This window comes from Papilio xuthus, unplaced genomic scaffold (genome assembly GCF_000836235.2).
Source record: "Papilio xuthus unplaced genomic scaffold, Pxut_1.1 DF827679.1, whole genome shotgun sequence".
In the NCBI taxonomy this organism is placed as follows: Eukaryota; Metazoa; Arthropoda; class Insecta; order Lepidoptera; family Papilionidae; genus Papilio; species Papilio xuthus.
In genome coordinates, this window is record NW_013530970.1 from 4,171,080 (window position 1) to 4,315,258 (window position 144,179).

The 144,179-nt window shown below is 33.6% G+C and overlaps 15 protein-coding genes across 23 annotated transcripts in view; 9 read left to right on the forward strand and 6 right to left on the reverse strand.

The window, feature by feature from the left end:
- Positions 1-5,429: 5,429 nt before the first annotated feature.
- Positions 5,430-9,861, forward strand: CPH30 (cuticular protein hypothetical 30). Its single transcript, NM_001312636.1, is given in 3 exon segments — positions 5,430-5,555; positions 8,983-9,226; positions 9,315-9,861. Coding segments are annotated over 3 exon segments (639 nt in total). The 5' UTR covers positions 5,430-5,543; the 3' UTR covers positions 9,698-9,861.
- Positions 9,862-10,674: 813 nt separating this feature from the next.
- Positions 10,675-13,944, forward strand: Hp1b-l (heterochromatin protein 1beta-like protein). Of its 2 annotated transcripts, none has more exons than XM_013312034.1 (6): positions 10,675-10,747; positions 11,324-11,413; positions 11,668-11,791; positions 12,091-12,237; positions 12,677-12,861; positions 13,788-13,944. In XM_013312034.1, exons 2-5 carry the CDS (start codon positions 11,324-11,326, stop codon positions 12,853-12,855), a joined length of 540 nt encoding a protein of 179 aa, XP_013167488.1. In that variant the 5' UTR covers positions 10,675-10,747; the 3' UTR covers positions 12,856-12,861; positions 13,788-13,944. The 2 variants fall into 2 exon arrangements, with proteins under 2 accessions (XP_013167488.1, XP_013167487.1); XM_013312033.1 differs by having other exon boundaries at positions 10,682-10,789.
- Positions 13,945-15,500: 1,556 nt separating this feature from the next.
- On the forward strand, positions 15,501-25,237 carry LOC106117821 (uncharacterized). The gene is made up of 2 exons (XM_013312277.1): positions 15,501-15,591; positions 21,178-25,237. Exon 2 carries the CDS (start codon positions 21,185-21,187, stop codon positions 24,620-24,622), a length of 3,438 nt encoding a protein of 1,145 aa, XP_013167731.1. The 5' UTR covers positions 15,501-15,591; positions 21,178-21,184; the 3' UTR covers positions 24,623-25,237.
- On the forward strand, positions 15,605-19,798 carry LOC106117823 (uncharacterized). The gene is made up of 2 exons (XM_013312278.1): positions 15,605-16,173; positions 16,291-19,798. The coding sequence occupies exon 2, from the start codon at positions 16,300-16,302 to the stop codon at positions 19,729-19,731; it is 3,432 nt and encodes a 1,143-aa protein (XP_013167732.1). The 5' UTR covers positions 15,605-16,173; positions 16,291-16,299; the 3' UTR covers positions 19,732-19,798.
- Positions 25,238-25,977: 740 nt separating the features above from the next.
- Positions 25,978-41,599, forward strand: Tao (Serine/threonine-protein kinase Tao). 5 transcript variants are annotated; one of them, XM_013312271.1, is made up of 21 exons: positions 25,978-26,362; positions 26,543-26,629; positions 27,342-27,571; positions 28,024-28,141; positions 30,994-31,269; positions 31,451-31,573; positions 31,797-32,037; positions 32,331-32,488; positions 32,880-32,962; positions 33,229-33,530; positions 33,862-33,977; positions 34,257-34,427; positions 34,576-34,787; positions 35,071-35,221; positions 35,464-35,576; positions 35,859-35,985; positions 36,265-36,366; positions 36,617-36,751; positions 37,120-37,278; positions 37,618-37,736; positions 37,880-41,599. In XM_013312271.1, the coding sequence occupies exons 3-21, from the start codon at positions 27,348-27,350 to the stop codon at positions 38,001-38,003; spliced, it is 3,054 nt and encodes a 1,017-aa protein (XP_013167725.1). In that variant the 5' UTR covers positions 25,978-26,362; positions 26,543-26,629; positions 27,342-27,347; the 3' UTR covers positions 38,004-41,599. The 5 variants fall into 5 exon arrangements, with proteins under 5 accessions (XP_013167725.1, XP_013167729.1, XP_013167727.1 ...); XM_013312275.1 differs by having other exon boundaries at positions 33,271-33,530; XM_013312273.1 differs by having other exon boundaries at positions 32,331-32,476.
- A 1,168-nt stretch (positions 41,600-42,767) lies between these two features.
- Nipsnap (protein nipsnap) lies at positions 42,768-45,870 on the reverse strand. Its single transcript, XM_013312188.1, has 6 exons — positions 45,720-45,870; positions 45,454-45,636; positions 44,926-45,094; positions 44,037-44,170; positions 43,674-43,807; positions 42,768-43,390 (listed from the first exon to the last, which is right to left on the reverse strand). Exons 1-6 carry the CDS (start codon positions 45,773-45,775, stop codon positions 43,242-43,244), a joined length of 825 nt encoding a protein of 274 aa, XP_013167642.1. The 5' UTR covers positions 45,776-45,870; the 3' UTR covers positions 42,768-43,241.
- Positions 45,871-45,972: 102 nt separating this feature from the next.
- Positions 45,973-96,131, forward strand: LOC106117763 (serine/threonine-protein phosphatase 6 regulatory ankyrin repeat subunit C). The gene is made up of 21 exons (XM_013312185.1): positions 45,973-46,315; positions 46,403-46,708; positions 47,176-47,356; positions 47,585-47,685; positions 48,354-48,490; positions 84,147-84,373; positions 86,552-86,695; positions 87,702-88,071; positions 88,379-88,563; positions 88,997-89,184; positions 89,586-89,739; positions 90,399-90,561; positions 90,934-91,010; positions 91,364-91,532; positions 91,991-92,227; positions 92,688-92,905; positions 93,280-93,479; positions 93,931-94,043; positions 94,122-94,244; positions 94,682-94,806; positions 95,185-96,131. Exons 1-21 carry the CDS (start codon positions 46,312-46,314, stop codon positions 95,312-95,314), a joined length of 3,552 nt encoding a protein of 1,183 aa, XP_013167639.1. The 5' UTR covers positions 45,973-46,311; the 3' UTR covers positions 95,315-96,131.
- On the reverse strand, positions 50,956-57,644 carry LOC106117766 (uncharacterized). The gene is given in 4 exon segments (XM_082930798.1): positions 50,956-51,726; positions 53,462-53,623; positions 57,281-57,356; positions 57,358-57,644. Coding segments are annotated over 4 exon segments (549 nt in total). The 5' UTR covers positions 57,409-57,644; the 3' UTR covers positions 50,956-51,466.
- On the reverse strand, positions 63,403-78,340 carry LOC106117767 (uncharacterized). The gene is given in 5 exon segments (NM_001312330.1): positions 63,403-63,630; positions 64,017-64,173; positions 64,521-64,694; positions 71,034-71,208; positions 78,224-78,340. Coding segments are annotated over 4 exon segments (516 nt in total). The 5' UTR covers positions 71,095-71,208; positions 78,224-78,340; the 3' UTR covers positions 63,403-63,506.
- On the forward strand, positions 65,261-68,066 carry LOC106117764 (uncharacterized). Its single transcript, XM_013312187.1, has 2 exons — positions 65,261-66,812; positions 67,124-68,066. Exons 1-2 carry the CDS (start codon positions 65,632-65,634, stop codon positions 67,917-67,919), a joined length of 1,977 nt encoding a protein of 658 aa, XP_013167641.1. The 5' UTR covers positions 65,261-65,631; the 3' UTR covers positions 67,920-68,066.
- A 588-nt stretch (positions 96,132-96,719) lies between the features above and the next one.
- LOC106117626 (cytochrome b-c1 complex subunit 6, mitochondrial) lies at positions 96,720-98,164 on the reverse strand. The gene is made up of 3 exons (XM_013312005.1): positions 98,074-98,164; positions 97,885-97,970; positions 96,720-97,042 (listed from the first exon to the last, which is right to left on the reverse strand). The coding sequence occupies exons 2-3, from the start codon at positions 97,963-97,965 to the stop codon at positions 96,869-96,871; spliced, it is 255 nt and encodes an 84-aa protein (XP_013167459.1). The 5' UTR covers positions 97,966-97,970; positions 98,074-98,164; the 3' UTR covers positions 96,720-96,868.
- An 880-nt stretch (positions 98,165-99,044) lies between these two features.
- Set1 (SET domain containing 1) lies at positions 99,045-114,865 on the forward strand. 2 transcript variants are annotated; one of them, XM_013312311.1, is made up of 28 exons: positions 99,045-99,251; positions 99,408-99,644; positions 100,093-100,342; positions 100,917-101,257; positions 101,540-101,821; positions 102,351-102,450; positions 102,986-103,072; positions 103,787-103,917; positions 104,142-104,293; positions 104,672-104,811; positions 105,108-105,326; positions 105,679-105,838; positions 106,147-106,283; positions 106,638-106,838; positions 107,163-107,372; positions 107,618-107,733; positions 108,080-108,197; positions 108,321-108,405; positions 108,653-108,813; positions 108,981-109,093; positions 109,195-109,438; positions 109,792-109,969; positions 110,078-110,198; positions 110,550-110,850; positions 111,118-111,292; positions 111,443-111,549; positions 111,663-111,857; positions 112,295-114,865. In XM_013312311.1, the coding sequence occupies exons 2-28, from the start codon at positions 99,409-99,411 to the stop codon at positions 112,466-112,468; spliced, it is 4,734 nt and encodes a 1,577-aa protein (XP_013167765.1). In that variant the 5' UTR covers positions 99,045-99,251; position 99,408; the 3' UTR covers positions 112,469-114,865. The 2 variants fall into 2 exon arrangements, with proteins under 2 accessions (XP_013167765.1, XP_013167766.1); XM_013312312.1 differs by lacking the exon at positions 102,986-103,072.
- A 700-nt stretch (positions 114,866-115,565) lies between these two features.
- On the reverse strand, positions 115,566-120,175 carry LOC106118030 (collagenase-like). Its single transcript, XM_013312587.1, has 8 exons — positions 120,074-120,175; positions 119,131-119,182; positions 118,432-118,591; positions 117,936-118,105; positions 117,426-117,527; positions 116,862-117,001; positions 116,299-116,413; positions 115,566-116,186 (listed from the first exon to the last, which is right to left on the reverse strand). Exons 1-8 carry the CDS (start codon positions 120,119-120,121, stop codon positions 115,699-115,701), a joined length of 1,275 nt encoding a protein of 424 aa, XP_013168041.1. The 5' UTR covers positions 120,122-120,175; the 3' UTR covers positions 115,566-115,698.
- Positions 120,176-125,355: 5,180 nt separating this feature from the next.
- On the reverse strand, positions 125,356-133,578 carry LOC106118029 (transmembrane protein 56-A). Its single transcript, XM_013312586.1, has 7 exons — positions 133,406-133,578; positions 131,345-131,445; positions 129,143-129,304; positions 128,433-128,595; positions 127,397-127,717; positions 126,825-127,055; positions 125,356-126,045 (listed from the first exon to the last, which is right to left on the reverse strand). The coding sequence occupies exons 1-7, from the start codon at positions 133,424-133,426 to the stop codon at positions 125,845-125,847; spliced, it is 1,200 nt and encodes a 399-aa protein (XP_013168040.1). The 5' UTR covers positions 133,427-133,578; the 3' UTR covers positions 125,356-125,844.
- Positions 133,579-134,005: 427 nt separating this feature from the next.
- Positions 134,006-144,179, forward strand: part of coro (protein coronin) — an 18,413-nt gene continuing 8,239 nt past the window's right edge. For 2 of the 3 annotated variants that reach the window (XM_013312406.1, XM_013312407.1), the window contains exons 1-3: positions 134,006-134,108; positions 134,362-134,520; positions 135,075-135,272. In XM_013312406.1, the coding sequence (XP_013167860.1) occupies positions 134,064-134,108; positions 134,362-134,520; positions 135,075-135,272 (402 nt within the window). In that variant the 5' untranslated portion in view covers positions 134,006-134,063. Of the gene's footprint in view, positions 134,109-134,361; positions 134,521-134,749; positions 134,932-135,074; positions 135,273-144,179 lie in introns of those variants that run through there. The other variant, XM_013312408.1, reaches the window with a different exon arrangement.

Sequence of the window (144,179 nt, forward strand, 5' to 3'; positions counted from 1 at the left end):
TAAGAAAGTGTAACACTAGAGTTTATTTAGTTTGAATGAAAAAAATATTTTTAAACCTTTGTTTTTAAATGTAATGGCGATATTTCATCTTATCAAATCTTGAATCTGTTTTTTTTTAAGTAGAGTTAGGTTGCTTATCTCATAATTTCATTCTTCAGTTTTTCCTGTTCAGAAATTGAACATGTTTCTCAATTGTCGAAGGCTGAACTAAATTTATAATGTAACGTAGGCTATACAATTTAATAGCTGCAATCGTTTAAAATTAATTTAATATTGCAAAGCATTTCAAACGTTTGTGACATGTCCAATTTGAATCGCCGGCAAATTACACATCAACAGACCGGAACTTTATACGAAACTTTTATTAATATTTTCAAACGTATCCGTCTTTTTATTTAGAAATATTAATTAATTATCTGATATAAAACGTAATCTTACTAAGTTTTAAATGCGAATGTTTACGATTATTTTAATTTATGACCGGAACGGCTCAACGGATCTCGCTGGAATTTGGCATACATATAGGTAGGTAGAACATAGTCTGGCAGAACACATAGACTACTTATTAAGTTTTATTTTAATTCCGCGTGGACGGAGTCGCGAGCGGCAAGTTGAAAATATATCTGCAACACATTAATAACGATACATTTTAAAAGTCTTATCATGATGTGAAATAAAATAATTTACATTACAAATATTAATCATACGAGACATAAGTAACAATGTATTTGACCCTGCTTTGTTACCGCATCCGAACATTTCCGATTGTGTCTAGTGAAAGGTCAGCTACAAATATTTATCTCCTTGTCCGCACTCACATTTATTACTCATTTCACTTGTTATGACGCAAATAAATACCTCAAAATAAAATCGCAGTATATTAAAGAAAAGTATAATATAAAAAAATAAGTACGGACAGATAAAAAATATTAACTCTATGGATAGATCCAACTAACGTACTAGTAGTTTTTTTTGTTGCGTAATAGTGGTTCTTTTCCAGATCTGCCAACTCTTTCGACAAATACTCGTAGTTACTGCTATTACAAAAGATTAAAATGTTCTTAAAAATTATATCATTTTCTTGTAATATTGATTTATTATTTTTAATGCATATTTCTAACCTAAACTTTCTGAGAATATTTTAAAAATTACTCGATTCTACCACACCAATTTCTTAGGGCCGTCGAAGACAATTCGAGTTGATTGATGTGTATGAAGCATGGAATTTTTGATTGTCACAAACGCCTTGAAATCAGCCTCGCTGTCGTATTCATAGCTCGTTAAGCCGGCGCCCAGTGCTGCACATAATGCATTGCTAACCATTCTGTGGTACATGTGAAATTATATTCTACCAGTAAGCCTAACGCGAATATTTCTGACAAGCGACTTCGTACAGTCATCGTCATTTATGTCAGAATAAATACGAAGTTTTTATTGTATTTACTCTCGATGGAGGTGCTACACAAATTTAAATACAAATATCAATAACCATATAATGATGCTGGTCACAAATATTTGTAGGTCCTAGAGTTTACACTACCGAAACATTTAAATTATGTTTATCGTACTTAATGAAACCGGTCTAAATTTTCCGTAAAGCAGAAAAAAATAAACAAGTCTTGATGCATGCATATTAAAGCAAATATTTCCACGATACGATAGTATTTATTTTGATTCATTATTATAATAATTGCTAGTTTGTTACTCATACGAGTATGAAAGTGCGTACTTTTACTAAATAGAATAAAATCAGCTTCCAAATTGTTATAAATAGACTTCCAGATTGTTATAATAGACAAAAAGTTTCTATATTTCGTTAACGAAGCGAAATTTTTTTATCTTTCTAGAAATATATTGTTCAGACAAGGCGAGTGGAGTCACGCTATGCATTAAATTTGAAACGACTGCCAAGTTGTCGGCGTATTGAGGAAATGATCGTGAAAATGAAAGCATTGATAACTGACCGGCAATTACGTGCGTCTCATACGTTCGTGGTCAGAGATCCGTTTCATTGATACATTTTTTACAAGTTTTTATAGCGTTATTAGTGGCTAGCAGTTGCCCGTGACTCTTTCCATTTAAACTATCGCATTTTTTTATAACTGATGGGGGCAAATAAGCACCGGGAACAACGAGGTGTTCATCGACGCCGTTAGACATCTGCAATACCAGAGGAACCGCAGATGCGTTGCCCTCGTTTATAATATTAATAAGAAAAGTTAGATATAGCCTTTGTCACCCGGGATAGTGTAGCTTTTCAACACTAAAAGTACTTTACAAATCACTTCAGTAATTTCGGAGTCTATTCAATACAAACAAACAATTAAACATTTCCTATTCGTAATATTAGTATAAATAATTAAATTGATAAGGAAAAGGTTATTTATTGAGTCAACTGAATTTCAAGATGTCTTTTCGTAATGTTTTTTCGTTTTGCTTATATGTAAAATTTCTCACGAGTATTTTGCACGGATACAAGCTCATGGTAGATCAAAGAATGTAATTACTTGATGCAATTTCAATGTCATTGCGAAAGCTAAGCAGTTTAGTTACGCGCTGCAAACCTAATGTCTATGTTGTTTTACTAAAATATGGCAAATGAGCTTGGTCACTTGGAATCAAATTTTTTTTTTTAATTTTAACATGTACTCCTTTTTGTTTGCCTAATCCCAAAAACGGCTTATCTTTCAAAATAATTTCTGTACATCAATTTCGACTCTTTAAGCCTAGTAGGTTTGGCTACGCGTATATCAGTCAGCCTGTTTCATCTATACTAATATTAAAAAGTGGAAACATTTGATTGTTTCTTTGCATTGCAATCTACTCCGAAACTACTATACCGAATTAAAAAATTCTTTCACCGTTGGCAAGCTACACTATCCTCGGCTGACATACTTTATATTTATTAAGTTATAGACTAGTAGTTGTCCGCGACTTCGTCCCTACAACTACTAGTCTCTTATACATGTATATGTAGCAAATGTTAAAAGTGTTTGTTAATAAAAACACGACTCTATGACGTATATGTTAAATTACATAATGACCAAATTAACTATTGTCATGTTGCTAAGATTAAGATAAAAAAACAGTGTTAAGCTTATCTAAATAGTTTATCTTTAACTAGGATAAACCTCACGATTCGCTACCAAAATGTTTTATAACGCAGTTAATAATTCAGTTATAGTTTTAATGCTAGACTTTAACGCGTACTATCTATGTCTAGACAAATAAATACGGTCTAGGTATATAACTTAGTCGTTCTTAATAAAAATGGCAAAAAATTGCTTAAAAATACATAATAATTAAAACATCGATGATACATGAAAACGTTTAAGAAGCAATACAGTTACAATAAGTAATAATTAGTACAAAGCATGATTATAGTTAAATTTTGTGTTAAAAAAATCTTTAATTTAAATAAATAAATATAACCTAATTTCATTTAGCTACCGTTTGTAATATAATTATTCTACGCTAAAATAAATGGTACTATGAATTATATTTTCAAAGTGACAACTAACTACTAATATTGTATGTATACAGAAGATAGGCGTGAAGTGGAAGCGATTCCGCGTTTCGTCTGATGAGTGTGCGTCCCGGAGGCCAAAATTAGTCCTCTTTCACTTCCCATCCTTTTTCTTATAAGGAAAGGATGTGAAGTGGAAGTGGACTTTCCGGATGAGAGGATGCGGATGAGGGTAAATATTACCTTTCTGTGCATCCTCTCCTCCGTCGATTAAAGGTAGGCAACGCATATGCGATTGCGTATGTCTATGGGCAACGGTCACTTCGCTATTTCAGCGATTTCAGGTGGCCGCTCGCTCGTTTGCCACCTTGTGATATAAAAAAAATGTATGGTTGGATGGATTGATGTTTGATACAAAGCTGAACGGCTGAACGAATCACGACGTAATATGGCGTACATATAGAACATAGTATGGAAGAACACATATGTGTTACTAATTATTTTTATTATTATAAATTCAGTGTGGATGTAGTCGCGGGTGACCACTATTTATTTATATTTGCAAAATACATTTTAAATTTAAAATCAATATTAGTAGCGAGCAACTAATAATTGTAATGATAGAACACAAACTCCGTAGAGCCGGAACTGGTTCATACAAAAGACTTCAACGCTACGTCGTCTCGACATGCGTAAATATACGTTTCGATCTAGATTACCTCCAAGTCCGTATTTCATTTTAACTCGTTATCGGAATTCGTCTACATAATTTTAATGTGCAATTACTCATTCGAGTAACTTCGATTTTAATGAATTGCTATGTTTTTTTTTTATTATATGTATAAAAAACAGTTATAATTAAGTCTTATGATTTTAGTATATGTGTTGTTTATATTTAAATATTACACTTAGTTATCTGCGACTTTGCAACAACAACACCATGCAGTTTTTATTTGCATAGATGCTCCAAAAAGTTTTAATGAAAACTAATTCGATAGACATCGAAAACAAATTGAGTAAATTGAAATCTTAATATCTGGGCTATGACCGCAAAGCCACGAGGGATAACTTTGAGAATAAATAAATATCATACTTTACTCCTATCTATGTATTTTTAAGGTACGTAATAATAATTAATTCTCATATTTAATATCTATCTGTATGTACTACTCCTCCATACATCTATCAGCCGTCATATCTGAAACAACCCACGAATACAACATATATGTATATCGCACTAGCTGTCGCCCATGACTACATCCGCGCAGTATTAAAAATAACTTAAGAAGTAACCTATCTGTTCTTTCAGACTATGTTCTACATCTATGCAAAATTTCAGCGAGATCCGTTGGGCCGTTACGAAGATTCAAACAAACATCAATCCATCCATCTAAACATTCGTATTTATAATATAAGTAAGAAATAAGATATACTCCTAATAGTGTATAGGTAAAGATTTTAAAGTCCCTTGCAAAAACAAAGCCTTAAAGGCATATGCTCCAAAATTAATACTATAACGCAATTTCGTTATGATATTCCAACTAAACAATATAATCTAATAATCTTATTAAAGGTCGGACTCGCCATCAACGGACACAACTATTTTCATTGTTTGCTATTAATGTATTTGATTGCTGAATTGAAAACTACGAAAATTTTTGAAATTTATAATTACCACCGTAAATATGTCATACACTAAATAAGATATAAAATTGAAATGTTACATTTAATATAATCTAATATTATGCATACTAATTGTTAGAAGCGTCGTCTGAAATTGACCCTTAATGTCTTTTTCTTGTATGAGATACGGTCGAGAAACGCGTGCGCATCTCAAAAATTAAAATAGTAACATTGCACTTGCCGCGTAGTTAATTCTTACCAATTACGACCAGTCCAAAGCGGGGTGTTTCATATATAAGGGAGCACAATGTGAGCAATCGACATTCCGACTTGGGAAGTGGTTGCAAATACACGTCGCTTAGGCGAAATTCTCGAGGCGAGTACTGGATTACCAGCAGCGCCTGTGTTAGTTCGTTTGAGATCTCCGTTACTTATAAAATTAAAAATAGTAATCATGCAGTCTATGGTAAGTAAAACAAAACATCATTTTATAATACTGTACCTTAAGACTTTCTTATTTACATCCAATGTAATCAATACCTTTGCCTTTTTTTCTTACTTAAAATAAAAAAAAATATTTATTCAACCGTCATACATCGATTTTATAACATAGCATATAAGAATATTCTATATATATAAATAAAATCGGAGTGTCTGTATGTAATATCAAAAATTAAATCATATTTAGTACATAGTTGCTAATAATGAAAAATCATTTTTTATAATTCTTGCCTCTCTGTCTGTGTATCTGATAAAGTTGTGGGCGACCGTTAGTATTAACAATAATTAAATTTAAATTCAACTTTTTCAAAAACGTAGTAACACTTGCAAGTGAAAATAGCATAAATTTCACAGCCGGTAAATTAACTAAGCCATTACGAAAATTATAGAGACCCCGAAGTTTATTTGCATAATATTATCACAGCAACTTTAAACGTATATTTAACAATCAATAAAATCTGTCAAAATGGCACCGTCTAAAGGATTAATAGGAATTTATTGAATATAAACCTAAGTCTTCACTAAACTAAACTATCGAATTTTTTACAATATCCAAAAAAGCCCTTTAACATCGTGACAGATCCAGCTTAATTTTATTCCAAGGTCTATCTTGTTAATAAGAACAATGGTGTATGCAGTTTCTATCGCCCACAGATTGTCAAAAGTATTTACAGATATGCTAATTAATCTCTTAGTTACAAATGCATTTAACCAATGTCAAAATGAACTTCAATTCCTTTAAAGTGCCAATGCTTAAATGTAAAAGAACTTGGAAACTTTATCGTGTAAGTTCCATCAGTTTTTATAACGTTCGCTTTATATTTTTTAAATAGATAGTTACTTAAAGGCACTTACTTTTGTCTATGTTGATTTACACCGCGATAAAAATCTGAAATAAAAAGTAAGTATTAAACATACATTTCTTTAAATACAAGATTTGTTTTATAAGTAATTAAATGTTTGTTGTTGTTTTTTTTTACTTTTCTCAATGTTGTTTTATGAGACAATAGAAGAACGAGGAATTGTTTAAATTCCTATATCAATGATAATGTAATCGTGTAACAGTGAATGGGCGGACGTGACACGCATCTTGAATTAGAATCCTTTTCAGTGGGCGGAAAAACATTTATACGCTAAATTGACTCATCAGTTAATAATTTATTGATTATACTCTAGCTGGTGCCTGCGAAATTATCATAGTTGAGGCAAATATCGAAAAAAAAACAAAATCTGTTTTGTGCCAGTTATAAAATATATGTTTTAAACATTTGGAGGACAATCTTGGGAAAATTCATTTTTGATGTAATTTTGCAAAAATGCAAATTTAATTTAATTTTGATAAAGAGCAATATTATAAATATGACTTACGAACACAAACATTTTTAAACATTACGTTCGTGTATTATAATAGTATAAAAAACAATATTTGTAACACATAGATTATGCAAGCTGTCATAAAATTTCTATATCCACTGTCCGTACAATTTTTCATTTGACCTTCGCGTATTACAACTTCCTAACACCTTCCTCTTGGGCAAGAGCCGTGCAACAGTCAAGTGGTTTTGCACCAGTTCGCAGAATTATAATTTCACTATTGCTAAACGTTTTGCAACTCACTCCATAGGCGAGTCGATGTCAACCACGCCCTGGAATTGTTGTGCCTCCAACATAACTTTTAGAAAATACAATGATCATTAAGGTGCATTTCATTTACAGTTAGCATGAGACTACATTTAAGGATTGCTTAAGTAATCATTAAGTAGTCTTTAATATCCGAGTGCCATAGTAGATTAAACAACTTCAATGTTAAAGACATTTCATGGACAAGCAATTAAACGTGAATACATTCATCTAGGTTTAATTAGCAAAAAAACACATGTTTTAACATCTCAAATTTGGTTATAAAGTCCCAAAAACTAATAACTTGATTGCGTATATACAAAACTGTACTACTATTTATAATTTAAATAGAAAATTTATAAATAATAGTCTTAAATTGAGTCTATAAATTGTTAAGGCGAGGTGTATGTTAGTTATGAACATATTTCGTAACTGTAGCTAATGTTCCTTTTCAAATCTACATTAAATTGTTGTTGCAATGCTTTGTCTATTGATCGACACAACTATCAATTGTAATACAAAATGACAGGTTATTTGCTGCAACGCTCACCTGACATACGTTACCCTTATTTTAACTGATTGCTTCTATTCGTGCCACCTGTTTAGTACATGTTATTGCATATGGCTGTAAATTACCTTTTGCCCGCTTCTTAATTAGCTTCTGCCTACGATATTAAAAATAATTGTAGCTTATGTGTTCTTTCAGAATATGTTCTACATTTACGAAAAATTTCAGAGAGATCCGTTGAGTTAGGGAGCAAACTTATATCGCATTTATAGTATTCGTAAGATTAGAAAGATTATTTCCTAATTGTCAAGAAAACTGTCAAATCTTTATGTTATATTTTTACATGTTTGTCAAATTATTTGATATCATATTTCAAATGTTTGATGAACATATCAATCAAGCAAGTACGATTCTGATTCAAACAACAACTATATTTAACATCTCATAACTGTTTATTAAAAAAACTTATTAGCGGTATCACACTCTTATTGGAATAACATAACACAAATGAGATTCGTATAAACGTCGGACATAAACAAATTAAAACGAATTGCATAATTTAGTATTAGATCGCGCACTGCGAAGTGTGAGATTTTAACCGACTTTATTATTTAATGACATTGATTGTATCGTTTTCGTGGTTTTAAACCGAAATCATATTTAATATCAAGCAGTTCTCTACAGCATGTTGCAAAATGTTAATATTCGTAAACGTAACAAACCACAATTTCTTGTTAAGGGCTTACCTTTACGTAATTTAACTGCGTCGTGTTAAATAATTTAATGTTGCACATTTCATAGTAAATAAACTTACAAACTTTTTTCATTTTTATTACATTGTAGACTAAAGAATCACTTTAAAACTTTTAAAATTATAACTTCGTTCAGTCCATAGCATTATGGTACATTATTGATTTAAACAGCTATTATACGTGTAGAATCGAATTATTTAAAATGTAAGGTAACACTAAAATAAGTACTGTCTATTAAATTAAGAAGTATGTCAACGACTTTTACATACAATAACAATTTTCATTACCACCAAAAGAATTTACTATTCGTTTGATTGGTTTTGGCAGATCGCTAGGAAATTATCTATTTTTATTAAATTTTATAATACTAAGAATATCTCAGTATTATTTAGAAGTACGTATAGATCATTTTTTTTTGAACATACTATGCCACCTTGTCAAATTTTAATGTTAGACAATATATGAATAAGAATGATGTAGATAAAATATAAAAATATTTTAAATTTCCACAGATTATCCTAGCCGCAGCTCTGTGCGTCGCACAAGCATCGTTCTACGCCGGTGCACCGGCACCAATTCAGCTGAGCCCCGACGGCAAATATGTGCTGGACACGCCCGAGGTAGCCCACGCTAAAGCCGCCCACTACGCCGCGCACGCACAAGCCTCCACTTCCCACGGCGCGTGGGCCCCCGCTGCTGGCTACCTCGGCGCTCCCGCATACGCCGCCGGCGCTCACTACGGTGCCCCCGGTGCTGGTATGTACTGCACCTTTTACATAATATCTATTATCCCTTAATAACGATTGTAGTTATTGTGATGCTAAACATATTTTTTTTTCTACAGGTCTCTTCAAATATGGCCCCGCTCCCCTGGCCCATGACGGTCGCGTGGTTGACACCCCCGAGGTAGCTCATCTGAAGGCCGCACACATCGCCGCCCATGCCGCTGCCCACGCCAACGCCGCCCATGGCGCCCACGCCGGCGCTGTTGCACCTCTGTCTTACGCCGCGCCCCTCGCTCACGGAGCTGGCTACGCCGCTGGTTACGGCAAGTGGACCGGCCCCCCAGCCAACATCCAGCTCACTCACGATGGACAATACGTCGTAGACACCCCTGAGGTGCAGCACGCGCGCGCCGCTCACCTTTCGCAGTACGCTGCCGCCGCGCACGCGGCCGCCGCGGCGCCCGAGGAGGGACCCTGGAACCACGGACACGGCTGGCACTGAACCCCCACTACCTCTGATCCCGGCTTCTAAACTGCCTGATGTATTTTTATACAAAACTATATAAAAAACTAAAAAAAAATGTTTTTACTGTATATAAGTTCAACGTGACCTGTGTATAGCAACCGCTATTCTTAAGATTAAAAAAATAAAAATCTAATAAGTTATACAATATTTTTATTTCAAACGCTTAAACAACTGTTGAAATAATGACAACATGCTTTTGTAAACTTCTGAACGACAGAATAAAATAAATTAATTAAATGAATAATTCAAGTTGGAACATGATAATATGTATTTATTTTGTAAAAGAAAGTTACAATAAAGAAAGATAATATGGGGAAATAGAACAAAACTTCTAGAATGCCTTAATTTTAAATAAAATAAAAATGACGCAGTTTAATACTTATACATATACTGGAAGAAATAAATGAGATAGTTGCATTTTCCAAGAGTTTTAAACTCTGTGGGTATCAACAGTAAACACCAGCTCTCTGTGTCTCAGGTCATCACAGAGCTGACCGTCGTCTTCAGACAGCAACTCGTCATTGTAAATCCTATCACAGGTGGACGACAAGTGAAAGCATCTGTAATTTTGTCTGAAAAGCCTCTACATAACCGAAAAACAGGGTTGACTTTTGTATTGCAACTCCAAGCAATTGATCTGTAACTTGTGACCTAGAATTTCGTAGAAATATCTTATAAATAAAATTGATACATCCAAATTAGAAAAGTGATTCGTTGATGATTCGATTTCGTAATTTTGGAAAAAGCAAGATTAAACTGTGCAGCTACCGCTCCTTTATTGGTCAAAATATGACGTTGTCAGGATAACATTGTTAGTTCATATATTTTCCCTGGCCTTGTGATCCTTGTGGGACCAAAGAGTATATAAAATATGTGTGGGACTATAACCATATTTTATATACTCTTTGCTATAACTTCCTTCTGTCATTCATTTATTTAGTCTTTGAAATTAAAGTCAAATGACATTAGTACTCTTTGACAGGCTTTTGGCAACTCGCGACAACGCAACCGCAACGCATCGCGCCGGTTTGTTGATTTTTTGTTCTTGTTTTGTGTGGTTTATTGAAGGTAATTAATTTTATTTATATACAATTACTGTACTTTATCAATACAATTGAAACTACTGTGACGATAGCTATTTAGGTCGAAGCCTGTTGAAAATTTAGTCATCTTTCCTTACTTTTAGGCATTGTATTGTTACAATCAAAATGGCGGGTAAAACCTTTTTATGCATTAAATTCTGTAAAAGTTTAGTGTGTAGCAGGCTAGAATATTGAGGCATGTATTTAAATATACTCGTTACTAAATAATTTAATAATAACATTGTTGTATGATAATACAGTATGTGATAAATACAACAGGTTTGTGATTACTTTCATACTATCTTGAAATTTAATCAAAACCAAGCAAAACTGCGAATACTAATTAATTTTGAATAAAACGGACATTAACATTACCACAATGTGTTAATACAAACTTTTGACGAGATTAATCGTAACATTTTTACTTGTTATTATTTACTTTTGTTAAGAAAATACAATAAACAAGTTTTTATCCAGTGCTTTAAGTAAACTGTATTAAACTTACTATAAATATTTCCAGATGGCAGAAAAGAAGAAAGAGGGAGAAGTAGAAGTGGAAGATGAATATTCGGTGGAGAAGGTTTTAGACCGAAGAATTAGGAACGGAAAAGTATAATATATATTTTTATATATAACATGAACAGCAGTGAAAATATTTATACACATGCATATTTTTCTCATAATTTCTATGTAGAAAGAAAGCAAACAATTTTTATTTAAATCACCGCCAATATGATGTTAAGATCAACAATCTTCTTTTGTTAAAATTATCTTTAAAAACTGCACTAATTCACTGCCCGAGTTCACTTTTGTATGAAAAAATTATAATTTTTAAGAAAAACTGTAAATGAAATAATCTTTCAGGTAGAATATTTTTTAAAATGGAAAGGATACAATGATGAGGACAACACATGGGAACCTGAAGAAAATCTTGACTGTCCCGATCTTATACAAGCCTTTGAAGAAGCAAGGAAAAAGAAGGAAGCTGGTCCGTATGTTTATTAATTAACACTGATAGCATAATAATTATGGGTACATAATAATAATCGTACAGTAATGGGCTAAAAAGCGAGTTCAGCTATTGGTTGGTTTCTGAGACGAAAATCTGCGTAAAACATATCTTTGCCGTAATAATCTTTGACACAAAAGAGATAACAATGTGCTTCAAACAGTGTTTTTTGTCTCGGAAATCCACAATTAGATATACAACAATGACATACATATAGATTGTCTGTCTGTTGAACCAAAATTATTTAATTCTCATTCTAACTCTTATTTTATTTCCAGAGGGTAAAATAAATAAGATAGAGAAAGATCCAAAGAAACGAAAGTCTTCCGCAGCGACTCCAGATTTAAAGGGAGCTAAAAAAACAAAACCTGATGACAAAAAAGCTTCTGGATTTGATCGCGGTTTAGATCCGGAAAAAATTATTGGTAGGTATTCATAAATTCCGTTTTGAAATATCTGCAGCTTGCACATTAGAATATACTGTTATAATAATAAAAGATTAGAATTTTTTGTTTTATATTATATATTAAGTGATCTTTGTATGTGTTGCAATGCGAATTAATATACCATCAAAGTTTAAATATTAGTAAGTTAGCACATGACTAAAGAATAATTTATCCATGCAGCGAAACTTAATAAGAAAATATTGCAAATGATATTAATGACTTACCGTCAGTTTCTGAAACCAAAATATCAGTTTAAAACATATTGTTATCTCTGATTTGTAAATGAGAATGACATGCAAGTCATTTTATACAGAGATTTTGCTCTCAGAAACCTATGGTTAAAGGTAAAGTAGTATTAGTTTGCTATTTTATCACATGCAGTTACCAATAACCTATAAATTACTTGTAATGGTACCAGGTGCGACAGACAGCAGTGGTGAGCTGATGTTCCTGATGAAATGGCAAGGCACAGATGAAGCAGATCTAGTACCCGCTAAACAAGCTAATATCCGTTGCCCACAAGTTGTTATACAGTTCTATGAAGAACGACTCACCTGGCACACGCCTACACCTGATGAGGCGACTACTGAGGATTAATTTTAGGTTGGTTATTTACACATTCTGATGCTCTCAGGTTTGAAGGCACTGATCTCTATACAGAGACAGGTTATTAGCCTTGGTATTTTGTTCTTATTTGAGATAGAATATACTGCCAATAATATCAATAGGCGTCATTTCCAAGCAACAACCTATCCATGTAAAGAGATCAGTGTTTCATGATTACATAACTAGACACTTGAAACGATTTCTCGTAATGAAACTACTCAAGGGCCTCTGTTAGTGACCTTTAAACAAATTACTGTGTCAGCATTCAGCATGCTAGAAAATAAAGAAATAATTTTGTTAGGCCAGATAAAGTTGAAAACTATCTGAAATTATTCCTGATTTCTCCTTGTAGCTTGTATTATTGGCTAAATTTTATTTATCTTTGCTTTTGCTTAATTAAATTAAGTTATCAATTTTTTAAAACTAATCCACTATATACTCCAGAGAAAAAATCATTCCAATCTAGAGGTTATTTGATTACCACCCTCTTTTTTAGTTAAGGGATACACTACCTATAAAAAGGAAAAATTACAGTAAAATCTGCATAAACAAGAATTCAAGAAACCATGTTATTTTACTCTCTTATACATGTATCTAAGCTTGGCTCTTATATGGTGGTTGTCCATCGGGAGCATACAATGACTCAATAACTCAATCTCTTGCTTATAGAGGTTTCTTGCTAATCCAGGTTCAACTGTATATATTTTGATTAATTGAATATATTAACATAAAAAAATTATATACTAACTAAACAACTACCATTCTTTTTCTTGATTGTTTTAGTCTTGTCAGACTAGTTGTGGTCATCAGGTAGTCCTAGTTTCTGTCTTTTTTGTACCTAGGTATACCAGACAATATGTGAATATCACATGTAAAGACCTAATAAGTGTTATTAAAATAAAATTATTATATATTTTCAACAGGTATGCATAATGGCCAACAATATCCAGTCTTCAACAGATGTAAATTGGGATGTTACTGTCAGTTGTGCTTAGTATATAAGGATTTTAGTTATAAAACTATATAATTAGTGTATATTCTTAAATATACAGCAATAAGACTTGTAAACAATTATATTGAGAGTACAGTGGTCACTTCAAATAATAAAATTAAATATTTAAATAACTGGTGAAATAAATGACATATAAATAAAATGAAAAATTCATATTTTATATAAACCAAATTCTTTTATGGTTTTAATTTTAAACTAGATTCATGGTAGTCAGTAGCAATGTCATAGATTTGATAGATTTAACCTTAATTTCCACCATGCTAAATATTAATAGACTTTCTCTATCAACAGTAAAAATTTAGAATAATGTCAACAGGTGGTATATCTCGGGGATTTAACTTGTTCCCCTTAACCATCTCATGTGATGAACTTGAATTTATGTTATCCTAATTCGCGTGCAGAATCTATTTCACCCTACACAAATCCTAGTTATTGAAATAAGAAACATGATGTTTAAAATATTTTATCTTCTCCATCGATATTGCTACTGAATTGTGTAGATTATGAAAGTTGCTTTAAAGAACTTTGCTACACAGTATGGTGAGGGACGTTGGCAAAACGTAAAATAATGCATCACTGAATCTCATTTGTGATAACACCTGTATTTGAACGATACTGTTGTCTCGCTCACTGACAATATCATAATACCTGAGACAAAATAAAATTATTGTTTTTTTTTAATATTTGATTCAATATGTCATTTGTTTTATCACTTTATTTCCATTAGAATGTAAGTATTTTATTACACAAATCCAGTAATATCGACATAAGTAAAATCAATGTTTGGTTTATATTACTACGATTTTTTTTTCTAATTTTCCATCAGACATCACTGAATACTTTTAGCAGATTGTTAATTGTAAGTAGGATTGGACTACTCACTGACACTATCTGATTAAATTTTATTTCTAAAACAAGAGAAGCTTTTTTTTCATACAAGCATGTTAATGTAAATCATGTCATCAATTATAAATATAAACTTCAAACAAATTTATCTTCGGGACCTTGCCTAAAGGGACTCCTTTTATTAACATTTTTAGTTAATTATTCGGTTTTTTTTTTTAAATTTTATTTTATATCATAGATTTAAGAACTTCAAACAACTATATCTGATGAGAACATAATTCAGAACAAATATGTGTCAAAAAACATGATCTTAAAGTCACATTTTTGCTAAGGAGGTTATTATAGAGAAACTACATGTAACATTATGCGTCATATTTTCATGGAGTTTCGAAGTTATGAAAATAGCAACACTGAACTATGCAGCTGTCACTGTCACGATGACTTTCTTAGTTAACTTATTTCCGAATACCATAAGTTCTAAGATCGATTTGTAATTTCGATTGCAATATTAAAATACATTTACAGAAAAAGTATTAACTCTCAAACGAATAACATTAGCGAAAGTTAAAAAAAAGAAGTGTGGGGCCATATTTACACTGAAATCTAAAATTGTTTTGGAGTATCTCTCAAACGATATTTCGAGAGCATATGAATATTTCAATAACAATTTAATTTGATTCTTATCTGTTCGAAGTCCGAACTCCGAATCGATTTATTTACCTTAATAGAAGTTTTTATACAGGTCACTCACTATGAAGCTATAATTATGATAGCCACCCCTTCAATAATACGATATGCCGATCCTATTTCTAAATTCCTATACATACACCAGTAACTAATTTCAGATTGAAAAGCGCCTGATACTAAACGTGAGTATACTTTCCTGTTCATTGCTTTTTTATTTTTTTTATTTCCTAGTTCTTTGTTGATACTACTATTACACCATTTAGTAATACTTTACGAAAACGAATCACGCTGGATTTTCTTAAAATTAATGTTAACACTCGCCATTTTATTAAATTTTTCATTCTTTCAATATGCAAAGTCTTTTCCACCATTTTCATCATCATTTTAATAGTGTGCAGCAGAGAATCGTTGTAAAAGGATTATTAGATATACCGGCGACGTCATTGTACAAAATTATTTTTGAATAAGGTAAAGGATTACGAAAACACATCGGCGCAAAATGAGCTGTCAATTAATGTTAAAAATCGCAAAAAAATTTCAACTAATAGATATTATTGGATTGTGTGAAAGAGGATATGTGTAAGAAAGGAGTGAATTCTGATATGACGGCTGATAGAGATAAGGGCAGGTTGATAATGACTAGTACAAGCCGTAATTGTCATGAGAATTACATTTGGTCATTACCAACGAGACACACCATATTATCAAGAACTACCGAGATTTATGTCATAGATTTTTAAGACATCTTATTGAATAATATTCTGGTAAGTACTAATTCTTGCTAAACGGCAAAAGTACCTAGCCATATTTTATCTCATATTATACAAGAGATCCTCTATAGAAGAGGAAAGCTTTAAAATTCTGGTTCTATTTGTTTACAGTATATCAGAATGGCACCAGTAGAACTTCAGGGGAATAATCTTGGCGAGAAACATAAATATTACAATGAGTTACTGATAACTGCTATTAAGAATTCACCAATAATTTTGTCACCTATTGACTTCAATGATTCTGATGTAAATAACATGCTTAAAATTGATATAGCATGTAGCAGGAAAGATTTAAACTATGTATTAGATGTTTTGAAGTGTGAAGATATGTTATATGTGTCTAAAGTAATTAAAAAGATTAATTGGTTAATTAACAATGAGGAATATGCACATATAATTAATCCACAATATTTGGATACCCAATTATTTCCTGAAATGACTGCAACGGCTAAAAAGAAGCTTCTTTTGTATATACGATTAAATTTGAGAAATGAAACTCGTGTTGAAGAATTTTTTAACCATTATAAGAATATTAATTTAAAAGAATCTCTTAAATGGCTACCAAACTGTTCATCAATATTCATAGAAAATGCTGTAAAAACTTATAAAGCAGATATCAGTGTTGATATAATGAAACGTCTCTGTGAAAAATCAATAAAATTTCTTATTCTTTATTTGAATAGCACAAATCGTAAGAATTGTAACAATCAAAGAATAATGAAAGAAACTATTTTTCTAATGAATAATCATTTAGAAAAATATTTAGATATACTGGAGTCATTGGAAGATTTTGAATATCCTATGTTTAGTCCTAAATATACTAAAATGCTAATGAAAAATGCACCTCGAAGGGTTTTAAATGGATTTGAAAAATATGCAAAAAAAATTCATCTACAGACCCTCGTTAAATTTATGAATTCAGATGATATCAGTAACATATTATTACAAGATTGTAAAAATAGTGATTTGCAGTATTGGTTTACTGAGAATGTTTTGGATGAATTTCTTGGGGCTATGCCAATAGAAGAGAGTACACAATTTGTAATAAGAAATGTTTTTGATAAAATAAATGAGGAGGAACATAATTTCATGTTACATGCAATCCCTAGAGATAGTTATCGTTGGTATAAATATGTAGAATTTAAAACGGCTTTTAAGGAAATTGTGAAATTAATTAAAACAGAATCGTCACCATGTGAACGGATGATGATGATGGAAATTTTACTCTACTCCGCTAAAAATAACATGCAACACATTGAAGAATTACTACAATATTATCGCGTAAACCACAACAATGAAACTACATTGTATAAAAAAAAAATTATAATGACTATTGTAAGAGAAATTGATACTTTTAGACTTAATGATGAAGCTTGGGATAATTTAAATGTACTTTTCTTAAGTATTGCAGATACGGAATTAAAAACACAGGAACAAAGCATTATCAAAGTGGAGATTATTCGTAAAATTATTAATAACGAGAGTGTACCAGAGATTTTAGAGAAAAAATTTAACTTTGAAACTATGAAAGTATATCAAAAGAAGTTGAACAAAATGGAATGTGATTTGACTTTTAATTATTTATATAGCTATGCAATGAAGCAAGTAAACCAACAAAGTATAACAAATGAAATAGAATTTCAGAAAGCGGTTATATTGCTTAATAATGTTTTATTACTATTATCTGATTGGAAAAAAGATCTTGCCAACTATCCAGAAGTAGTAAAGTCAATTACTAAATTGAAAGATCTTAAGAAAACTCAATTTAAAGATATTAATCTATCACGTCTTTACAATGCAAATAAATCCTGGAAGAAATGTTTATTCTCCATGTCCTTGGATTTATCATTAACACAGGAAGTATGCATTAACGCTTTGAAACATGATTCAAAATTGCTAGATTCAAATTATGTCATGGACTTGCTTGCTCGTAGCGATTTTACAAATTTACAAAAACTTCTTAACAAGATTCGTATTTATTGGCCTACATCATTATCAAATGAAGCGATTACCTTTTGTCTTGACAACCTTAATAATAGAGGCGATAAGGCTTTAATTAAAAATTTAATGTATCTATTGCCTGTTAATAATTTAAAAGAAATAGTCGTGAAATATATTCCAAATGAAAACAAGATCGATTGGCATGAAGATGAATTATTATTGAATATAAGAAAGAACATTGCTAAATACGTCCACATTGCTAGGCCACAGCCTCCTATTGAGTTTATATTATGGTATGCCAAAGGTGATTATTTGCAGTTTGCTGTATCTTCACTAAACCTAATATTATATAACATGAAAGAAACAAAGATAAGGACATGTATACAACAACTCATAGATGCGCCTGTTTCATTAAAAAAACACGTCATTCGAATAGCCATAAATAAACTGAAATATGAAGAGATCATAAAATTATTCCGTAGCGCTTGGGAAAATACCAAAAATAAGTCAATCAGAGCAGATCTCTTTAAAACTACCTTCCAATTATTATGTAAGCAGACAGACGGTCCTTCTATTGAAGCTGTATGGGCATTATTGGGTTTTTTCATTGAATCTTTAACCGATACAGAAAATACTGATATTTACAATACATTAACAAAGGCAAATAAAGTACCGCTTAGTGTAAAAGCGGAATATTGGAAGCGAAGTGTTCTATTTTTTAAACATCTACCCTCAAGTTCCAATCAGAGATCCTATCTTCAAAAAGTTCTTTATTCTGCAAAATTCTTCGCAGAGATTGTCGATACGGAAACTTTAGCAGATATAATATTAGAAAATCTTAAATGTGATATATTATCAATGGGATTTGACACAGATTTTATTCCTACTTGTATTTTATCTACCAATACTATGAAAGAATGTATACAAAGATACGACAAGATTTTCTTGCCAATGATGGAAACGTGTGTTACTTATTGGGATATTAAGAAGTATAACAACTATATTTATAGAGAGGTATTTGGACGTACGCTGTCTTCTTTATGCTATAATATCCAACATGTTGTGCTAGCAAAACAAATGATAATACCAAATGTTGTTTTTAACAAAATACTTAAATATATAGAACAATATTTACCAGACGAAGAGAATTACGTATTATTAAGGACATGGAAATTTTCATATAAACTTATTGAAATTATTAACTTAAAGTCAAATGCGTGGAATGAAATGGATCGTGAAAATTTAAGTGATTATTATAATACCGTAATATCGATGGCTTTGCCTCAATTAGGTGATGAAATACAGAAATGTTTGAGCGAAGATATAAAAAAATATTGTCCGTCTATTTACATATGTATGGTTAACGCTATTAATTTGATTTGTACATATTTTCGTATATCCGACTGCCTTTCTGCTTGCCGACTTTTGCTAAAATCAATTTTATGTCCTGACCTAAAGGAAAGTTATTTGTTAGTTTTGGAGTTGATACCGAGATTGCATTTTTATAATTACGAATCAACACGTGATATAATGGACATTATAAGTTCACATCCATCGCAGGAAGTGAAGTTGCATTACTATAGTCGGGAAAGTGTAAGAATGTGTAATTAACTAGCTGTCGCTCGCGTCTCCGCCCGCGCGGTATTTAAAAAAACATAATTGGTAGCAATGATCCATACAGCCGTTCTCGAGGTACCTTCAAACATCCATCCATACAAACATTCGCATTTATAAAATAATATTAGTAAGATTTATTAGATATAAAAAAAATGCAAATATGTAGTAGGTACTAGAGGTTATAATAGAATTGTGGCAGTTCAGCTGTTGCTTACGATTTTGTAAGATAAAATCGGTTCAACCGTTTCGGAGATAACCCTGCGAACAGACAGACATATTTTAAAAATTGGTTATTTATTATAAGTAAAGCGAATACATACATAAGCACCTAATATTATTATTTTTGATATTAAATGCAGATATATATGTATAAATTTTAAAATGAACTTTTTAAATATTAGGGGAAATTATTTTCCCATTTTTTTTGTAGAATCTTAATAAGCAAAATGTTTTAAGCTTTACAATATTCATGTAACTTTTTTTTAAATGAATAAATATCTAAATCTAAATTATGTTATTTTTTTTCTGAAATAATATTAAATCTTTTTACTGGAACATTTTCGTAGGGGAGACGAAGCGGGGATCTTTAGGTTTACTGAAGCGAGACAGTTGATAAGCGGAGTTTTGCAACAAATAGTAATAGTATTCCTACCACAAATGAAATGCTCCGTAAAAAGACACGCTTTTGGGTTAGCTGGTTAGAAATGAGTAAATTATATCTGTTAGTATTAATGCGCTCGATTATAAATCCAAAAATCCCCGCTTCGCCTCCCCTATTATTTTAATTTTGCGTCAATCATTACCTTAATGCTATTGTCACATGTCAACTTTTTTTACTACACAAAAATATATTGTGATGTCTCTAATTCTCACTAAAAACTAAGTGTCTTCTTGTAACGAAGTATTGTATTAGCTGTGTAAGACCACGGTTATCGTAAAAACATTGCATTACTAAACTAGCTGTCGCCCACAACTCCGTCCGCACGCATTTAAATGAGTCAAATAGTAGCATATAATAATAATAAGACATTTAATCCGTTCAAAATCATTACAACACTTATAACACAACCAAAAAGAGAAAAAAGAAATTACAATGAAGCGTAGCAATGCAGAACAGATAGGGCCTTTGCTCAGCTGTATGTTTATTACCCCTAGGGGCAAAAACACTGATATTCTGCAAAAGCCTTTACGCCCTCAGTACGTCAGTTACAGCAATTAATAACATAAATTAAGTATTACCATATGTGTTCTTCCAGACTGTTCTACATCTATGCCAAATTTCAGATAGATGCGTTCATCGGATCCGGAGTAACTAATAAAATAACCAACCATTTAAACATTCGTATTTATAATATTAGTAAGATATTAGGAACTAACTACAAATAAATGTTATGAATATTTTATGATAGAAATTTAACATGTACCTTTTTTTTCTTGCAGAGTCAATATGGCACCGGTAGAGCTCCACGGAAATACTCTTGGCGAGAGACATAAAAACTTTAATAAATTGGTGAAAGAATTCAATCAACATTCTCTAAACATTGACGAAGCTAACATAAACGAATCTGATATAAGCAACTTGTTAAATATCGACGTTGCTAATACGAATAAAAATGTGGAATTTATTCTGAAAACTTTAACATGTAGCGATCTTTTATATGTTAATCGAGCACTGAAGAATTGCGATTGGTTAATAAATGATGAAAAATATACTCATATAATAAATCCTGAATATCTAAATGTTAATCTTTATCCGAAAATGCAAACGAAAGCTGTTTTAAAACTCCAACACTTAATACAACTTAAATTAAGAGATGAATTACGGGCAGAACAATTTTTTAAATATGAAACAAAATCTTCAGATGCAGTAAAATGGCTGCCAAAATGTTCGATAGAATTCATAGAAAATAATTTTAGTAAATACAAAAATGAAATTAAAATCCCTATATTGAGACGTCTCTGTGAGAAATCGATAATATTTCTAGAAAAATACGCAGATGGAAAATTACGTCCAAACGTTTCTCAGAGCACGTTATTTTTATTGAATGTCAACCTTGATAAATACTTAGATATTTTAGAATCGCAATCAATATTTTCACTGCCCATTTTTGGTAAGCGAGCTACGAAACTTTTGATGACGAAATGTCCTCAAAGAATAATCGATAAGTTCTATCATTATTGTTATAATATCGATGGACCTACTTTCGTAAAGTACTTAAATGAAGATTTAAGCACATTTCTAAAGAAAAATTTTAATGAAGACAAAGACCACGATTTAAATCAATATTTCAGTAAAGTAAAACATTGGGAGCCGTTCTTGAGTGCACTGCCGGAATCAAGACGAATTGAATTTATTAATAAGTTTTTCATAAGTGAAACTAAAGAAATAGAGGCAACTATAAAACTAATTAGGGAATTGCTATATCGAACTCCTTTTTATTATTGGTATAAATTCTTTCCATTCGAACTTGCATTTTCATCCATCAAAAGTATGATGGGACCTGAAACTGACGAAGAAAGTAAAATCGAAATGCTGGAGACAATAATGCTTTCCGCTAAAGGTGATTTAGAACACGGAAAGTGTTTACTGAAATATTTTCAAGATAAACATATTAATTCTCCTAGAAAAGTAAGAGTCACTTTTCTAGTTAATTTTATATCTAATTTCAAGACGCACAATTTTGATGAAGATTCATGGAATATGTTGCAGAATATAATGGAGAGTTTAGATATTTACAACGATGAAAATATTGATAAAACAATCATTGAATCTTTGATGGTGTACCAAATTCTAAGCGGCAAAAACGTACCGGAAAAAACATCAAAATTATTTACATTCAACTCTTTAAAAAGTTTTCAAACCAAATTAAACACAAAAGAGAAGGAAATTATTTTCAAAAGCTTATCAGAAACAAACTGGAAAGAAGTACAAAGTATTGAATTAAATGAAATTGATGATTTTATACGTTGCATTGATTCACTAAATAATACATTAATATTACTAAAGGATTGGAATAAGAATATCCTCGATTACCCTTTTGTACTTGATAAAATTAAAGAGCTAGTAAAAATAAAGCAAGAAAAGGTTTGGAATGGGGACATGTCGCCATTATACAATGTGCAAAAATCCTGGAGAAAACATATGTTCAACGAATCAATTATTTTATCTCCTACCGAGGAAGTTTGTATTAATTCATTGAAACACGATCCAAACTTATTAGACCTGTATAAGAACGAGGTAGAATCGATATTCTCTAATAATAACGTTTCTCTTAAACGTTTACTTCGAAAAGTCAGAATTTATTGGCCAGAATCTATTAACAAGGATTTCAAAAACGCATATTTAAATCGTTTAAATCAAAACGATGGTAAAAATGCAATAACTCAAGGCCTTTGTATCTTGTTGCCGAAAGAAGAACTTACAATGATTTTAAATAAACATGCTCCAATTAATCCAAAAGTTGATTTTGATAAAATTGATGAAATTGAATTAGATCTTCAGAGATGTCTTGCCAAGAATATGCATAACGCTCGGCCCCATCCTCATTTCGAGACTCTCTTTTTGTACGCAAAAGGAGACTATCTTATGTTTGCAATGTCTTCTGTTCGTGCAATTTATTATAATGTGAGCTCCGTACAGTGCCAAGAATCCGTATCTCAAATACTGAATACTCCAGTTTCTTTACAAAAACATGGACTTCGACTGTTATTTAATAAGTTACCATGTGACAAAATAAAAGAATCATGCTATGCTCTGTGGAAGGAATCTAAAAATCCCACGATTCGTACAGAAATCTTTAAACTCGTTTTTAAACTCTTATGCAATGAAAAGATTGAATTAAATATTACACAAACTTGGGAACTATTGGAGATGTTAATTGATGATCTGACGTTTCTTGAAAACAAATCGATATACCGATTATTGTATGAGGTTAATAAAATACCTCTAAGCGTGAAAGCTAAGTTTTTAGTTAAATCTTACAATTACTTGAAAACTTTAATTAAAAATAATAAACAAGAATATGAAGGAGAACGATGGGATCTTCGACCTCTAGTAATGTATAGTAAAATAATTGTGTCATCTATGCCGTATGAGTTTATGACCGAAATTATCGATGATTACGTTAAAAATGAATTCTTCAAAGAAAGGATAAAGCCTGGCGATAAGACTGAGCTTATATCCTCATTTATTTTATGCTCTAGAAGTGAAGAGGAACAAATGAAGAAATATAATGAAGTACTAGCACCAATTTTGATGAAATCTATAAAATTATGCAACGAACAGATAGAATCCAAGTATTACATCAAAGAGAATATTGAACTGCTATTGATTAATTTAAATGACGACTTGCATTGTATAATTCGAAAGGAATTTATACCGCCGGTTAAAATGTTCACGGTTATTCAAGAAATATTGGAGCAGTCGTTGCCATTGTCCGAAAACTATATTTTAATAAGAACGTGGCAGTTAACTACGAACTTAGTAACACTCTTCTACAAATATCAACCACAAATTTGGGATGATACATGCACAAAAATAGCTCCTGAGGTTGGAAAAATTTGCAAAGAGTATTTGATGAAAGATACGAAATCATATTCTCCACGCATTTACACACTTTTTATGAAAGCTTTTGCTAATGTTTTCCGCCTATTTTCAGACGATGTAATCTATGAGATTTTTAAGAGTTTTATTGAGAAGGAGGACTTCTTAGTAGGGTATTTAGCTGCTTTGCAGGGTATAAAACTATTAAGCGAACATGCTATAATTAAGGATATGCATGAAAACATAAGTAAACATCCATCCGTGGAAGTAAAGATGCATTATTACAATACGTTCCGAAAAGGACAAATTGATGAACCACTTTCACTTAAATCGTGGGATTAGTGAGAAATAACTACGGTTTCAGGTGGGTTTATGGTCAAAGACTAGTTTATCCTTACTAATTTTATAAGTGCTCTAACACTGTCTTGCTTGCACTTCAATCTACTGAACGAAATCTAAATGGACTTTGGTACACAGTTTGGAGCCTGTGAAAGAAAGGCTACTTTTTAATGCGAAAAAAGGGTTGAAAGGGGTGATGTAAAGTTGTATGGAAATAGAAACAGCTTTTTTGGCAGCTAGAAACTTTCAACTTTTTTTTTAAATTGAATTTTAAAGTAAATTTTTCATAATTCATGTGATAATATAAGCTTGTTAAATTTTTTCCTCAATCGTGCAAAATAACAATAAGGAATAGCTGAAGAAAGTTTGTATAGGATTGTGTAAAGTTTATGTGAACGTTTTATAAGTTTAAGTACAATAATTGCCTAATTAAAATGCTACACAAGTCACTAGAGCAGCTAGTTCGATACAAAAAATAGTGTAGTCACCGTTTTCTCAAATAGAATGGAAGGTATAACAAAATCGTTTAATTTATTAACGAGTGTTTTATACTTTTATAAAAATATATCGTCTTGTGTAAAAATATATATAGTCTTTTGTTCTTTTTAATAAAGAAATAATTTATAAATTGCTCTTTTACTGATAACCAGAATTTAATGTTGTTAAACTACTACCTACTGGACCTACTCACAATTACAACGTATCCCAGATGGTGGGACTAAGTCTGTATCCTGAATTTTTGTACAAAAATAACATTTTAGAGTGTCCGATATGTTCATATATTTTATTTACGAAGGAATAACTCTAAAATTATATGTTTGTTGTTGTTGTCTTTTTTATTATTTTTGCATAAAATGATGGCAAATAAACAAGCAGCTACCTAATACCTAAATGGCCGTTGCTCATAGATATCTGCATTTGCAGATGTGCTGCCCACTTTTAATCCACAGAGGAAGGCAAGAAAAAGAGTATGCGTTTCCTCCTTTTCCCATCCTATCCCTAAAGGAAATGGTTTGTAAGGGGAAGAGAACAATTAGGCCTTCGACGAGCACACTCTTCAGATTAACCTTCCAGTTACGCCTAACTTCTGTGTGGTCATGGTCACACACTGATCGAACCGCTTCATTCGTCAAACTATGTCATTGCGGGCGCTATCACTTTTTATCTCTTACATTTTTAGTAAAATTACTACATTTAATCATTTGGCACATTTATACAAAAACATTTCATATTTATGAAACTATTTTTTTATAGATCCCTGAAATAAGTCCACCTGGAAGAAAGACGAAATCGTTTGACAGTTCTGTTAGATCTTTTAAAAAGAAAAAATGTTTCTATAAGTGAAAACAGAGGGCGCCATTAGTTGAAGTTTCTGAGAATATGTATCAGTACGGGAAAGTTGTAAATAGTAATTTAGTAAAATTTGGACAAAACGTGTTAAGAAATTTTTGAGATAAATAAAAAGTGATTTAATTTATAATAAGTGTTGAATAAAAGTGATGCAAAAACATAAACTAAGTGCCTTATAAAACAAAAAGCTATCTTCGCATTCTATAACTCAACGCCATTTTGAGGCAAAATTTTGTATTGTAAGTGCCAAGTATTTTGCAATATTTTAGATTCTTGGACTCATAGGGGCGTGTTGTTAATAATTATCGACTAAAGTGGACGTGAAACTGTATCGTGAGTTTAATGATCAATTGAAGCGTACATATGTGACAGTGAAGGAGAGTGGATGCAGAGGTGGGTTGCTGCGACGTCTGTCTGCTTCATTTAATTAGATTATAACACTGATGTATTGTGAATGTCAATATTTTATTGTGCCCTGCTTATGTTTTTGACATTTTCTTAAGGTGGTTGTAAGGGTGCATGGTATTAGTATGGCGTGGTGAGTGTTATCGGTATCGTTTCCGACGTTTTCAGATAGCGAGTGGCGCGGAGGATGGCCCGGAACGGCGGGAGCGTTCTAATTAACTGACGGACGCTGCCGGCTCACAGCTGGCGCAAGCGGTATGTTTTTTCAGATTCCATCTATGTATTTCACATAAAACTCTACAATAAAAGTTGTACTTGAACCTCTGCATTACTGCTTGTATCTAATAAGAAATTAAAAATGCTGAATTTTCCACATATCCTAAGACTTGATGAGAATAAATTATTTCAATGACTTGTTTAAGTGTTATCTAATACTAATACAAACTGAAACATATTTTGGTTAGTATCATAATAACTATGGAAATATCTAAGGGGATCAAATGAAAATCATAATTTTTTTTCAAAACTCGAAAATTAAACTATTTGCATTATGTAATCAGAATCAAATACAAAACAACTTGTTAAATAATTGTCTACCACCCAATCAAATCATATTCTTTATGATATGATGTAAAATAAATAAGTCCACTAAACTTAACCACAATACTTTGTAAAGCATAGAAAAATGAATCTTTGTATACCTAATATTTCTTATTAGAAATTATAGAATGCTAGTGATGCGCAACACTAGCTTAGTAATACAAATGTTTGATTTTGTCTGCTTCCACCTATGCCCAAGTACACTTGAAACAGTGTGACCAGTGTGACTTACATCTACATTTACAAATCACCTCCACACTTTAGGAGATTGCAAAGTTTGCCCTGGACGGACTGTGAAAGACATCATCATCACACACAACTAAGATTATTCATAGAACTTCAAATGATAACAATGTTATGTTTTCAGATAAGAATGCCGCGGCCTGGCAGTCTTAAGGACCCAGACATTGCGGAACTATTTAGTAAACATGATCCGGAGAAGATATTTGAGGACTTGCGTGAAATTGGCCATGGCTCATTTGGTGCAGTCTACTATGCCCGGTGCAATCTCACCAAAGAGATTGTTGCCATCAAGAAAATGTCTTACTTAGGGAAACAGAGTGAGGAGAAATGGCAAGACATATTGAAAGAAATAAAGTAAGTGATTTAGTGTCATTTTTTTCTCTTTTTTTTAAAACCACTACCAGTTTATTGTTACAAATTAATGGAATTTTTATCAATACACATATAATACAGGAAAAACTGTAATATGCCAAAATTGTTTAATTAATTCTATACCACTTCTATTCTTTGATATCTTAGAGTAATTCACTATAAACAATTTTAACACTTTAAAATGTGTACTATGCATTGCTAAAATTGTTAAAGAAAAAGCATGTGGTCACTATAATACTAGAGTCTGGTACATTCGTTAATTTTGTAAATAAATGATTTTTATAGAAATGAGAATATATAAAATACAATGGATATAGAGATTTTACTGTTTTGTCTGTAAAGCAAAATGTTGAACTGTCAATAGCTCTGTCAGGATATTGCTAAATAGATGTTTGTTACATATTAAATATTTGACATAAAATGTTTGTTTATAGATTTCTAAAGCAACTGGAACATCCCAATACAATAGAATACAAGGGCTGCTACAAACGTGAGCACACAGCATGGCTTGTTATGGAGTATTGTGTTGGTTCTGCCTCCGATATCATTGAGGTAACTAACTACTTTATTAATTACTAGCTGTTATCCTTAAGAAATAAAAAAAAACTCATTGTCTATGCTCTATTCTAGACTGCAATCTACTTCTAAAACTCTTTAAAATCTTTGCAGTCATTCTGTAGTTATGGTATCAAAGATATATCCATTCAACTTTCACATTTATATTACATAATATCTACTATAATTATTTTGATATAAATTTGAATTTGTTATTAGAAAGTGAATATTAAGAATTAGTTTAAACTTTTTTTTTTTTTATTGTGGATAATATTTTAGGCCAGTTACTTATTTCAGAGAATATATTATAAATGATGTTAACAAAGTTTTTGATTAGAATTTTTATTACTTATACAATTTTTATTTAGATCATGGGTTTCTGTGACCGAAATCCCTGTTTAAAATATATTGTTGTCTCTGTTTTGTCAAAGATAATGACACATGTTGACATGTTTTATACAGAGGTAACGGTCGCGGAAACCAGTGGTTAATCTACCCAATACTATAATAAACATAGTGCGTATTACAGACTTATCTGAAATATGTTTATGACGTATTTATTTCTGGGAAAGATATATATGAGCCACTTGATGGATACGCAAAAAGTGTATTTGACTCATCAAATTTTTATTATTGATGAATTTGTTATACATGAGACTGGTACATAGTTATCTGATTGTTTCACTATTAAGTGATAAATTCTATTGTGTTATTTATCAATGACTTATCTGTGTAACAATTGTTTTAGGCTTTGTCATATCTGTTTAAAATATTTTACTTGCCAGTGATCGTAATATTATATTTTTATAACTCACTATGAAATCCACCAAATGTTATCATCGTACAGAAAATGATCAAAAATGATAATCATTTTGTTCTTTGATACCTTGATATTAAATGTTAGTTTCAATTAGCAAATCTAAACAAAGATGATGAAGAAAAATTAGAGAATGATTTGTTTTATTGATGGAAAATAAGTAATGGAAATATCGTAATCGGAATTTGTTATTTTTACTTAATTCTCTTGGTTATAGTGGGCATTTTAGTTATATGTATTGTACTACTAACTACCACAGCGGTTATAAAACTTTATTGGACATTGAACCCTTTTTGGAAGGAGTATTTGTCGGATCTCTTGATACGAGTTGTGATTATTCTAGGCCCTAAAATAATAATTTCTAAGTTTTTTTTCTCGCGTCGCTCTTTTCGCGTCCTAAAATTTTGCATATACGTATTCTTAAACTCTTCACGGATTTTTCTCTAGACGCTTATTGGATTTTATTATGATTAGTAACTATTTTTTCGTGGCCAAAAAGACTTTGAGGACACTTTGAGTAACATTGGATTAGACAGGCGATTAATTATTGCGTCTTTGTTGTCTACCATAGACTCAATCATATCGATCGAGATTGGAACTAATCCAATAAATATCGTCAATTCCTAAATACCATAATAAACTTCAGTATAATTGTATCAGTAGGAAAGATAGCTATTTTTATCAGCTTTTTCTCGGTACTTAAATTTACAAGGAATAATGATAAGTTCTCACGTATGACGAAATTGAAGCAATGATAAAGGATATCCGGATTTTTTATTTTAGAGATCAATTATAAGATGGTACGACAGACGTGAATCGTTAATAAAAAAAGACATGCACATAATTCGTTAAACCCGTGAGTCAGGCGATGCAGACTTAAAAAGTGACAAAAACAACACACAAGTTTTATCTTACTTGATAATCGATGTTCGTATTACTTATGCCTTAAGGAATTATCAACAGGGTTTTTTTTACTAAAAAAAGTTACGATTTAAAATCCAATAACACGTTAACAGTTTCTAATTTTGTGTTAAAATAGTTTTTAATGCTTTCCTTCTTATAAGTACGACTGCTTGAAATAGAAGTGCAAAATATTATTTTTTCAAAAATTTTGGTATATATTTATGATTAAAAACTTGAACTTGAGATAATAGATGTTAGAAAATTGTTTCTGTTTTATTTTATTATTATTGGTCGTGTTAAAAAAGGTGAGAATTCTGATATTACGGCTGATAGAGATGTTTGAAAGAGTACATACTGTCCCGACTGTCTTTAGGAAAAAGACAGAATGATGATGATATTAATTTTATCAACATTTAGCAGACCTGATTATATTAGATTTTTTTTCGTAATAAATTATATCTACGTATCTGACGATCAAGGTATGAATGGGCGAGCAATGACCGTGAGAAATAATTACGTTCATTGAAGCCGTTTTAAGGAAATTCTCTTTGTTACTTCTGCTATCCCACGCTAGTGAAAGTAGACATGATTAGAATGATTTCACCGTCTAACAAAGTTCATATCTATGTATAACCAAACATTTTGTTTGATGTTAATAAACTCTGATACACACCTTTTTTGGTGTCCTGGGAAATCTTTCAAAGATAGGGTATCTGAGGTGGCACCGCAGGCGGCCATTTAAATGCGACTCTGGCGCCTGCGTTGGCTCGGTTTTGCTGGGCGCCCTGGGCGGTAGCCCAGCTACACTCTGATACATAACTTATAACTATTTATAAAAGGTGTAGGCAATATTAAGTCGATAAGTCAGTGATATGGCGTTCAGCCGGGATCTACTATACTTGGTTGTAACCGATTAGTTAACAGATGTCATATTATGCGGTGTCTCTTGTCCTTTCTAATGCATTTATCGTTTTTGAAATAAAAACGTAAACTTTTCTTTGTGTTTGTTTACAAGGATGAAGATATATATTTGGTAAGTTAATCAAACTGGTTGATATTGCAGACGGCGACCAGTTTTAATTAACAAAAATAATATTGAATGATGAATTTCAATGTATGTTCAGTTCAGGTCTCTCTGCAGGTCCACAAACGTCCGTTGCGTGAAGAGGAAATAGCTGCTATATGTGAGGGCGTGGTCTGCGGCCTGTCTTACTTGCATAGTCTGGGTAGGATTCATCGGGACATCAAGGCGGGCAATATCTTGCTAACGGAGAATGGAACAGTCAAGTTGGCAGACTTCGGCAGCGCCAGTATTAAATGCCCGGCTAACAGCTTCGTTGGAACACCGTACTGGATGGCTCCGGAGGTCATTTTGGCTATGGATGAAGGACAGTATGATGGAAAGGTAAGTTTGCCTAATAATAGAATAAATGTCATTGGAACATCAAGCCTTCAATGAAGTAATGTTCTTAGGTAATTCTGTTTTTCAAGTTTGTATTGATTGGAACTTTTAATAGGTTCACTTTTGGGTCTTGTTAATGATAGCTTATTTACTTTAGTATATGGCACACGTAAAATGTTTTCAGGTGGATGTGTGGTCTCTGGGCATCACGTGTATTGAGTTGGCGGAGCGCAAGCCGCCATACTTCAATATGAACGCGATGTCCGCGCTGTATCACATTGCACAGAATGATTCTCCAACATTACAAGTAAGTCTAGGAGAACATTTTAATTGAAAAGATTAATTTTGATTAAACCATAATAAATAAAAAATACAACAATTTTCTCTTAAGTGTTATTTGGCAATCTTGTGAATATCTTAAGTGGTTGCAAATTCATGGCTATAAGGTAGTTTGTCGATGTTGAGTAGATACCATTATTTTAGAATAGTTAATTGTTTTTAAAACAACAAATATTTATAAACAATTCCAGGCGCCGGAATGGACGGATACGTTTCGTTACTTCGTGGAGGCGTGCCTGCAGAAGAACCCCCAGGACCGGCCATCGTCCACCAAGCTGCTTACTCACCCGTACATCACGCGGCCGCGCTCACCCAACGTGCTGGTCGACCTCATCCAGCGCACCAAGGCCGCAGTGCGCGACCTTGACAACCTCAGCTATAGGAAAATGAAGAAGATACTCATGGTTGATGCTGATAATGAAAGCGCTTTCGGTATGTATGGAATCGATCTGTCCACCTCGTTAAAAAAACTTAATAGTCTATAGTGCATAGATCCCAAACCAGATCCATCCACCCATTTTATAGTTATGTGGTAAAATTAAACGAAACAAAATGACAAATTATATTGTTCGGGAAACATCTAATACTAAACCCATTTGGGTAAATTTATTAATAGTATTGCCATTTTCATGTTATTCTCATTAATATTTGTCTTTTTCGTATGTGTTTGCAATTTTAATGTTTAGTTTTTTTAAGAATTTATATAATGTATTTATGTTGTATAGGCGACAGTGAGGAAACAGCGGAAGAGCGTTCTGGCGGGGACAGCTCCAAGTCGAACTCGGCGACGTCGGAGCACAGCGTCGCCGGCGCCTCCAGCCAGAGCTCCTCCTCCGGCAGCCTGCGCCGCAGACCGCATCCCGTCAACATTGTACAGCACATTGTAATATTATATACAAACTTTATGACGGCTTGTTTCCCCTTGAGGGTGGAGGAAAGCACATGTAGTGCTATGTGAGGTTCATTCCATATCACCGATACCTAACAATGTTTCTAATCGAAGATGCTTCAGAGGTTTTAAAACTTAAAGAGACCCAGAATTTGGCCTTCGGCATGCACTCGTCAGACCAAACTACCAAATATTTCCACTTGACGCCTGTCTTCTGTGTGGTTGTAGTATTACTGTGGTCGACTGGGCCATTCGTATAAAAAAATATAAGCCGCCGTAAAGTTTGAATACTATACTTACTCCCACAGTGATGGTCGTAAGATTTGATTTAAGTAGAAGTAAAATGTATTTTTAATTAATTTTTATTGCATTATAATTTTTCCAGCTCAACGCCAACCATCATGGCCAACATCAACAACAACCCCAGTATCAGCAGTTCAATCACCAACACTCCACACATTCTGCCAGGTATGATGAACATTTTTTGCATTGTCGATTTTTAATTACATAATTAATTTTCTTTATGTTTTGTTTGTCTTATACTCAATTTCTTTTTCGTTGAAAACCATATCAGTCCTAACATTATAAACTTAAACTATTAAAATGTAGTGTCTTCATGATACGTGTTACCGCTTTGTATGTCGCTTCTAACACATACCATATCCGTGCTTTATAACCTACAACGCTATCACCATACCACTACACTCGCATTAGAGCGCACCCTTCCCTTTCAGAGGCAAGCACTGGCTTTACTCATGTTGGTGTTTCGTACGCAGAGAGAGCGAGAGCCCCCTACCGGCGCCGCACGACGACTACGTCAACAGAGACGCGCTACGTGACTACGCGAATAGAGATTCTCTATGCGACGACTATAGTGAAGACTACGCGAACAGAGATGCTATCCGGGAAGCTCAACGTGAGAGGGAGAGGGAGCGGCAGGCTAACGAATATAGGGAGTACGTGAATGCTCCCTCCACCTGGCAGCAGGATAGCGGGGATGATAATAGAAATACACAGCGACGTTCTACCAGTAGAGGTGAGATAATATAATTAACATATTAGAGATTAAAAGAAGGAGCTTATAATATGCCCGGGTGCATCATCTACCTTGCCGTTAAAATCAGTCCAGCCGTTCCGGAGAGTTCCCGGAATAAACGCGGCCATGTGGATACACATATAGACACCAAAAATAGTTGGTGATTCGGAATGTTTTTCAATATGTATAAATTGACATCATTTCCATTCTCCTTGACAAAACAGGGATAACCATATGTTTGTGTTAAATTTGGAAACGCAATGTTAAGATTTGAGTAATGTGTTTAGCAGTTATGAATTTAAAAAAAGTCTGACTTTACTTTTGTTTGTAGGTGTTAGCAACAATGTGTCTGTAGCCATATCCCTGGTGTCGGAGCACGGTGCCAACAACTTCGCCACGATACGGACAACCAGCATTGTCACCAAGCAACAGAAGGAACACAACCATGTAAGTTATGTAATCATTCTAAACAAGTATAATAAAATAATATAGATATCTGGACGGTATTAATATTGGTTAGACTGTCACTTTAGTGACATAGACATAACCCAGAAACGACTTTTAAAACAATAAAATTCGTAGTGAAAGACCTTAATTCTGAGACATCTTCATTATGGTTTTGGTGGATGTAGTATTCTCAGCCTTCCACTTCTTCCTTTAGTGAATAATATTTTATGTTTATTCTTATTACTTTATCTTGTATAACCGTATTGTATTTATGTGCAGGAGACACACGAACAGATGTCCGGTTACAAGCGCATGCGGCGCGAGCACCAGGCGGCGTTAGTCAAGCTGGAGGAGCGGTGCAAGGCGGACGTTGAGGCGCACAAAGCGCAGCTCGACCGCGAGTACGACGCCCTGCTGCAGCAACTATCGCGAGACCTCGAGCGACTCCAGGTACACATACACCAGCCACATGTGTACTGTGTGTGGTCTGGCAAGCTAGCTCTGTTAGCTGGGCTGACAAATTTGCTAATATAATTATTTTACACTATTACTTGTACTTTTATGTTTTTTTTTTTAAATGATAAATTCACATTTTCAGACGAAGCACGCTCAAGAGTTGGAACGCAAGCAGAAATCGAACGCGGCCGCTGAGAAGAAATTGATTAAAGATATAACGTCGCGGCAGGAACAGGAGCGGAAGTCGTTCGAGGCTCAACGCAAGCGCGAGTACAAGGCCAACAAGGAACGCTGGAAAAAGGAGCTCAGTATGGATGACGCAACGCCAAAACGGCAGAGAGACGCCACGCTACAGTATGTTACATTCTTTACAAAACAATTTATCATAAATGGAGACCATTTTATTGTTTTTGCTAGTTTATTAATGAAGCAAATTGAATAGTTGCAACGCGAGTTTCATTATTTGAAATAGTTTAATACTTCCACTTGTCTTAAAATTCCCACTGTTTTTCATTATTATGGGTCCCCGTAAGTTACGGAATCACCGTTTTGAAACAACCTTTGCAAATGCAAAGACAAGACAAGTAACTATCATCATACAGTCGTTTTCTATTTATGTAATTGTGTTGTGTATCAGGTCGCAAAAAGATAACTTGAAGCAAGCAGAGGAAGCGGAGCAGGCGCGGCTGGTGCGGTCGCAACGCGAGTACCTCGAGCTGGAGCTGCGACGCTTCCGTCGTCGTCGCATGCTCGCAACCCACCACAAGGAACAGGAGCTGCTTAGAGAGGTGGAACACTCAAAACTATTTTACTTATAAAGCTCTAGTGGGCGCACGCGATTTTGTCCGTTTGGTTTAAAAAACTAAGTAGCCTATCCGCTTTTCTAGACGTGTATCTCTGTTTTAAATTTTTTCAAACAAATTGAGCGCTTTAATGTAAGTATACAAATTACATTTTCTATACGTAGCAGCAAATGTAATTTTGTCATAATTAATGTTTCAAAAGTCTAATATACGTGTTTAATCTTCAGGAGCTAAACAAGCGTCAGCAGCAGCTCGAGCAGGCGCACGCGATGCTGTTGCGTCACCACGAGAAGACGCAGGAGTTGGAGTACAGGCAGCAGAAGGGTGTGCACGCGCTAAGGTGACCCAGCCATATATTGAATAATCAGTTCCAAATGCTCGTGTCGACTTGTTAACAGATATGTCACTATACAACGGACATACACAAAGTTTTAGACGTGATTTGAAACAGTGTACAGTGACAAAAAACAACTAGAATAGAAAATTTATTATTGTTTCAAGAGAGTTTAATACAAAAGTAATCTCATAAAATACTATGTTGTATCTAGTGATAGCAGTTGTCAAACGTCTACCGACTTGGTTGTCTGTATTACGTATAGTAATTAATGTGTGGTCATTGCAGAGAGGAGCAGCTGGCCAATCAGCACGCGACGGAGTTGGCCAACCAGCGCGACTACATGCAGCGGCAGGAGCACGACCTGCGCAAGAAGCACGCGCTGCAGCTCAAGCAGCAGCCCAAGAGTCTCAAGGTTACTATGTACCCTGATTACTTTAATATGAAATATTTAATTTAAATTTGACCAGAATATGTGTCAGCATCGGATTTTTTAAGACTGTCATTGCCAGAGGCCAAAACTCAATTTGTTGCGCAAAACGGTTGTCGTAGTAACCTTGTAGAAAAAAGTGTTGTTAACCCACCAAAGCTATGATTACACCTGTTTCAAATATTTTCAACATGTATGAAATATTTAAGGAATCTATAAACTATGTTTATTATTTTATTAATATATTATGTTGTTATTCGACAGCAAAAAGAGATGCAGATTCGCAAGCAGTTCCGTGAGACGTGCAAGATACAGACGCGTCAATATAAGGCATTGAAGGCGCAAATATTGCAAATGACCCCTAAGGTAACTACAACTGTAATTTATGAACACTTTTATTAAAACACTACTGCTGTCGCCCGCGACTTCATCCGCGGAATTAAAAGAAAAATTGTAAGTAGCCTATGTGTTCTAATTTATAATATTAGTAAGATTGCCACCCCTTTCATTCTCTTTATTAAAACAAAGACAAAGCTAAGTTTTTAAGACATTTCTACGGTAGTTTACGGTATGTAGATAGAATAACCTTGTAATGTATACGCCTTATTTTGTGCAGGAGCAACAGAAGGAAGTAATCAAGGCCCTGAAGGACGAGAAGCGACGCAAGTTGGTGAAGCTGGGCGAGCAGTACGACCTCAGCATCACAGATATGCTGCAGAAGCAGACCATTAAGCTCGACGAGAGCCAGATGGTGAGCTAACCATCACAAATATATTACAACTTAACCTAAAAACTTTATATTCTTAGTTCCAAGAGCTAATAATTACGCCGCCGGTCTCCTGCGTGGAATTTAAAAAACTCTTAAGTATGTTATTGGGTATTTGAAGCTGCTATCTACAACTGTTTAAAATTTTATCCTTCGAGGTCTAAACTTTCGCATTTGTAATATTAGTAACATTATTAAAATTTATCTTGTGTCCAATGCAAGTCGAAATGATGCAACCGATACCAGAAATTCTTTCACACTAACCAATGTGCGTATAAAGCCTAATGTAATCTAGCATTAGCAGGTTAAAAAACCTTGTTTTTTTGTTTAAAAATTGATAAATTGATGTGCAGATGGAGTGCCAGCAGAAGAAGATGCAGCTGGAGCACGAGCTGGATATGCTGACTGCGTACCAGAGCAAGAGCAAGATGCAGGCTGAGGCGCAGCGCAACCGCGAGCGTCGTGAACTCGAGGAGCGGGTAGCCGTGCGTCGCGCGCTGCTCGAACAGAAGGTAACGTGTATCAAATAACTATGAACTTATATTCAAACATATACATATTATACATTCAAACATATACATATACATATTATACTGTGAAAAAAAAGAGAAAAAAAACAATATTTTAAGAGTGCAAATTCATGTTAATAATGTGCAATAACCTTCTGAATTTTTAACATACTTATTTTTATTCCGAATATCAAGTTTAAATTATTTGCTTGGTGATTTTTCAGCTCAAACAATTAACGCATTGAGCTCCAGATCAACGGTTCAAGTTCATGTGCCTTGAACTTTTGAACCGGTTCAGAACTGATTTACACACCACTAATAGAAATGTATTGATGTTTCCAGATGGAGTCGGAGTGCGCACAGTTCATGGCGGAGCGTGCGGAGCGCACGCGGCTGATGCATGAGCGTCATGAGCAGGAGCTCGCGCACTTTGATAACGAAAGCGCGCGTCTCGGCTTCAGGTACACTTCTCCCCACACACACATCCACAAACACACACTCACGCCAACATACACATATACATGCCGACCCACTACACAGAGAGTTCTTAAAAATGTAACTCTTTTCGTAGCATCAGTAAATCATAATTAATTTTCTGTTTCAGTGCGATGGCGATCGCTGAGGGCAGCCGGGAGGGTTACGGCGAGGAGGAGCAGTCGCTGTCGGGCTCCATGCTGTCCCTTGCCCACAGCAACTCCTCCGCCAGCTTCCCCGCCGGCTCGCTCTAACGCCGAACTATCAGCCCCCAACACGCACGCTATGACGTCACCTCTCACCTCAACCACGTGTAACTCGTTTACACGCCGACGAAGTCTTACTGCTACATTTTAAGTCTCTTAATGTAGATTTCTCTGACTAAATTTAATTTGCCTTAGTGATTGTAAAATGACTGAGTGTGGTAGTGTCAGATCGTGTTAGACATTGATGCAAGTTGCGACATTAAATTTTGATATTAATTTATTACACTTTTGCGTAATTTTATGTCTCAGATAAGAACTCTATTATTTCCAATGGGTACGTCTTGTGAGTAGTGGTCAGGGGGCTGATAGCGGCAGATGATGAGACTGTGCGGCCCTCCCAATTCTTTGCTTTATAAAAACATATTTACTTTAGGCTTTTTTATTATATTTTTCGTTGTCTTCCAAAATGTATGCAAAAAATGTACGTCAGTATTTAGCCGAAGGGAGGGGGCGTTTCCTATACTAAGTTTAATGCACTCCAATTATCTCTTAAATGAATAAGTGTGTTTGTAGTATCTGAGAGTTTACAAACAGTATAGCTTTATCAATATAACGCTTGATAAGTTTACTTTGCACACAGGATATGTTTGTATGGACGACACGTGGTGTTGTACAATGAGTAAAATGCTTTTTATTAGGATTTTCAAGCGCGCAATCCGCAACGTCGACTTGTCGGCAACATTATTATAAATATACAGATGATTTGGATTAAGTTGTAGTGAAATTTTAATACTTTTTGTAACTTAATTATAATTGAAAATAATACATCCAATATTAAATATTATAATTTGTAAAATAATTACTATAAATTTCTTAAATTCTGTAAAGATCTTGTTTCAAATTATGATTACTAATTAAAACTTATTTTTTTTTTAAATTACATAGTTTATGACGTATAAGGTCGTCGTTGCGGACTGCAGTAGGCGCTGGTTCAACCTAAAGAATGTAGTACTCTTGATCTATTCTTGTATTATAAAGTAGTTGTACCGTAAGTCTATTGTAACGCCTCGTGGCGGAGGACAATTATTTTGTCCAGCAGTGTACACTGTAAGCCACTAGTAATGCTATTTTCACACGGAGCACAATGAGACAGTATAGTACTGCAGTACTACTATTGACAACAGTAGTAGTACTGATATGTGTACTGCACTACTTTCGTTTTGTCCTCGTGTGAAACTATCTTTAGCGAGGCGATGCCGCCTCCCGCGCGCGTCTCGCCGCACTCACCTACGCTATCTTTTAACATAATTTAGATAGTCAAAATTCTAATATTCATATCATTAGTTTATTTTAGGAACAATTTTATTATAAGTTTTTGTAACCGTTGCCGGCGGAGTGACGGTGTTTGTTTATTGGCCTAGTTGCGTTCGTCTGATTAATTTGTAAGGGCGCGACGCACGCGACTCGAGCGTCGGCGGCCATCTTTTTTTATATATAAACGACTAACACGCTTTATTAAATTTTACAAGAATCAGGTGCTGTAATATTTTATAACTTGACTGCCTATTATGTTTTGTAAATATAATAAATTATATATGTTAGGTATGAGCGAGGCGCGCGCTGCCGCCTGTATATAACGATGCTAATGTATAATTAACAACACATAGTTTGTTTGGTGAGGTGCGAGCGCGGTGTTTGCTCCTCTCTTTATTTAGTCTTGTAATACACTATCTATGTTCTACTAGGCTTACCAGTCATGTATGTATAGACGATTGCATATTATTTAATTTAACGCCCGATTTTAGTCATAATTATCCAAATTTAGTTAATGCTATTATTAAAAAAGGAATAATAATATTTTTTTTATTAACCGTACTCTTCCTATATCACACTTTAAGCATCACATGACGTGATCATTTTTTTTGTATTATTTGAGTCTGTGTGTGGTTTAATGTGTAATTTTAAAATTTTGTCACGTAAGATAATTTAGATGTAAAATTATATAAAAAATGTTGACATAAAATTTAACAGGTTTTTTTGTGTTGAAGACGGAGCGAGCATTCGCTTTACAAACGTAGGTTCGATTGTTCCATCGAAGATTTAACCGCGGGCTTCCACTGGCGAAACAAACATCCCAGTCGTTCTTGAAAAAAAAATACTTCAACAGAGGTTTCGAAAATTACTAACACTATGTTGTCTCTTTTTATTTAAAGATAATGTAAGGGATGACAATATAAATATAAATGTCTTCGTAATTAATTCTAGGGTGATATAGCAATATGTTTCGACAGTGGAAACGGTTATAAAGTGAAATGGCGCGATATGTTTGATATTGTTGAGTATTAATTCGAATCTGGTCCTGCCCTCGACTGACCAAGAAATTGACAATAAACAATACGGTATGACTTTAGCCGTGTGTTGACAGACGGTAGATGGCGGGACTGTCGTTATATACGACATAGGATTGACTTTATTATAAGAACATTTAACAACAGTAACTTTAACAAATTGGTTACATTTAAATCCGTAGTCAAAGTTTATTTAGATAAATCACGCTAGAACATTTACTGAGGCTTTTCTATATAATTTCCAAGTATGTGTTTAGTCTCACGTGTATGTAATAAAAATAATTTAAAGCCATTTTTACAGAGTTTTGCAAATCCACCGACTGCTTTGTTTGGTGTTCGGGCTATGGCACTAAGGAATTGAAGTGTGCTGTAATATAGCTTGCGAAGGTATTGAATGCTGCTCCGACATACACATATAAATTACGGAGTTTATATACAGATGAATAGTCTGTCTGTTTGTATCATTATCTATGATCATGTCCCCATGTGTAACTATAGCCAAGACACCCCTAACTTAGGGTAGATTCTTAACCCTTCAGATTTCACCATGGTATTTAATAGACTTTTTTTTTTAAACTTTTATAACCGTTTAGTTTAGTGCCATCTTCTAACGAAGGTTTGCGATCCCTATAGCAACTTGAACTCTGGAGATATCGTGAAATGTTAAAATTGTGTCTTATAGTCGGAAATTACAAAAACAGTTCTAAACTGGATGAATCTATAAAATAAAGATATGCTTTTTTAATCTTTGTATATGCTCCGTAATTTGCAATTTTAATAATAACGCTTTGTTTAGTCTAAATTTTGTAATTTATAAATTCTGTTGATTTGTATCTGTGGTTATTCATTGCCGAATCTCTCTGGGCGTCATTCTTTTCATACTCCTTGAAGTGCGATTAAAAATATGGGCCTAAACATACAAAAACTTAGATTTTGTTTAAAATTACATTTTAGGGTAAACATATGTCTAAACTTTTATCGCACGCTGATTTTTAGATTACCAGATATTTTGATTATTGAAATATGACATATGCTTCGGAAATGTGACTGTCCGGAAGTAATTTTGATGATACATATGTGAGATAAAATACTCTTTTATAACCTCCTTTATGTAAAATGTGAATCAACGGCGGTGAAAGGGTTGAACGTGTTTAACTATATATGTTTTGGAGTAATACAGAATTTGTTTTTATAGAGTCGATTCGGGAGTGAAAACTCATTGCCAAACAGATGTAGTGCCGTATGAACCGAGTGTTAGATAGAGAGTAATTGATATACATAATTGATCCATCTCACGAAAAAAGTTACATCTCTCATCTCGAAATGGATGTGACTTTTTTCGTACGACGGATTAATATCAATGTTAGAGACATTTCCCGTTCCAGTTTCCCACCACTCGCTCTTAGTATTAGTATGAGTAACGGCACATCAGCAAATCGACCTATCTTCAATGAAAATAGTTACATCTCTTGAATCTTTTGAAAGATGTAACTTTTTCCTGGCATGGGTTGTATTGTATTTTTACTATAGAAGTACCAAACTTGTAGTTAAAGGTCACGTATTATTGTACATTGTAACTAAAAATAATTTTTATATTTTACCATTGTATAGATTATATGCGCGTGCGGTCTGTCTGTGTGTTAGAGGGGGGGGGGGGAGGGGAGACGCAACACTGCACCGTTGTTGTTTTCTTTTTATTTTTTTTTGTTATATATTTAAATAACACAATCGACTTGGTAGTTTTAATAATTATTATCTTTAATTATTATATTGTAATATAATCTTATTAATGAAAAGAATCAAACTGGAGGAAATAAATAAATAGAAAGGAAACATTGACGTGTAATTATTTTAACAGTCCATTAGTATATAGGAAATAAAACAATGATTTTAACTGTTTGAAAAATCTAATTTATTATTTTCAACAGAACATAGTAAAATCTGGTGAATGATTCGCATATAGTTCGTACAAAAAATAACATAGTTTTTTTTTTAGACGCTATCTCTTAATAACTACATAGCATGCGCTAATGATAATAAGAATAAAAAATATGCCAATTTTCTTTAATATATTTTTAAATAAGAAAACATTATTATTAAATTTCATTACACTTAAATGCTAAAAAGAAATTTAAAAAAAAAGGTCTAATTGCAAGTGCAAATATTCTAAGCTGCATATATGATTACTCAATAAAAAAACAAAGTTACGATCACAACAAAAAAGGTTGTTATAAAATGCACCTTTGTTGCAAACTTTGTACATTAAAAGCCACATTGTTATTGGCAGTTTTCAAAAACTTTTTTTTTTAAGCAAAACTTTTTCATTTTTATGATATTTATATAACCAGTAACGATTTCACTAGTTATTAAGATAAATTGCATATATTGTATAAAAAAAATTGTGAAGAATTTCACACAACATTTTTATACCATAAGCCAAGATATAAATTAATTTTAAAGTGATTTTTCATAAACATGTTCAACAACTATTTTTAATACATAAAATATAACTGAAACAAGTACTAAAAAAAATATTTCTAGCAGACTACTCTTAGGGGCAGGACGGTAGTTAACTGCTAGAATAGTTAAATCTAGGCACTTTGTATTCTATTGGTCACTAGACTATTGCTAGATTATTTTTAGACTGTGACAAAGTGAAATCGTTATCGGCTTCAAATAGTATTCACGGATGATGAACTTTAAACTTTTTTCTATACTCAATGTATAATTATTAACCCTTTGCTACAAGAGACAAAACTGCAGACATAAATAACACAAGTAAATAGAATTATATAAAGAAAAGGAAAGAATTATGTAAAATGTAAATAAGTTAATCCTACTTCAAACCATGTTCTCTATTATTGCAATATCAATTGAATCTTTATCACTTTTTAGATATGTATGCAAAGGGCTAATATTCACGTGGTACATTGCTCGTTTACTGCGTGGGGGAGAACTCAGTGGGCTCGAGGATGCGGCAATGCATCTCGCGTATGAGAGGCACGGTGTATGCAACACATTCGTCCCAGCCCGGATTGCGCCACGTGCTCTCGCGAGTCTCACGACGCGCCTGCAAGTTCTTGTAACCTGGAAACAATATGACAAATTAAACAGGTAAATTTAGCAAAGGAATATAGTCACTATATAAGATCGAATGTATAAAGTAAACTGTTACTAAATGACCTATAATTTAGCACAAAAACTGAAATGGGTAGGAAATAAACGTCCTCGACTGTAAAATAGTAAACACAGACACACTCAGTCAATTAAATCTTTAAATGTCTTTTAGTGTAGATTTATTGCAAAACTGAGCGTTATAGTCAAAATACGTTTTGTCCTCTAAGGTAAAATATCAGTTTGGGTAACTTACACCAAATGTGATGAACATTGTAGAGGCGTCCGATCTGCGAGAAGTATCCTGCGAAGGCCTCGTTTTGGGCGCGGCGGTATGTCAGCCCGCGCGCCCAGTTGTTGCCCCACTCTATCATTGTGCCCGGCTTCAAACTGATATAGAACATAATAACAACTTTTACAATCAAAAATCATTTCATTTTACCCTAAGTAATGGTGTGTAATTGTTGCATAACTACGGTGTAATTCTACTGATGTGACATTTGGTATTGTTGTCTCTTATTTTCCAAAAGAGAAAGAAGGATGACAATATAAAAAATGTGCATTAATCTAACATACAAATATTGTTATGTTCAATGTGCTAACTCAAGTACTACTATACCTGTATGATCTAATCTCATAGATGTTGTTGGGCTGACGAGGCTCGCCATTGGGCCAGAAACTGAATGCAAGCAAGTACTGCAAGTGTCTAGACCGCACGAAGTTACCACGCTCCTTTTCTAACGCACGGTAATCCTGAAGGAATACAAATAAATAAATAATGATCATAGTGTAGATTTACTGACATTGGGTTCGAATCTCGCCATGTACCAATGTGTTTTTTGATTACATATGTATGTTTGTCCAAAGTGAACGATTATGGGGAAGGAATACATTGTGATGCAACCTGCACATATCTGTGAAGAAATTCAAAGATATGTGTGAAATCAACTCATACTTGTACCCCTTACTTAGGGAGGCTCCAAGCCAAGGGCTCCAAGGGGATGTATAGGATGCTGTAATGTTGAATGTGTTTAATTTTTTTTTGAACTCAAACCCAAATATAAACATGTATAATTTCAACCAAAACAATATGAAAAATTTAATAGTATTTAAAAATACAAACTCATTTACACTTTATAACTTTGGTAATATTTATTAGTAGTTTAATCTTATCATATTGTATTTCATTATTGTTACATCATGACTGATAAGTTCATTTATTTATTTTAGGCAACTAAATATGTTAACCTCTGACTATCATCACCCATTGGAAGTGATTTTCATTTTATGTATAAAATGCTATTTTAATACAAAATACACTATGGTTCAATCCAGTATTCGATATTTGTTCATTTAAAAAATTTGGAACTCAACAAACCATTTAAAATCCTACAACATATAGAAAACATTAAAATATAAAGTTTTTTCACTTTAACAAACAATGATAAAGGAATTATTATACAGATCCTATATTCCAATTACCAAAACAGATAATTAATATCACTTACTGGATTTTCCCTAAATAAAATCTTAGCTTTGTCGATTTTTTCGAAGCCACCAACATAACGCCATAGATGTAACGCTTGGTCCATATCTCCAACTGACACTGTCCATGATCCCACCAGCTCACAGCCTAGGTCTGCTTTCCTTGATTCCACAAACTCTACTGATGTTTTACTGCAAAATAGAAACATGCAATCAGTTTAGTGCCTATAAAAGATATGTATTATATTGGTTTTCTTATTATCTTGGGAAAGGTCTTTTAACATGAGTGGATGTTGCTGAAAGGAGTGTTTGATGTACTTTCAATAATGAAATAATTTAGCTATTTTCCTAAGGGTGCAACAAAGTCCAAAGATTAGTATCTGCACAAATAAAGTTTCTCTGAACTTTTCTTACTTGTTACTGCACCAATGTTTGACAGCTAACTCAAAATGCTAATGTTTGTTCTATTTAGAGATTGTTGCATAATCACAAACATTCCGGCGAGTGTTTGCCGCCGACAGCGACCTGTGATGCATATACGTTATACTTACTAATTTTTCAGGTATTTATCGACGGAGTCGGGTCTGATATTATGAGTATGGAGTGCGTATACAATTTCCTTGTCGCTAAGCATACGACTGTGCGACTCTTTCGTCGGTTCTATCCTACGCACCAGCAATTTCGAAAACCATCCATCATCGGCGTTGAGATTACTACTTGTTGTCGAAATCAACCTTAAAATAACATTACATTAAGTATTCCAAATTTAAATTTCAGCCAACACAAATAAATAACAATGTATTAAATACTTGTTTACCTTGTATTCTTTGGAAGAGTCGAACAAATATTCAAAATTTTGTTTATAGACTTCATTTTTGTCGTGTCAGTAGGTCGAATAAATATAATGAAAAACTTTTAACAACCAATTACTTGGAAGCGGCTGATACTTGCTTGTTATCAATTCATTTGACAAAATCACTTGAAGGTTATCTTGAAAATAGATTCGGTAAAAAAGCGACATCTATTGAAGTTGGCCTCAAACTCAAATTGATAACATGGTTGACAGTTGATAAAGACAAAGGATTCGATGTTCTAAGGAATGTATTTTTTGAATACATGTTTTATAATTCTTCTAAAAGCAAATCTTAGCAAAAAGCTATTTTAAAACACTTAGCTGTTTTTCTAGAGTTCCTGTTTCCGGAATAAAAGGGAATTTGTACTCAATTTGCTAATTCTTACACATTTCAGCACAACACTACTGTTTTCACTGTCTATGACAGTTTGTCAAGTCTTGTATAAAATTGTCATTTTCCGTTTATTGTATTAGCCAATTTATTATTTTTATTTTACCAATTGATATAAAATAGCAAACAATTCAATTGTACAGTATATGATCTTGGATTCTTACGATGGGTAAGTATCAATAGGATAAAATATCACTAATAACAACCGGTGGGCGGCGTTGATCCTATGAATTTAACTTTATTTGTTATCATCCAGCATCCAGCGAAGTGACAAAGCTTCAGCAGCATTTAGCGCTGCTTAAAGAGGAGTACAGTAAGCTACAAAGTCATTGTGCTGAAGTTGAAAGGAAGTATACACTTGCGGCAGCATCGGCCGGAGATCTTAGTGAAACTAGTTTCGTAGCCCGGTTACTCATGACCGTGTCCACTTTATATGGGAGAGAGACGTATTCCGATATAAGTATTAAGCTACAGAGCAAATCTGTCCCCGGACATAAGTTTGTTTTGAATGCACGATCTGATGATTGGAATGAAGCTGCACTTAAGAATCTCACAGAGTTGGGTAAGTGGAATAAATACAATAAATCATGTTATTGTTTTCCATATCTTTATCAAAGGCTTAAAGAAATTCTATTCTTAAACTAATTTAGCAAAGATTACTAAAGTAAATAAAATTAGTAGGTAACATAATAGCTTGATAGAAAGTAATTATTAAGGACAAAGGATGCTAAAATACAATATGTTGAATTGTGGGTAAATCAATTAATACTCAATATTTTTCCTGGATCATGAAGACTTTTTGTATCCTACTGGACTAACTTTAGATTTCTGAGACCAAAAATTCTGTAAAAAACAACATCATCCAATTCATTATCTTTGACAAAACGGAGATAATTTGGTGCTACAGTATTAGTTTTGGTGATAAAGCCAGACACACAACAGTGTTTCTTTTGCATTTATAATATTAATTAAAATAGTAAATATATTAGTAAGGATTTATCTTAAATTTTTTAAACTTAATATTTTCAGATTGGTCCAATCTTCCTGATGATGTGGGTTCAGCACTTTTGAAATGGCTGTACACGGATGTTGTGGACCTTACAAGAGGAGATGCATTTGCATTGCACCTCATGAAGTGTGCGGCTAACTTCAAGTTGTATGGCTTAGTGGGCAAGTGTGAACAAGCCCTTATAACTTCAGTGGGCGTAAGGTAGGCATATATTGTTATCACTGTAAATAAATATTTTTTTTTTATTACTGGTAATGGGTCTAACTTTGAATCGGCCCAATGGCATTATTTCTCTCAATAATTGTAAAGATAAAAGATATTCATTGAAAAAAACATTTTTAAACCATACTACTTATTAATTTTAATTAGCCATAATATTTTAATAATAATATTGTTGTTATATTAAAATATTTCTTTTTGCAATTACAGGACCTGTGTAAAGTTCTATTCAGCGGCAGATGAGATTGGGGCCTCAGCTCTGAAGGAACATTGCTCTGGTCTTATCTCTACACATTGGGATGATCTCACAGGTCAGAATTAATACATTATTGAAACAAAACAGCACCGGTTTACACAGCCAAAACATGAAATGTTCATGTTTCCGCAGTGGAAAACCCATGAAATTGTATATTATAAAAATTCTATATCACTACATAATTAAGATGGTTTATTAATTTTGAAATGTAATACAATTAATACTATTACCTAGAGCAGGGATATCGAACCAATAGCATGCGACACAACATTAAAGCTATGTTACTGGTCACAAAATTCATTATGTACTACATAAAAAATGTAAAATAGATATAACATGAGGACCCAATACAAGCAATCCCTACATTATGGGATATTCTAAATTGTTACAAAATATTTTGATGGCACATCTATGACTTCTTTAAATATTTTTTGAGAAAAATGACATATGGTTACACTAATGTTTGCTACCCCTGCCCTTGAACACAAGGAATGATGAGTTTCCATGCCCATAATTTGAGCCCAATTTTATTCCACTTTCTCTTCCCACCCTTTTATCAGGAAAACATGAAAAGTTGGATTTAACAGTGCAGTGGACACATAAGAAGGGGAACTATATATTTCCTTTTTGTGTGTTCCGTCCTCCGTTGATTAAAAGCAGATGTCTACAGACCACTTGCACATTGCCATCTAATCATATAAAAACTTATTATTGTGTGTGTAGGAGATGACTTCGCGCACATGTCATCAGCGCTGCTGTACCGCATGCTGAAGAGTAAGACCCCGCAGCCGCTGCACGGCGCAGTCCGTCTGCTGCGGGAGGATGTCGTCTTCCTCTGCCTTGTAGAGAACCATGCTAATGTAAGTACTATGCCTATAACTAAGGTTATTTTTTTGCTTTGCGATTTTATAGAGATTAATAAAATTAAGTGAATAACAGTGGAACTTAGTAAAGCGAAAAACCTCTATAAGCGAAAGTCATTGTTCTGACCAGACTGATTACCTCCATATGCGATAATCTCGAAATACTCGTGACAAAAATCGTTCCTTGGACTCTCGCTTATCCAGATTACCTTGAATTATGTGTCATTAATAGATGAATAAAGATATATTTAAAAAAATATGCTGAAGCTATGGTTCGCGTATCTTCAGTGAATATTGAAGTTTTAAAACTTTCACCTAGATGGCGTTATTCTCAAAGTTATGACTTTATAATATCAAAGTATTATTGTTAAAATATTTTATTTATGTTTCGTGCGCATTATTTTTATAAAATTAATATGTTAATTATAATATAGATAGAAGAATTGCCTTAGATATTTGACTAGTATCTTGGAAATAATATAAAAATGTACATCCATCCAAAGAGGAATGATCTCTGAAATCTTTTATTTATTTAAATTATTTTTAATTAATTTTTACGTTCTGAAATCAGTCTGAATGCATAAAATTATATCAACTCAAAGACTGGCTTATACAATTATTATTTCTGGACGCTATTTTTTGCTTTAGTTTTTTAACGGTTTCAAAGTTTATTGTCGTCAAGGACGAGAATGTTGATCGAAACCGTGAGTCAAACAATAGCTGACGTCACAACAACAAAACTGTAAAGAATGCCGCCCTTGTTAAATTCCGGCGCGTCTACACGTGAACAGAATCTTGATAGAAAGTAATGTCACTGACCGATTGTTAAGTCCGCCATATTATAAACTAACTAGGCGTATTATACTGGCAACATGGCACAAGCGAAATTTTTGTATCTAATGTACTTAATATTTTATTATTAAAAATGTAATATTTAACAAAAATTCTGACAGTTTAGAAACTGTAAAAAAATAAGCAGTCAAATTCTAAATTGCTCTCAATTTAAAATATGCCTAGTAAAATTATAAACTGTCGAAGTTCACAAACGTTCGGTAACATAAGTGATAGTACCGCAGCGTTGTGGATAGTATATTAATAGACATTTATGCGCTTTTAATACGGATGTAGAGATGTCTCTTTGAATACAAATCCACCTTTTGTACATTAGTAAATGTATGATTCATATTTCCTTTCTATTGTAATATAATTCTTTTCAAATATTTTGGCGGCTTAACGTATTCGGTGGTACGCTGTACCCGCATCCCCCAATATATCTGAAAACAACTATATCCGTTTTCGCTATGTTTTACTTTCTGCCATACAGTCAGTTATATAATAAACACTTAGTGTACATTATTAGCAATCAAATAACAATGAAATTTCAAATCAATTCCGGGTACGTTAGTTGAATTTTAATGTTAACTTCCTGAATATAAAAAGTATTATATATAATTTTGATTAGAAATAAGGTATATGTTTTCTTACGGAAATATCTACAGGCTATGTGACTCTTGGAATATGTTGTAACACATGTCCAATTAGACCAAGTCTAGACAACATCTGTGTTTATTTTAGCCAGTAGTCGACAACCTGTTTTAAGATTTAATCAATCTATCCTGATGAATTTTAAATATACTTCTTTACAGTAGAAGATGGCATACGTTTAAAATGTCATTTATCTCATTTAAAAACTTGCATAATTGTAAAATTTGTTTGAAAGTAAAGCACGTTTGTTCGTCCGGTGGCACCGACTAGTTTTAAGTCGTTTTTATATAAGTTTATTATTATATATCTGCCTAAAGTTTGAATAATTTAATAGTCCGGCTGTTAATAATAAATACATCTTATTTCTTGCTAATATTATAAATGCAAACGTTTGGATGTATGGATGGATGTATGGATGTTTGTTAGAAAATATTTCCAGAATGGATGCATGAATTTTAATGAAATCTGGCGTAGAATATAGCCTAGAACAACGCACATCCTTCTTATAGATACTTTTTTAGTTCTGAGCGGACAGAGTCGCGGGCGACAATTAGTCATGTATAAAAACGTTAAGCAGGTTTCCACATTAGTAAATTACATGGTCGATTTTAGCTTATTATAGACAAATCTAGTCTAGTTCTATGTTTGTTACGACTTACTAGTGTTACTTAATTTAGTTCGAAGTTTTTAGGTCAACTCTAGATGGGGTAGAGATAGCGATGTTTTATATTTATAGTTTGTAAGCTTGTTGTCTCTTTCTGACATAATATCTTTCACTTAATAAACCCTAATTGGAGATTATCATACGTTCAAAATGTATTCTCGACTTTGCTAAGTACCAGAGTTGATAAAAAGTAAACGCCTCAGATATTTCAAAAGCTATTGACAATATAATTTTTCAAATCGTTGTTTTTTTTTTTAAAAAAAAGAAACATTTTTTTTTATTCATTTAATATTACATTTAAGAATAGTCTAGACATAATTTAATGTAATTATTTTTACACTTACATGGTATTTTTACGTACGGTTACAATAAAATATTTGGTTTGACCCTTAAAAATTAAAAAAAAATTATAATACAACATTGTTACTACGTATATTTTGTGAAAACAATGTTATGAAAATTATAGATAAACGGCATTTAAGTTGGCACATCGAATACAAGAGTTGTAGTATCCAGGACGTGCCAACTTAAGTAATAGATACTTCGTCTTTCCTATTAAACACTGGCTTAATTACTTTGTGAAATCGCAAATGGACTTACAATATGGAATGTTTCTTATCTGTCAGGATATTTCATATTTCTTGTTTTCATTCCTTTACTTTGATACTTACGAGTATTTTTTAATTATTTTAATTATCCATTGCATTATATGCATATATAATTTTATTTTAACACTTTCCATGCCACTATATTGATGGCAGTGAAGGTGTTAATGACCAGTTGATTGCCTTTAATTTAAAAAAAAACTAAAGTTATCACAGGATTTAACTTATAAATAAATTAATGATAACTACCAACATTAAAAACAAACTTGCTTGATATTTTCCTATACCATTACATAAATCGCCGCGGCAGTAACAGTACAATGATTTTGTTGTGCGTTCGATGTCAGTAGGGTCGTAAGAACAACCCTCTTCATAGACGTCGTATATCGTGTCAACCGGCCGCCATTTTCCGTTTATCTTCGCTTGATTCCCACTCATTGTTTGTGCTGCACAACCACGAACTGTTGTACTAGTAGTCACTAGAAAAGAAAATAAAATATATTTTTTTAATAAGACATGTTTTTAACGTTTTTAATTTCGAGTTATCCAACGAAAGAGGTCAGGATGTAAGGAATGTGTTCATAATACGATAGAAATTTCTTGAATTGGTCTCTTAGTTAAACGTTAAAACACACATATGACAATCTTACGTATTACTAATATTATAATTACGAATATTATAATGCGATGGACGGATCTCAATTAAATTTGGCATGGATGTAGAACATACCAGAACATAGTAGTGGAAGAACACATAGGCTATTAATTTTATTTTTCTTTCCACGTAAACGGAGTCGGAGGTGACAGCGACTAGCTGATAAAAAAATTACGTCTCTTATAATTGAATGCATCTTTCGTTTGGAGTTCAGATTTGTATACAAAGTGACCTCATTCGTTAGTTAATCAATTACCCCCGGACGCTAATACTTCGTGCCTACTCAATTAACAGAATATAAAACTAGTAGACGAGATGTAACGATGTTCTAAATACAGTAGACATCGCTTAATACGACATAGAAATCAGTTACTGCGACCGAGAACTATAACTACCTTATACCCAATAAAAGATCGGTTACAACTGAATAATGCCAGTCTCTTTAATGTTCATTATCTTACCAAAATTGGCACACATGTAGAACATAGTCTCAAAGAACACATAGGCTACTAATTGTGTTTTATTTTTTAATTCCGTGCGGACGGAGTCACGGGCGACAGTTAGTATTTAATACTTAGTTCATTGAAAAGCTCTAATATGCTGTACTATATTTAACCTACAACAATGTTTTATTTAAGTTATGGTTAAAGTTGAGGCACCTTAATTCGTAAGCTTTAATTTAATCAAATACAGTATGTATCATTGTTTAATATTTAATAATAGAATAATACGCTGTCCAAAATTTAATTATCGCCACGTAATGTACCTGTGTTTTTAGTATGATTAACTTTTTTAATACAGTAATAATAGAAACATAATAGCAATTAATTTATAACGTGTTATTGCTATAAAACTTATTTAATCCAATTAATTTGTTTAACATATGAGTAATTTTAATCACTTTGTTCTTTACTTTCTCATTTTAAACATTTCAACTAGTGGTTAACATCCTGTGTGTGAACAAACTTATTTGCTTAGTCACATTTATTTATAAACGGCGCCGACCTTATGATCGTCTTAACTGCAAAGACTCCGATACCATTAAACACTTATATTACGACATCAATTACCAACACATTAGTTTTGCGCTTTCTTTATTAATTTAGCTTTTAAATTAATAGTAGAATTAAAGTGCGATTTTAAGAATAAAAGCTTTTAAAAGTATTCTTTCATGAGATGTATGCATCTCATACTTAATCCCTTTACTTATTACTGGAGCTTCAATGATTTAAATAACGATGAGAGTCAATTTCTAAACACCCTGTACATATTTTCATCTGATTCTTCAACGATAATTGAAGTGGTGACTGTTTCCATACATTTAATTTGTTTCTAACTTGTAACGATGGTCCCTTACAATGATAATTGTAGTTTGTCATCTATTCAGTCTGTGATCGTCGACTGCTTATGTCCGTTTCCACCAACAAGTCTTAAAATATTCTTAGTTAAGTGATCACTAAACCTAAAGGTTGGTTGGTGAAAATGACCCTTAGATGTCTCCCATTGCATTTGCTCGTTTACCATATTAAATACTAATACCATAGTAAATTTGTTCTTACCTCCATTCCCCAAGTCCAATGTGGTGACCCTCTTATAACACATAGAGGAGTGTTCGCAGTTTACTACGTAATTCGAACTACTGTCGAATTTCTCGCACAGCACCGCGTCGTTTTTGTACAACCGCTCCGGATCGCATTTGTAGCATTGCAAGCATGATGACACTGCGAATATGGAATAGATTAGTACTTTTCAAACTGTAAACCTAAAACCACGCAGAAGAAAATTAACCAAGAATTAATGGTGAATTTCTCTATATCCTGTTCGTTACTAATTGAATTCATCATCCTAATGATTGGTGAATTTTGATGACATTACATTCATATCATACAACCAACTTGTATGCTATCTTACTGGTAACATAAATGCGAAAGTTTGAATGGATGGATAGATGTTTGTTAGATCGTATAACTCCAAAACGGCTGCATTTGTTTTGCTAAAATTTGGCATATAAGTATAACGTTGTCTGGGAGAACACATAGGCTACTAATAAAAGTGTTTTTCGTTATAATTTTTTTTTAATTATTATTATAAATCTCTCTTAGTTTTTTTATAAAAGTTTTTTTTATGATACAAAAAAAACAACTTAGAGCCTACCGAGGACGCTACAATCTATATTGATATTGCAACATCCTATATCTACGTCAATATCTCCACGTTTAGTATTCATTAAGTTATTGGGATGCGCATCTGCAGATATGGCGATTGCGAACAAAGAATCCATAGAAATGGTCCGCTATGTTACAATGTAGTAATGAGGCCATAAGCGCGGACGGATGTGTGTGGGAGATCATGCGCGTACATTTTTATATTCGAACATGCTTGAGCATTTGTCGCAAGGACGCTTTGAATATTGATTAGATAAAAAACATTAAAGTGTTGGTTAGAATAAGTAGTAAATATTGTCATTTCGATTTTAAAATCTACTTTCAATACAAGATCTTGACCTATGACAAATACATAAACGAAGTCATACTGACACTCAGGGTTATTTATTGGTTACTGAGGAAGGCCATAAATAGAAATTTTATTTAATTAAAACTGAACTGATATATTACAATTAGAACTCGTTTAAGCATTTTATCTATTGGATAGGAAATGCCTTTTTACATACATTTTTTATTCTGTCCAAGCGTGCTGCGTGGTGTAATAAATCGATAATTTTTAATAGGTTGGTTATTTTGTTTATAATTATAAATACTTTTAGTATTTGCTTACTCGTCTACGGAACTCATAAACCACAATATTTATATAGTAATCCAGTGCATGTTTTTGTTTTCGTCTGTATATGAAATATTTAAGTATATAGGCCAAGTGTTTTATGTATAATACTTTTTGTTTATTATGTATATATAATGTTATATATTGATGAAGCCCAATGGAAAGTCAGTTTTAAATGTCTATTCCCTAAATATTTTTGTTTGTATGTCCACAAGTTCGCGTTCGTTTCGGGTTATCTCCTAAACGGCTAGGACTTTGACAGAAAGGTTATTGACACCTCGTTCATATTATAGGCCAGTTTTTCTTTAATTACGCGTTGACGGAGTCGTGGGCGATCGCTAGTATTTAAATGAATCTACTTTTACTACTTAGTGGATCCAAATGATTGTATTTTGTATCATTTGTCAACACGTTATTTGTGAAGTTAAATAATAGTCAGTGGGCGTTTCACAAATTGATAAAGTGTTAATTTTATATAAAATACGCTCTGTTATAGAAAACAACAGGAAAATGTTCATGCGTTGTTAGTTACTAGCCCTTTAGTACTCAAAGTTTGTTCGGATAGATAATATTAATAATAAATTGTGTCTAACTCATATTTAATTAAAAACAAATGCCCGTAATAAATATTACCCTCCTTGTTACCTGTCAGTACAACAAAAGAACGACAAAGATGGGCGAAAAATGAATCGTTAACCATGTGTTTCTGTGTCTGTGTAATCTCCATTTAAAACATATTGTTATCTCTTTGTTGTCAAAGATAATGACAGAGATGACGATATGTTTTATACTGAAACGATCTCAGCTGATCGTTAAAGGTTTAATACATTGGATAAATGTATTTTTAATGTGTTTTATATTTTCATCGATAAGTGAATCTCTTAACAATGTGACGTATTAACGACGCTACAGATGTAACGCACAATGAACTCACAACGAATTGCTCCAATTAATGCTCGCAATTTTTGGCAATTATAAAACAATAATACTTGAGAGCTAAGAGCGTTAGACTTAGAGATATTTTTAGGTTATTCCAGGGTCAGACTGAGTAACTATATACAACGTAAAGTATTAGCAGTAGCCTATGTGTTCTTCCAGACTATGTTCTACGTCTATGCTAAATTTCAGCCGTTCTATAGATACCTTCAAACAAACATCTATACATCTAAACATTCTCATTTATAATATTAGTAAGATGATAATATATCTCTATCCTATTATGATAGTTATTTTGAACGTCAGCTATAAATTATTGAAACAAAAAAATATGTAGGAAATCAAATAATCTGAGGTATGTCATAGATGAACAAGACACGCTGTGAATTAACGCGTGATGAATCAACGATATTCAGATAAATGTATGATAATTTCCGAGAAAATTATTGATTTTTCATCAGTATTTGAACTATGATTAACTAATTTACATATATTACATATATTAATTTAAACTCCTTTTAAAATAATTATATGTTTTAGTTATTTTTTAATATTTTATTTAATATCATATTTTAAGACTCTTGTTACTAGAATATATGAAATATTAATTATTGATTTATTAACAAATGCACACAAAATAGGTAATGATTAATTTAATTTTAATAATTCAAATCCTTTGTCCTGTTATTCCAATATGTTTTTGGTATTGGAATGTTTTCTGGATTTTCCACAACAAGAAATTAAAGGAAATAATTATAATTAAAATGTGTCGCTGTTTCGATGTTAAATGTCTTCAAAAGCGACTTAAACAATTTAGTGCAATGTCCTGATATAATGCATGCTTCCTCGAAAACATTCCTTCTGAAGGGTGACGTGCTTATTTTCAAGCACAATTTCTTTGTCTTTTATTTAACGACATTTTAGATGTCAACTTTGCAAACGTTATTTATTATATACCAGCAAGATTATAATGTAATTACTAGCAGTCTTCGTTCGCGCGGAATTTAAAAAACAATTAGTAGTCTATGTATTGTGCCAGACTATGTTCTACATCTATGCCATTTCGGCAAGATCCATTGAGCCGTTCTGGATATGTTTTCTGACAAAAATCCAAACTTTCGCGTTATAATATTAGTAAGATATTAACATTGAGAATAAGTTAAGAAATTGAAGAGTTTTATAAAAGTGTTAGAGTCGCTGCATAATGTCGCTGTTACACGAATGGCCATCTCGATCATTAGAGTACACGACCTCACAAAAGACGCGTAAAGTGGAAGTTCCGCGTTTCTCTTTTAATATAGTGTTAAATGGAAATGTTGACTTTATTTTAAACAAATATGTTTTTATGTATGTAACTAATTACAATAGTGTTTTGTTTACATTTAATTTAAAGAATTATTGTCAAGATAATGTTTATCCTAACATTAACTAAAATGTTTATAGTTACCAATACAGATATGTGTCAAGTTATTTTTTTAATAAATAATAATAGTCGTTAACGAGTTAGCGTCTGCGTTTTTAACTACGTTTCAGAATACAAATTGTCAAATAATTAACTATAGCGCGTCCTTAACAACTTCCTTTATAATTTTCTGTCTACATTATTTCCTCTTCGTACCATTTAGTAATTGAATTGAATCATCGTAAAATATTCGAATACTTACATTTCCATAGAAACGGAAAAACTAATAAAACGAACTGCAATTCCATTGTTTTAAAAATAACAAACACTAAAAAAAAATGATACACCGCATTGACATGTAAATTTGGCACTTAAAACTACGACCGGCATTTAACTGATAAAAATATATTTAATACGTAACGCAGAAGTTTGTGAACGTTTGTGGGACGCTCGCGGCGCCATGTGCCCAGCGGCGGACTGAAAGCTTCTCCGTTCAATTCATGATTCACAGGAAGGAAGCTCAGTAGCGAAACGGGCCATGTCCAAATATCGAAGAAATTGGAGCCTTAAACTAACGCACAGACGCCGATTGACGCGATCGATGCTGGCGCCGGCGCGCGACTAACACTTTTGGCGGACTGGCATTCGAATTTTTTTTCGTCAGTTTCGAGGACAATGTTTTGTTTATTATCAGCCAGTGATAGTATAGTATAGATAAATAATGATTTTTGAAGCATTGTGGAATACTCATAAATTGTCTGTTCTTTCTGTTAATTTTATTATCTGTAATTATGAAATATTTGTTTATTATAAAAATGTTTGCACATGTTTGATTTAAGCAGAGACAACTTCAACTATTTTTCCTTTCATTTCTTAAAATATGCTTAATCGTAACCAATGCTCGTCTCTGAAAGCGAAAGTGGATCGTTTATACGAAACACCGACGTTTCGTTTCTACCTCTATTCGCCATACAAGACTAGTAGGTCACGACAGGTTATTTCACATATTTATATAAAGAAACGTATCGATGCGATATTTGATATTTTTCTGGTGAATACCTTATGAGGTAGTACACCGAAACCAGTATTAAAGTTTGACCATAAAGGTTTTATATCACTGTAGACTGCCATGACTATATTAATATATTTTTGTCTCGGTTTTATCAAAGAGAATGAAAGAGACAACAATATGTATTAATTCAAGTGTCATTACAATCGAAACCCACTGTCAGACAAGAACTTAAAGGTCTACGTATGTATTGAGGGACTTTTGGCTTTTAAAAATGCATCGTTTGCTAAGTATATGATAACTGTAGGGTCAGTAACCGTTGCCTAATAGTTTACTTTATCCCGTTACAATGCACGTAAGTTAAGTTTTTCGTTAATGACTATTTTACTTTCCGATCACGATTTTATTTGTATTGAGGTTACACGGACGATGGAATAATTGTGCAATTGCTCAACGAAGCATGGCTGTTATTCAATCTATCCATGTTTATCGAAGAAAGATTTCGATTGATAAAACAGATTATTTGGTGTCTTTCGCATATGTTTGCATTATAATCTCCTTATTTAATGCGATTAGTTGTCGCCCGTGACTCCGTTCGCGAGAAATTATAAAAGGCTAATTTTTAGATAGATAAAGCCTTTATTCACTGACAATAAATACAATATTACGACATTCACAAACTTATTTTCTAATAATCTTAATATTATTGACAGCATCCAGATGCATGTCAGGTTGTCCCTCGACATAGTCTAGGGCTAAGCCTATGTCGAGGGCTAAGTTTTACATCTATGCCAAATTTCAGCGAATTACATGCTACCGTTCTAGAGATATCTTCAAACAAACGACCATCTATCCAGCCAAACATTCGCATTTATAATTTAAGTAAGATTTAGTAAGGTTGTGATATTAATAAGATATGTAATTTTTGTTTGCCACGTTAACAAACCATCGTTCGTGTTCAGCCAAAAAGTTCGCAGTTCACCCATTTTGCATGTTTCGTAAAATTTACTTGATTCAAAGCAATCTTCAATTATTAATAACTAAATTGTATTACGTATTTTAAAGTTTTTTTTTGCATATCGTTTGTTATTGTAACGAGCAGATGATGTCTGCTCTTAGCTAATGTAAATATTTTACTTTACGAATAACTCACTAGATTACTTTACGTCTTGTACTAAAATTGCCAATATATTTGTTTTAATGCCGAAAGAATGTATTCATTCAAAATTTTACACTATACTATGGTGAAAAATAAAAAACTAAGAAATCCTTAAATCGTAGAATATTAATAGTGCACGTGATATCGACATGCCACATCCTACCGACAAAAGTGCGATACGATCTGGCAATAATTTTTATATCACTTTTGTTCCATATCAACATGTGTGCGTGATTCATTCTTTCACTATAACAGTGGGTTTCAATTGCCGTACCACTTCTAATAATATTGTCATCCCTTTCATTCTCTTTGATAAAATAGAGACATAAGAAAACGCAAGTGACACAGTAATGTCTTAAGGATTTGTACGCTAACACTTGTTTATATGATTGTACAAACGTGTAAAGACTATTTTTAAACCTAAGCCGCGAATATAATAAGCAGCCTAAATAAATTAGACGATTCAAAATTATAAAATAACACTTGAAGCTATTAGCCGTGTTCCATTATAAGCTTGTGTCTATAAAAAGTTTCAGACAACGGTAATTTGTTAACTGTTCAAATACAGGGTGGTACTATTAAATTGATGCTTAGTTATAAAACTAATTGTTTTAAGCTTATTAACAGTACCTTTACCGCCTGATAATCGTTTCCAAATTAATTAGTAACGGTATTAAATCAACTTTTCTGCTATTAACGCATTGGATGCTGCTTCAATTTTTGTGTAATGGAAAATATGTAGCACTTAACGTGTTAAAATACAAAAATATTTTAATCGGTTTTATCATTTTAATATTAAAAATCATTGTTCATTGAACTCTACATTCAGTGAGTCATCTTTTCGATCACTGTCTACCCCGATTAGAATAAATGACGGGGAAGTTTTTTTTTCACCTGAAAATAATAATACAGAATTTGTCACGAACGTTAAGTCAATTAATTAGCAGTTAATTTTAGTATTTTATGATTCACAATTATCAGTGTTAATTTTAATGAGAATTGTGGAATTTTAATTAATTTGTAATATTCCATTAATCACAACTTATAGCTAACATCCTGTGAAGCGTTTCCGTCTTTACAGGAAAGTGATGTTTACTATGCGAATATGTCGAATGAGATTAATAGAAGGAAAAATAATAAAATTTCTGGCTATTTGGTCAAAACAACCTGTGCCAATTTTTTCCCGAATAAATATTTTATAATATACCTATTTCCAGAAGACCTAACCATTGTTTTTTCTCTTTTTTTGGCGTTGTTATGTCGCCTTTTCGCTCTCCCCTGGCATTTTTTATTCTTTATTTTAACAAATGTATTGCACAATTTTCCTTAAAAACTAATCAGAAAATAATTAATTACAACTTTACCTAATTTTATAGATAATATATTTATTAAAACTTCGAAAGATAAAGCAATATAGAGTTGACGTAATTGGACGTAGACATAGATTATATACATATTGATTAAATAATTAAAAATATGTTTTCTATTATATATAATATGGTATAATGACAATTAAGTCGTGCATGTATTATTGATGAATCATATCAGTTCAGTTCTGTGACCTGTGATAAAAAAATGTATGAGGACAAAGACATTGTTTTTTTTCCTGAGTCATTGGTTTTATAACAGAAATATGCAGTAACGTATATTCCTGTAATATTTATACTTCGATTTTTTACTTAATACATTCCAAATGCAAATCCTCTCTTAAGGTCTTTCATATAAGAACAATATTTGTCGAAATAATCACCTGTTGTACAAATTGAAAATGCTTTTTAACTACTACTATTCTTAAAACATGTAGATGCCACCATGCCTTTGAGATTATTAACAAACAGTTTTAAAGTGTATTTAATAAATAACTTTAACTAATTTTATGTCGAATGGAAAGATAGTGTAAAAAGTAATAATGTGAATGCTTAAAGTTCGTTCTGTAAAAATTGCAGTAATAAAATAAGTAGGCGCCACACTTTTGCAAAAATATTCAGAAGCACTTTTTCTCAATTTATTGTGGCAACCAGTTATCTGCTTAACTTAAATTTAGTTTACCTTATTGATCTTTTCAAATACACTAGAGCATTGCGTGACGAATAACAATTTGTTAGGGGCGCACCCGTCTAGACTGATATATGGGGTCTTCAGGCGACTTAATATATTTTATTAACATTCCTAGACACAAATTGTTTTACGAAGTTACGTTATTCATTTACTTATAGAAATGGATAGATTATGAACCTTTTGTGGAATGCTGGAGGGGATCATATACATCATATATTTCTTGATAGAAAATTTCATATATCTGCTTACTATTTTTTGTTTGAAATTTTGTTCAAGTACTAAAATTTAATTAAAACTTACTTCAATATTATAATTTCAGTTGAAATGCAAATAGTAGTACTAATTGTATGCGGAAAATGCATAATTATTTGTAATAAACAAGTGATAACTTGGAATTAGTGAGTAAACAACTGCCGTAAAATACAGACGACGAATATGACAAGGCAGATCTATGCATCTTCCTGAATTGTTCGGGTTAAAGGTAATAAAGAGGTTCCTAAACTTTGTTCTCGTAAACCACCGTTTAAATTTTGTCTAGTTTCGGTGAACCTTTGCTATTACATTTCTTCTTTAACTTTTGAATCCTTAACTTTTTCCTCCATCGTTCAATTCCTTGGGATCTTCCGTGGACCCCTGTAGTACCACCATAACAAATCACTCCATTAGACACTATAAACTGGCCGTAAGCAACAACAAAATAAATCTCGTTCGTAGTCCAAAGGGGTAAGCAGAGATCGACCTCCATTCGGCCCGATATAAACTCGAAGGATATCTTAATGATATTACAAATGCGGAAATTTCGATGCATGGATGGATATTTGTTAAAAGGTATCTCCGGAACGGCTGCAATGGGTTTCGCTGAAATTTGGCACAGATAAAGAAATTAGGAAAAACACATAAGCTAATTAAGTTTTTTTTTAATGCGGATCGTACGAAGTCATGGGCGATAACTAGTATTTGATATTTTTTAATCAACGAAATATTTTTTACATAGCTTGCCACATCGAATGTTAACATTGAACGTAAAATTTCGACATTCTCATTAAAGATTCGATTCTCTATTTGAGGTCATATTCATAATAAGCAGTTTGCCGTGACCGCCGTGAATGTGTACGTAATCGGGGTAGGCTCGTGTTAAAATATCTCAAAAACTTTCTCAAATTCTGTTCGTTACAAAAAATAATATAAAAATTTTGTACCAAATTTTTTTTTAATAAAGATCAAGAATTGTAAGTTTATAACCTATGCGTTGGTATACTACTGAACAGCTGTTTGTCATATTGCTTCTTACTATATATGTAATATTATATTATACTAGCGGACCCGACAGACGTTGTCCTGTCTACACGTCTTTAATTCGAATATTATTTAAAATTTGACACTGCGATGGTAGCGCCGTCTGTCGGATCCAATGTAAAACATTCCAAAATCAACAACTACTAATAAATTAAAAATTAGTTAAAAAAACATTGTCCAGCAGACAAAATTGTGAATCTAAACCATTCCCAGATCCCCTTGAACACACAAAAAATTTCATCAAAAACGGTCCATTCGTTTGAGAGAAGTTCAGTGACATACACACGCACAGAAGAATGATATATATAAAGATTATAAATGCGAATGTTTAGATGAATTGATGTTTCTAAGAAGGTATCTTTTTTTATACCAAAAGGTGGCAAACAAGCGAGCGGCCACCTGAAATCGCTGAAATAGCGAAGTGACCGGTGCCCATAGACATACGTAATTGCATATGCGTTGCCTACCTTTAATCGACGGAAGAGAGGATGCACAGAAAGAAAATATTTTCCCTTTCCATGCATCCTCTCACTCGGAAAGTAAACTTCCACTTCCCATCCTTTTCTTATAAGAAAAAGGGTGGGAAGGGAAAGAGGACTAAATTAGGCCTCCGGGACGCACACTCATCAGACTGCCTGTCTTCTGTGTGGTCGTGGTATTTCACCGGGCGAGCCGGGCCTATTCGTGCGAAGATGTTAAAGTGGGCTCTACCACTGTTAAATCTCCAGATCGGCTTAACGGATCTCAGTGAAATTTTGGCATAGATGTAGCATAGTCTCGAACACATAAGCAACTAAGATTTTTTTTTAATTCCACGCGGACGGCGGGCGATTGCTAGTTTAAAATAAAAAAAATATGCTTATAATTTTCTATAATATTTTAACATACAACCTTACATACTAATTAATATAATATCACATATTCACCACGAACTGACTAAATATTTTTACATACTAACACCATTTACTACCTAAGACTGTTTATGTACTTCATTAGATTGAAGACTAGGATGACACCCATGATGTCAGTGTAACCTTCATGGTTCGTACTCGGCGTTGAATTGCACAGGTTACTCCGGCAGTAACAATATCTGAAATATACAATGATTAATGTTAAAATATGTTGGAAATCTGTTGATGATTCTTTCTTCGATTTTTAACTGAAACATTTTAATCTGTACATTCGATTACGATTTATTATTATAGCTTGTGTAACAAAATGAAGGCTATCTAATTTTTTGTTTGTTTTTGATCATGGTATTGTACGCTTCGTGTTTTTTATAAGCAGAGTCGTTGGCTTCGCTTATTTACACCAAATAGATGATATTTTACATGATTTAAGGAAAAACAATATTATGATTCTACAATATTAACTTAATAATACAAATTTTATGAGACAAATGTAATAAAAGCGTGTGTCACAGTTTTAAGACTACATTAAATGACTAGGTTAGATATAATCAATGATTCATGTTACCTGCTAGTCGTTACTCTTTCTCCCTTGTCGTCTCCACTGAAGCATCCCTCGTTGTATGGCTCCAATACTTCCGTCTTTGGCGACCATTTCCCGTTTTTGAAGTCTTGATATTCGTGCTTCTGTGGTGCACAATCCCTCAGTACTCCTTCTATTCTCACTGAAAATGAATTTTAAATAATGATTAATACTTGTTTATAAGTTGTGATATAAAGGGTAACAGATACGTGATGACCGCGAACAGTCTGAAAAGACTGCGGCGACGAAGAAGAAAATAAGTTGCGAGTACGTCCTATTTTCACATATAGAAATCTTTAAATCCATTCAATTTTTTTTTAAAGACAATTACGATAAACAAAATCCAGTTGTATGACTCCATATAGACCAGGTTAAGGAGATTATAAAATAATCTAGGATTTCATCTTCAAGCTTTTTAATTCTAATTCAACTATAGTTTTAGAGATGTATCAAATACGTATATTTCGATTTATATCAAAAGCTTCTTACCTCCGTTTTGTATGTCGAGATGAAAATCTTGCTTCATGCACATTGTTGAAAACGGACAGTCCACTACAAACGAATCGGAATAGTCGAAGTTGGTGCATAAATTAGTCGCTGTTTTGTAATTTTCTCCCAGTGGCGGGTTGATGAGACATTTGTAGCATTCTAAAGGAGATACACCTGAAATTTAACACAATATATAGGTTGGAAAAATCTATGAATTTTAGCTTTCATCAATAGAGTAATGCTTTTGAGGACGGGGTTTCTAAAGACGCGGTTGCGGACATGGTAACTTGGAATTAACGAAAAATCTGAGCTGTAGCGAAATTTGGCAAATGTAACACAAAATTAATTTTAGAACGACAGTGCTAAAGCCCGCTTTAACATCTTCACATGAATTGGCCCGGCTCGCCCGGTGAAATACCACGACCACATAGAACCGTTTCGTCTGATAATTGTGCGTCCCGGAGGCCTAATTTAGTCTTCTTTTCCTTCCCACACTTTTTCTTATAAGAAAAGGATGGGAAGTGGAAGTGGACTTTCCGGATGAGAGGATGCATGGAAAGGCAAATTATTTTTTCTTTCTGTGCATCCTGTCTTCCGTCGATTAAATTTAGGCAACGCATATGCAATTGCGTATATCCATGGGCAACGGTTACTTCGCTATTTCAGCGATTACAGGTGGCCGCTTGCTCGTTTGCCACCTTATGATATAAAAAAAACGTACTAATAACAACAGTCGTGGGAACAAAGCATTATTTTAAATCTTTTATTATGGTTGTACATATAATTGTTGCCTTATATAACCAAACTTAAAATATCCAAAAAATACATATCGACAGACTAAAGTTTTGTTGTAGCTCAGGTCATTGTATTGTATAAAAAAAAATTGTTGTGAGTCATGATGCGTGTTCTTTGCACCCACAAACCTCTGACACACGAGACGGTGAACGGTCTTGAATCCATGTCTTGCTTGGCGCATTGTCCGATATATCTGTGGCATTTTTAATGCAGTATAAAATTAAAAAAAAAGCATATGTAATAAAAAACTTTTTACAAATGACTTTGGTATAAAGTTGAAAAAATAAAATGATAGATCTAGTTGGCGACGACGTTTATGTATAGAATGTTTAATATGCAGAAAGTAATCATTATTTTCTTATATATTATGTACATGTTACTTTCAACTAGTCTTGGTATAGGTATCGATTACTACGATGATACAAAAAAAAGTAATAATTTGACTAATGAAGCGAACTATTCAATATATGAAACATACAATAAATCCATTGAAAGTGACATCGATGAGGAAAGAAATGAACAAGTTAATTTTTTTTACTATGTTACTAAAACGACAACAGAAACTATAACTCAAAAGGCTAATGTAAGTTTTCTTCATTCAATAAATTCTAATTCACATTTCATGAATGAGAATAATTTTTCGTCGAAACCAATATTAGATATTTTCAATGAATATGAGTACATTTATGATGATGAAAGATATCAAACGAGATATGGAGAATTTATGCCTAAAGAAAAAGAAGTTCCGCTGTCTGGGCAGAAAGAAAATCCAAGAATCTACTATAGTACAAATGATACAAGAAAAATGAAGAAAAATAAATCAAATTTAGTAAAACTAAAGCTATTAGATTATTATACTTTAGAACCGGCTGCTGCGTATGTCCACATAGAAGATGATAAATATACTCAGGAGAATGGAAGTGTATGGTACGTCCCACAGGATATCCCATGTTGGGAACTACCAGTTTTGTATGGCGAATTAGGACGTAAAGAGAAAATATCAGAGGTGTTCTCAATCCGTCGTGGATATCTAAAAAATGTTTTACGCCAAAATAAAATAAAGAAAGAATCCAGAAAAAATGGATACACTCTTGGTACGCAAATGTTTAACAAGTGGTGCGGAATCGAACCTTGTTATGGAGATCATACACTTTGTCTATTCCCTGATAAAACTATATCAATATTTTGTGAAAAAGGATATACTGTGAAGACTCCTACTATATCAGAACAAATAGCGCTTGTAAACACGGTTAATTCTATGAGAAATCGTATAGCTGCTGGGGAGTCGATTAGATATTCTCATTTACCACAAGCGGCTAATATGATGCAAATAACATATGATTTTGATTTGGAGAAAATGGCACAAGCGTGGCTCAGTCAGTGCTTACCCGGGCCAGCACCTTGTTCCGCACTCGAAGGCAACTACGTATCTGAACTCGAATGTATGAAGTACATGCAGAAATGTTGCTTGAATTCCTATAATACGGATACCAACTGGTAAATAGTTTTAAATATAATAAGTATTGTTCGTTGTTAAATTATTAAATCTTTCGTGAGACATTATACTAAACTGATATATAAACACGGCTAAACACTCACGTATATTCGTCGCCCATCGGTGTGTGAGCGACGGGCCGCGTCCGCGAAATAATACCAGTACCACTCAACCTGAAGAAGGGCCCCCGATGGGCTCGAAACTAGTGGGTGCCGCCACCGGACCAATATACGTGAGTGTTTAGCCGTGTTTATATATCACTTTATTGTTCGTTGTATTTGTTTTGTGATTAAAATTGTGGTTAATGTTATAGCACACCATCACCTGAATGCTTTGTACTGGCCGTTGTTGGCTGCATACATGCATGGTATTGGAACGCTGGGGAAAACCTTAGCGATACTGATATTCAATGTGGCCATATAGAACCGACAACTTTTAACACTGTCCAGTTGATTTGGGCTAACTCACATAAAATAGGATGTGCATTTGGCGTAAGTAGAAACGGTGATGTAAGAGTAGTCTGTAATTTTTCACCAGGCGCACCTTACTTTTTGAAACGTAAATTTTTCTGTGGACTTCTACCCCATAGAGATATCACCAGTGCCCTAGATGCTACGGTCGATTTTACAAATTTAACTTTCTTATCGTCTATAGGAATTCATTTAGATGAAATCAATGAAACAAATACTAATTATGATTCTAAAGTACATGTTTTCGATGAAAGGTTACTGGCAGAAATAAATTCAGTACAGAAAACTGCATCTCACTGGGGGGTTCATTCTCTAAGCAATATATACCAAGAAGGTTGGGTTTCTCGTCTTTTAGATAAGTTACAGAATGGAACGAAAGGTATGGTCGCCCGTGTGGTGACACAATTTACTTTTTTCGAAGAGAGTGAAGCTAGATGTGATACAGAGGAACCAGTTTACGTGAAAGGTGAACCTGCCTCTCTGTGTGTAGAAAGAGGTAGAAGATACCCAGCCTTGTGCTATCATTTCGGAGATCCAACACCTGGATACAGACTGGTGGCTATTATAGCACCTATTACATTGTTCTCTTTGATTCTATACGATTTGTTTAGTGGAGCTGTAAGACAAACTGTTCATTAGTCATCAACTTGCCCTTATCCCTATTGAGGGTCCGCACAGTATGTACTACTCATCCTTACATTTGTATCAACCGTCATATCCGAATCTACCCCTTTCCTACGCATATCCTCTTTTACACAGTCATTCCATACTTTTTTTGGTCTTCCTTTACCTTTGTAGCCATCCACATTCAATCTCATTACTTATTTGCTCACATCATCATCATCCCTCCGCATAACATGTCCAAACCACGCTAATCTTTTACTCCTCAATTTCTCGATCACTGGCGCTACTTTTAAACTTCCTCTAATATACACATTTTTAACTTTATCCTTTCTTGTCATAACACATCCATCTTAGCATACGCATTTTAGCAATCTGTTCATTAATAAATGTTTCAATTGCTTTGTTTAATTGTTTTATTTGTTAAATATTTAATTACTTGTTAGGGTCGATTAGGTGACTACTTTATTTGCATATTCGTTCATTGTAATTACAAATGTGTTTTGATAAATTATTTTTACTTCTAACAATCTTTTATAGTATAATAGTATAAGTCTCGATCTGCACACGATTTTATGACTTGACTCATCGTTCACTATCCATGACTGAGTCATGATAGCATAATTACAGTACGACATATTTAATTATAGTTTGCATTTATAATATAGCAGAGAACGCATGTGTAGTAATGAACTTGAGAAAATTGCATTTTTGAATCTATTGGATTTCTTTTTATAAATATCATAGTTGATCGAATTATGTGTTAAATGAAAATAATATGCTATGGAGTATCTTAATTCAATTACTAAAAGACAATCTTATTCAGAAATGTTATGAAATAAGAGTTATATATTATACTTATCAACTTCTAGTGGTTGCCTGCTACTCCGTCAGCGCGGTATTAAAAAAATAATAGCCTATGTGTTCTTCCAGACTATTCTAAATGTATGCCAAATTTGGTCGAGACCCGTTAAGTCGTTCTAGAGATACCTTCAAATGTCCATCTATCCATGCATTCATCCAAACATTATATAACCTATTATATTTGCTATAGACATATTAAAAAGGAATAATTCTTTTATACATATTTTTGAGTAACTTAACTCATTTATGCAGCGCACGCAACAAAAGTCCTCAAATGTGAATAATTTTCCCCGTTTTGCAACATTTGCTACTGACGCTTCGGTCCTATTGCGTAATGTTATATAGCCTAAAGCCTTCCTCTATAAATGGACTATCCAACAAAAAATGAATGAATTCTTTAAACCGGACCAGTAGTTCCCTCTGGAATTAGCGCGTTTAAACAATCTCTTTCGCTTTATAATATTAGTATTTTATAGATTAAATTCTATAAATTAATTATGTAACTTTATTCTATAATTCCTACCGAATTATTTTATGTGAATATAGTTAACATTGTACAGACCTTAGGTAATGATTATGTATTCAAACGTTAAGCAACTTTGTACATAATTATAATGTAAAAGTATTTCATCGGTCGTTAAATACGCAAGTAATTTACGCTGTTTATTATTTACAAATGTTTATTATGTATAATCCTGAACTAAACCAAAGTCCAGATATATTTACAACTATATTTTGTAATAAATCGCAATACGAGTTTTTATATTTGGTTCAAACGTGTTTGATGGTAACTAACCAGATTAAAGAGGCAAACTTCAATTTCAAACCGAACAGAAGTATAGGAAGGGCAATGGTTCAAGGGTTAAGCAGTTGACTTGTAATATGCATGTCCTGGGTTCGAATCCCGCCATGTACCGATACGTTTTTCGGATTGTGGATTTCCACACATGTATCCGACTTTAAATAAAAACATCGTGATGCAACCTGTCCATATCTGCGAAAATATTCAAAAGATATGTGAGAAGTTAACCCCTAATTTAGGGTTGGCTTCGAGCCTCTAAGTGGGGAAGTGTAATGAGCTGATGATAAGTAATAAACGTACGAGTACATGCGTACATAGAACCTAACTACGATACTCTTTTGGTACAAATTGGTACTGGGACTCCACTGATTAAAACTTTAAACGCCACTTCGGTCACCGGTGACCGGATCCCTGCCTACATTGAAACACCGCGTATGGCCTCATGAAGTTTTTTTTTTACAATATCCGCGGAACCCAGCTTCTGATTGAACGATATATTTTGAAGATTCAACATTTCGCATCTATTTCCAGCAAAAAGTTTTATAAGTGAATTTATCTATTTCTACTATGGCGTTTAACGTGTTAATATCAGTATTCATACAATGTACAAAGAAGAAATGATAATTAGGTGGAAAAGTAAGCGGATGCTACGATATTTTTTCGTAATGCATTAATGCAATGTATCGTTCGTTATTCGTGTAATTACTAATCAACTTTTTTACGTATTCTGGGATGTAATCGTTATCATGAGGAAGTACACGCCTTTCATATATCCGCATTTCTTTTCCATTACGAAGAATTGTTTTATAAGTTTGAATTAGTGAATAGCTAATTCTCTTACGCAAAAAACATAAACATAAAATTATGAAGCTATTGTATACACAGGGTAAGACATTTACTAATGTTGCAGACTTTAAGAGTATTACAAATGCTTGGTAATATTATATGATTGGAAGGATTTGAAGTTGGAAATTTCTAGGCAATTAGAGATTTGTCTTTTGCAAAAGCTACATAGCTCTCCGAAGTAGGTACGGTACAGTCAGCTGCATAAATATATTAACATTTTCAATACTTTAGAAACTTCTCTGAAGTTCTGTAAATGTGTACATATCTATGCAGCTGACAGTACAAAAAAAGGCAGACATCCACTTAAAGTCCATCTAAAAGCAAATTATCTTCACTTGGGGATCTTCACTTCTGGAAAAATATTTGGGGATACGTATTTATTACATAGCTAAAAAATTACGGACAGTTTGATATAATATTTGTATGTTTTATTTTATAATGCTTTTAACAAAATCATTTACCGTGGCTTTCTGAGACCAAAATCTTTGTATAAAACATATCGTCATCCCTGTCATTATCTAAGATAGAACAGAAATAATTTATTTTAAACGGGCTTTTTCTCTCGGAAACCCACGGATAGATGCGTTATAGTGTAAATTTCTGTGCAATACAATTTGTACCTGTGATAACCAATGATAATACTGTGACCGTTGTCGTTATAGCCCAAGTTCCCATTGTCATCTTTTCGGAGCCAGGGTTGTGCTTCAATTGTTTCCTTTCGTCGTTTTATTTTTCGGCCCAGATGAGGACGGGTTTCGTGATAGCCCTGGTCACTCTGTAGATACTTCGAATTTTCTGTAAAGTTAATACATGATAATTTTAATCTATCTAATACATATTTACCATAGGTGTCTGAGACCTAAATCTCTATATAACATATCGTCATCTCTGTCATTAACTTTGACAGAAAAGAGATATCTTAATCGGGGATTTTGGTCTCAAAACCCACGTCAAACACTACGTTGCTTGAATACTTGACGTAACTTAAAAGTGATCGCGCTAATATTTTATTACGACTAATTTTTGATCCAATTTTAAAATTATTGTTATTCTTGCAATTGCTATTTTTCTCGCTATAGTGAACTATGAGTACAATATGTTCTAGTAGTATAAAATAGGTTAGGTCATGACCAAGCGAGTATTTCATGCTATTCATATCAAATCTAGTTCTGTCAGTTGTATATTGTTCGCTATATTGTGTAACTCATGGCGATATACGCTTAAATAAATTGCGATGCAATTTGGCACAGTTTTCTTGTTTTCAAGGTACAAATCCGCTTGCTCGTTATCTGTGCCCTGTCAACTGTATACACAAACTTATTTGTTTTACCATGGTTAGGAATTATTAATGGCGCAGATATTGTTTGATTTGTGTTGATCAGTCTGTTTTTGCATTATCTGTGTTTATGAAAGTGGTTCAAAATTGTTAACTTACACTTCAAATACATATATGTTCTAAAACAAAGAACGATTTAATTGTTGAACTCAACAGTAATGGGGCTGGTTAACTTTGTACATCTTTACTGTATATCTTTTTTTTTAATTATTTGAATCTTACTATCTTACTTGTTACTTATTATCATGGATGGATGTTTGTTGGAAGATATCTCTAAAACGGCTGAACGGATCCCGCTGAAATTTGGCATAGGTGTAGAACATAGTCTGGAAGAACACATAGGCTACTAAGGTATTTTATTTAATCCAGCGCCGACGAAGCCGCAGGCGACAGCGAGTATTGTAAATAAAGACAGATGTAACATATTCTAAAGATGAAATCTTGCAAACATTACGCATTCATATTGTCAACGCAAACTCGTCGACTTTCAAGATTTGAGCTCAGCCGTCTGAATACTAAACTGAATAGACTTCTGTTAAATATTAGAATGAATGCAAACATTTTGTCTAAAAGTCTTTTGACACGTTGGACCCCGAGGCACATCACTCATCCTCTTGCTTTTTTACTAACGGACTACTGTAAACTTTATTTTGTTGCTGTCTTTGCTGTAATATTTAGTAGAGTTGCCACTGCCGCAATACGGTAAAAAAATATGTTATCTGTATCATTGTAAACACAGAGTTTTTTTTACAACATAATTTTAACATATGGATTAGTTTTAGATGTTTTAGAAGCATATTTTAAATCAAGAGATCAAATCGTGTTTTAAGATAGTTAATATTATGTGCATTAAAACTACACTAAAAACATCGCGATAATTAAATATTTCAAGCAGAATTCATAATATGTAAACTTGTATTTTCACTTGTAAGAAGTAACAAAGTAGGGTAATGTTTCGTAAAGGCTATACAGCTGTAGCTCATGGCACATGTCGCCCGCTCACATTGCGCACTAACTAAATCCGGTTCCAAATGTATGTATTGACCACAATAAATAGTCGTATTGATCAAGGAATGTATTCTATATGATTGCTTTTTGGGTCATTTCATTTCATCATTTCTTTATTAATTGAATCTTCTATTTTATATATATAAAAGAAAGTCGTGTCAGTTACACTATTTATAACTCAAGAATGACTACCGATATAGTTGAAAATTGGTGAGGAGGTAGCTTTGAGCATGGAGACGGACATAGGATACTATTTATTCATTTTGTTTTTCGAATTTATGCCTTAAAGCGCTGCCTTTTATTTAACTTACTAATATTATAAATGCGAATGTTTAGATGGATGTGATGTGGGTAGATGGGTAGGCTACACTAATTAAGTTTTTTTATATTTCCACGCGAACGGAGTCGCGGGCGACAGCTAGTTAGTAATAATAGTTATACATATTTATAGAAAACTCTATTGATTACATATTTTTCGACTAGCAGATATTATTACATAACGATTATTAGGAAATTGCTTACAAAATTCAACATTCCAAATGTAGATGTATTTAATTCATGCGTGATAATTTCCAGATAAGCTCAGCAATAACAAGGTCTTTAAGTCACGGCTGTTCGATCACCTTAATGGTGGGGTTTCACGGTGTGTGATTCTTCAGACACAAGTCGACAAGCTATGATCATAATTACCAATTGTTCATCTCAAAATAATCCACTCGTGGTAAATCTGACCGTTTACTTTCGTCTGCAGAATCACACACCGTGGAAGCTTGTCTTTACATTTCATATCCATATACGAAATTCAAGACATGTATTTTTTTTTAATTAAACATAGCCGTATTAAATATTAATCACGTACAATGACGCATCTTCTGATAAAGATTGATATTCAAGAGCAGCTTTTGTAAGTATTATAAATAATTTATATTTTATTAAAACTGTCATAAATTGAAAATGATAAAACACGTTAAATTGTCGCTGACTAGTTTAAACAACTAAAAAATACTTGTCCAGGATCCTAGTCTTATATTTATCTCTATACTAGCTGACGCCCCCGAGTCCGTCCGCGTGGAATTAAAAAAAACACATAATAAGTAGGTAATTTGTTCTTACAGACTATGTTCTATATGCATGCTAAATATCATCGAGCAGATTTCGATTCAGATGGTTTGGAGATACGTTCAAACAAACATCCATCCATCTAAACATTCGCATTTATAATATTAGTAAAATCATATTTCTTAATGATGGTCTTGCTGCAGTCTGACTTTTAGTAACTATTCGTTAAAATTAAACAAGGTCCGAGTCATTCACAACCTTGTGACTAAGCACTTTTGCTAGTTCTAATGTTTCGTAAGAAAGCGCCAGTTGCAATTTGCACTTATTATATGTGATAACTGTAATTCTATAGTGTTTATGCAAATGAAGAATACGGTTTTTGTTCGAATCGGAATCGAATCGACTCGTTAAAATATATTTATTAACTTTAAATTTCTTTCAAAAAATCAGATAACTATGATCATTTTAATACGATGTATTTATAAAGATTTATATTTACCAATACTGACCAATACTAAACTAGAACTAGGTAGAGGAAAACCAAAAAAAATAAGGAATGACTGCGTGAAAGAGGAAATGCGTAGGAAGGGAGTAGATGTATGGAGGAGTAGTACATACTGTTTCGACCCTCAATAGGGATGATGGCAGGTTGATGATGATGCCAATAACGAACTAATTTTTCAAATTACTGTGTGTGTGACTATCCGCAATGCCGCGTTTGTTTCGATAAATCTCCAGAACAGCTAGACCGATATAGGCTCACGATACGTCGTCCCCATTAAGGGGCTTGAAGCGTTAGGCCTACCCTACCTACGGAGCCTACCCTAAGTCACGGGTAATTTAGGTAGGCTCGGAGTAGGCTACTTTTTCGCATGCGACCACTAGCTAAAAAAAAAATATTCGTCATTATTTATGGATATAACAGAGTATACAATATATTATTTAGTCTGACTAATAAAATAATATACGTATGCTTGAGTCATAATTTAAATTTGTAAGTTTATTGTCATGCAAGGAAGTTTTAATTTAGATAATACTGAATCCTGGTACCAAACATTTTAAATTCCTTCCTTATGGAGCTTTAACTTCCTTGTAATAATTTATTCGAGTCTTAGTTCGATATGTTTAAAATAATTTCTTGTTTTTGTTAGTTTCCTGTATGAACAAGATAAGCCAAAAATTATTAAATAGGTAAATACATATGAATATAGCGACGTCAAAGTAAATTATTGATTTTATATTAAATGCTAACGAGGAAATGTAATTAGAATAAATTATACGTCTTACGAAAAATGGACACGTTTAACTGGTTTGTGGAATCTGAAACCGATTTTATGTAAATTCTCTTACTAGTTTCAAGTTGATGTATAGGATGTGCTCTTATTCTATTAACAAGATGTTGCCCGGGACTCTGTCCTCGCGTAAAAGCCAGACTATGTTCTATATCTATGCCAAATTTTGTCGAGATCCGGTCAGTCGTTCTGGAGATACATACAAACAAACATCCATCCATCTAAACATTCGCATTTATAATATTATCTCGTACTAGTTTCAAGTTGATGTATAGGATGTTTTTTTTTTCTACAAAATTTTAGGCGCAATTACTGTTGTTGATGTATGCGAGTCATTCAACGCAATCGCAAAATAAAACGGAATAAACAAACACGTGTTTGTAAAACGCTACCAACACATCGCCGTCAACTAAACCACAAAATTAGTCATTAACTGATACATACGACATTATTTTCGTAAATATTTTTAGCAACATAATAGCATTACACATAAGTCGTAGTACAGATAATATATATTTTAAATAAAACCACCAACAGGTTTTAATGTCCTGTCTGACGGCTTCTTCATAGTCTGTGGTAACAGTTTCGTTTTTAAAGAAGTTACAGCATTACAGTTGTAAAATTTCAAATGTGCAAAATTTCCGCAAGAAATCCAAAGAGGTTGAGTTACAACAACTCGTACGTCCAAAAAAATGTTGTAATAATATTATTGTCTTTTAAGATTTCTACCATTTTTCGCTGTGTTTATTTCTTCACGTTTTAAAACAGTTAAGTAAAATGTACAAAGAACATTATACATCCAACTGTTAGACGTATTTAGATAAAAGACATGCTTATAGAAACCATGCACGCAAGCACTAAATATCAAATACATTTATGGTGCCCAGTGTTCCGACAGCAAACTCTCTGTATAAAACAAATCTCAATCCTCTCATAATCTGAAAAACTGAGGTAACAATGTGTTTTTGGTCTCACAAACCCACTTTAAATCGTACTTATCGATGAGTTAAAGTTGCTAAGCTGACGACCGTTGAAGAGTCGCCAAGTTACATAAAGCGAAACGCAAGTTGCGTGAATTAATTAATTTTCTAGGCCGCGAACTGTTGCGCGTTTAATGTTTTGATTGTAATCATACGCTTACCGTTTTCGGGTCACCAAATTGATTAATGAATTATATTAACCCTACGCAGTTTTTTTTATGTACGGCTAATTTTACGCATAAAATTAATATTGAACAATGATTTAGAATGAGCTATACTACTATAAGAAACACTATAACTATTAATTATTAAAAAAAAATCTTCTTGAAGTTACTGAGAAAACCGGACTATTTAAGTCGTACATACATGTTTAGAGACCATCGCGAAATTAAATCATCAATTGGAACGGCAACTATACCAAAGTAACCTACATCTAGACCTAGACCTAATGCCGATTTCGACGCCAGAAGTCAAAAGATTGAATCTACGATGTTATATGTACGTCGTAATTATTTCTGTATGCTCTTACAACAATGGCTTTTCTTGTTTATGCAAGTAAAATACAAATAGCGAGTCTTCATTTTTAACGTTATCAACATTACGTTCTGTCAGTAAGGAAATCTGACGTACCGGTGTACTGGTACAACACTAGTCTTACTAAAATGTCGACGTTTATGTCCCCTCACTAATCATTCTAACACTTGACTCTGTATGAAAGTGCGCCATTCGCGTCAAAGGATTCTTAATTAATATTGTCTAAAAGTACTAATCTTTGATTTCTGAAACCATAGTCTCGGTCATGCATAAAAGCATGTTGTTATCTCTCTTCTGTCAAGGATAATGAGAGGGATGACGATATGTTTATACAGTTATTTAGGTCTCGAAAACCAATGTTAAACAGAATTAGTAGCTTATCGTGCGTCATGGTTCGGCGTAGTTCGCATAAAACAAACATTATATTTACACGCGCTGTTACTTAGTACTTTAAATATAACTTCAGTCAATTACACAAGTGCTAAAATGCGTATGTTGTAAATATTTGTTAAATAAAAGACCGGTTATACTTTAGACCGACCTATCAGGGTTGTCAAAATCATTTTTTTTTTGACTACAAAATCGAATTGAATGCAAACTTAGGGGTGCGTTAGTGGTTACGATAGTATTCTGTTGCTTAAAATTAAAAATGCGTAATTTTGATTATTTCAATAGATGTTAAGTCATTTCTTTTGTAATATCGCAGCAATGGCTTTAAGTTGATGACGCCAACGTAAATTTTTTTTAGTCTGTGGCAATATTATGAACGGGTTTTTCGATTTCCTAATTATACTGATTTGGAATTGATTCATCTGATTAATTACATACTTGAATATTTCATATTGTACTATTCATATTACTAATATTATAAATGCGATAATTTTATAGTAAGATGTATTAGTGGATGTTTGTTAGAAGGTATCTCCAGAATATTAAATTTTTATGCGCAATCAGAGTTGCAGGCGACAGCTAGTAACAAATACAATGTTTACTATTGTTTGGTTTTATATGCATACAATTTATATCTTTTTAGGGTTCCGTACCTCATAGGAAAAAAACCGAACCCTTATGGGATCACCTTTTTGTCTGTCCGTCTGTCTGTGAAGACCCTTTTTTAGCTTCAAATATCCGTAACTTTATAATGTAATAATGTTATTGAATATGAGTTTTTATATCATTATTATGAAGCTTGTTAAGTAAATAACAAGCGTATATTCTTGATTGTATTACGTGTTGTGTTTATTTTTAATTTATTTATTCATCTCACAAATATATTTGAATTTAAACAGATGAGCCATCAAATGTAAACATTCCTATAAATGGATTAAACTAGCAATTTTTTTTAGTATTTACTATTTTTTATTTGTACTCGATAATTCTAAGACTTAGATAAAAATATAAATGTAACATAATTGTAAAAATAACTTACGAATAAAAATGTGTTGAGTAGATTTAAAGGGAGTCGTGTGTATTAATTAATTACATTTAAATTTGTTTAATTTAAATTCCGACATGCGTTGATACGTACTGTTTGAGAAACGCTTTCGCTTATGATCAGAAAATACACAATTATTTCACTATTTGTACACGATAATATTTACCTTTTGTTTCAAACCACTAAAACACTAAAAATATGTGCTTTTAAATTACACCTTAGTAAAGATTAATAATAAACATCACTATATTTATTTTAGGTAAGATGTTTTTGGTTAATCGCGTATTTATCAACACGCGCGTTTTGCTACAGAGGCGGGAACACACTGCGTCTGACTGCGTCGCAAGGTCTTGTAACACTACGTAACCAATCTGTACTTGACCGAATGTCTGCTAAATGATCGAACCTTGCTGTTAGTTCCCATGCTGTTTGTTCGCTTTCTTAATTGCTACAAAATTAATGAGCATTGCGTTGTTAAGGAACTTCGCTGTTTATGTCTTACTAATATTATAAATGCGAATGTTTAGATGGATGCATGTTTATTTGAAGGTATTTCCGGAATATATAGAACATAGTCTGGAAGACCATATAGGCTACTCATTGAGGTTTTTTTTTATTCTGGGGACGGAGTCGCGGGCGACAGCTAGTTTCTGTAATAGTTTTAAAATCGTAATATCTACGCATAAACAATGTTGTTATGAAATTAATTTCATTAACTGCGTATCTTGCATGTTTTGTTTCTGTATTATAATTATAAAGTACAAAAATATTATGTTGTGATATTGCGAGACAGTTCTTTTTTTTACGTTTTATAAGCTAGCGCTTGACCACGATCCCACCTGGTGAAGTGGAGATTTGGTCGAAAGATGGTACGCGCTAGCTTAGTAAGTGACTATTCACACTACGACTTAGTTTTACAGCAAGACAAAATCCGTGCTAATCAGCTGTGCCAACAACTTACATTTAAATGTCTTCTTATCAGTAATCAAATCTGTTACCTTCACTATGCGCACGTAATTAGATATAATACTAATGTAAACCGCAGTTAATATCTACGTAAGCTGAAGTAAATTTAGTCTGTGAATGGTATATTTTTTAATTTTTTTTTTTTGTTAAATTTACAGGAAAAATACAACTTAACAAATAAACGTTAACATAAGCATATCTTTATATATATAATTCTTCTGTGAGTGTGTATGTCACTGAACTTCTCTCAAACGACTGGACCGATTTTGATGAAATTTTTTGTGTGCGTTCAAGGGGATCTGGGAATGGTTTAGATTCACAATTTTCATCAAATATTAACTTCATATTAATTTATTCAAATTAAAGACGTGTAGACAGGACAACGTCTGTCGGGTCCGCTAGTACTTTTATAAGTATGCTGTTGTAATAATTTACCGTTTGTTTCTGAAATCAAAAATATATTTTAAACGGAGATTTCTGGATTTGAAACCTACGGTTACTATCTTGACTAGCGTTAACGCAACTTTGCATTGTTTTAACCATTGCTACCATAGGGCATGTTTTTCTTATAATAATATTTCTACACTAAGGAAATCATTAGGTAGACTCTGAGTGTAGCAGTGAAATTATTAGGTACACAGTTTATTCTTTTAACAATGTGGAATGTATTTATAAAAAAGCAACCGCAGATTCAATGTCGTAACCTAGTTATATTATCTTTTGCATTCGTTGTGTCTCGAATTACAGTGTTATTCTATCTTAAAGCCGAAGGTTTAACGTCTTTTAATTGATCATGTCATTAATTTAATTGCGCTTCCTAGTTCGATATGTTTTTTATTCCTACTTTTTGAATAAGTATTTAAAATGCAGTCAGTGACCTCATTGGTATTTAGAACTATAATATTAGTATGGAGCACACGAATTGGGTTTTCTGTGAATTGTTTGTGAAATTTACAATTATCCGGATTGCTAGATCAAGTTAATATCTATATATAAATGCAATAAACGTTTAATTTTCAAGGATGCATATGTAATTCTTTAGTTTAAATAACAAATTATCATCAGCTCATACGTCCTTTGAGGGGTTCGGAACATATCCTAAATTAGGAGTGACTAGGCCTTAGTCAACCGCGCTGTCAACTACATATCTTCGAATTTCTTCTCAGATATGTGCAGGTTGCATCACGTTGTTTAGCTTCACCGTAAGAACATCGGATAAATGAACATATGTTGAATAATGAACATTAAATACCACATAATACAAGTTAAATATAAGTTACCTTGATAATAGTTATTTCTAGAAGTACACTGTTTAAGAAAGGCCGTCGCGTGACCTTGATTTTTTACACTTAACTTTAGCTTACCACAACATCTGAGTCATGAGTCATGACCGACTGTTCCCACTGTCTAAACATGCATACATATTTTTGTTTCAGTTTTTATAAAGAGTATAACAGAGATAACAATATGATTATCTTGGCAGCGTCTAAAGTTACAGTCGTATGTTCCTGTTCCAGTCGATCGCAGCGTTGTAGTCAGTAGATATTGCGTTAAGCAAACCGGTCTGAAACAAAACCCGAAGCTATGCTTGTACTGCGAAACATAGCACTGTCACTCACCACACAGGTCACTTGGTTTAACATTTAAAACTCGATTATTATACTGCAATTGTTTGTAGACAAATTAAATAAAAACGTTCAAGAAACATGTTTTAATATTCCCTATAAGTTTTACAAATTAAGTTTTTATACATCGATTTATTAACCTCATAAACAAGTAAGATAAACAAGTGAAATGATTCATGCTCGTATTTCTACGTATTCTTAGTAACAAATGTGAATCATTAGACCGCTAATAATACAATTACGAATATAGAAAAATTATATACACTGTTTCAAATCATGACCGTTATACAACTAGCTGTCGCCCGCGACTCTTTCTGCATAGAATTAAAGAAAAACTTTGCTAGTAGCCTATATATTCTTCCAGGCTACATTCTACATCTATGCTAAATTTCAGGGAGATCCATGTAACCGATCTGGAGATATCTACAAACAAACATCCATTAAAACTTTCTCATTTATAATATTAGTAAGTAAACTAAGATGTTCACGATGTAACCGAAACTTGTAATGCGTAACATACATAAAGTAAGGTGCACTAAAAAAAGAATTCTCTCATTCGATCAATGAAACAAATGCATGCAAATCCAGGGGCATTTGTTAGTGTGAAATAAATCATTGTACGCTCCCCAGATTTAACATCGGGCCGCACTTACACGTAATTACTTGTAATGTTATCATCCGGTAAATATCCAATGCCGCCGCTCTTGACCGTGACAATCTATCAATTGAGTGCCGACACAATGTGAACGTACAGAGTATTAAATTTATATTAGTTATTATATAACCTTTTATACATATAATTTGAAGATTCTGTACAAGGTCATTCGGACACATTCACCGTTTAATGTGGTAGGGTGGCCCGGTAAAGGTAGACCTAGGAAAGAATGGATTGCGTGAAAAGTGACATTATTAAGTGGCTGATGACGGAGATGACGGCAGATAGATTGATTTGGTGGATCGAAACCTGGTGCCACTACTCTACGACAAGGTCAAGAAGTTGATGATGACGGATTACTATCAAATGTTACTAATGTTATAAATTCGAATGTTTAGATAAATGCATGGATGTTTGCTAGAAGGTATCTCTGAAAGGGCTAAACGTATTTTGATGTTATTTGGCACACGTGTAGAACATATTTTGGGAGAAAACAGGCTGCTTATAAGTTTTTTTTTTATTCGAGAGTCGCGGGCGACAGCTAGTTGTTAATAAAATTATAAGGTCTATATTAAATCGCTTTGTATTATATTAACTTATAAATTAATTGATGTTAATAAGTAGATGGAAATGTAATGTTAATTATTAAATTAAATTTACACACAAACGTTTATGTGCGTCACTGACTTTGTTTGACATATAATGCATAATCATGAACACCTTTTACATAAATGATAAGCAAAAAAAGTTGGCTTCGCTAGCGAACTTTAATGAAAATAATATTCTAGAAAAACAGGTGACATTTTGATAATGTACTTACTACGGGGACAGGACTATTATTGTGTTAACTCAGCTTACTGTTCTTCTTTTCCTTCCTTTGTCGTAAAATTAAGGAAACTGATGAGTAAATCGTTATATGTTATGAAACATTAAAGTAAATAGCTTTAATTTGAAACTATATTCCAAAATATATTTGGTCTGTCCTCGGCGGTATTTTAACCACTACGACTTAGGGTCCTTTAAGAAACGAGCGTATCACCATCTCAAAGGCCGGCAACGCATCTGCGGGTCCTCTGGTATTCCACATGTCCATGGGCGTCGTTGAACACTTCGGTGTTCCCGCTGATCGTTTGACCGCTTATTTTATTTTAAAAAAATCTGTAGACAGTAGATACCCGAGTAGAACCCTGTACAGTTTCATTTTAACAATTAAAGAACATTTTTATGCAACATTTTTTTAAATCCATTAAATCTATTTTAGACGTTAAGTACGCAAAAAGTACTAAAAATAAGTTTACGATGCCGTAGTGAGTAAATATTTTATTGCTGCCTTGACAATTAAGATTACTTGGCGCTTGCAAGGACACGATGCATTTATTCCAACTGAACGTACCAAGATAGTATTTCACTATTGCAAATAATAACAAAAGACATAACAACTAAAACGTATTATCACACTATTTTTTTTGAGAAAGCATAGTCAACAATATTTGTGTATATGTGTTTTGACAATGGTATGTCACGTTGTAAATATTCTACTTGTCAATGGGACTATGTTATTTGTGGTTACAAAACAATCGATTCCTTCGTTCCCTTTTCACGATACATTGTTCCAAATGTAGCGATGCTATAATTCAATCTCGATAACCATTCGTCACTTAAATGGCACATTAGTTGTGTAATCGTGAAAGTAAACAGCAATTGTAATTCATCAGGTCTTCGGTACATCGTGGTGTATCGACAGGGCGAACCTGCCCCGCATTCTTAGCGCCGACGCAACTGCATTGTGGTCAGGGGTGCCAACCTTCTAAAAACGTAGACATGAATACTGGTTGGTTTAAAAAAAATCTGTGACTAGTTAACCTCTAAATCTTTGGCGCCTTGATTACAAAGATATCTTACATCACGTAATTCGAATGTGCTCCGAGCATAGTTGAAGAATTCGGGTCAAGCACGATAGGTGACAACCCTAATTATAATCTATTTGGCGGGAAGCACGCGCCAACTAATTGTTGCGCATCGCCAATGAGCGAACACAATTGTAAAGAACCATTCACAATGTAATGGACCAATCGTGCGAAGACGTAACGTCTCATGGTTGAAAGTGTTTCGTCTTTTAAGACTATGTCAAGATGGATTTGTAATTTAATAAAACAAAAAAATCTACACTTATTTAAGTATAGATTTTTTTAAGTATTTACTTGAACAATATTTATTTAAATATATTATAAATAAAAAAAGTTTTCTTTTTGTAAAAAATCTTAACTTTTTTTTTACTTCAGTGTGAATAGTCCTTTAAAATGTTGAGTTCCTAAATCACATGATTGTTTCCGCAGACATTATTTAACAACTCGCCCGCTGTGATGCAACTGATTTATTGTTTACGTATGTTTTGTTTCGAAGGTGTTTAAACTTTTATCTATATATTATTCAATTCTAGTTGAATACTTAACTGTACCAAAGTGCATATAACTAAGATATTATGTTGGTAAACTGGAAATTCCTACCAATCCTGGACAATACAGGATTGAGGAGGACATTGCGGAAGTCCTATTTATGCACTGACACAAGCTTTTTAATAGTATAACTAGCAGTTGCCCGCGACTTCGTCCACGCGTTAATAGTGTAGCTTACTACAACAAGATAATTTTTCAAATAGATTCAGTAGTTTCGTAGTCTATTCAATGCAAACAAACAAACGTTTCCTCCTTATTTTATTATACTTTCCTATACCTCCCAACCATGCCAAGTCCATTTCTCTTTCCCATCCTTTTTAGATAAGGAAAGCGGAAGAAGAGGACTTGAATTTGGGCACTAACGATTATGATTTCTATTTGTTACAGCTAACAGACATAGTGAATGCGATGTCACCACGAGGAGAACTTCCCTTAGAATTGGCTCTGCGAGGTCGGAGCGCATCTATAGCGACAACATTGCTGCAACATTGCGCAGATCCTGACGCCCGCGGCCCCAGAGGTCGCACGCTACTGCATCGAGCTGTTGACTCCAGAGACGCCTTCTCTGCCAAGTTCCTTGTCGACAACGGCGCTGATACAAGTCTCACAACAAAGTTAGTACAATTACGTCTGTTAGTTAAAGTCGTTAAGAAATGACTGTCTCTGTATGCTTTTACTTTAGTTACTAAAGTAATGATTTGCTACAATTTATAACAAGTAGCTGTCGCCCGACTCTGTTCAAGCAAACATCAATCCATCTAAACATTCGCATTTATAATATATGTAAGATAGGAGAGGCAACTATGTTAATTGCATCTTTACATTATTGTTTCAATATTTGCAATAAACAAAGGAATACAAAGATATCGTTTGCCATAATTAAATTAAATAGCAGACTTTCACTTGCAAAATAACTTAATAGTAACAGCGAGAAACAACAGCAAAGTAATTTATGATCCAGAATATGGCTGCATGTAATTAAAAGATTATGATGCATTTACCGTACGGATTTGCAAAATGTATGCTAACGGTGTTGATCGTAACATCTCATACAAGTTGCGTGCACTCCGTTAGTACATCTCAAAAATGAGTTCATTGAACCACTAAATAAACATTTACGATTCCAGAATGCAGTGTTATTCTGATAGAGTTGTTTATACTTGTTTAAAGTATGTGTTTACGATTCGGTAGCGTGTCGGTTATACTAGAATTAACTTATTGATTGAACATTTTGTATGTAGCAAGTTGTACTGCATCTTATCAGTAGTAATAGATGCCTTTATAAGAGTCAATAATCTTACTTCTGTAATTACTACTCGACGACACGACTCGACAGACCACCAGGTTCCATCCACACCATCTCGATGGCTGGTAATTCACAAGATTACGGTTAGCGTGAATCTTCCTGCCTCGCACAGCCACGTTGTAGAATGGTCTGTCCTCGGGCGTATTTCCAAGCAACTACAACTTAGGGTCCTTTAAGAAGCGAGCGTATCACCATCTCAAAAGCCGGCAATGCATCTGCGGTTTCTATGGTATTGCGATGTCCATGGGCATCGTTGGACACCTCGGTGTTCCCCTGCTCGTTTGCCCCCTTCTCTATAAAAAACTATCATATTTTATAACTATATATATATATATATATATATTTGCGTTGCTGATAACAAAAAACCAAGTTTTAAATAATATTAATATTTAAATATGATAATTCATAGAATGTCTTCCTAGTTGTCTCTCTATTTGTCCGTTCGCATGACCGCGTTTGTTTCGGTCAAACTCTAGAACGGCTTGATTGATTTTACTATTTGACGGATTGATTTTGCCAGGACTTTGAGAGGAAGTCCGTTGATACATGCAAGCATATCCTAGGCTACTATTTTTCCTGCACTGACGAAGTCGTGGGCGACCGCTAGTCATTAAAGCTTTTATGTTTTAGCCATAAGTTAGTTTCAGTGGTAAATCGTTCCAATATCAATTGAGTGAACACGAGAAAAAACAATCGTAATTACAGAGGAAATCACGAATAACCGACTAATTCGAACTGACATCGCTTATTGTCGACTTCCTGAAACCAATGTCACGTTTGCAGGTTGTCTGTATTATTAACTGTGGGTTTCTGATACATAAATTAACCATACTAAACATATCGTTATCTCTGTTTTGTCAAATATGAATGACTGGGATGGCAATATATTTTATAAGAAGATTTTGATGTCTGAAACGCACAGTAAGTGGATTATCTTACTTATGTTATAAATGCGAATGTTAGGATGGATTGATGGATGTTTGTTTGAAAGTAACAAGAGTGAGGTGAATAAAACAAATAATTGTCAGCAGACTTAACTAAATTACTTTGATACACAAATGGCGCACTTTTCGAATTCAAATTAGTTTAAAAATGCATTTAGCATGAAATTTATGCGCACTCAATTACAAAAGACTAGGTACAGCTTTACTGCGATTTAAAAATGTTTATTTTACGTTGAATTTGACTGCAGTGATTTATATTTATGATAAGCTGTCGCCCGCGATTCCGTCCTCCCATATAAAAAAAGAACTTAAGTAGCCTTTGTGTTGTGTGACTATATTCTACATCTATGCCAAATTTCAGAGACATCCGTTCAACCATTCTGGAGATATCTTCAAACAAACATACATCCAAACGTACGCATTTATAATATTAGTATGATTCTTCCTGTCTCTATTTGTCAATGAGAATAAAATATATGGCAAAATGTTTCCATACAAGTTTATCGACAATAAAAACTGATAGTTAACGTGTCTTGTTACAGAGAGGAAGGTGATACAGTCCTGCATTTGATAGCAGCGTTAACATCCAGCTCGTGTGAACCTGACACCATGGAGCAGATGGTAGAGATCGCGGAGACGGTTGTGGCTAAAGGCGCGGATATCAACCGACAGAATAGAAAGGGATAGTAAGTTAAAATTAATTGTAATATTAGTCCCCTTTCAGGGGAAGAAAGAAGGTATTTCCCCTACCTATGCATCCCCTCCTCCGACGACTAAAGGTAGGCAGCGCATCAGCAATTGTAGACGCCTATGGGCAGCGATCGCTTCGCTATTTCGAATTAAGTCTGATTTCTCACATTATGATATATATCAAAAGGATTTTAAAACAATTTTAAATTATTTATATTTTAATCAGCTTTTTACTAATGTATAATATATATTTTTATGTACAAATAAAATAAATCGGTTGTTGCTCCCATGCTTAGTCATCGATAGTGGGTAAATCCGTGTGGGCGAGTTTTATCTTCACGAATAACCTGTAGACAATACTTATAAATATTACAGACATTCTACGTATAAAGGAAAACTACGAAATAATACACTTAAATAGGTGTAAATTAATGTGAATTAAATATAACATTATAGCCCGTTATTTCGACAGTGTAAACCCAAGGTTAAATTACATAATTTAAATATTTGCTCGATGAATATAGGAAAGTTATTAAATTCTGTTACCCTGGTGCTTTATATTTATTTTTACTATTACCTTAATCGTATTAAATATTGTATTTAAATATTAAAATTTAAGATATGAGCTGAACTTTTGAAGGTTCACTGACCAATATCAAGTGCGTCCTAAATTAAACTTCGTTTTCTCTTTTATTTAGTAATATCGTGAGGTTAATCGCCACTAAAATGGACTAAAATATAAAATAAAAACCTTTTGACGCCGACCTTCAAGATGAAATCTTTGTTCAATGTGAATTAAGTAAACAAATAATTTGAAATCATTCATAATCTTAACGTACTTTTAGTACTAAGGGTAGATTTAGTAAACAACTTGGTATAGTGTTATTCAAACTTTATGACAGCTCGAAATGTTGCAAGAGAACCTCCATACATCCAATTTTCTTAATATAAGCGGGAAGAAGACTTCCAAGCATATCTTAAAATGGAAAATTATTATTCCAGCACACCTCTACATCAATCTGTTATATCAAGAAATCTAAAAGTGTTCGATCTTCTACTAAAACAACCCAATTTGGACACAAACCTACGAACTTTAGCGGATGAGCATCCACCTCTGTACTACGCTTTAGTTGACGATAGACGAGCCTCGATTTCATCTAGTGAAACTTTAGTAATGAACGGTTCTAATCCATTCGATACACCAGTGACGAATAAAAACGCATTTACTGAAGACCCAGTGGAAGGGAAAACGGAGAATATTATTGAAAGAGGATTCGCTGCCAAACTTCTAGAAAAAGGATGTCAACCGAATCCATTGTATTCTGGATCTGGTGATAGTCTGCTTCATATATTGATTCAAGGATGGTTTGAGGTAAGTTAATGACAAATGCGAATGTTTAGATGGATAGATGGAGGTTTTTACACAGTAATCCCAAACTCTAAAAGGATTCGGATTAAATTTGGCACCGATATTTACCGTCTGGAATAGCACATAAGCTACGCATTATTTTTTATTTTCCACACTTCCGTCGCCCGTGATTTCGTCAAGGCTGAATTAAAAAAAAGTCGTTCTGGAGATATCTCCTAAGAAACATCCATCCATACATCCACACAATCGCGTTTATAATATCAATATTAGTAAGATTGACAGACGTGAGTAGTTATTATCTCTATTATAGGACTCCGCAGTGTTCCTCGTATCTCATTTGAATGGTGATTTGAACCACGGCAACGAGGCGGGCGTGACGGCACTGCACGCCGCCTGCGCCAGTGGACTGACGCGACTCACCGCCGCTCTACTGGAGCACGGCGCACGACACAACTTGCAGACTGCCTATGGAGAACAGGAGGATACTGTTTACAGGTCCGAGAATCTAAATTACAGACAATATAGGTCAAAATTGCCTATGCCATTACGATTTGGTAGCACTCAAAGTGTTAACTAACCTATTGTGTTAAGCACCTGCTCTTAAAATGCTCAGTAAATTATCTATTTTTATGTCTTTTCGATAAAGTTAGAGATATGGACAAATAATGAAAGTAAAGGATGAGAAAATCATAAAGGGAAAAATATAGAACTTGAAAAAAAGTGTTCGCAAATAAAATTTAATTAACAAATTCACGATGTTCTTTTTATTTAAGTGTGAGATATAAACAAATTAGGAAAGGGAAGGACTAGAAAATGATAAAATTTTCATAAATGTGTTCGTAAATAAAACTCGATTGCGATATTTTTAAAAAATGCCAGCGATAAACATATTCATTATAGTACTGTTTAATTTTTGTTCTATTTGTAGACAAACTCCTTTGCATTTGGCGGTGTTGAACAACCACGAAGGTTCAGTGCTGGCTATCTTAGAGCACAAGAAGTTGATAGAGAAGGGAGACATGCCCGCCACAGATCGCACCAATGTCAGCTTGTTGCCCAACTTGAACATGAAAAACTCGGAGGGCGACACTCCTGTTAGTCTGGCACTTACTGAAGGTAAGTTTTATTACTTTGAGAGAACAACTAAATTGAATTTAAACTATGGTTATAAAAAACTTAATTAGTAGCCTATGTTTTCTTCGAAACTATGTTCTACATTTGTGCCAAAATTCTACGAGATTCATGCAGCCGTTCTGGAGATACCTTCAAACAAACATCCATCCATCCATCCAAACATTCGCATTTATAATATTAGTAAGATTTTAAATATTTTACGGATTTCGGATCATTTATATAGTGTCTTAAATATTTTATAGTAACGCAAAAATGCAGATTCTCAGTTACATTATGAACTTTGTCTACCCAAAATATGTCGCTATGAAAGAAAAATTCAAAAATTTTTCTGTATTTTTTGCTATTTTGCATTCTTTATATTGTTTTGTGTAATTTCTTTTTAGGACACAAAAACCTCGTGAAACCATTAATCGAGGGCGGAGCGGATCCTAATGTCCGTAACGGTAAAGGCTTTACTTTGTTACATCAAGCTATTGTGGAAGAAGATTCTAGAATCGCCATATATCTGCTGGACCAGGGAGCTGATATGGACGCTTTGTAAGTTAATTGTTATTAAGTACCTAAATCGATTTAAAAGGAAAGGTTTTTTTATCTTGTTTAGTTCATCTTGTCTGTTTTATAGATAGTAATTAAGTGTAAATATTTTTGTTTGTTATTTCTTATTATTGTTATTATCATTGCTTTTTTTTAATTTTATATCTCTTGCTTGTATAGTTTACTGTAGTCTTGTAATTAGCTCCTAACTTGATTGATTATGTGTTTGTTGATTATGGGACTGACATGTTCAAAAGAACAAAAGTCCCTAAAAAAAATAAAGAGAAAAAAAAATTGTCTGTTTGACTGTCAATCATTTATTAGACAATTTTTGACTAACACGTCTTGATTCCACTCTTCTGATCACTCGCGATTGTTGTTTCCTTGAGCAATATTTATTACTAGCTGTCGCCTGCAACTCCGTCTGCGTGGAATTAAATAAATTAGTTGCCTATGTGTTCTTCCAGGCTATGTTCTATAATTATGCAAAATTTCATCAAGATCCGTTCAGTCGTTCTGAAGATAACTTCTAACAAACATCCATCTATCCATCCTTACAAACTAAACTAAGTTGACTATGGCCTAATCACCCCTAACTCAGGGTAGGCTCCGAGACTCTCGGTGGGTACATATAGTGAGCTGATGATGTTGATGATATCCAGGACGGAGGCAGGCGAGACTCCCCTGCAGCTGGCTATCCACTGCCGGCTGGGTCTGGTGGTGGAGGCGCTGTGTGTGCGCGGGGTGGACATGAGCCGCCTCGACGCGCACGGCGTGCCCCCGCTCTGGGCCGCGCTGGACTCCGGACAGGAGGAAGTCGCTAGTGTCAGTACATTACCACACACACATACACCACTTGCTCCTCTCCTAAACAAAGTTCATTCGCTGAAAATAACCAACTTTAAAAAGAATGTACAGATTTGACGATAACTTTTGTTAAGTCACGTGATTGACACATGTCAGTTGCATACATTTATGATATTCGTTATGCAATCACTTTGGATTGAATGGCAAAATGGCGAAAATCAAATAGGCACAAAATACCACGGCTTATAGCCTATCCATATATAGTTATCTCAATCATTCTCTGTAAGAAAAAAAGAGAACACGCATAACAAGCAACAAAAGGTTAGCATGTCTTCAAATTATTAGACTGATCCCGTAATATTTATTTGTATAAAATTGTGTATTTAACAGATACTGGTAAGAAATGGCGCGGACGCAGATTGTTGGGGACCCGGACCTGATGGATGTTTGCAAACTCTATTACATAAGTACGTGACTCTTGTTACATATCTAAACCAACAATACCCTAATTATATTATAGTTTTCAACTTATTATCAAGGTAGTGTGGTTTTTAGGGTTCCGTTCATAGGAAAGGAAAAATACGGAACCCTTATAGGATCACTTTGTTGTCCGTCCGTCTGTCTGTTAAGACCCTTTTGTTGTATGACAAGGTGTCAAACGAACATTCCAAAGCTACCTTCCAGTCAGAAGGTTGCGTTGCTTGACAGAGGTGAAACGTATAGAAAGGGGATTTTTCCCTGTCCTCAACATCCTCTACTCTGCCAAAGCCAATTCAATGTTAGGAAGATTATTGTTTAATTTGAAATGTTTGTATACCAGGGCAATAGACGAAAACAAGGAGTCATTAGCGACATTCCTGATCCGTTCTGGGTGCGACGTGGAGTGCGCGCGGCGGGCGGGGCCGGGCGGGGAGGGCGCCGACCTGGCCGCGGAGAGGCACACGCCCCTGCATCTCTGCTGCACCTGGGGACTCTCTGACGTCATACAGGTACCAGGACAACATATCATGTTCATATGTTTCTCAAATCGATACTTTAAATCCGACTCGAAGGACCACCAAAACAATCGAGCTAACCCTTCAATTATTGGGATCATGTCTACATTAACTTTTGATTTTGCCCTTGGTTTTGTTCGTGCGAAATTAAAAAAAAACTTACTTATGTACCTTATCTGTTCTCCCAGACTATTTTCTAAATCTGTGCCAAATTTAATCGAGATCTGTTAAGCCGTTTTGGAGATACGTAGAAAAATACATCTATCCATCCAAATTTTCGTATTTATAATATTAGTATGACGACTTTGGACAGATGGAAATTTAATACGAATGACTTAAAACTCTAATGTAATATACAAAATAAGTTGTTACTCCATCACACCTAACCCATTCAGTGCTACCATCTAAAACTTGCAAATGCAAATGAGCATTGAACGTGTTATAATTTGCAGACTCTACTGGAGCACGGCGCCAACATAAACAGTAAAGACGCGGAGGGCAAGACACCTTTACATATAGCTATAGAGAACCAGCACGCGGGCATCATCTCCCTGCTGCTGTCTCAGCCCGGCATCGATCTCTCCGCCAGAGACAACAAGGGCGTGTCTCCCTTTGCCGCCGCCCTCACAGCCAGGAACAACAAGGCGGCACAAGCTATACTCGAGAAGAATCCTTCAGCTGCAGAACAGGTAACGTTTGATTAAAAATATGACAATTTAAAAAAGAAAACAAATAAATTATTCCTAAGACATGATTATTTGTCGTAACACTTTCGTGGCGAATTCATTTTAATACGGAAAAAGTAGCAGTGGCATTGTATGTGCTAAAATTAAAATTAATTTACGCTTTTTCTACTACTTTTAGTTAAAGCCATTGTTGTATAGGGGTCTTGGCTTGGTCCAGGAATTACTTCTACGTCGGTCTATGCGTGACAGTAATCAAATTTTCGTCTACCTTTTAGTGTATAGATTTATGTGTTCTCACCACCGGTGTTAGGGTAGGGTACGGTTGATCGATCGCCCAGGGCGCTGGACAGAAAGGGGCGCCAATAGAGTCTCAAGTAACTTTATTTCCCGCAAGGGGGCGCCGTAGTACTCTCGCCCAGGGCGCTAGTAGCACTAAAACCGGCTCCGATTGTACTTGTTATAGGTAGACAAGAAGGGTCGCAACTTCTTGCACGTGGCGATCCAGGCGTGCGACGTTGAGAGCGTCATGTTCCTGCTGTCGGTGGAGGTAGACGTGAACTCGCGTGTGCAGGATGGCCGCCTCACCCCGCCGCTGCATCTCGCAGCTGCAGCCGGCAACGAGCTGCTGCTGCGTAGTCTGCTGCTCGCAGGCGCTAGACCTAACGATAGAGACGCTGAAAAGTACCTAACATATGTTCTTACTAACTTATTTAGCCCTAGTAGTCAATAGGCATAAGTAAAACTAGATTATAATTCATCAATAAAATAGTGTTAGAAGACTGTAGCTGCAATACAAATAGATATGTACTATCGGGCAATTTTTCGGTGTATCCCCCAAAAGCGACAGTTGTTTAATGGTTTTTTACATGTTAAGATAACGATAAAAAGACTGTTCAGTAGTATACAACTATTGTGATTGTACAATTCACAACCATTTAATTAGCTATTGTAAGAAGGGTGAAGTTAATCTCATTTTGTGTAAGTGGAACACCGCGAAATACCCTAACTGTACACAAGTATTGCCAGCAGTATGCAGTAAGATGAAGTTGTGACAGACGTACAGCGCTGCACGTGGCGGCGGCGGGCGGGCACGCGGCCATCGTGTCAGCACTACTGAGCGGGGGCGCGGAGTGCGGGGCGGCGGACGCGCGGGGTGACAACGCACTGCACGTGGCCGCACGCGAGGGACACGCAGCCGCCGCGCGCGCCTTACTCGCCGACTCTGATATTGACGCCGCAGCTACTAATCTTAAAGGTAACGCGACCTGTGACGTCATAAGTGTACGTAGCTCAAGACTATCACTTTCATTATACTGATAAACAATTACGTCATACACACTATTGTTGACATTTCGTTTTTTTTATATATCAAGGTGGCAAACGAGCGATCGGCCACCTGATATGTATTAAGTACCACTAATATGTATTAAGTATCTAAATAACAGTATATCTTATTATACATACTATAAGAGAAGACGTTACCTCGGTGTCGGCATATGGAGGTTATTCTTGTGGACAATAACGTAGGAGTTAGGCTAGATGGAGTCGTACTGAAGCTCAAGGAAATAGTGACGGCTGTCTCTAGTACTTTACTTTTAGTAAAAATGTTTTTATGAAATAAATTGAATTGATTGCGGTAAAAATGGCCACAAATTTATTTATTTCATAAACATAAATAATTTTATCAAATAAAACATTTTTCGCAGGTCGCAACCCACTACACGAATTATGCTGGTGCAAAAAGGACAACGCGGCGACAATTTGCGAGATATTCTTAGAATTTATGCCTGACTATCCTATCAACAAAACTGATTTACAGGTGAACTACCGGACTAAAATAAATATGCACTTATACTAATGACATTTAAAGTGTAATATGACATATTTAATGTAACAGGGTAATACGCCATTACTCCTAGCGTATATGAACGGGCAAGCAGCCATGTGCAGGGTGTTAGTCCGAGCCGGAGCTTGTCTAGCACAAGAGAACAAGGATGGTCTCTCCATTTTTAATTATCAGGTAATATTACTAAAATATATGTTTTAAAATTGCCATTTCTTTACAATTGTATGCTGCCTTAAATTTTAAAAATAAGGCCATGGCCTAGGCTAATTCCATGTAGGGTCAAATTTGATACAAACTGTAACCATAAGAGATATAGTTTCGTTAATATGTTCTTATGACCCAATTACATAATCAGCGTCAAGAATGCAGCGTCCATTTCACAAAAATGAGTAAGCTACAAAAACCTTCACTGTACAGTCAGGTGCATAAATTTGTATACACACAGCAGTGCGTATTCTTCCGACCATGGTAACATGTTATTGACAAATTCGTATATACCTATTTTTGAATCCTATACTTTTAAAGTTTTATAGGTGTATACACATTTATGACGCTGACTGTACTCATACCTTAGTCTTGTAGTTATTTGTGAAATGATCATTGTTATACAGGTGGCTACAAAACAACTTCTGCATCGGTTACTTGACGCGCTGCCGTCTGAAGCGCCCTGGGCTGAGAGCGACCTGTGTCAGGAGTGCGGCACTAAGTTCACGCTCACCATGAGAAAACATCACTGGTAAGAGAAATTAAATGATTGTAACACTGTGCAAAGAAACAAAAATATTGTCTATGGTATATTGGAATCCGCATAGATTATAAAATAGCAACCTTGAAAATCAATTGAAGAAGCCAGAGATTAGCGTGGGACCGTCTCAAATGGAGGTCTTTGGGTTCTGACTTCCCCTCTGGGTTACGGGCGTGAAGTCATATTGTTGAAAAAAAAGTAATTTAAGTCATCTCAAAAATGGCCAAAAGCCTCAAAGCCGTATACATAAAAAAATACCATCGATCTAGCTCTATTAATCAGTATTGCCATGTGAAAACTTTTAATTTCTACACTTGATTGTCGTTTTAATTATGTTTTTAATGTATTTACTAAAATGATTTCCTCTAGTCGACACTGCGGTCGGATGCTGTGCAATAAATGTTCCAACCAGGACGTGCCCATACTGAAGTTTGGTCTGAACAAGAGTCAACGAGTCTGTGAGATTTGTTTCAACGTACTGCAAGTGGGAGCCAGTTAGTGTCACTACGTCACAGAACAATGACGCTATTGTCATCCCTTACATTATCTTTGACTAAACAGAGATAGCAATACGACATGCCAGTCGGTTAATGTTATGCGATTTTGTACCAGAATCATTTAGTTGTGACACATACCAAAGGTAAAGAAAAATGAAAATATAAAGAACTGTGAAGGCGGATATACACTAGAGACAATCTCAAGACCAACACACACTGGGCCAAGGTAGACTATGGCCTAGTCACCTTTAACTTAGGGTAGGCTCCGAGCTACTCAGTAGGGACAAATAGTGAGCTAATGATGATTTTCTCAAGCATTTCTATATAATGTAACATTCATATAAATGGTATATGTATTATATGATAAAATCAGTTTCCAAAGCATGTGTGGTGGTGAAAGTGGTTCACATTAGAACATGTAGTGGCTCGTTGTTCTCTTAATAAATGCTCTAATCTATCCTCACCTTTATAATCTGTTTCAAATGTAGACTAAACTTTGTAAACTAATATATGTTATATAAAAAATCTGCTAATATAATATTTTTAACTTTTCTTTCTTTTGATTTTTTTTTTTTTTTTTTGAAATTGTGTAACAGTGGAGAGAAATTTTATTATAAAAGAAGATTGTCAAATTATACATAGTATAGGCAAATATAATTTTTTTTTTCATAAATATGTATTTAAAATTTAGAGTAAAAGATGGCGCGTATATTTTGTATACAATGTTTTAGTTTTTATTTGGAACAGAGTATATTCCTTGTCATATTGATAAATCTATGATAATATAATTGGTATGTGTCACATCAAATGGCTTTTTTAGATTGTAATTATTGACTTTTCTATGTCAGTAAGTTAATGTAATTCTGACTATAAGTAATATGTTTTATTATACTCCTACATTAAGTTATTGCTTTGTCACAAAAAAAGCTTATGTTCTTACGAAACCTATATTTATGGATATTGTTTAATACGCCAAAGTAATGTGCTTTTTGTTCTCTTAAGTAGGTTTAAGTGTTCATAATGTTTACGGAGAATTATAATTGTTTAAAACAAGGCTTTTAGAATTTAAAAAAATATTTATTATGAAGAATTTTTAAATTAATTTCCCAGTGTTGCTAGAATGATAAACTGATTTTATCATTTATGGTTAAAAAATTGTAAAAATTCTTTGTATAAATCTTAATTAAATAATTAAGATTTATTCATTTATTTTCGAAATGTTTCAACATCTTCAGTCTGTGATGTGTTTTAACTTGTGGTTTTATAAAATTGTGATTCAACATTCCGAATGTATTGTATAATTTTGAACAAAATATTTTTATTTGCTGCAATAAAATATTCTTATGTACTTTTCTGTTAACATGTCATGCCTTAGTATATTGAAATTAAAAAAAATAAAACTGCAGATAAAATTAATAGATTTATTTACAGAAAAATGCTACATTTAAATTGATCTAATAAACATTAAAAAAAAACAGGAATCTACTGCCAACATAATTTGCAAGGTGTTAAATAATAAATATATTTTTGGGCAACACGGTACATCTAACAATAAATTACTTAAGCCTTTTGAAGAGGTCTTTGTTGACGCACTTATCGAGTACATGAATGTAGTCAATCAGCTCTTCTTCGCATGTCTCTGTTGTCTTTGATCGGGAATTAACTCTGTCATTACACTCTTGGTACTTTGCCCAAAGGTTCTGGGCATCTGGTTTTTGCGAGCAGACATCCTGTAAACACAATTCATTTTAGTTGTTTGTTCTAATTTCATTCTACTAAGTAAAATAAACTAAATTACCACCTAAATACTTTTAAATACCAAACAATCTATATAACTAAGAAAATATTAAAAGAAAAACCTCAAAATTTCTTAAACATGTCTTGCTGGATTCCTACAAGACAAAAATATTAATATTAATAAAGTAATTCCGAAAAAGAAAATGCATAATAAATTTCACAGGCAGCAATATAACTGCAGCGGGTGCTTACTTTTTGTATTCTATTATTGAACAAAAATAATGCTTCTATAAAAATTATCTTTCATTCTTATATAAACCATTACTTTAAACAGAATTTGAAAATATATGATTTAAGTCTATCACTTAAATGGACCACACTGACAAATATTCATCACATAGACATTCCTATAAGATGTAATTGTTTTAGTCCGAGGTGTCGAAATTTAAATACTAAATGCATGCAAAACAATTGGTATGGTAAGGTTGAGTTTTATTCATTAAAAGTGAAACATATTAGTCCAATATAAAGCATATCGCCTGCAAAGTAGGCCACACGATTTTCAGGGTGCGAATTACATTACTTGAGCAGCACCGCTGATATACCTCAAAACAGTTTTTAAGGTGATACAAGGGATGACAAAATGTTTCCTGTGTCCAAAACCCAAAATTGTAAATTATATTAAATATTGAACTCATGCATTAAACATATTATGTTACCAATTATTTATTTATTGCACTAAAAGGTTATAGTTGTCATCAAGCATATGCCTCATATCGGAAATTAGTATTTCTATAGAATTTATAGATTAATTATTGAAATACAATAATAGTACCCTGAGCTGCTGCTGAGGATCCACTAATTCTTCCTCCTCTTCTTCCTCGGCTTTTACAACGGGAACCAATTTCTCAGTCATTTTGTCTGAAATTTTAATACCAGAACAATTATTAGGTATCAGACATTTGTTATTGCACTTATTTAGTATTTTGTCTTATTTTTTGCAATAAAAATGAACAATATTAACCTTAAGCGATGATGCAACAACCAACCCTTCAAATCGCCAATATTTCAATAAGTTTTTTATCTATGGCTAGAAAAACATAGAGACAATTTCCACATATTTAATCTACTTCGAGTGCCACAGACTTATTCAGAAAGAATTGCATAGTAAATAATTATCCATTATTTTTTTTTTATATTGTGGTTACAACAAAATATAGTTAAATAACCGAAGCTTAAATATAACCTTATTTTTATTACCGCTGTGATTTTATAGACGTTTTCCTTAAATAACCAATTTTTTTATTTATTTCTTGAACAGTTTTCGCGAAACTAAAACTAAAGTTATTGTTATTACAAAACCCTATTATAGATTGATGAGAAAGTGATACTACTCAGTTTTTGTATACGTATATTACTTACAATAATAAGACTTAAAGAATAAAATCACAACAATAATATCCAGAAAATTCGGCAAATAACTTTTTACTAGCAACAATAAACTTCAACAAATTTGTCCAAAAAGTCCAAGGAATGAATTAATTAGTGCTTTTAAAATACTTTAACACCATTTATTACCAAAATAAAAACAGGAAAATTTCGAAAAACCTTATGAGTTAACAAATTATTATTTTATATGCGGTCTGTGGTAGCCCTCAAAGAGTATATAAAATATGGTAGACCTTGCAGAATGACAGTAGACAGTTTTGCCAATCTTTGAAGAATGCTTAAGTTCATAAAGTACAGAAATTATTGCAAAGAAATCGAACTTGCTAAAAACGGTACTTTATGGCAAACACTTCTGTGTAGTCAAATAGAAGTCTTGTTTTTTTAATTTAGTTTTTTTAATGTAATAAATTTTGTTTTGCATCGTAATTGAGTTTTGAAAAAATAGAAAATGTATTGAATTTACTGAATACATAATTATAAAAGTAAATATTATTCTGTGTCAGTACTGCTTGGTTCGTATAGCTTAGTTTAGTTCTAGTGGTCGTCACCATGGAGAGTGCTTGCTGTTGGAATATATTTTTTATTACGATATTCTCGTGTTAACTTTGTGATATTTTCTTTTTTTAGTATGTACATTGTAATAGTAAAGTTTGTTTTATTATTAAAGACGATGAATTTGCGTCACATTATTATCATTCGTTAAAAAGAAGAGAAATTTCATTTTTCTAACAAATTGTTTTATAAATATTTCAGGTTTGTTTTATTACTTATCCATAAAACAATGCAATTCGACATATTATTTTTGGCTTCAAAAATCATAAAACTGATGTTTTGAAACTGAAGACAAATTTCGTTGTAATTTGGTGAGGTTATGTACTAATAAAATTTCCCACTTATTTTTTGTTTCAGAATGAATGGAGGAATGGAGCATAGAACTCCAGGTCATAATGCTGTGCTTCACAAAGCACCTAAAAACTATAAATTGCTCATGGATCCGTGCCTTGTTAAAGGAGCAACAAAATTGTACAGATATGATGGTTGTGTGCCTGGAGACGCCAGTTATCCTCCGGTTCAGTGCAGAGATCCCAGGTCGCAGCTATCAAGAATATGGAATAAGATAGAATCAGCAGATTTGCCAATTCCTAGGTATTTCTTTCCATTTCAGATTCTCCTCTTATTGTAAAACTGTGCCAAACACAAATAAGAAATTCTTGTTTTTTCAAGGGTCTTGATGATATGTTAAGGGATGGAAAGTCTTAAAATAACTCAGAGAATGAAATGAACACAAATTTTTTAGTTGTATTAGCCAAATAATGGACAAAAATAGCTTAAATTTGTGACTTGTTGTCAAATATTTAGTTGCTTGCAATGAGCTCAGTTTATATAATGTAACGACTTTTTTGATCGTAATACCTTTCTCAAATAATGTTGGTTCCATAAAATAGTAATTGAAAGCAATATTTAAAGAAATTTCTTTAATTTTGGTTATAATCTTCTTTGTTTTTATTGTACTTTAACAGACAGTGCTACCAACATAACCTTAAAATGACATTTAGAAAGTTGCGGGAAATTTAAATACAAACATTAATTTCAGGTTTAAGATAGATAAAAATTACGTAGGCGTACCTCCTCAAGTAGAAATTACAATCGGGAATTTAAACGACAACATAGATAAGGCGTTTTTGTCAGACATGATGAATAAAGTTGGACCATATGAAGAATTGACAATATTTTACCATCCCGTTACTCATAGACATTTAGGTTTTGCAAGAATTGTATTTCAAGATGTGCAGTATTCTAAAATATGCATTGAAAAATACAATGGAAAATCAGTCATGGGTCAGGTATGTTTACTAAATTATTTATTTAATTTTTACTGATATAATCTTAATTATGTTTTTATTTAAATTGTTTACATTACGGTTACTTATTTGTTCAAACTAAAATTTATTAAGGAGAGCATTTTCATACATTTTACATGCACTCACTGCACATGGTTGACACAGGTGGAAGCCACAAATCACCTCTGCTTGCTTTTTGTGGCTGCGAATTTGTCCCATGTGCGGCAATCCTTAAATTTGAAAGTAGTTTCAAACAGTGTGCTTGGTTTTATAAAAGATTTCATAACAGCACTATTTCATTACATAAACACAATTGTAGGAAGTGATAATTCTTACACTACTCATTAGTGAGTGAGTTAGATTAGTGAGAAATCTCTATATCTCCTCCTCCATCCATAAGCTAGAAAGTTGGGTTAGAGAGAAACTTCTATAAGCAAGAAAAATGTAGCACTCCTTGGCACTCCTGCTTATCCAGGTTTAACTGTACATGTTAAGCGACACCATAGATTATACTTTTTGTATTTCCGAGTCCATATTTGTGATTTTGTCTGTGGTAAATTTAATTTATAATTTATAGGTGCTGGAGGTATTTCACGACCCATTTGGTAAGAAATGTCAGGAAATGTTTGAGGATAAGACAATGGATAGAAAGGCTCAGCCAGTTGCAACATCAACTTCGAAACTGTTAATACCGGAAGATGGTCGCTTGCCCAAGACGGAAGTGCTAAGTAAAAGACTTGAAGATACCAAGTTGACTGATAAGGTACAGGAGGGATACTCCAGATACAAGGAGGAACACAGTGATAGTAACACGCGCTGGTCTGATGAGGAGCGGGAGTACAGACATAGACATCGCAGCCGCAGTGAGCGGGACAGAGATAGAGATGGTGATAGAGACAGAGATAGAGATAAGGAACGGTGAGTAATCAAATAACTAAGATTATTTGTAAGGGCTTATTATGATCATATTAAAATTTAAATGACACGGAAAGACTGAATTTATAAATTTGTATGTTTAACATTTTTATTTACTTGCGCAAGCCGACGATGCCGAAGGAAATGTAAAAGGAAAGCAAGGTAACATTTAACAAATTGAAAACAATAAAATTTCAATAAAATACAAGTAATTATTTTCAAAAACAAGAAGTTTTCTAACTATGTTCATGTATTATTCCTGTTTTTTTTTATATATACAAACAGGCATAGAGAGCGATACGCGCGTAATACGAGCGACAACGAGACAGCGTATGCGGCATCGAATCACGGATCTAGCCACGCCCCCACACCTACGCCGAGTCATACCGCAACGCACACCGCACCGCTCGCCGCACCGCACACAGCAACGCATACCGCAACGCACGCCGCAACGCACACCGCACCGCACGTCAGCCACCCAGCCGCAATGCCGCCCGCCCTGCCCACTGAAGTGCCTTACACACCCACAGGACCGTTACCCTATGACCCCTACTATCATCAACAAAGGTATCTATATGATTCAAGTATTTATTTAAAATTTTACATTTAATATTACAGGAAATTAATTAATAGCCAATTTGTTATTCCAGACTATGTTCTATATGTATGTCAAATTTCAGCGAGATCAATGCAGCCTTTCTAGGAGAAACCTTCTAACAAACATAACATACATCCATCCATCTATTAATAGTATTACTAAGATTTTGACGTTTATAAAAAGGTTACTATGATGTCCTTGTTTGTTTCTAAGCAGTCAGTCCCGGACTCTGACTACACCCGAAAAGTACGTAAATTTTTTATTATGATTGTTTATACGGTGTGTTTTATAAATGACTCGCAGAAATCATTGCGCATGCGCAGGCAATGATTAATTTCCAATTTTAATGGTATTAGTCACGGCTTTTGATTAAGTTTTCTGTGTATTAAGCTAATTATTTTTATACGATACATTATTATTTCTTCAAAATAAATAAGTAGACAATAAAACAAATTTATTTAATTTTTTTAATTTTTATATTATGTTTTAACCTTCCAGCTACGCCTATGGTTATGGAGCGAGTCCTGCGCCGGGGGCGAGCGGTATGTGGTGGGATTGGAGACATCCTCACCACCCCTCGCATCATCATACACCACACGTGAGTCGTCATCATCACCTATTTACATACTAGGGTGATCACATCACATATTTTGACTTCACAGCTTGTATATTAAGCTACTACACGCTAATCAAAACATTTTGCATTTTTATCTGTTCAATAAAGTCTTATATAAACAAGATATGAACTGAAAGGAATAGAAAAATAATCTGTTCTTTTTTCGTATATCCTGAACTTTTTTGTATGACTTCCATTAAACTACATGCATGTTCATACATACTTATATAAATGTCTAATCTGCGATCACTCTTATATAACTTATTACTGTATATAAAACATTAATGTATTTCGTTTTTGTGGCTAAACAACAATTCATCCATTTTTAATATCATAACATATTTATGGTAAGATGTTCACACCATAGCTTACATTGTCTATGACAGCTGTCAAACTGTCAGTTTAACGTATTTTGACAAAGACAGCTGTCAATCTTGTAGTCTATGGTTCGCATATGCTCACCATAGTGATTGTCCGGAATTTTGTCTATGGCTGACGACGTGTATTGTGACTAAAGTCGGAGAGGCGGTCGGAGTCGTGGCCGACGCCCACAGCGACCGGCAAGCGCTCCCCGGAACCCAAGCCCAAGAAGACTAAGGAAAAGGTCGGCTTTGTACATGAAATATAAACAAATTCTACCTATTTTAAAAGTTAATTATATATAATTTTAACAGGTAATAGTTAAATTATTCAAACTTTGGTGAGACTTTATAATAAACTTATATAAAAACGGTTAAACACTCACGAATATTCGTCTGATGGCGGCACCGATTAGTTTCGAGCCCATCGGCCCTTTAGTGAGCTGAGGGCCGCGTCCGCGAAATAATACCCACTCACCATGATGAAGGGCCCCCGATGGGCTCGAAACTAATCAGTGCCGACACCGGACGAATATACGTGAGTGTTTAGTCGTTGTTATAGAAGTTTTTAGAAGAAATAATAGGTACAATTTGGTCAAATCAAATTGGTGTTGTAGTAGATTGCCTATATAATTTCACATATTTTACCACTGCATGTGCTATCACTAATTGCATGAATTAAATACTATACTAACATTTCATTATCATTTTTCAAAATCATATCACATACAAAATTGTTTAAATTGTCCTAGTTTTAGTCAAAAAAGTTATTGTTTATGCGCTGTCGAAGGAAATATTTATTTAAAAGGATTAAAATTATTGTAGAATTGTGAAGAAATTAGATTAAAAAAAACTGCTATAATCCAAATACTTGTAGTTGTTAGTGATGTTAGCATGTCTTAGTTCTTACTTCCACTAATTATTTGAAGAGGCTCTGATTATTTATGGTGTGTGTGAAGGAGTTGCCAGTGGAGCCTAAGAGTATAGAAACGGTGGAGCCCCCGCCTCCGGGGGTGGGTAGTGAGGGGGCGCCTGAACCAAAACCTCCCCCACCAGCTGAAGAGCCGAAAAATGTTGATCTCGACACTAGGTATGTTTATGGTTTAATAATTTTTTTAACACTTTATGGCCTTTTAATCTATGTCACATACCACATTGTATTTAAAAAATATAACAAAAAAAATTATTCTTTTCACCTATTTTATTACATTCTTATTTCTATAATCAATAAATACCATTTCCACTGGCGTTACACACAAATAGAGTTTCCACGTGTCCAATCGCTTAGTGGAAATGTAACTAACTGTCTACTAGGATCGCGATGTTGCTCTCCGGCGCGAGCGCGGGCGGAGGACTTGCGCCTCCTTTCCTCTCGCTTGGCATATCCTCGGAGGAAGAAGATGATGAGCGTCTGCCCGTCAACATACCGGACCTGGACACGCACCAACCACCATCTGATGATGAAGGTATCTCATTTTTATTGGTGTTCTATTGAAATCCTTAAATAGCTTGTTTCGCTTCCTCCGAGAAGGCCATATATGGCCCCATCCGAACGAGCCGTTTTCAAAATTCCATATACAAAATGTTTAAGAAATTAACAAACATTTATCTTACTAATATTATAGATGCGAATGTTTGGATGGATGTATGGATTAGAACTGCGGAACGAGTCAACGGATCTTGTTGAAATTGAAATATAGAACATAGTCTAAAAGAACACATAGACTACTAATAATTATTTTTTAATTCCGCCAGGAAGGTCGCGGGCTACAACTAGTATTTTTTAATTTATTGTATAACACAGTCGAAACCCAAGTTATAAATGTATATTTTTTGTCGTATAGGATCAGAGAGTGAAGACAGAGAGAGTATATTATCATTGAACTCAAAGAAGGATGTGAACCCAGAGCCGCTGTCGACCACACCCTCGCCCTTCCTAAACAGGGACTACTACCTCGAGTGCCTACAGGACACTATTGAAAGGGTCAGTTGAAATTATGTATTTTGTCCTTGGTACTCAAATTAAGTGCCAGGCTGATTTTAGTAATATCCATTTTCTAGTCTTAAAGAGAACTTAGATGGAGAAAAAAAATATAATTTATGGCATTTTTCAACCGAAAATTTGAGAATTATGTATATTTTATGGATTGCTTCAAGTTAGTAGTCTTATAAAGAAAGAAAAAAATCCAAAATCAATTAAATTAAAAATATAAGATAATTTCCTTCAGGCTCTTTGACTACAATAAAATCGTGTGTGTATACAACTATTATATTTTTCAGAGAATTAAAGAAGAAGAACGTAAGAAGTTACTAAGCGTGGAGATGGGAGATAAATTGGGATCAGATATATCGTCGTCTGAGGATGAGTTGCTGACCGGCGAGGAGCGGCGCCGCTCACCCGCTCCCGCGCCTGCCTCCGCTTCCGCCTCTGCTGCTCCCTCCGCCTCCGCCTCCGCTCACGCCTCCGATAAAGACAAAGATAACCTTGATGATGACCAGGTATGAGTTCTGAATATACCACGGACCTCTATACATGGATTTTTTCTTATATTTATTTTTTTCCTATTTGAATTTCGTTATTAACTGCCAGTAACATCAACAGACGCGTTTTAGTCTGAACGAAGCAATAGCCGTCACTTCCAAACAATGACCTATCCATTTATAGAGATCACAGTAAACACAAGTTGTAGGTCATATGTATAGATCTGTGCAGTTGTACGCCAAACCTATACTTTGAAACCAAAAAAATAGACATCTAAGGGAAGGCCTAAATATGTATAATTTAACAAATTAAAATTATTGTCTTACTGTATTACTATTTGTAAGAAAATATTTAATGTCCTTTCACCAGATGTCGCTGTCATCTCTATCATCGACGGAGGCTAAAATAGAGGAACAGGTGCCGGTGGAGGGATACTTTTACCCCGCGCCCCCGCACCCGCACACCGCGCAGCCACACCCACATGCGCACGCGCATCCGCACTACTACCAGCACATGTGGCCGCCTACAGGTAACCACTATAGTTGTATTAATATTTCATATTTAACATGTTCCAAGCCGCAAACTGCCTTAAATATTTTCTATCTTCAAAATCAAAAGGTCGTCTTTCTTAACTTGGTTAAGCACTTTCATACAGATGTAATAACAGTTTCACAAGTACTTCCCACGGAAGCTAATATAGTTACCTACACTGGTTTATTCCTATTTTTTAGTTTTATTTAAGGTCGTGTTATTATGTTTATTGAGTTTTATCTATGTTTATTTAGTACGTAAGCAATGAAAATGAAAATAAAAAAACGAATGTAATTTGTAATCCAGCGTACCATCCGCCGGCGTACCCGGGGGCGGGGCCGGGGGCAGAGATGGCGTTGGCGTACGGCGGCGGCTACCCCGCGCCCGTGATGCCCCACCACTACCCACACCACGCCTACCCCCAGCCCGCACAACACGCACAGGTACACACACAGACACAGAAACACAAACCCACACATATGCTATTAAAAAAAACGATCAAATTATTTGTTAAACTTTGATGGTTTTTTTCATATTTAATAGCTTTTCCCGTGACTCTGTCTGCGGGGAATTAAATAAAAAACTTTATTAATAGCCTATGTCTTTTAATAGGTTATGTTCTACATTTATGCCAAATTTAAACCAGATCCATTAAGCCGTTATGGAGATAACTATTAACAAACATACATCCAGATAAATATCTGGAATTTATAATATTAGTAAGATTACTAACACAAAAGAAGTGGCGTAGAACAAAAAAAAATAGAACGCATATTTACTTCCACCCTTATTTCCAGGAGTTAGACAACCCTTACTTCTCAACAATAAATAGGGTGATAGATCGCGTCACGACGGAATTAAAGCAAATACTAAAGAAGGATTTTAACAAGAAGATGATTGAAAGCACAGCGTTCAAGAGTTTCGAAGTATGGTGGGACGAGCAGAGCCGGAAAGTGCGAGCGCCCAAGACAAAGGAGGAGGCGGGCCAGCCGTTACAGGTAAAAAAACAAAGCTCCTTATTCGCGGTTTAAAAGTAGTTAGAGAATTGAATTAACTACCCATTTAGTGTATGTATTTATGAAATGTTTTCGTAATTTCATTGTGTACCACAAATTAATGACATTTCGAGTGTTTCCCGTTGCTCTGATCGAATAACATATAAGAATACTAGCTGTCTCCTGCGACTTCGTCTGTGCCTTTGTGTCAGCAAGCCGAAAATAAGCCGTTTTGAAGATACATTCTAACAAACATACATCCATCCAAACATTCGCATTTATAAAATTTAGTATGATAAATTTAATATATTGGTGTTTTCTTTCCAGGATATCTCAAATAAGAAAGAAGAGACAGTGGATTCCATAAAGTCTATAATGGAGTCTAGAGACCTAGGTCTAGAACTAGGTGGGTACGGTGTCGGTATTGGCCTAGGTCTCCGTGCCACAATACCTAAAATGCCTAGCTTCAGACGCAAGAGGAAAATACCTTCGCCAGTTGTTATGGATGAAGACTCTTCAAAACGTCTTAGTGATCAGGTAAAGATTGAGATTTTTATTACCCCTTAGTGTTGGTAATTTACTCTCAATTTGTTCTAAGGAGCTAATCAAGGTTTTTGAGTGCGAAAAGCGAGCCACAATCACAAATAAATTGTTGTTTTGTTCTTAGTTTACTTCTATTAGTAAATTGATTGCACTTTATGATTAGAAATGTCTTTATTTTTAACCTATTCTGACTTGGCTGTAAATTTATATATACGTAATATATATGTAAATGTTTCCAGGAAGAAATGGTGCAGAACTCTGACGAGGAGAAGGAAGTTCCCACCAGTCCGAGGAGTAGGACGACTGGTTCTTATCTCTCAACCAGCAGGAGACGGCAATCCAGTAGTTCGTCCAGGTATGTTGAATATCCAGTGTCGTAACACGTTTATTGCTATTCCTTTCTTTCTCTTTGAGAATAAAAGAGACAGCAATACAACAACATAAAAAGGCATAGATAAAATTGCACTCAAAGGTGCGATTTCGTGAGACATGGCATAGTCATATATGGCAATCGTTATGAGACAAAATAGTACTGCAAATGCTGCTGCCGTTTGTGGTTTTCTGCGTGCAGTGAAATCGCACCTTAACTTGTAACAAATTTCCATACATAACATCGTCTTATCGCGTCTGAAAAAAACTGAGATATATTTTGATATAAATACTTCTGCAATGTTATATATAAGTGTTTTCGTTGTGTGCAGGTCATCATCATCATCATCATCTCGGTCGTCATCATCAGACTCTGTGTCTGCGGGCAAGGGTGCTGCGATTCGCATCTACTCTGATTCCGACGATGATTCCGAACTTGATGAGTCTCAGGTATTTACAAGAATATGTCACGTTAAAATATAAATATCGTCTATTTTGTAATCTAACTGGGATACATTTTTGACTAATTTTGAATTTAATCTCCTTTAAAATTAGGTATATTTTTCTTTGCAGTTCAAGGTTGTGGCTAATAATAAGGAAAGGCTTAGAAGGGTCTACTCATCGTCTTCAGACAGCGAAGAGGAACAGAGCAGGAGAGGTCAGTTGTATATAAAATATTAGTGTCTAGAAGTTTCTATTAGTTACGGAACAGTTCTACAATGAAAAGGTTTTTTTCCAGATAAAATCAAAAGATATTAAACGGAATTTAAAGCATATTAATAATAGAAAAGCTACGCATATATTTCAGTTTTCTATCAAATCATTCCTGAATTCTAACTTAAAAATAAGATAAGATAAAGCTATTGAGACCATGTATAAAAACTCAGTACTTCAATATTTTCCAGAAAAAACTCCAATACCGCCTGTGGAGATGGACGAGGCGGGCGAGGAGTTAGCACCGAGCTCTGAGCGGCTCGGCTCACCAATACTCTCGCCGGAGGAGGAACCTCGTGACTTACTTCTCGATCGGGTCTACTCTGACTCAGAAGAGGAGAGAGAATACCAGGTAAATATACTAGAATTATATATTGTTAGATGGTCAAAATAGTTCGAGAGTCTTAGTCCAAGAGTCGACTATGAGTATTTTACCCTAAGGAAGCTGTTAGAAAGGAGAAAAAGTGAAATATTTCCTATTCTGTGGTTCCTTAAAGTAAATAAATATTCTTTTAATAGGAAAGAAGAAGAAGAAATACAGAATACATGGAGCAGATCGAAAGGGAGTTCCTAGAAGAACAGAGAAGAAAGTTGGAAGGCGACACGAGGCCAGACAAACCGCCTGATGATGGGTACATACATTCAAAACATTTTTAATCGCATGATAATAGATTTAAATTTGTTTTATATACATAAATTTTATCTTTTATTAATGTCTATTTTATTTTAACAGTAAATTAGACAATAAGGCAGAAGAAAGAAGTAGTCCATTGAAGAATCATTTGAAATCACCTGAAAAAAGTAAAAAGGCGGACGTGGAAGAGGGAGAGATCACGTCAGATGAGGAGCCGCTTGAGGTTCGGCGGAAGAAGGAGAAGAAACAGAAGAAGAAAGAAGATAAGAGACAGAGATTGGTGTCTGTTAGTGATGAACATAGTTACACGGAATCTGGCATCGGTCTCAATGGTGTTAAAGATGTAAGTCTAGACATAACCAATATAATAATAAACTAGTTATCGCCCGCGACTTCGTCAGAATTAAAAATAATTACATTACATAGAAATATTAGCTATTATATACATAGTACATATGAGTTAACTTCCAGTGAAATTTCTATCAAAATCGGTCTAGCCGTTTCTGGGACTACCCGTACGAACCGCACATTTGTAGCCTGACAGACACACAACAATTAAAAAAAATTCGATGTCAAATAAATCATTTTTAAATATGGAATTTTCTGTAGATAAATCTTTATATCGACAGTGAATATCTATTTAAAGTTTAATAGATTTAAAGTAAGATATAACAAGCCTATGTATTACGTGTGCAGACAAGCTGTGCGTTGTCGGAGACTTCCTCGCCGCAATCCCAGGCGTCTCAAGCATCGCAAGCATCACAAGTCGCGCTCGACCACTCCTACTGCCGCCCGCCGCCTGACCTGCAGCCTGCCACGCCCACCACACCAACCACGCCCACACGTCTCTCAAACCATCTGCACCACGACCATGGTCAGTAAACAACACTATACAACCAAACCTACTCAATATACCTATTATAGGTTTCCGAGAAAAAATTTCTGTACCAAACTAACTATTGTGAATTAATTTAATATTCAGGGTACACCTGGATGGCGGAACCGAAGAGCGAGACGCAACAGGAAGAAATCAAGCCTAAGAAAGAGAAAAGACCTTACAAACGCAAGCATGAGACCAAGAAGTTGGCGGAGATACAAAACAAGTGAGTATATAATGAATCCTGAGTATGAAATGAATTACTTTCACTAAAAACAGTCCCTCACTTATCATAGTAAATCTACACTAATGGACTACATTGGTGACCGCTTATCTATGTTAAGAATTTGATATTACAAGCTAAAGCCCACGACTATGTGGAAGGGAACGACGCGGAATACAAAAGAATAGTAACCCATGTGTTCTTCCAGAATATATTTTACATCTATGCCAAATTGCGGCGAGATCCATGCAGCCGTTCTGAAGATACTTTCAAACAAACATCCATCCATCTAAACATTCGCATTTATAATATTGGTAAGAAGTAAGATTGATAAATAAGTAAAAATATTAACAGATTACACGAGACGGTGGAAAGCGGTGCGTCAAGTCCCGAAGCGGTATCACGGGGTATGACGTTCCCGGCGCGCGACATGATGGCGGAGATGCAAGTGATGTACGAGTTCCTGACACGTGGCGTGGACCGCGAGGACGTACGTCTGCTGCGGCGCGCGTACGAGGCGCTACTGGCGGAGGACGCGCACGGCTACTGGCTCAATGACACGCACTGGGTCGACCACCCCCCCACTGACGTCGTGTACGCCCCGCCCCCCCGCAAGAAGTACAAGCGTCAACCCAACATGTATGAAGACCTGCAGGTAACTAAGTCATATCTACAAATATAGGCAGATCGTAGGCAACTACCTTTTTTCTATCAAACCCACTACTTTAAAAGTGTTTGTTAGTATGTATAACTTCGTCGTTGTTTGTCTGGTCGAAGAATAAAAAAAACAAATCTATGGTACTCCTGCATACATCAGCTACCTTCCAATAAAAGTCCCGTCAAAATCGGTCCAGCCGTTTTTGAGATTACCCGGATCAAACGCAGACTTGATTGACGGACAAATTCTTGTGTTGTTGTACAGGGCCACTCTAGCGGTGCAGCACGTACTGAGGGCTACTACAAGATGGAGGCGCGGCTGAAGGCCAAGTACAAGTACCATCACGGGCGCGGAGCCGCGGGTGATGACAAGCGTCCCAGCAAGATGCAGCTCTCCCGCGAGGCGCGCTCCAACCAGCGCAGGCTGCTCACTGCATTCGGTACGATAACTTCACACCCCTAATGAATCAAGGGTACACAGAGACTACCACTTTTAACGCAGTCCTGGCCCACTTCTCTTTCATAATTATACAAACTACAAAGTCAACTTGCGTAAATTTTGTACTCATCGGGTTATTTTTGCTACTCAGGTACTGATACGGACTCGGATCTGCTCAAGTTCAATCAGCTAAAGTTCAGAAAGAAGCAGCTGAAGTTCGCCAAGTCTGGTATACACGACTGGGGCCTGTTCGCACAGGTATTGATTACTTTGTATTATAATTTAGTCGGTTTATGTCAGATGAATTATTTGATTGCCTTTTTCTTCTATAAAAAAATCTCTATTAAAAATTTATTTGTATGTGTGTTTAGGAGCCGATAGCTGCAGACGAGATGGTGATAGAATACGTGGGTCAGATGATCCGGCCGATAGTTGCGGATGTACGCGAGGCTCAGTACGAGGCGACAGGCATCGGCAGCTCATACCTGTTCCGTATAGACCTCGACACTATCATAGATGCAACCAAGTGCGGCAACCTCGCGCGATTCATCAACCACAGCTGCAATGTGAGTCATACACACACCTATACATGGATATACGTATACGTACACACACACGTGGACGCGTTCGTGCACGCACACTTGAATAATCGCGTACGCATATGTACGTGTTTGCGCACGCGTCATTTTAACTCTTCTTTCGATTTACTAATGCTTTTGCTGGCGACTCCGTCCGCACGGAATAAAAAAAATGTTTGTATTATTTCTTTCAGACTATGTTCTACATCTATGCCAAATTTCAGCGAGATCCGTTGAACCGTTTTGAAGATACTTTCTAACAAAAATCCATCCATCCATACATGAATCCAAATATTTGCATTTGGTACATTAGTAAGATGAAATTGATATATGCAGATTTACAAATTTTACTTTTTTATTTCACTATGTAAAAAAAATATTCCATTTGAATTCATATTAGATAATGACTAATCTGTTTTTTTCAGCCAAATTGTTACGCAAAGATAATAACGATAGAGTCTCAGAAGAAAATCGTGATATATTCAAAGCAACCTATAGGAGTAGACGAGGAGATCACTTACGACTACAAGTTCCCTCTAGAAGACGAGAAGATACCCTGTCTGTGTGGCGCGCCTCAGTGCAGGGGCTTCCTCAACTAAACCACGCCCCTCGCCCCGCCCCTCGCCACGCCCCGCACAGGGGATGAGACAAATCGGACAGGAAACGAGACAGTGCACAAAGGAATCCTTAATGTCAGTGCTTCTTGGATTTTTTATGTTGGACATGTGTAAAATCTTTTGGTTCAGTGTTTTTTTTTAAAGCTTTAGTTATAATTTTTCTTATTGAAATTCGTTAATACGCTTTTTAAGTAATTATGAAGACTAATTAATTTATTGGAAAGTAAGATTCATATCAAATACAATTCGAATCGTTTACTCTTTTTTGGGAAAGCTAAGGGAATATTTTAACAATACGCTGATAATTTAATAACTGTTCTTATGAGAAATATTATTTTTATTGGCACCATTTTTAAGGAGTTTGTTAAATAAAAGCACAATGTAAATAATGAAATAGTTATCAAAGAAAATGGTGGTGGAAAGCAGTGACTGTTTTTTTCAATGTGTCATTATCATTATGTCGCTTTGAATTCGAATTAGTATAAGAAAGTCACTGGATGGCTCAATATTGATGTAATAGAAACAAAATGTTGCCTAACATCGATGGAAATTAGGTCTATACAGATTGAAACTAGATAATAGACATTCACAGACTTTGGTGGTAAAAATTGTGGTCTTATTTTTAATACTTTATAGTACTCATCATGAATTAATATGTGAAATTAGCAATAGTGTTTTGTCTCTTTCGCACTTATTGTCTCGTAAGCATCTATCTCGCTCATATTGTAAAATGACAAGTCTGTGATGGAGACGATACGTTTTGTCTCTTTCTCACCTGTGTTCGTGGTTATATATCTGTCTCGTTCACTTTCTGAAATGTTTAAACTGTGTTTGGAGCTAAATTCATACAGTTTCGTGATGAGTATTCAACAAACAGGAATGAAATATTTATTAAATCTTGTTCCGTATGAATTAAAAATGGCGATGTGTAGACCAAAATATTACTATAAAGTTCTATGACGGAATTCAAAGAACTGTCCTGTAGACCAAAAATGTGTCGCAAGATCCTTGTCTTATTTTCTTGTAATGTTTGTTCTTTTATTATATTTTCTATGTTTATGTAGGAATCTTGTGATACTTTTTGAGATAGACAGAGGGCGCTAGTGGTCTGTCATAATTTAGTTTGACTTATGGCCATAGTGGGCATAAGTCAAACTAAATTATGACGGATTAAGTCGGATTGTGACAAAGGTTCTTACCGAAGATTTGTAATACAGTGACACTTGTAATGAGACTATTATGTATTAATACAGAAGAGAAGAGAAGTAATACAGAATTATTCCGGTAATACTATTACTGCAGTAATTCTACGGTAATATAATGTAATCTCAAAAGAGGCAAGGTTGTATGTAATTATTAAATTATGTAATATTTCGCAAGGTAGAGTCGATTTGCAATTTTGATAAATTTTTTTTATAAAATTTGCAAAGTGAAGATTAAGTGCCGCATTCAGTTATTTAATGGTTAAACAATTGCTTGGTGTTAAACTAAAGGAGATCCTTAGTGGACATTTAATGACTAATTGCGGTAGTATCTGTTGTTTAGTCAGTCTGTCTAGAATCTAGATTTTGTCAAATAGCTCTTCCTATAAAGCGATGTTTACGACAAATTCTGACGAATGTATATTTAATATAAATTTATAACATTTTTTTATGTATTGAAAATATGAATTTGTCTGTATGTATGTATGGAACGTGTCTAGTATGATAAAATCCCAGTGTAATTTGACTAAATCAGTTCTTGAAATGTAATCAATTGTTGCTAAACTTGACTGAATCTAAGATAATTTACTAGGTAAGTGTGTTTTTATTGTCTTAAAACTTGTATAAAAACATAGTCAAGTCATGTTAAGAGTTGGACAGATCGGACAACCAATCGGCCCAATATGAATTTTCCTTTCCCATTGGACCGATTTAATTCATAAAAAGACCCATTGCTTTCATTAATAAAAGTAGAGAAAATATTTTTTTTATACAAGTTTTATAATAGTTTAATTACACAGTAATCTTAAGTTGCTGATACAAAAACATATTGATGTCTCAATTTTTTAAAGGAAAATGAAAGAGATGACGATATGTTTCTGTTAATGTTTCGGCAGTGTAAACATCGGACATAATGCTGTATAATTTCTTGTACATTATATCTTTGTGAATATTAAAAATATAGTTCTGCTTGTCAGATTTTAGTACATGTTGTAAGTACATGGCATTGTTTGATATCGGAGTGTTCTGTCTGTAACTTCAGTGTCCTGTCTACATTATAAATTTAATCTCTGTGAGAGATGCTCTGTGATGGGATATCAAATGTATACCAGACTCTGATCTTCACCTAATGTAATGTAAAATGTAATAAGATTGTAAATAAACGATTCCAAGAATATTTTTTTGTTTTTTTTTTTTATTAAAATTTAAAAACTTGATAGTGACTCATTGGAAAATTTTTAATTTTTCAATTGAAAGACTTAATTAAAAAAAAACAGATATGTCAAATTTCATACATGGCGGCCATTGCTACACTTTATTTCATAAAAAGTGTGGGATAAAATGATGTTAAATAAGCGTATCCTTATGATGTAAGTTTATTTTTTTTATATCACAAGATGGCAAACGAGCGAGCGGCCACCCGAAATCGCTGATACAGTGAAGTGACCGTTGCCCATAGACATACGCAATTGCATATGCGTTGCCTACCTTTCATCGACGGAGGATGCACAGAAAGAAAATATATTCCCTTTCTATGCATCCTCTCATCCGGAAAGTCCACTTCCACTTCCCATCCTTTCCTTATAAGGAAAAGGTGGGAAGGGAAAGAGGACTAAATTAGGCCTTCGGGACGCACACTCATCAGACGAAACGCGGAATTACTTCCACTTGACGCCTGTCTTCTGTGTGGTCGTGGTATTTCACCGGGCGAGCCGGGCCAATTCGTGCGAAGATGTTAAAGCGGGCTCTACCACTGTTAAATTATTTAAATAGTTACGAGAAAAAAGAAGTTTGACCATAAACATATTGAATTTTAAAGACTTTAAGTTTGTCTATGGTTACAGGGTTGGATTGAAAAGTATAATAAAACAATTGCATAATAAATAGCATATAATATTACTTCTAAAACCTCACGAATGAAACAAAATCATGTTTTTGTGGAGTGGAAATCCACGGTTATAATAAATACGTTAAATAGAAAACAGAATAATTTATATTCTGGAAGAGAAATTAAAATCTGATTTTATGTTCATGTTCGTGCTGGTGTTTGTGTTTCTTCTGGTTCTTTTGCAGCTTGACCTTCACTTTGACCTTGACCTCTAACTTCTTAGCCAGCTCTGCAAGTTCCGGGTCTTCTTCGGATTCGGAATCTGAATCCTCTTCCTCAGGTTCCTCGGTAGTTGATGGTGTTGTGGTGGGGGCACTAGTGGTTGTGTTTGATGGTGGGCTTGGTGTGGTCACTGTGGGAGTTGTCGTGGTTGTTGTGTTTGGTGGTAAGCTTGTGGTTGTCGGAGCAATAGTTGTATTAGTTGTTGTCGGGGCAGATGTAGTGGTTGTAGGTGCTGCTGTAGTTGTGGTAATTGTAGGTGCTTGTGTAGTTGTCGTGGTTGTTGTGGTGGTAGTTGTAGTTGTTGGAGGATCTTCCTCAATGAGATTATCAAAGTCAATTTGAGTAACTTCTGTGAACCAGCTGTGGAATGGTCCGGGTCTCGCGAAACCTGAGTAATTGAAAGTTATTACATTAAACAGTTTTCTCTCTCACAAAAAAAATCCCTAAAATGAGCAGCAATATAAACAATGTATTTTCACCAAAAATGAATATAATATTACCTCCAGGAAGTCCAGAATGGCATCCCCAAGGCACTTGAGCTACGAATGAGCTGACACCAATGAGAGTGGGCACGTCATCTGACCCGCGGTGCACCAGCGGCCCGCCGCTGTCGCCCTGGTACAATGCAATAAATTAAATAATAACCTAAATATCAAATAAAGAGAAAAATAACTTTAATTCGACTGATTTTAGTGATATTATAGCAAAAGCAAGTTTCGCAACCAACTTTAAATTTTATCTAATTTATTTTTATATTACCATATCGCTGAGGGATATTGTAGCTTTCAAAAAAGTTTTTAAGTTAAAAAAAAAATCTTAAATTGGTTCAGAAGTTTCAAAGATTATTCAATGCAAATAAACCATCAAATGTTTTCTCTTTATAGATAACAAATAACTAAAGGGTTAAGAAATATTTAACTATAAAACATATATTAAACTGAGTAAGTAAGAAGATAAATTACATTTACATCACAAAATTTAAAAAAAAGTTTAAAAAGTTGCAAATAAAACTAAATTTAAAATTCCTTAGATCAACATGGCTAGATTATAAAGCGACACTAACCTGACAGATAGACTGAGAAGTGACGTTGAAGAAGCGCGCGCAGATCGTGGTGGAGGTTATGATAGCTCCGAATGTTGACGCACAGGATGGGTTCGAAACACCGCGAAGATAAACCCAGTTCAATACTTCAGGACTGTTTCCTGATTTAACATATTTAAAGTAAAAAGTTATTAAAAAGGCTCTTGACAGACGGACAACAAAGTGATCCTGTAAGGGTTCCGTTTTTTTCCTATGAGGTACGGAACCTTAAAAACAACCAAAATAACACTAATTTATTTCTATAACACTTGGGAAAAATATACAATCAAATAATAAATCACAATTCGTAATCGGTTGATATGGATAATAATTGGACATATCTAAAAAGTCATCGTGGGTTTCTGAGACCAAAATCTCTGTATAAAACATATGATGGATGACTATCCCTCTCATTATCATGGACAAAATAGAGACAACAATATGTTTTAAGCGGAGATGTTGGTATCGTAAAATCACGGTAAGTCGGGCAAACATAATTATGTCATAGATTAAGTTCTTGAATATTATTTTTTAATCTGTACTGACCTTCAGTCCAAGTCCTGCCGTGTCCGCTGGCGTAAAGTACCTCGCCTTCGTAGTTTCTGTACGCATCAGCAGCGGGCTGGATACGAATAGCTTTCAAGTTTGCTACAAAAGTCATTAAAAGATATAAATTTAATAAATACATGCATGTTTAAAAAAAGATGCTTTAATATAGCACTCATTTATACAGTTACAAGCTGTCGCCCGCGACTCCGTCTACAGCAATTAGAAGACTATATATTCTTCCAGAATATGTTCTACAGATATGACAAATTTCATCGAGATCCATGTAGCCGATTTGGCCTTCAAACAAACATCCATCCATCTAAACATTCGCATATGTTTCAGAAGCCAAACCCTTACCCTAATCATTAAGTCGATTTTACATTCAGTGCCAAAAGAAAGAACAATTATGTACATGAAATAAAAAAAAAAACTAAATAAATAAAAAACATTTTATACAAAAATACTAATTGTTTTTGCTTATGTAATATCATAATTATTTTGTCTTACCTGAATACGTGACAGGGTTAGGCAGACGGGCAATACTGATGTCATTGGGCTGCACTTGTGTCGGCAGCAAGTCGTTGTAAGATGGATGATTGTACCACTCAGTAGTCTCCGATATGTATTCGGGACGTGTCAGATTAGTGACACCAGCGCGGACTACCAAGGTCACAGCACTGTTAAGAACAAGGAACAATTATTAAACCCTTTTTTTTTCTTTCAAATAATATTTTGAAGTAGATAATGGCAGGGGTTAATAATAGGGACGTACTTGTTTCCTGTCATAATAAAGCCACTTCTAAATTACATACCTTTTTTGGACTGCTTAACTATCCATTAAACTTCTTTGAGTACAGCAGTTACCTTTGCGTTTATAATATTTGTAGAGTATTTGCGGCTACTAAGTCTAAGTCGCTAAGGAAAGCTACGTCTAGATTGCTTTCAGATGTTGTGAGCAATTAACGTTATTTGCAGTCTGTATATACGTGTTAATGTAACAAACCCAGCAGTGCAATGAGCAGCCGTGATGAGCCAGTTGCGGTGCACGATGGAGGCGCCGCATGCGTTCACGATGCCCAGCCGGAACACCATGCGGAGAGAGGCGTGGTGAGGATGCTGCCCCGGACGAGCCTCCCATCCCGATACGATACGGGAGTCATCGCCTACATTACAAATATAATCTCAATCTTAACAAAACTTTCTCTTTCAAAAACTTCTAATTAAACAAAAAACTCTCTGTATTATTATTTCATATTTACTAAAAGTTTGGTACTTTTGAGCGCCCTCAAGTACAAATACTAACCATCTCGTAATCTAACTAAAGTAAAAAAAAGTCTCAAGTCAACTATCTAAAGCTGACACTTAGGGTCATTTAACGTTACTTAAGTAGTTCCGTCATGTTAATTTCTCGTATTTAATGTATACACTAAGAGACGACTAACATAAAAAAAATGTTAATCACGATTGTCGACTCTGAAGCGACCGTATAAGCTTACCTTCAGATTTCCTTAGTACGGGAAAATATTAATTTTATCATTATTATCAAAAATAACATGGAAATGTGTAAACGTGACTCAATCTAACAATCTATCAAATTATTATAATCTGGTAAAATTACTGATTGTCTACAAATCTGGAAAATTCACTATGTAATTAGATAAATATTTGCGATAAAGATAAAACATAGTAATATTATACTTACTTTTTTTATTTACATTTTCAATAAAGTCTGGCTTTATGAATACCGCTGAAGCCTAAAAACAAAATAAAATATTTAGAATAAAAAAAACTCTATGGCCACTTTTACATTTCTTTATGATAATAAAGTTATGTTAAGAATTATGAAAATCGGACCAATAGGGGCAGAGTTATCGACGAACAAAAATAAAAAAAACATACAGACGAATTGAGAACTTCCTCCTTTTTCAAGTCGGTTTAAAAGTACCCAAAAAAGACACTATCATAAAATGTTTATTTTATATTTATTGACCATGTAAAATTAAGAATTAATGATTTGAATTGTTATAATTTCCGGGTTTGTGCAAATTAATTTACGATTTATCTGTTTCTAAATTCATCATTTTTTTTTTCAAAATCCCTTTTTTTAGTTTTAATTGTGGTTTGTTATGATTTATTTATCGGCTTATTTATACTTAATACGTCATCCAATTAAAAATATGATAGAAAGGTCGTATCTTCAGATCTTTATAGTCGAAATTATCATCGAACGATATTATTGACGTCATATTTGCATCCTCCAAAGAGTAATTAATGTTTCCTAACATTTAAATAAGGAATAACTTTCGAGACAAAAATGAAACGAAAATTATGTTAACTACACACTACTGATATGATTAATTTTAGAACGATTAAACATAGGTTTGGATTTACCACATTTAAATGAGTTTAACGAGGTCCATTTTTATGGCAACTCTAGCTTTTAGTTGTTTTAAATATTTTATTAAATAACCGTTAAACTACGTTTCCCGATGTTAAGAATTAGACGGCATATTCCTCATATCATTAGCTATAGAACTAGCTTAAAAAGAAATTTATTCATTAGGTTAATATTTATTTTGTTCTATTAATTTTAATTAAATTGATATATTAATAAATATTAAAATAAAAGTTAGAAAATATCTTACCAAATTAATGGCTAAAGCTATTAGGAGTATAGCCGTTTTCACTAACATCTTCACCCTTACTGAAGGCGTTTAGAAAATTAAAGCCCGTTAACATATGTTGTTTATCATATCTGAGATACGATTTTGATTGTTTTTCCAATTGTATTAAAAGTAAATCACAGCAAATTGATAATACAGGTTGTGATAATGATAGATAAAAAATAATCGATGCTACTTGAAGCCGTGATTTAATTAATTGTTAATCAGCATTTATTTTTTTGGAAAAACAAAATTAAAATTAGACAGGAAAATGGAAAGATTTATTATGGAGAAACTTGATCGTAGTGCCAAAGTCTGGTCATTTAACACCTTAAGAAGCTCGGTTTTGGTCTTCTTAAATAAACTAAAAAGCATAGAATTATAAAACGATTTGTCATCAGATATTAATAAAAATCGTTTTTTAACATAACTTTTAGCGCCATTTTGTTTTAAGATTTATTGACTTTTATAAAAATATCGTGGCCGTACGCCTCAAGTTTTAACCTTCGATATCGGTTTGAAAAAAAAAAGCTTTATACGTCATTAGTTATTAATTAATATTGCATAACCTTGTTTAAAAATTAATTTGACGGAAACTTCTTAACGATGGTAATCAATCAGGTAATCAATAACTGATAATATTTCAAACAAACGTGAGTGTTTGTGATATCTAATAGTCAAAGATAAAACCAAAATGACATGCGTTGGAATTATTACTAGTTTTTTTTAAGGTTTAATTATTTTATCACCATGCAGTATTAATTTATTTGATATAAGTAGGCTTATTTTGTTACAAGAATTTTCCTCGCCTTTCTAATTAATTACAAGAATCGAAGGATTTTTAGTATAAACATAAAATAACTCACCTGACGTTACGTAGCCTTTGTCAGTCTACACGCACTTTTAATTTCATCGCTTGATGTACATTTGAACTGTTCTTATCCGAACATAAGAGTAGGTCTTCATTGTTTTGCCTTTGTTTCTCTCTGTGCATCATTTCCTCATTTCTAATGGTCGCGACCTCTGTTTTTAAGCTCTTATTTGGGCTTATCTTTTATTATTTAGACTTTTGAGGTTATTTTGACTGTCAAGTAAGGTTTACATAGTAAATTATTCACTATTAACTAAAGATTCTGATAACAAAGAAAACTCTTGTATATTTTTAAAGTAAAACAGATACGTGATGTGTTGAAAAATACGTATTTTCCCGTTGTTTCGTGCCGCTTAACTCTTGCAGTTAAGAGGTCTGTTGACGTACCAATGTCATGGGTTCGCGTAATACCCTCTTTTTAATTATTATTTTTATTCCGATCTACGCATAACAAATGTGTATACAAATTTGACATTGAAAAATTCTAACATCGTGTGTGATTTTTTCTGCCCAATTATAATCTTCATGTTTCTAGGTAAGATAATTAGATAATGTTGTTTCTATGGCATTCAGTTTTGAACTTTAATGTCGCATTTAATGGTTCAAATTGGTTTACATGGACGATGTAATAAGGGTTTTTTGCACCTGCTTTGATTTCTTGATGCGATAAAAGATAAAATAGTATAAGCAGAATTTGTTTCAAGCGGATAATTAATCGAATCGGAACTAATTTTATTTTACAAAAATGTTATAGTAATTCGTAAATTAAATTATAACGCGTTCAAAAGATTTTATTAAAAAAAGAAAAAAAAAAGAGTTATTAATAAAATTAGATTGTCTGTATATAACATCGAAAAATATACTCACTATCTATTTTTTATTCTCGACTGACGAATACGCGAGCGACTGCTAGTCTATACTTCTATACTAATACTAGCTGTCACCCGCGACTCCGTCCGCGCAGGATTAAAAAGAGATGTTGACCGATTCTCATACCTACTCAATATGCTCACAAAATTTCATGAGAATCGGTCAAGCCGTTTCGGAGGAGTATGGGAACGAAAATTGTGACACGAGAATTTTATATATAAGGTTATAAAGAGCAAAGATTTGTATTTTATTTATTTTATTTAACTAAAAAACTAATAGACGGATTTCAAAAATCCTTTTACCATTAGAAAGCTATTTTCACAGAGTAACATAGGCTATGTTTATTACTAGTTTTAGGTCGCCGACAGAACCTAGTAGGTTATTTCTACTTACTACTACTAATATACTTACTACTCTGGCGCATCGACCCAAAGTGGGCTTGGCCTTCAACACAAGAGATCGCCAAAGTCGCCTGTTTTGCGACTATGGTAGGTAGTAGATTATCTATGGTTAGGAAATTTTTAAGTCGATTCAAATTAAAAACAAATATCATATTAGATTTTTATATTAATAATAAATAAATATTCATTTTGATGGATGAATTAAAAATCAAACAACAAATTACAAATTTATAACATTTATTTTATAAGGACACCTTATATTATATAATCACAAAACAAACTTTACACTGGCTACTCTATTGGGTAGGTCTTTAATTACGAAAAAAAAAATTAAAAAGGAAGACACCTTTTGGAATTATTTTTTTTTTATAAAATTAAATGGCTAGTCTTTTTGACATACCCAATAGTGATACAGATACACTGAAGCCTCTTTAATATAAATAATAAATAAATTGCATTAAGCAAAATTTCGAAAGAGATTCCTCAAGATCTAATTGTTTGGAATAAAATATATATTCGTCATCATCAGCTCACTATACGTCCCCACCGAGGGGCTCGGAGCCTACCCTAAGTTAAGGGTGACTAGGCCATAGTCAACCACGCTGACCAAGTGTGGGTTGACTTCACACATATCTTTGAATTTCTTCTCAGATATGTGCAGCATCACGATGTTTCCCTTCACCGTAAGAACGTCGGATAAATACATATGTAAATTGGAAAACGAAAAATACATTGGTACATGGCGGGATTCGAACACAAGACCTGCAGATTGCAAGTCAAGTGCTTGACCCCTGAGCCACAGACGCAATTATATATTATCTGTTAGATATTATCATATTCCGATAGATAGATATTAAATCTTTATTTCCGTCAACTATCGAAATGTAAAAGGCAATTAACATGGAAAATTTTTATATGAATACATTTGTCAGTTCCAGAACATTCTAAATTTAAAATTTCGAAATTAGTTTTTATTTTAAAAGAAATCTGTCTACAGATTAAATAAGAGTTAATTCATAACTAGAGTAATAGTAATTATATAACCAAAATATACATAAAAGCTATTTTTTTTGCAGCACCCTTTTCCATACTTTTAAGCAGTAACCAGTTGTTATTGCTGTATGAACGCAACATGAAGTTGAAACGAGATATTTTCTATGATTGGAATCCTTAAGTCAAAGATTGTAGAAATATTACATCAAAATATTGTTTATACAAAAATGCATAAAATTAAATGCAACTATTTAAAGGAAAACAAAGTTGGAAAGAAATAACTACTGTAACTTTGGGTTTTGTCTCTGAAGCGCGACGCGTTTATGTCCTATAATGTGTGAGCTAGATAGATGTATACAGAAAGGTTAAGAGCGACAGTGACATCACATTTTTGTCGACTATTATTTTGTTATAACAATTTTATTTTTTATATGCGATTTAACAAAATTGTGTCCAAATTCGAAAAATTTTCCAGCGAGTCAAACAGTTACAAAGCCGTATTACTATAAAATGGTTTCTTTTCTAACTTTAAAAAAATATAGAAATGTTATCTTATAAGCAACAATGACATTTTTCTATACTAATTTTAAAATCAACAAAACGCCAAATATATAGTCTGCAAAAAAGAATATTGCTGTCTCACTCTTTTCCATTAGTTAGAAAGAGTCAACATGACTTCGTCATAACAGATATTTAAAGTAAACATAGACGCAATAATGTACATGGACCGTTGTTATAGAGCGTTGTCTCTATCACATCGATAGGGTGTGACAGAGATAATACTATATGAAGCTGTAGCTCTCTCGCTATCTCTTTCTTTTTCAAGGTCAATATGCAATATTTTCGTCGTTTACGTGCTCATTATATCTAGGAATATATATTTCAAAACTCATCCTACAGGTATGGGCAAAAAAGCACCATTAAGACGTTTAACATCTATCAAAATAAAAACATCTCTATTGACATTAGAAATAGAGTATATTTTCCAAACACCAAAAGCAAAAACACCTATTTTGTGCATTTAACTATCCACCAAATTGTGCAACAATGATTGACTTATTTAGAAAAGAACTTTTGTTTTATACAAAAGGAAAGAAAATCTTGTCTATGTTTAATATCTATGAATTAAAAATAAATAAAGGAACAACATTGTCTATGCCACATTTATTTGTACATCAACCAGATCTATGAGAATTTGTACATTTGTGCGCAAGTTATTCCAGAAATTTAATTTTGAAATTAAATAAAAATAAAAAATTGAACTGACTGAAAATTTTTGATATTATAAATTCAACTCTATATCACAGGTAATACATTCTACTTTGGTATAACAAACCATTCAAACCAAAAAAAGATATATTCTATATTTAAATTATATCAAAAATAGACGAAGAAAAATAAATACTCAATAAATGCATAATAAAGCGAAGTGCAAAGTTAACGAAACTTTTAATGCCTTAGCGAAAAAAAAAATACTTGAGAACTATTAGTCGTTTAACAATATTCGAAGTTTTTATACATATTACTAAAACATGGAAACGCATGGCCGCATGAATTATAGCCCGTAAATACGTAAACTGACAAAAAACAATACTTAAATCCCATTTCCACTAAGAGACTAGACGCACGACAGTCGCACGACTAGGCTATAAGTGGAAATGAGCACTTACTATGAGTTTCAGAGGGCAAAATCTCTGTATTAAAACATATTTTATCTCTGTTTTTTTTCAAAGATAATGACAGGGAAGACGATATGTTTTATATAGAGTATTTGGTCTCAGAAACCCACTGTTAATCATCGCAAATTGTTATCGGTTGTTCATTCACTAAGAAAAGTAGTATATTTTTTAAACTTTAATGATTTTCTTAGTAACTAATACATACCAATAACATGTTATAATTTTAAATATTTTGAAGTTTACGTTTTTATACTATGGACATGAAGAAAAGAATATTTCATTCTAATAATAAATTTAAAATGTCATACACATTTCTTACTTATATTATAAATGCGAAAACATGAATGGATGGATGTCTCTCCAGAACGGCTGCATAGATCTCGATGAAATTTGACACATATATAGAACATAGTCTGGAAGAACTCATAGACAAGTTACTTAGTTTTTTTTTTATTAAATTAAAGTACTGGCTGTTAAATAATATTATTTAGACAATTATGAGTAATTTTCATCAAAGCATTTCTTTTATGATCTTTAAGAATGTATAATTTATTTTAAATGCCAATATCAATCCAAAAAAAAAAATCTTCATGTCCATAGTAAATATTATCTACATATATAAATATGAATTAAATAAGAATTTAAATATATAGGTCGCCCTTTTAATATATACGAAAGAGAATTATCTAATCATACATAACATATTTAAACATTTTTTTAAATGGTACAATTTAATTACACATAAGAATTTTTTTTTATTTACTGACCTAAAATATTATAGTAACATTATAACATAACTGTCTCCAACATAACATGAAATTTCATCATTTATGTTCAACATAAACGCAACATTATATAATATAATCAAAGCGCCATCTATATATTTAAATGTGCAACATGGGGGTCTTACGTGTGATTGTTCCTGCGTCGTCGCCTGCATCAGCTGCGCTTGTGGTTGTCTCCGGCAGCCAGCGGAGCCCCGGCCTTCGCCCTCGCCCGCGCCCGCGCCTGCGCCCTCGCCTGCGCCGCCCCCACGAACACCTTCACCGCGCCCGCAGACATCAGGTAGAACCAGTACAGTTGTGGCAGAAGTAGAATACAGATGGATATCTTGCAGCCGGTGGGAAGAGATTTAATAGCCTGCAATTTAAAACATATTCTATTAAAAATAAAAATAATATTTTTAATTTTTTTTACGTTTGATAAGCCAGCGCTTGGCCACGATCCCACCTGGTGTTAGTGAAGATTTGGTCGAAAGATGGTACACGCTAGCTTAGTAAGTGCCTATTCACTCTACTTTTTTTTATTTAATACTGTTAGGAAAAAAATTCGAAAATATTGCAGTGTATTGACCCAACAATGGCTTTACTAAAATGTCGACGTTTATGTCACTAATCATTCTGACACTGGACTTTGTAACGAAAGCACGTCATTCGCGTTAAATGATTCTAACTAATACTGTCTAAAAATACTAACATTCATTTAACTGCGGTAAGAAAATTATATAAGACAATTTTGTTGCTTACAATATTACGATATAAAATGTGTACATTTTTATTAAAAAAAAATTAGTACTGTAGTTCCGTTGTTTTTTTTTATAAGAATGTCACTATTATAACATTACTAGCTGTCGCCCGCGACTTCGTCATTCGAAAAAGAGATAATAGCTGATTCTCAGACTTACTAAATATGCATATAAAAGCGTTAAGGACTAGTATGCTAACTAACATTGTGATACGAGAATTTTATATAAAAGATATTTCATATTTTATTATAATTAGTATAGTAAAAATTAAAAAAAAACATATAAAAAACAATTAATATTCTTATATTTTAGTATTTTATTTAGGTATATTTCATACAAACTTATTTGTAACCTGTTTTGTAATTGACTAAGGTACGATCTTAAAAAAACTCACCTCAAAATAGGGCAATCCAATAACTCGACTGTACATAAGACAGACATAAGGCAGACTGAGGACTCGACATACGAAGAATGTCGCCAACATGGCGAGGCCGTTCAGAAGATAGGCGCGGGAGGACTTGAGTCCCAACCGAGAGAGAATACCACGGAGAGACACGAAAGGAGTCGATAACTCCATCAGATAGACAAATCCGAATACACAGTCACCCAATCCACCACGTAGATACTGGAAATATAACAAAGTTTATAAAAACCAAAGACAACTACTAAAATAAAATTGACTAAGACCTCTTTCCAGCTAAATGTTGGTTTCTCAGATCAAAATCTTGTAAAAAAAAACACATTATTCCTATATGTATTGTACTGATATTTTGGTCTCAAAAACCCACGGTAATTGTTTTCGTTTCACTTAGTGGAAATGGGGTCTAGATAATGGGTAAAATAGTGATGCAAATTACCTGTAATACTTTAATTTTTTCAACCTTTTTACTTACTTAAATATTTACTTGATGAGTTTTTGATCATATTGACCATACATTTTAAAGGATATAAAAAATATCAACTTACAACAATAACAAGGAATCCAAAACCACCTATAAAAAGATGATGGAAAAGTATAACAGGTTCGTGACGACAATAAGAGAAGAAAGAGATTGTATTAACTCCTTCTCCCAAACAATCCCCACACGCGGCACATTTAGGACCTCGTTTAGGTTTCTTAGGACCCATACATCCAACTTCATCTAAAGAAGTAGCAGTCAAAGCATCAGAACCTTCGAAGTTCTTAGGAGCATCTGAGCCTTCTACACTCTTTGGGGTTTCGTTTGAAGATTTCACTTTATCGTTTGTTGACTTGCTCTTTGAAAAACCCATTTGTCGTACGTGTACCTGTAACAGAGTAAAAAAAATTTTATACAAACACTAGTTGTCGCCCGTGACTCCGTCTGCGCGTAATTTTAAAAAAATAGTAGCCTATGTGTTCTTCTAGACTATGTTCTATATGTGTGCCAAATTTCATCGATATCTATGAAGCCGTTCTGGAGATACCTTCAAACATCCATCCATCCATATAAAAATACGCATTTATAATATTAGTAAGATTTAAGACCTATAAAATCAAAGGTTAAACGCCTTAATGTCGTCAAATGCGAGAACTATGGCGCCCTCTAGTTTGTTGGACACGCTTTAGTGTTTTCTTTTAATAACAAATAGTTAAATCGCACACAGTGGCATTGAAAGTGTTAAATGCCAGTTATTATCCTAAGAAAATAGTTGTCTGTTTGATCTTAATCTTAGTCTACACTACCGAAACATTCACATAAGTATAGATATGTTCGTTGTTTTTGAAAGAAGAGAGAGAGAGATATAAAAACAAGTAAAAATCATGCATATTTATGAATGCTAATTATATATATATATTCATATTATCTTTAGTAAAACCAGTAAAAGAGAGTAATTAATGGTTATTTTATAATCTAGACGCAATTAAACACATTCTATAGCGCTTCACCTAGTAACAAAACGAGTGTAGTAGTGGGAGAAAAGACATCAGAAAAATCGTAGCATGTAACGTGTTAAAAACAATACTAGTAATAAATCTTACCAAATACATAGACCAGATATCATAGAAGAAGTATGCAGCTCCGAACCACGCGTACGCTTCAGACATGAAGTGAGAGGAGCGCATGAAATCCCGCGTACAAGACCACAGACACACCACAGCGCCTGTCACACATGACAGCGCCGCCTGCACCGCCGATACCAACCTAACGAAACAATTTTTTATATACAGAAGTAGCGCGTATTTTTAAGTAATTTGACACAAATCGATAGCTCAATATTGGATATACTGCATGCGTTTGACATATCTATTTTTTTCCATAAATCAGCTGCAAACTTTGTTGGATGATTTTTTTTTTATTTATTAGGCTAGGCAAAGTGCATTCGCTCCGAACGATTCCGTAACGAAATTCAAAAATGTATAGAACTGAGAATAACTTTTGCTGCCACGTGATCATCGCGCATCAGTTCTATACATTTGAAGTTCGCTATGGAATCTGTTTGAAGCACTTTGTCTAGCCTCTTTGATCCGGTTAAAGGTCTGCAATTGTGGTTACTTTAGTCAGGAAATATGTATAACGTAGTTAGTTCCAAGTTACAGTAAAACCAGCATTTATTTTTGCTGAATAAGCAACGTATTAAAATTATTTCATCTACAAAAAAAACGTCCTCCATATTTCCTACGAAGTTTCCACTGATATGACCACAGTAGACGTGCTAGTGGAAAAGGGGTTTTAGAATCATATTACAAACTTGTTATTAATATCGAGGACGTCGCCGCAATTCAGGCGGTACTTGTGCCGCAGCCGGGAGCCCGAAGTGGTGAACAGCGCCGCGAACGTGAATAACTCGAACAGAGACATGAAGTAGACGAATCCTAGAGCTGTCAGCGCGCAACCACGCTTCACCGATATCCTGTTAAAAGACAAGAATATAATTTTTTTAGTCTTTCAAACATGTGCTTACCCTTTTTTTTAAGAGGGGGAATGCGTTACGCATACCGGGTGCCTCGGGGAAAGCCACTGCGGTATGTGGGACTCTTTACCCTAACGATGACTAGTCCTTGACATTCACGCTGGCTCAGTTTTACTATGCACATCTCTGATTTTTCAGATATTTTCATGTTACAGCTAAATAAAAACTTTAACAAAATTGCTTTATTATTGTTTTTACTAGTTAGTTTATGCATAAGGATCAGTATTGTTTTGTTATAAACTAGAGTCAGCTCTGACTGTCATATTTTTTATATTAATTTACGTAACTAGTAGTTTAATTCACGACTTCGAAAAAAAAACTAAACGCTATGATACGGTATTCTATATGTGTCAAATTTTATACAGATCCCGATCAGCCGTTTTTGAGTCACCATCTAACAAACATACTATATTATAGAACTATTTAAACTTTCACATTTATAATATTATTCGAATAGATATAAAATTATAGGAGTATTAAATTAAGACACTTATTGTATAGCGAAGTTTAATCTCATAACTTGTTTTTTCCTTGTGTTAAATCCACGTTATCGCTTACAACGCTTTAATTTGTTTACACATCTTTTAAGCGATCATCTGATAACAAAGTGTTTGCTTTGTATGCGATGTTCTTACTACTACTTATATACTATATAGTTCTAAGTACCTACTATATATACTTTGACCGCGAGGAATTAAAAAAAAAAAATAATAGCCTATGTGTTCTTCCAGACTATGTTCTAAACCAGTCTTTCCCAAAGTGGGCGATAACGCCCCCTTGTGGGCGCTGCAGGTTTTAAGTTGCGAGTTATAGTAAAAGTTTCATTTAGAATTCTCCGTTAACATACATAGGTCACAATAATTAATTAATTTAATTTGAAGTTATAGCGGTTTTTAAATATGTGAAAATATGGGGATCTAAAAAAATATTTATTCTCAAAGTGGGCAGTAGACAAAAGAAGTTTGGGAACCACTGTTCTAAACAGATGCCAAATTTCATCAAGATATTGATCCATACATCCAAACATTCGCATTCATATTACTAGTAAAAAGCAAGATTATTTTCAACGAACGATGAACGCAGAACGGCTAAATGATCTGGATGAAGTTTTTTTTTAATCCTTGCGTCAAATCGCGAGCTACAGCCAGCCAGTAACAATATAATTTCACAACGTTCAAAGAACACGAGAATGATGCTACACCAAAAGTGAAATCATACAAAGAAATCAGTCAAAATGTATTCAACACGATTTATTTTCATTATATAAACGTGGTGATTACATCAATAAATTATATAAGAATGTAAGATTTACATAACTCGACATCCGCGACTACGAGTAGCATAAGTTCAATAAATTTCAATCACCATATCAAATACAATTTGCACCGAACTAGTGGAACCAGCTATAATACATATTACAAGGGCAATGTATGACGAATACATAATATTCTTAGTGCAAGTAAAATACATAACGATCATGTGAAAATGTTATGTACTTATTGTACATAACATTTTCACATGATCGTTATATACTAACAATGACAATAATGTACTTCTAATTAGCTTATTCCTTAATGTAGTCTCATATAAAAGTTCTAGATGAATCTCCTCCTCAGTACATAGGTCGTGTGGTCACCTGTATCTATCTAATATAATAGGCAGGGCCGATTTTAGCAGTCCGGCGCCCTGGGCGATATTTTTGCAAAGATAGGATATCTTAGTGGGCACCGCAGGCACAAAGGGGCGCCTGCAGTGTTCCTTACGCACGCCGTCCTGGGCGTTCGCCCCACCTCGCCCTACGCTAACGCCGCTACTGATAATAGGAACCCTACACCAGCTTTTAATTGACAATTTTCAAAATGAAACGCAAATAACAATTTAAGACTATCTGTGAGGTTGTGGTTTGAGGTTTGTGAGGTCATGAATTTCACCACTACAAGAAGTAGCAAGCTCTATTATTATAAGGTCTTGGTTAGTCACCTGTCTTCAGGGTCGAGGGTGAGTACGAGGTTGACTGCGGCTGCGAAGGTGCCAGCGTTCACCGCACCAAGCACACACAGCTTGGCGCGTCGGTAACGAGACTGTAAACAATAAATTTTAAAACACTTTTAAATTTTATAGAAAACATACCTTCTTAAAATCAATAAAGTTTACGAATTCGAACAATAGCAAGACTATTGCTTATCAGGTTACATTTCTATCGAACGCCAGCTGTTGTCCGCAACTTCGTCAGGTGATGCTTCAAAAGTCCCATAAAAATCGATCCAGCTGTTTCGGATATTACTCGGAATAAACGCGGACTTCCGGTCCAACGGCCATACAAACAATTTCAAAAATTTATTTGCTCTGAATAGATATGTATATCAAAACTGTTCTTAAACTGCGGTAAATTAGTTTTCCTTTCGTAATTAAAAAACATGTTATAACTACTACTTTCCAATAATAGAATTGAATTGTAAGAGCAAAAGTCGTTGGGACTGTATTCTTCTCGCTTATAAGTATCTCCCGAACCTGCGTTTCTCCCTTATGGACATTGTTCATCCGCAGCAAATAATTATTTGCATATAGAGGTTAATAACTTATCCAGGTTTAAATATGTTGTATGTGTAATTCTTTGATAAAATAATATAATGTTAAACAACATAATGTTGGAACATTATCACTACTTATTATAGCATGTAATTATTTAGTCCATGACCTTCTCATTAAAATGCTTAAGTTTTATCAAAAAGGTATAAATGTATGCTAATTATTTTGCCATACATAAGGTTTGTTCAAAACGAAATAATTACACAACCATTATTGTACATACAAATATTTAATTTAATTTAAAGTAGACGTTGCCCGCTACTAAGTTTGCATGAGATTATTATAAAAAAACTTAATTAATAACCTATGCCTTCATCCAGACTATGTTCTACATCTGTGCCAAATTTCAGCGAAATCCATGTAGCGTTTTGGAGATAACTTCAAACAAACATCCATCGATCCATTCAAATATTCACATTTATATTATTATAAGATACAAACATAACTTATTTTTTAGATGTTAATTAAAAAGTAAAGTAGAATATCTGATTTTGAAAGAAGTTTCTGTATAGATGAGTAACATATACTTTTTCAATTAAACATTGTAATTACATGTTTATAATTATGTATGTAGTTGTTTTTTACTATGTTGTGACTTACTTGACGTCATGGCCAAGTTTTTAATTAAATTTTTTTATTAAGTTATTTCTTGTAACTGGCAGCATGTTATGTTAGTCGTATTTATTTTTCAATAATTGACTTGTCCAGACTTGTTGGTCAGATTTCCATGTTAGTCTATATAATTTCAGACTTAAGTTGTCAATAAAAATTTTACAGCATAAAAAGTTTTCCATTAAATGTCTTTCTCCCCATGTAGTCAAGGTGGGAGCAAGGTGAAAAGATATTTGATAGATAGATTATCAGTACATTATTGGACCACAGTGAGTAGATAGCGTAGTCTTTGTTTATACATCTTTATCAATATTTACTTTTGCATTGTGTTTTTTTTTTGTAGTGCAATGGCAAATGTGCAAACAGCCAATTGATATTTGATATCAATGCATGTGGACATCTGCATTTTATAAAAAAGTTGAAGAAAGGCATCTTTAATATATAGAAGGAAATACTAAAAGATTTACTGGGGTTTTTTTTAGTAGAATGACTAATAAACAGTATGATATGACAAAAACAGCAATAACAGATTTAAGTATGGAAATTTTAGCTTGGAATATGAACTTCGTTAGTGTAATTTATTATATAATATTTTTTTCGATTTAGACTGCTTTAGGTTCTATCATTAAGTTTTGTTATGCTATAAGTAAAAATACTGTGATTAAATAATTAGTTATAATTAGTTGCTAAAATATTAGCAAAACCAGTTATTAGAAAATAAAATAAAACACAAGCTTAACACATCATGCAGAAATACTTCGATCTTTTTTGTTTAATAATTATAACAATATTTTTTACTTTTTCAAGATACATCAAAATAAAACTATTAAAAGATCTTACCTTACTCATTGGTGGATCCATCACAATAATAATATGAAACCACTTTTAATTTAACATTATAAATAATACTTGTACAAATGTTCGAAAATCACACCTACAAATATACTCAAATCATCAATCACCGCAAAAAAATTATTTTGCGAAACGAAAACGAAATTGAACGAATTGTCAAATGTAAATGTCAAGATATTTGCACAAACACACTTGCACAAAGAGTATATATACGGATTTTTTTTAATTTTATGATCTGGTAACATAGACCTTTCGGTCAAGATATATGGTATTTTATATACTCTTTGATATATGGATATTCCACCAACAGCCAATGAGTATATTGCCAACAGCCAACGTTTTTAAAAATTGGGAATTTAATAAAATTTTATATTGGATTCATTTAACAATTTATTTCAAGTTAAACTTAAAAGTGGACATTGTTGACACCTTAATTCAAACGTTCGGAGGAATTTTTCATGAGTTAATATGTTCATCAAATCATGGATTTCTTCCATTTACAAGCTCAAATAGTTTCAATTTCAGAGACCGTTTAAATCTTTTGGAGGTAGTGAAGACATTATTGTATATTAAAATACCTAATTACCCACTTGAACTTCATACACTCGTGTTAACTTCCGATGCAATTATTTTTAGTGAGATTTAAATGAATATTACCATGAAAGAAACTGAAAAAATGGACGTTGACAACGTAAGTACCCGCATGCTTAATAATTGTTATCTTTTCGGTAATGTACAGTATGTATAATAGTATATTTCTCGTAACATTTACAGAAAATGAAAGAAGTTTCAAAGCTCCTTTACCACTGTTACGTTTATACATACAATCTTGATGATTTTAAAACGGTTTTGCAAAATTTGGAATTTAATTTACCGCCTTTTTATCTATAATGTCTTATAAATTAAATTATTTTGATATTACATTATAATTTAATATTTTTCAGGAAATACGAAGACACAATAGTTTTACTAGTCCTGGTACTAGGCGAGCACCTGTATCAAAAAGAGCTGGGAGAGAAAGATGTCACAGTTATCATGCACAAGTTTTTAATTCATTTGATTCTTCAGACAAGAAAATATCTATTGCGAATCCCAATCCCAAGGCAAGTGAAAAAGTGTGAAATGAACGTTAATTTTGAACGCTGTCGTTACTGCATCTTTGACATTTAAAAAAATGCGTTCATTAATATAATTGTAAAATTTAAATTATATGATTTAAAATTTTACTTATAGTCTTAATATTTATGTTATAAAATATGTATAAACCTAATAAAGCACTATAAACTACAATAAAAGCTCATTACGCTTTTATTGAGTTGTTTAGTTCAGAACTGTACCAGCAAATGCAGTAGATGTAGGCATTACCAAATATGGAGTTCGCTCGTTTTCCCAACCGTCCTCCCTTCGAACCCTAGTAGCTCTCAAATTTATTTTCTATTAAATATCGAGTTATATTCAAATGTTTTCATTGAACTGTTTGGTGTAAATATTATAATTTCTTCTTTTATTTAAAAGTGAGTTCATATTATTGTTATTTAAACGAATGTCAATATAGGTCAAAATATATGTGCGTTTAGGTTATGTTTTAGGTGGATAACTTAAATAATTCATAATTTAGTTTGTGGTGTTGTTAAACGTTAGGACTTTTGTTTTGCAGATGTCGTTTAGGGTGGTCCGTAGTTCTAAATTCCGCCACGTGTATGGCCAAGCCCTGAAAAGGGAACAGTGTTACGATAACATCAGAGTGTCCAAAAGTTCATGGGATTCTACTTTTTGTGCCGTGAATCCAAAGTTCCTGGCCATCATAGTAGAATCTGCTGGTGGAGGCGCTTTCATTGTTCTACCACATAACAAGGTATGTAAGATTTTAAATTCTTTAAATTTTATTCGAAATATTATAGCAAGTTTTTGTGTTTCTACATGGACATTCAAAATTTCATAAACTTTAATTACTTTGTATTATTTAAATAAATTCTATTATTTCAATGTAAAAGGTTATTGGCAAAACTGAAACAAAGTTACTTTAGTAATTCATCTAATTTGAAAATCCTTTATTTTTAAATCTTTAAGATTTGATTGACATAATTTATGTGATATTAATTATTTTTGGGGTACAATTTGTCACCACAAACATTATTAAGTATAATTTTTGTGTTTATTTAATTTACTGCATACTAATTTGTCGTTTTGAATTTAAATATTTTTTTAAAATCATAAACATGTGTAAACATTTGTTTTAGTGAATTTATTAAAAAGTCTGTGTGATAGCAGTAGTAGTAGATCAACGATTTCCGCTATTTCACTCTACTTATTTGAAAATCTTGGAAGAAGTATTTGTTAGTTACAAGTAGTAAATATTACAAGTAAAATAAATTTAAAATTGCACTATAGAACCTTAAATTGGCATTTTTTTTCTAAACTTAATTGGTAAAAAGTTAAATTATTATGGATGACTATTTTAATGTAAGAATAATTTAACTATGAATAACGCTACACATCCTCATACAGTGAGAAGCAGTTTTTTGATGTATTATTCTAAGTCACGTTTTCTTTTTATCATTATTTCTTAGTAATCTTAAAAGTTATTGAATACCTACAAGTCAGTTGATATTTGGTGAATGAACTTTAATAATGTGAATCATGAAACTTGAGTAATTAACCGATAAAGAACTATTGGATGCTTATACAGAATTAAAATATCTTTTTATTTCTTACTTGCTTGCCCTTTATTACAATCACTAACCTCTGTATATGGACAGGCTATAAGTCATGGTATTTTGTGCCTATTTGATATTCGCCATTTTGGTACTGACAATAACGGTTGATAGTGGTGATGATTCAAACTAATAATAGAAATAGAATATGCCATTAATAACATCATTAGGCATATTTCAGTTGGAATAAAGCAAAAGCTATCATTTCGAAGTAACAACCTATCTGTAAAGAGAGATCAGAGGTTGCAATGCTCTCAAAATAATGACAGTACAATCAAAATGAATGTTAAAACTGAAAAACAATGTTTTTTATAGGCCCTGACTGATATGAAATCTTAGTTCTTACAAATATTATAAATGTGAAAGATTGGATTCATGGATGGATGGATGTTAGTTAGTAGGTATCATGAACGGTACCAAATTCTTAGTGAACAATTTTAGTATTTAACAGCATTTAATTGGTGATGTTTTACTGTTTTTACTCTGTCACTAAAATTATAAATGTGATTGTTTAGAGGGTGGATGGATGGATGTTTGTTGTGATAGAATGGCTGAACAAATCTCAATGAAATTTGGCATAGATGTAGAACAAAGTCTTGAAGAACACATAAGCTAAGTTTTTTATTCCGCGTGGACGGAGCCTCCGGCGAGAGTTATTACAGCTACAAGTAATATAACATAGCTTTTAGGAATGTTTTGTTTATTTTTCTGTAAACTAATCTCGACCTTCAGAACGTAAATTAAGTGTTTAAACATTATCAGAGTTTGTTGTCAGGAAAGTTATTGTTATGTGTAATGCATTGGTATTTTTTTATCTTCACATTTATCAGTAATAGAACGAAGCTAATGTGTCATGTATTCCGGTACCGAATTACCCAATCGTTCATATATTATCTGTGATGCATTTGAAGGAAACTTTTTTTTAACAGCGGAACAATGCGACGAAGCCTCGTATGTGATAGGGCATTGTACAACTGATAGGGAACAATAGCTCGATGACAATGGAAGTACCAACAATGTTTACTAACTTTTTGTCGAGATTCTTATGTTGTTACTACATTGGAATGCAAACGAAGGTGCCCCCGGGTATTTTTAAGTGTTTCCTTTCCCGCGCTTTTTGTGGAACGACGGTTATGCATTTCAAATGATACGAATTAGTAATTGTTTTGGGCACACTAAATTATAATTTTCGATGAATGATACTAATGAACGATGAATGTAAAGTAAATTAACGTTACGTAAAAATATCTAAAAATACCTTAAAATGCTGTCAGGCAAGTAAAAAATGAAATTATCTAAACAAGCTAAGTGGCTTGGAATTAAAACTAGAAAGTGTCAAGTAAATGTAAGCCTTAACATGTTATGACATCTGTCAGCGTAATGTTATTATGATGAATCAAGAAATTGGATACCAGATTATATAATTAGCATGACAAATCTCTTAATAATTTTACGACTCAGTAGGTAATTAGTTTCATATTCACGATTAACAGTCGCCCGCAAGTCTGCACAGAAGAAACTAGCCTTTAATATCGTAGTATACATCAGCTGCCTTCCAGTCAAAATCGCGAAAAAATCCGAAGATTTTACAGACCAAAACCGCCTTGCGGACGTGCACAATAAAATAGAAAAAATATTGATTTTCGTTATGTTATAACGCTTAACGCTTAAAGCAACGTAAATACATCATGTTGGCGAATGTTAATTTTTTTTCGGTGTTACATACATACACTCCAATTTCATTACTTATATAGATAGATGATTATGTATGTCCGTTCTGCTATGACACCTGCAGTCAGCTTAATCGATTTTAATGGTGACGCGTGTCATTGAATAATGGTGTCGGTTGATATTATTCGTTGTAGTGGACGAATAAATTATTTAACGCTTTTATAAAACAATATTAGAATGCCCTTAACTCATTGCGTAAATTATTATGAGAAATTTAAATATAATACATTAAAATCTGCGTGTCCATACCAATTTTTTTTAAATCTTCTTTTTTAATAGTAGAAATATTCGAAGGTATACTATAAATATAGAACAGCCTCATGGATCTCGCTTAAATGTGACATAGATGTAGAACATAGTCTGGAAGAACACAAAGACTACAAATTAAGTTTTTTTTTAAATTTCGTACGTAGTCGCAGGCGATAGTTAATCATTTTATAGTTTGTTTGCAAAACATGTTATTCTGTAATACAGCTGATAAAACAATGTTTTCCAATTAATTTGTTTGTTGTAATAAGGAAAACTTTGGTAAACAGCTATCAGCCACAAACTTGAGCCTTGCGACGATCAACTATTGTGGGTCAAGTTCATTAGATTCAGTAAATTACTGTATAAAGTGTTGCGTAGAATTACATCTCGCCGTGTGCCGAAATAGATTTCAAGGCGCGGTGTATACTTAGGCATCCTACAACTGAAAATATCCTGGCTGTATAACGCGTGTTATATGCATCAGTAACCGTTGGTTTCTCTGACTAAAATCCCCGTTGAAAACAAAATGTTATGTCTGTTTTGTCAAGGATAAAGACAGGGATGGCTTAATTTTGACAAAATACACAAATCGAATCTTACTTCTTGTATGGATGAATGTTTGTTAGAAGGTATGGAAAAACGACTGCATGGATCTAGCTGAAATTTGGTATAGATGTAGAAAGTAGCCTGGAAGAACACATAGACTACTAATTAAGATGTTTCTTAATTATGGCTTGTCGGCGTCGCAAGCGACAGCTACCAAGTAATAAATCCCTTCAAAACAAGTGAGAGTTATGTGTTATAATTTACGATAAGGTTCATTATATTATTGTTACCGGATTTAACTTGTACTTAGCTTATTATGATAAGAGAAGAAATCAAATGGTGGTCGTAAAATATTTACATATAATTGTTATCTGTCAATCCGGGTTTGTTTAGTTTACCTACGTTTAATTGTCTATAATTTAATATAGAACTTCTGTGTATGTTTTGTCCAGAGTAAACATTGATATTATAAAAGTACGTTCCCGATTATGCTCTTGGTTTTTATTGGCTTGGATATTCTACGTGCGAAGCTTTTTCTCTTCCTTCTATATTTTTCTTTCGCTTGAAATAAAAGATTGTCTACACAATTGTGTACCTTTTTCTATTTTTACAAATATATGAATTAAAATAAACTACATGACATCCGATTTTATCAAGTCATTCGTGACGTTTTTATCTCATTTAAAAACACCTCACGAAGCAATAATCCGTGATCGTGCTCTATTATTAGATTTATTATATTTTATTTACAAACGTTTATTTAATTTTGGCTCTGCGTTGAGTAATAATTCGCGCGCAGACGATCGAGGGCCGGCCCACGCGTGGAAAAAGCGCGGGAACACGGTGCCGCGCGCGCAACGCTCCTTGTCTATGATTTATTAAAAAGATTTATGGCTAATTGTATAAATATAGATTCATTTAATCATAGTTTTAAATAATTGTGACTATCTGTGTGTTTTTGGCAATTTATACATCAAGACATGTGATATCATACTCTGTTATAGGGTGACTTGGTACGTTAGTGAACTCTAAATGGTTATTATTAATATGGCTAAACAACTTATTTGGCTGATATAATTTTGCTTACAAAGTCTATTACATATGTAGCCATTTTATGTCTTGGTTAGTTAATTCTCATTCCAATTGATCAGACAATATTGTCAAATATCTTTTCAAAGAAGCTCTAGTAAAAACTAATTAGTCTAAATACTTCGGCGGTACTAATTTTAGTAATGACTCTTGTGTTTATCACTTATTATGTAGTTAGCTTGTGTATTTTGTGTCCACATTTGTCAGAAGTATACTATTATTGTGTTAGATCTTTGAAATGTGTCATGAGGCGACGACCAGACGCCTATTTCCCTTCCTACTCCTTTCTTATGAGGAAAAGATGGGAAGAGGATGAGACAGGAGATGACCCATAGGTAGGGAAAATATTCTATTTCTGTGCGTCCTCTTCTCCGTAGATTAAAGGTAGGCAACGCATATGCAATTGCTGATGTCTATGGCCAGCGGTTGCTTCGCTATTTTGGCGTAATCAGGCGGTTTTTGAATATTAAATATCAATATAAAACCATATTTGGTACAGTAAAATCTCCGCATTCGCGGGTGTTGCGTTAAATGTTCCGCAGATACAAAAACTGTAAACATATATTATTTTTGTGAACCCGTGATTAACGCGACCGCGAATATAGAGATCAAATCAACTAGTCGCTATCACTTTTGATATCTATCGGTTGTCATTAATATGAACTTGACCGATACAAGTGAGAAACAATTGTAAAGGTTAAATAAAGTCAGGGATTTTATATTACCAAGAAGAGTAGGTTATTAGGAGTTTTTTTTTTGAACAAAGGTCATCCATATTTCATGTTTTATACACACATATCTTATCGTTGACTTCCTTCGTGACTAATTTGCTAAGTATGTCCTTTTCCAAAGACCAATGTCATATTAATAGTCTACAAAATGTAAGGATTATACAATTAATATTGTAAACCATGGCCTACAGTAATCATGTTCTAGATTGATCGTGGGTTTCCGAGACCAAAATCTCCGTTTAATATTGTTACGTTTTATCTTATCTGTGGTACAAAATATAGGTAAAATATGACATCTCAAGATGTGAATGAAGGTTATTTTTTTTCTCTTTAGATAAAAATGTTGATCTTGTTTGTTTTGAGTGTATGTTATTACTTCTTACTTCATTACTTATCTTTATAGTAAAAAAGATAAGATATTTTTGTCTTCAAGACAATAAACCAACTTATAAGAGTACATTTGAATGGGTTGTGTACACAAATATTATTTTTGTATTTTAAAATTTCGTACTGGTGATTTCAACTGATTTTTGTCAATATTACTCGTATTCAAATTATGTACTGTTTATAAACATATTTTCCAAGATGGTTACATCTTACTAATGTTATAAATGCGAATGTTTAGATGGATGGATGTTCACATAGGATACTATTTACTACAAATTAATTTTTATTTTTGATCCTCGCGGAAGGAGACAAGGGCGACAGCTATTTGTCTATGAAATACAATTTTGAAATAAATTTCTGAATCATAGATCAAGCAAAGAATTTACGATAGTAGTACTAGACGACGAGTCTTCATATGTCCCTCTTTTTCTGTGACACGAAACATTGTCAGCATTTCTATAACAATGTTTTCTGTTGGTACTGTTGAATAATTTTCACACGTTTTATTTATATTGTGCAATATATTTGTGCAATTTAGCTTACACTGCACGTTGAAATCAACCATGTCTAGGGTTGTCACCCATTCGATATGAGTTTGGCAACGATGACTTTCGGTAATGGCGTGATACAAGTCACTGACGATTTTCCGTCATCCTGTAAGGTTCGAAGGAGGTTAATTTTTTGTGGCCAGTATTAGGGTTTACATTTCTTGTATGTTGGCAGCCCTATGCGTGTCTCATCAATAACGAACACGTATTATCCGCGTTGTTGATACTCTTCAGGTTTCTGACACGCGAGCCGTGCAGACTCATGCCAAGTTTTGCAATATTAATCATGTCGCAACGTTTGTTTTAAATCAAAATGTATTAATAAGTCAGTGGGTCATAATTAGTCATCATGAAAGTATGGATAACCTAATTTTTGATACTGTACTACCTAATATTAGATGTATTGAAATATGTAGGAATTAGAATAGAGGTAAGTAGCACTGATATACAAATGAAGGTGTCATGATGGCGAACGTATTAGCAACATCTAGAGGCAACAGATATTAACAATTTAAATGCCACCGATTCGACCATTTTTTATAAAAGAGGAACACGCAATTGACAAATATATTTGCAGATTTATAGATGTGCAAGAAGCGAACGAAGTTGTCTTGAATGATAGCCTTTTAGTGTGCAATAGTACATATTTTGGGTCTATTTGCGACACGCGATCGTGTCATTTCAGTTCTAATTGGCTAATCACGTCATCGCCGCAATTCGTAATTGGCTGTAATTCATCATTTGCTATGTTGACACTAGTGTTTGGAAAAGAATCAGTGACCTGCTTTGCCAGAATACGTACAAAAAGACATGCTTTCTTTTGTTTGGTCACCTTTCAACTATTGCGGCTTATTTTACCTCGTTTTTCTCTCTTACTTTGTTTTGTTTTTAAAAGTTTTCTAACCGTGGGTTTCAGTAACCGATTTAAAACATATTATTATCTCTGTGTTGTATAATAATGACATTGATGGCGATATGTTTTATACAGATATTTTTATTTCCGAAACCAACGGTTATTCTCTTGCCATTACGCTTAATCATAATAGGAAATTGAATAAAAATATTTATCATAAAAGTCGCTCAATTGACATTTAAAATGTTGCCATTAACAAAACTGTCGTAAAGTGCTATTTAGCAATAAAAATGGTAAAGTTGAAATGGCAACGTGCTATTGTGCAGGAGTAATAATCGAGAATTGGCGTCGCGCCATGCATCGCCAACTATAGCACTCGATTGTTGGATCAAATATTTGGTAATCAATAAGTTTGACCAAATGATTGTTGGTCTATAAACCAACCAAAAAAAATTAGAAATTCCATTTATATTTTTTACTGGCTGACAACGCAATTATCTATGGATTCATTTTGAATAGTTCTAAATACATATACGATACATAGTTACGTTATATACAGAGACACTAATGTTTCAATAACAAAAAAATCTAAATCGAAGCACCAGGGGGACTTACGCGGTGACACACATAAAAAATACCTTGTAATTGGTAACCTCCTTCTTTTTGAAGTCAGAACATGTCTGTTTTTAAACAGTCTTTGATTAGAATTTTTAAATTGTTCTTTTACAATTTCTCATTTCTATTAAAGACTTATATTTAACTAGCTGTTACACGCCACTCAGTCCGCGTGATTGTCTAAAAAAAAAATTGAAGTGGAATACCCTTAACATTTAGGTGAATGAAAAAATGATGTTGGCCGATTCTCAGACCTACTCGATATGCTCACAAAATTTCATAAGATCGGTCAAGCCGTTTCGGATTAGTATGGGAACGAAAATTGTGACACGAGAATTTTATATATAAGAAGATTAAACACTAAGAGACTGTTTAATTAATGAGTTAAAACTGTAAGTGCGGCTGTTAAGAACATTTGCTATAGTTTTTGTCTTTTTTTAGGTAGACCACTATGATATAATTATCTGTAGGACGTTTAAGATGGAATTTTTATACAAATTATAGTCCGTGGGCGAATATCAGTATCAACTGCTCTTGATTTGAGCTATTTGTGTGTCACGTAGTCTCAATTTGTTACACTTAGGTCTTCTTCCGACGATGGTCGTAAATAGCTTATGTTCTTTAAATAAATAACAGTAAACAATCATTATTTAACAAGCTTTATGAGTCGTACAATTTTATACGGAGATGTTATAAGGTGACGGTAAAATATGATAAGCACTGATTTAAATAAAAATATTAACGTAAATATTATTTTTTAAGCTTGCAAATTCGGATTTAAAATTAAGTTTTTTTTTTATATTATACAATATTTCTTAAAGACATTATTAATTACAATCGAGCAAGCGCGAATGACGTGCTTTTGTTACAAAGTCCTGTGTCAAAATGAATGTGAGACACAAACGTCGACATTTTAGTAAGGCCAGTGTTGGGTTAATACACTGGCTCGTTTCCGGATTTTCTTCCTTACATTACCTATTTATTGTCTACTAGCAGTGCTCGCGATTTTGTTCGCGTGTCCTTTCTCAGCCTTTGGATTATCTGTGTACCAAATTTCATTTAAATCGGTTCAGTAGTTTTCGCGTGAAAGCGAGACAGACTCGCGCGGTTTCATAATGAATCTTGTTAGATACACTGAGCAAGTCCTTTGGGATGATATTGTTTTTTTTTAATTTTTGAGTAATAATTATTTCGACCTACATGTATTACTGGCCAGAAATACTGCGCCAAAATATGTACAATCGCTAGGTAATTATGCGCTCCGTCTAATTATACTAACAACTTTCACTTGAAAGTTCT

What these genes read in the sequence shown, in the direction of transcription:
- LOC106118029 (XM_013312586.1), bottom strand. Translation starts at nt 133,426, where the DNA reads ATGGATCCACCAATGAGTAAG. An exon ending in GTCCTCGATATTAATAACAA is followed by an intron (nt 128,596 to 129,142) that starts GTTTGTAATATG and finishes TTGTTTCGTTAG; the next exon opens with GTTGGTATCGGCGGTGCAGG. An exon ending in TTGGATTCCTTGTTATTGTT is followed by an intron (nt 127,056 to 127,396) that starts GTAAGTTGATAT and finishes TTATATTTCCAG; the next exon opens with TATCTACGTGGTGGATTGGG.
- LOC106117626 (XM_013312005.1), bottom strand. Translation starts at nt 97,965, where the DNA reads ATGACTGAGAAATTGGTTCCCGTTGTAAAAGCCGAGGAAGAAGAGGAG. An exon ending in ATCCTCAGCAGCAGCTCAGG is followed by an intron (nt 97,043 to 97,884) that starts GTACTATTATTG and finishes TTGTGTTTACAG; the next exon opens with GATGTCTGCTCGCAAAAACC.
- LOC106118030 (XM_013312587.1), bottom strand. Translation starts at nt 120,121, where the DNA reads ATGTTAGTGAAAACGGCTATACTCCTAATAGCTTTAGCCATTAATTTG. An exon ending in TAGCTTTAGCCATTAATTTG is followed by an intron (nt 119,183 to 120,073) that starts GTAAGATATTTT and finishes TTTTGTTTTTAG; the next exon opens with GCTTCAGCGGTATTCATAAA. An exon ending in CTTCTCAGTCTATCTGTCAG is followed by an intron (nt 116,414 to 116,861) that starts GTTAGTGTCGCT and finishes GCATTGTACCAG; the next exon opens with GGCGACAGCGGCGGGCCGCT.
- LOC106117763 (XM_013312185.1), top strand. An exon ending in ATAACTTCAGTGGGCGTAAG is followed by an intron (nt 47,357 to 47,584) that starts GTAGGCATATAT and finishes TTGCAATTACAG; the next exon opens with GACCTGTGTAAAGTTCTATT. An exon ending in TTGTAGAGAACCATGCTAAT is followed by an intron (nt 48,491 to 84,146) that starts GTAAGTACTATG and finishes TATTTGTTACAG; the next exon opens with CTAACAGACATAGTGAATGC.
- Nipsnap (XM_013312188.1), bottom strand. Translation starts at nt 45,775, where the DNA reads ATGAAGTCTATAAACAAAATTTTGAATATTTGTTCGACTCTTCCAAAG. An exon ending in ACTCTTCCAAAGAATACAAG is followed by an intron (nt 45,637 to 45,719) that starts GTAAACAAGTAT and finishes TGTTATTTTAAG; the next exon opens with GTTGATTTCGACAACAAGTA. An exon ending in GATAAATACCTGAAAAATTA is followed by an intron (nt 45,095 to 45,453) that starts GTAAGTATAACG and finishes TCTATTTTGCAG; the next exon opens with TAAAACATCAGTAGAGTTTG.
- Tao (XM_013312271.1), top strand. Translation starts at nt 27,348, where the DNA reads ATGCCGCGGCCTGGCAGTCTTAAGGACCCAGACATTGCGGAACTATTT. An exon ending in AAGGACAGTATGATGGAAAG is followed by an intron (nt 31,270 to 31,450) that starts GTAAGTTTGCCT and finishes AAATGTTTTCAG; the next exon opens with GTGGATGTGTGGTCTCTGGG. An exon ending in CAGAGAGACGCCACGCTACA is followed by an intron (nt 34,788 to 35,070) that starts GTATGTTACATT and finishes GTTGTGTATCAG; the next exon opens with GTCGCAAAAAGATAACTTGA.
- LOC106117821 (XM_013312277.1), top strand. Translation starts at nt 21,185, where the DNA reads ATGGCACCGGTAGAGCTCCACGGAAATACTCTTGGCGAGAGACATAAA.
- LOC106117764 (XM_013312187.1), top strand. Translation starts at nt 65,632, where the DNA reads ATGTATAGAATGTTTAATATGCAGAAAGTAATCATTATTTTCTTATAT. An exon ending in TATAATACGGATACCAACTG is followed by an intron (nt 66,813 to 67,123) that starts GTAAATAGTTTT and finishes TTAATGTTATAG; the next exon opens with CACACCATCACCTGAATGCT.
- Set1 (XM_013312311.1), top strand. Translation starts at nt 99,409, where the DNA reads ATGAATGGAGGAATGGAGCATAGAACTCCAGGTCATAATGCTGTGCTT. An exon ending in AATGTTGATCTCGACACTAG is followed by an intron (nt 103,918 to 104,141) that starts GTATGTTTATGG and finishes ACTGTCTACTAG; the next exon opens with GATCGCGATGTTGCTCTCCG. An exon ending in AGGCGGGCCAGCCGTTACAG is followed by an intron (nt 106,839 to 107,162) that starts GTAAAAAAACAA and finishes TTTTCTTTCCAG; the next exon opens with GATATCTCAAATAAGAAAGA.
- LOC106117823 (XM_013312278.1), top strand. Translation starts at nt 16,300, where the DNA reads ATGGCACCAGTAGAACTTCAGGGGAATAATCTTGGCGAGAAACATAAA.
- Hp1b-l (XM_013312034.1), top strand. Translation starts at nt 11,324, where the DNA reads ATGGCAGAAAAGAAGAAAGAGGGAGAAGTAGAAGTGGAAGATGAATAT. An exon ending in GAAGAATTAGGAACGGAAAA is followed by an intron (nt 11,414 to 11,667) that starts GTATAATATATA and finishes ATAATCTTTCAG; the next exon opens with GTAGAATATTTTTTAAAATG. An exon ending in AGATCCGGAAAAAATTATTG is followed by an intron (nt 12,238 to 12,676) that starts GTAGGTATTCAT and finishes TAATGGTACCAG; the next exon opens with GTGCGACAGACAGCAGTGGT.